At 42.1% G+C, this 122,484-nt stretch overlaps 2 protein-coding genes across 9 annotated transcripts in view; one reads left to right on the plus strand and one right to left on the minus strand.

Moving 5' to 3' along the window:
* The first annotated feature begins 3,353 nt into the window (after positions 1–3,353).
* On the plus strand, positions 3,354–100,212 carry SHTN1 (shootin 1). Of its 8 annotated transcripts, none has more exons than XM_006744054.3 (17): positions 3,360–3,643; positions 16,803–16,855; positions 27,719–27,779; positions 34,305–34,399; positions 39,271–39,439; positions 41,754–41,851; positions 44,103–44,184; positions 47,374–47,468; positions 53,118–53,264; positions 56,322–56,475; positions 58,623–58,722; positions 64,020–64,102; positions 70,254–70,363; positions 73,499–73,552; positions 78,807–78,927; positions 83,377–83,569; positions 98,397–100,212. In XM_006744054.3, exons 1-17 carry the CDS (start codon positions 3,586–3,588, stop codon positions 98,617–98,619), a joined length of 1,896 nt encoding a protein of 631 aa, XP_006744117.2. In that variant the 5' UTR covers positions 3,360–3,585; the 3' UTR covers positions 98,620–100,212. The 8 variants fall into 8 exon arrangements, with proteins under 8 accessions (XP_081679566.1, XP_030895750.1, XP_081679562.1 ...); XM_081823441.1 differs by lacking the exon at positions 3,360–3,643 and adding an exon at positions 3,812–3,829; XM_081823436.1 differs by lacking the exon at positions 34,305–34,399 and having other exon boundaries at positions 3,359–3,643.
* A 2,744-nt stretch (positions 100,213–102,956) lies between these two features.
* The window catches only part of ENO4 (enolase 4), a 25,255-nt gene continuing 5,727 nt past the window's right edge, over positions 102,957–122,484 (minus strand). The window contains 11 exon segments of the mRNA XM_081823061.1: positions 102,957–103,162; positions 105,567–105,684; positions 106,217–106,284; positions 107,958–108,153; positions 109,690–109,815; positions 111,965–112,132; positions 114,208–114,264; positions 115,496–115,549; positions 117,144–117,275; positions 117,370–117,539; positions 119,638–119,780. Of these exon segments, the coding sequence (XP_081679187.1) occupies positions 102,957–103,162; positions 105,567–105,684; positions 106,217–106,284; positions 107,958–108,153; positions 109,690–109,815; positions 111,965–112,132; positions 114,208–114,264; positions 115,496–115,549; positions 117,144–117,275; positions 117,370–117,539; positions 119,638–119,780 (1,438 nt within the window).

The following is a 122,484-nucleotide window of genomic DNA, read 5'->3' on the forward strand; positions in this document are numbered from 1 at the left end:
AAAAAAAAATAAGAAGAAGATAGCAGGAGGGGAAGAATGAAGGGGGGGAATCGGAAGGGGAGACGAACCATGAGAGACGATGGACTCTGAAAAACAAACTGAGGGTTCTAGAGGGGTGGGGGGTGGGAGGATGGGTTAGCCTGGTGATGGGTATTAAAGAGGGCACGTACTGCATGGAGGACTGGGTGTTATGCACAAACAATGAATCATGGAACACTACATCAAAAACTAATGATGTAATGTATGGTGATTAAGATAACAATAAAAAATTAAAAAAAAATAATAGCCTTTGAGATGTAATTCACATATCATAAAATTCTCCCATGCAAACTGTACACTTAAAGTATACAATTCTAATGGTTTTTAACATATTCATAGTTATGCAAACATCACAATTAATTTTAGTAAAATGTCATCACCCCAACAAGAAACTCCATACCTTTTAAGCAGCCACTTCCCATTTTCCCCAATGTCGCCCAGTCTTCAATAACCACTGTTCAACTTTCTCTATGGTTTTTGCCTCTTCTGGACATTCTATGTAAATGGAATCATATAGTATCTGGTGTTTTCTTACTGGCTTTTTTCACGCTTAGCATAATGTTTTCAATGTTAATCCATGTTGTAGCATGTATAGATACTTTATTTCTTTTTATTATTAAATTATATTCAATGTTATCAGTTTTATATCAATTAATATTATAATAAATAGCATTATATATAAAGACTTTGAAGATAATTTCCTAAAATGGAGTTAGTAGATCAAAGAAGATGAACCTTTTTTCATGTTCTATTTTCATCTAACTTATCTATATACTTCAAAAGATTATGTAAATAATGTGAATTTACTTTAATTTCCTGAAAATGAAAATAAGCATTAAAGAGAAAATCCTTTTGACCACTGCTCTCTCCCACTCCACTCCTCACTGCTTGGGCCATTATCCTGAGTTTGGTACATATCCTTCCAATTCATTTTTTAAAAGTCTGTCCTCTCCCTCTCTCTGTCCCTCTGTGTGTGTGTGTGTGTGTGTGTGTATATGTACATTTTAAAAATACTTTTAATTATATGTTATATGGAGGTTAATAATTCCATTGTGATGCCTGTAACAGAAATCCCTATGTGCATTATTAAACAGAACAAAAACTAATTATCACTTCTATCCTTTCCATCAATATTCATATCCTATAAATAAACCATAGTGTAATGGGAGATCTGAATCCCAATAATTGACTCTAACAGCCATCCTAATAATTCATTCCATGCCCTGAAGATAATAACATATTGTATTTCAGGAGGCTATTTTAATTTCAAGGAAGGTAAACAGGATTGATTTCAAGGGGCTTCAGATTCAGCATGGGACCAAAGCACTCAATTTGATTATAGATTTGATAATTAATTAACTCATTCTTAAACTCCAAAAGCAATACCTAATTACTGTATAATTGGAGTAGACGATTAAATTAGCCATTAAAATAATGGAACTTTGTGAACTAACTCAAATATTTAATAGGCATTGTGCTGATATTTGGTTGAGTATGAGAAAATATTTCTGATCAGTTAGTTTTGGAGGAGGCCTTTGGCAGTCAGGGTGACTGGTCAGGTTTAACAGGTTTCCTGGCTGCCTTACAAAAAAGCCAGGTGGCGGTGATTTGCTGCCCAAATCTCTTGATTTTTTTCTGGAAAGAAATGATTTCTCTTTATACAAAATCCCTGGCAGCAGCACATATCATTCATACTTTGTCATAGTTGAATCTGAATTGTCTCACGTTTCCTGGCACTTCTTTAAACTCTGAGGATTAACCAGAGGTAATCTGAGGGCAAAGGCCTTTTGGTTAATCTCTTGTGGACCTTCATGACAGTTGATCTGCAAATCTTAAACTAGTTCATCAAAAACTAGGGGAAGGTTTGGATAAGACCCCATATCAAAACTAGTTTTGAATTTTCAAAATTCTAATTCACTCTAATTTAAAAATACTGTGCTGCCCTTTTAGATCATCCTCCCACTAAATCACCCATCCTACAATATTGTATCACCTTTTAGGAGAAAGCAGAGCTATTATTTTTTTCAAAGTTTGTTTTGACTTAGAATTTAGTAGGAATATCAGACAGATACTAGTTACAGCATTTACCGGTATTCCAGTCCCCTGCCCCACCTTTCACAGGAGACTCACTCTGTAAATGGAGTGGGACATTTACAAGTGAGTATTGAGTAGAAGCCCTGTGCTGGTGTAGTAATCACAGTAGGGGCTTGTTAGTGAGAAAAACCAAGATGTGCAGTGAGTCTAATTCATTTTGGATTTATTTTGGATGCTTAATGATCAGTGCAAAAGAACTCTGCCTGTTTTAGCCTAAAATTAGCATCCACAACCCCTTTTGCCTGACCTGTAACCTTAATTGTAAAAAAGAAAAAAGAACACCTACAGTATGTCAAATTCTAGATTTGGTGCTTTGTATCTTCCTGGAGGGTAGGTGTGGTATTATTACCGTTCTTTAGATGAAGTTTGAAGGGGTCAGGAGGCTTGACCAAAGACTAACCAGCAACTGGGGCTTGGGGAGAGCCATTTTGAAATCTGACAGGCCTGCCACACCTCTTCTGGTCAGGGTCTAACCCAGAGCCGGAGTTAAACAGCGCAGAGGGCCGTGAAGTGGGACAAATGGCGGGTTTCACTCCGCCAGCACTGCCGCCTCGGACATTCGGCCTGCAGGGGCAGCCTCCCCAAGGTCAAGGTCCTGCCCCGGAAGAGCAGACGCTCCGCGAGGGCGGCGATCCACGTGCTGCAGGGCCCACGTTCTGCCCACCTTCCAAACCCCGCGCCGCCGGGGCCCTGGGCACTGTCAACTCACTACCACGCCCTCCTTTGCTCTGGAGGCGTTTAACTTACCCGGCCGGCCTGTTTCAGTCCCTGCCGGGTTTCCAAGGCGCAAAACGTGTGCACTGCGCTTGCCCCTGCGGGCACCTGAGAACTGGGTTAAAGCCTCGGTGTTTACTGCCCACCACGCCCCGCTCTCCCTTGGTGGCTCGCGAAGGGCGGCCCGCGGCAGCGCTCCAAGTGCGGTCGCCAGGGACCCCGCAGTCCCAAGGCCGGCTTTCCACCCCCGGATCGCGCGTGGAGGTGTCCTGGGGGGTGGGGCGGAGGAGGGGTGCAGGAGCGAGCCGGGGCGCACACCCGCGGGCCCCACGCCCCGGGCCGCCTCGCGCATCCCGCGGCGCAGGCCTCCGCGGGTGGGCGGGGGGGGAAGGCGAGGCGCGGCGGCGAGGCGCGGCAGCCGCTGCAGGCGGGACTCGGGCTGCGGCCCCCCCAGGGCGCCGCGGCTCCTCCCGCCGCCCCACCTCCTGCCCCAGGCTGCCCGCGCGGCCCGCCCCCGGTCGCCGCGCCGCCCGCAGGTGCAGCCGCGGCGGCCGCCGAGTAGGTGCGCGGGGATGATCTCACTCGCGCGCTCGGCGCCAGGAGGAGGAGGAGCGGGAGCCGACCCAACTTCCGGGTAGTGCCGCCGCACGCCACCGGCATCTTGCTTTTCCTCCCCCTCCCCCCGCTGCACCCCTCGCCTCTCCCTCCTTTCCTTTATTCCCGGCCCCACCTGCCAAAATGAACAGCTCGGACGAGGAGAAGCAGCTGCAGCTCATCACCAGTCTGAAGGAGCAAGGTAGGCGGGCGCGCGGCCGCCAGGTGCGGGCCGCCGCGGCCCGTGGGCGGGGACGACTCCCCGGCGCTGGGTTTGGGCTGCGGCGGGCGGGGGAATGTCGCGGCCGCCGCGCTCACCCCGTAGTCTCGTCCCCCGTGCGGGAGCGTCCTCCGCGCCCCGCGCGCCTTGGAGAGCCAGGGGCCGCGGGTAAAGTGCGGGTGCCGGGGGCGTGGGGCCCGGCCGTGCGGGAAGCGCACCCCGCAGGTTGCTTGAGCTGGCGATCGCGGGCAGGGGGAAGGGACCGGGATTTGGGGCGGACGAGGACCCAGGGCACCCCCTCACACGCGGGAGAAGCAGGTGCGCCAGAGGTCTCGGGAGGAGGCGATTCGGGAAGCCCCGCCGGCCCTGCTCGTCGGCCGCGGCCCCACCCTTGCACAGTGGCGCTGGGAGGCCTGCCGCGCAGCTTCGCAGCCTTCCCTGCTTTTCAGTCGGCTTCGGTCTAGTTCCTCTTTCCTTCCCCAGCCAGATTCCAGGCCATGATGTGTTTTACCACTTAACCATTTTTAACAGTCTGTTAGTCAGTGAGCCAACACCCGATTTGGCTCTGGCCTGCAGGACTGCCAGGCCGTGTCCTTGCATTTCCACGCTGCCAGGTAACTGGAGATTATCTCCTCCTAAAGAACTGTTCTGATCATTGATTTTCATCTCTTCCTGCACTTCTCAACAAAGCCAAATTAGCGATCAAATGTGAGTTCGACACTCTTTCCATTTAAAATTACTGTTATTACTCTGGCCAAGGGTGGCCTGAGAATATGGGTCAAGAGAGAGGGGAACTGCACAGATTTAGGAAATAAAAATGTGTAGGAACATGTGCTTTTCTGAATCACTTGGTGACATGGCCACAGAGTGGAAGAGGTCCTGCTCTGTGGCTAATCCTGCTGTTCTCTTGCTCTTTCTCTTCTGTTGGCTCAACTTATCAACTCTGTGAACTTGGAAGTCTCTTCCCTTCCATGGGTCTTGTGGTTATCATGCCTTACCTGACTAAAGACGGGCTGAACCAGATGATTTTATAAGGTCCTGTCCAGTACTATGACCTTTTGCTCCTGGAAAACACAAACATAGCATTTGCTGGGGTGTGTGGACTTCCCTGGAGTTGACATTCCTGGAAACAAATCTCAGCACGTTTACCAATCCTGTTACCTTGGGGAAATTATTACCTCACTGAAATGGACAGAGCACATTTCTTTGTGGTATCTAGCATTTAGAAAGTGTTGGATAAATGTTAAATGGCTTTTGCCTTCCCAGTACCTTCAACTCCCTTCCTAGACTAGACTAGCCATGGTATTGGAATTTTAGCGGATGTATTTCCTTGATTATGGGTATATCAAAGGCAATAGAACAGACTTTGAAATTTGTGTTTCTTAAAAGGTGCACTTTTTTTAAGTATTGAGTCTGGTTACACAAGTGTTGGGATTTTTTCAGACCATCTCAAAACCAGGGCATTTATTTGTCATTGGATCATAGACTGTGATAATAATTGACTTATTTCAAGAGCATTTGATTGCTGTTTGACCCATGGAACTAACCCAGAAGCTAGGGATTTGAGGTGGAAAGACAGGCAACTAGGTGTTTGGGCTCTTACCAATATGATAATTAATTTTGTAAGCTGATGGTGTATATGATTTATTTTTTATACTACCTGTTAACGTTGAAAATAATTCCACCACTCCTGTTAAATGTGGACAAGAAGAACCAATATTGATGAACACTGTATTTTTCCTTTTTCAACACTGACTAAAACATACTCATTTATTCCTTTAACAAATACTTAACCAGATATCTACCATATATGAACCCCATGTGGTAGGTACTGGGGTGGAGATAGTGAACCAGACAGACAGTCTTTGCTCCCCCCAAGTTTATTGTCTAGTAGACAGTCATGAATCAAATAGTCACACGGATGTGTACAATTACCAATTTTTTTTTTTTTTAGGATAGATTCTTAGAAAGGGAATTGTTGGATCAGAGGGCCAGTAGACCTAAAGTTTTGCCAGGCATTGCCAAAGTGCCCCCCAAAATGGCTGTACCAGTCCACATTCCCCCCAGCAGGGCCCATTTTCCCCCACACTTGTCAGTGTTGACCAACAGCAGTCTTCACTAATTTTGGCAGTCTGACAAGTTTCTTAATTTTTGCCAATCCGATGAACAAAAGTAGTACCTTTAGAAAAATGGTATTACCTGGTTCTCAGTGAGGTTTGAAATCTCTCTACGTGTTTATTGACCATGTAGGTTTCCTCATCTCATTTCTTCCTTAGTGAATTTTCAGTCAAAACTTGGAACCCAATCCCCAGGAGGGTGTTCAGAAAGAAGATTCCTGTCTACTATTCCTGCCTTCCCTAATGTGAAGCCTTCAGTGGTGTGGTGAATAAGGTTGCTTCTGACAAAAGTTGTGAAATGTAATGACGGAGTCTGTCATAATATGAACAATCTCTAATTTATACTTACCATTCCCTAAGCTCTGTGTCTTATAAATCACACCCACTTCTGAATTACTTCAAAACATTGTATGTTCCCTTCTCGTGAATGGTATAATTAGCTATATTATGTCTTTCTAGAAAGTTATATTATGTCCCTTTAAAAAAATTAGCCAGTGTGTGATTGCTTATGTTCAAGCAGATGTTGAGGTAATGAGGTAATTCTCTTTTTGTCCTTTTTGGAGCTTTATTTTATTGGACTGATTGATGTCTTTAATGCACTGACAAATGGCAACTTGGGGTACTATTTCCGATGCATATTTCCTAGCTACTAAAGTGGACATTTCCCTTACAAAACATCATACAATTTGCTCCCCCTCCAGAATGCTGCTGGGAAATGATCGACTTAGCTCAGCATTTGTTTAAGGTACATGATTTTCTTTGTAATGTATTCATTGCACATGCATTGAATATTCATAGCCAGGCACTGTGCTAGGCATCAGAGATAGAGTGATGAATAAAACCTTGTCCCTGCTGGTGGGGAGTTCCTAGTCTAGAGATGGTGGTAGGCATGTAAATTCCAGGAAGAGTGTCTAGGAGGCCTAGTTTGGGTCATGGGTTTAAGTCCTTTGGGCCGGGAAGGGCAGGGCACCTTGATTGGCAGCTCCCACAAAGACCAATGGATTGGAGCAGTTGTCCAAAAAAGCATGGCGCGCCACTACCAGAAGAGGGGATGCAGGCTGGGCAGACAGAGACAACAGCTGTCCACTGAACTGGTCAGCGTAGTAATGCCCTGTCATTTGGAACTTGATGAGGAAGTTTTGAAGGCAGTGATTGCCACCCAACAGCGAGGATGCTATCATGTAAGACCAAAGCTACAACCCCCACACTGAAAACACTATCCTACGGTAAGATGATGGGTTTTGAAGCAAGGTAACCTCCTTTTATCTTTAGAGTTAGTTATCATTTTCCCCAAGACTATAGAGATAGTGCTTGAGGTTCATTTGCAAGTTTAGCCAGGCTTATTCTTAGAGCGGAGTTAGTAATTAAAGAGGCTCCCAGTGTTCCCTTGACGGCTAGGCCAGAAAGTAGCTAGAGCATTATTTTGACAAAGGGGGCCAAACGACTGCCTACCACGGTGACCTTAGCAGTCTGGAAAAGCTGAAGCATTGTCAGTCTTGGATACATACAAAGTCAGTCGGTAGAAAGCAGTTTGGGATTAAATGGTTGCCATGTTGTCAAGTGCAAACTTGGCTTTGCATTGTTATTTTTCCAAGTGTGGTTTGGGGGCCACCGGTCTCTGAATAACCGGGGTACATATGCACTTTCTTACCTATTATTTATAAAAAGAAGCCTGGTAAGTAAATCTTTCTTCATCTGGGTATATTTTTGTGAAATCGACATTTGCAACGTTTTGCTTTTACAACAAAGTATACTGTAGGTTGAGAAAAGTGCACGAACTATGAATGAACATCTCAAGGAATTATTGAAAAAAATGTTTCTAACAACACTTGAATCAGAACATCTCCAGAAACCCCTTCATAACCCCTGTAATCGTGATCGCCTGCCTTTCCCCAATATCTGTGTCACCAAGGTTTTGCCAGTTTCTGGAAGATAAGTAAATAGAATCGTGCGGGATGCAGTATTTGTTTCTGTCTTCTTTCACTCATGATGTGTGAGATTTATCAGCAGTGTTGTGTGTAGTTGTAGTTGATTTATTTGCATTGCTGAAGAGTATTCCACTGTATGAATACGCCAAAGAAAGTTTTTTTTTTAAAGATTTTATTTATTTGACAGAGAGAGACACAGCGAGAGAGGGAACACAAGCAGGGGGAGTGGGAGAAGGAGAAGCAGGCTCCCCGCTGAGCAGGGAGCCTAATGCGGGGCTCGATCCCAGGACTCTGGGATCATGACCCAAGCCGAAGGCAGACGCCCAACGACTGAGCCACCCAGGCGCCCCGCCAAAGAAAGTTTTTAAGCGAATATACTGTAGACTAGAAGTCAGCAGACTTACCCTGTAAATGGCCAGATAGTAAGTATTTTGGGCTTTGTGGGACACTTGGTGTTTGTTGCAAACCAACATACTGATTAAAAATGCAGCTTCCTCCTAAAGTTTGTGAGCTCCTGCCCAAGAGACACCAACTGGGCAACGCTCCATGAGATGGACCCTCAGCATGGGCTGACGAACTACATCTTATAGTCAGAATTTCCCGATTCATCTAACACTTCCATTGGCTAGATAAATCTGACTTTTTTTTTTAAATTAAATTTAAAAATAAACGTATGCTCATAGGAAAACAAGCATAGGAAGTGAAAAGTACAATGAACTGTTCCCTCATTTCTTAATCTCTATTTCATTATACTCTCTTAGGGAGTCTTTTTAGACATTTTTTCCCCTAATTGTTCCTACTCCGTATGAAATTTTTTTTTAAAGATTTTGTTTATTTATTTGACAGAGAGAGAACAAGCACAAGCAGGGGGAGTGGCAGAGGGAGAGGGAGATGCAGGCTTCCCCATGAAATTTTAATATCACGGATATATTGTATATCCCTTTATATACTGTGATCCTTTGGAGGTTGCAAACCATTGTAATACCTGAGATTGTATTCCTCTTTGAGGCATTGTCACCCACTGATAATGCATGCTCTAACCCCCTTTCCATTACTCAGAGTTACACTTTTTGTTGACTTTTTGTTGTGTTTCCTTTAGAAAATTGTGCACTTGTATGTACATACGTAGTTATCACTGAATATATATTACAGAATTCATATCAGTACATATAGAGTTAAATCTTTAAAAATTGATTGGTTAGGGGCATTTGGGTGGCTCAGTCAGTTAAGCGTCTGCCTTTGGCTCAGGTCATGATCTCAGGTCCTGGGATCAAGCCCCGCATCATGCTTCCCACTTAGAGGGGAGTCTGCTTGTCCCTCTGCCTCTCCCCCCTGCTCATGCTCACACACTCTCTCAAATAAATAAATAAAATCTTTAAAAAAAATTGGTTGGATAGTGTTCTACCCTACAGTTTTCCCACAATGTAGTTAATGTCCTCTGGATGGACACCTCTGTGTTTCTCTGTCTTTGCTATTAAAAATAATGCTTTGGGCAATAGATAACAGTTGGAGACATCAGTATGAATTCATGTTTTGCTTAATCTAGATACAGCTGATTACATACAGAAATACTTATAGATACGTGTATGTCTATGTAGTGAGAAACTGTCACAGCCGGGAAGTGTCTAAGGAGACCTGACAACTACATGTAGCATGGTATCTCAGTGGAATCCTGGAAGGAAAACGGAACATTAGGGAAAAACTAAGGAGATATGAATAAAGTGTGGACCTTAGTTCATAATAATGTGTCAGTATTGGTCCACTGATTGTAATAAACGTACCATACTGATATAAGATGTTAATAATAGAAGAAACTGGGTGCAGGGCTTATGGGAACTGTCTGTATTATCCTTGCAATTTTGCTGTAAATTTAAAGTTTGTAAAATTAAAGTTTATTAAAATAAAAATGTTGCTTACATCCTTGTACACATTTATCTGAAAGTGCCGCTGTGGGAATAATTCTCAAAAGTGGATCCAAAAAGCGGGAATACTCTAAACTTGGTAGTGCTGTAGATTTTATTCTCTTAGACAACCAGGCTTTGCTTTAAAACGTAGAAGGAACATGGCTTTTGTTGTTGTCTGTCTACCATGCTGGTAAAAATTAAATATTAAAACATGAGTTTTGAAATTTTTTGTATGTCCACAGAACAGTAATGTATTAGGATCCTTTTAGTTACTTGATTCTATCTCAAATCCTCTGTGGCACAAATCAGAGTATGATTCTGTTACATGTGTGTGTGTGTGTGTGTGTGTATGTGTATACGTTTGTTTTAAATAAGACTTTTGGGGGCACAGTTTTAGCTTTACAATAAAACTGAGCAGAAAGTACAGAGAATTTCCACATAGCCCTTCATCTTCCCCCACTCCCTGTTTTCTCTATTATCATCATTTTGAGTTAGTGTGGTGCATTCCTTAGAATTGATGAGCCATACTGATACATTATTATTAATTAAGTCCAAAGTTTACCTTGGGGTTCATTCTTTGTGTTATATACATCCTATGGGTTTTGACAGATGTATGACTCATACCCACCATTACATTACCATACAGAATAATTTCACTGCTCCAAAAATTCCCTCTGCTCTACTTGTTCATCGCTCCCTCCTTACCTCTGAACTCCTGGCAGCGTCACTCATCTTTTTACTGGCTCTGTAGTTGTGCTTTTTTCACAGTGTCATAGAGTTGGAATTACTTGGTATGTAGCATTTTTATATTGACTTCTTTCACTTAGCAGTATGCACGTATGGGTCCCCCATGTCTTTTTGTGGCTTGGTAGTGCATTTATTTCTTTGTATCACTGAAGAACACTCAATTGCATGGATGTACCACATTTTGTTTATCCATTCACCTGTTGATGAACATGATGGTTGCTTCCAAGTTTTGGCAATTGTGAATAACGCTGCTATGAACATCCATGGGGGGTAAGGTATGGGGGGGGGGGGAGGAAGCCTCCGATGGTCCTGTGATGTGGTCTCTGTCTCTTGGTGAGCCTGTGCCCCTGGGCTGTGACTTTCATCTGTGCTTCTCAGTTTTGGTGTTTCCTGCTTAGGTGAGACAGGAAGGCTAGAGGGGCCTGGAGTTGGCTCTAGGGAAATAATTTCTCCCAAGGGCAGGCCTTGCTACAAAGAACAGAGGCTCTGGGCATGTTTCAGCATGGCTCCTCTCCCCCTTGCCCTGCCTGAAGCAGTAGGGAAATTTCCTCTGAGGCTGTGGTAGCGCTCCTGGAGGTAAAACTCCCCAAAGTTTGGGACCCTCCTAAGACTGGCCCCCCCACTGGAGTTTTTAACTCTCAAACTTGTTAGAACTGAGCCTTTAGCAATTCGCCATTGACAGTTTAGGTTTCCCTCTCTTGGTGCTGGTTGCCGACTGGGTTCCACACCTTGCCTTCTGCTTCAGGAAGTCATGATTGTCTGTACCTTGCTTGTCTCTCCAATTTTGGAATAGCAGTTTGCCCTGTGACCTCAGTTCTCCGGTGGATCTAAGAAGAATCACTGATTTTCAGTTCGTTCCACTTCTCTGTTGTTGTGAGGACAGGAGTGGTGACAGAAAAGCTCCATGTCGGACTGGAAACCAGACTTATACATGCATTTTATAAACGTACTCCGTTTCCTCCCTTTCTGTGGGTTACTTTGAAGTCATTCCTATAGTTCGTTGGGAGTACTTCTTAAGCATCATTAATTCATTAGCACCGAACTGTGTGTTCTACCAAGTAATGCATAAATTTCAGGTTTGCCATCATTTCTTTTCAGATGTGAAATCTGTCATCTTTGTTTTTTGATCAGGTTTTCCAGTAGTGTTTTTTTTTTCTGGCTTTTCTAATGCTTTAATTAACAAGGGAGGTATAAATGACTTCTCTTTCTGCTCTGGCTCTAAAAGAGGACCCATTGGCATATGTGCAGAAGGGAATAATGTCCTAATTGAACATTATCTCTTATGACTCATGTCCTCGTTCCCCATTAGTAAGAGGTGTTTCATGGCTACATGAGTCTCAAAGATGCAGACTTAATGGATGAGAATCTACATTAGAAGATCTTATGAGACAGTGTTTTCCTGGTTATATTTGATGGCTATTTAAAGCTTCACTTCTATTAAGTATCTTGTAACACGTGATGTAAGAGACCCTTTTAATGTGGGAAGGAGAGTACGTGCTCTTTCATGATTTGTTCGTGTGAAGACCTAGATCCATTCTTCCTTCTTCCTTAATTTAACACACATTTATCCAGTGCCTGCTCTACGTCAGGCATTGTGCTAGATGTTGGTAGCTGTATGCATAAAGACATAGTCCTCACCCCAGAGGATTGTTTCTGGTCCAATGTTTTAGCACACTGCACACAGTAATGCCCAGTAATGTTTTTTACACGAATGACTTTGGAAATCGGTAGACTGGTCCTGCCTCCAATGTTTCTTACTGTGGAATTTGACTTCTCTGTGTATTTGTATCTTCATTTTTAAAATGGGGATGTTCATATTTGGCTTAATTGCTCCACATCACAGATTTATATGAACCAGCCGTTCAGTCAACATAGGTACCAACTCTGCTTCGTATTCTGCTGCGTATAAGATCTATAGCAATGAATCAGATGGGAGAGAAGACAAGAAGACAGACTTGTGCTCAGGTAGTTTATAATGTTACACGTTGATGCTCTAGTAGAGATAGATGAACAGGGTACTCTGGTAGTATATTAGAAATATAAATGTTGATTTTTGCCTTAGGTATGTGGGGAAGGTTTCTTACAGGAAATGACAATTGAATTGCATTGTCAAGGAGGAGGTAGGGAAGATGGGGAGGTGAAGGGAAAAATGTTTAAAAAGGCACCTGGGTGTGAAAGGTCTTAGAGGTATGAGGGACTGAGTGATGGTCTCTAAGGCTGAATGGCAGGAGTGGGGATGGGTGTCCCAGGTTGTGAAGTAACATCTTGGTGGACTACAAGAATGATGTAACCAGGTTGCCTTATTACTATGCTCACCATCTCTTTTGTGAAGAATGAACTTGGGATAGAGGGAGGCTAGAGGCTACGTGAGAGGACTTTACCATTATTGAAGATTAGAATCAGGGCAGACATACTATAGAGGAAGGGCAGACTGGGGAGACATTTTAAGAGATGGGAGCAATTTCATAATTCGTTGGAAGGTGGGAGAAAGAGAGGAATCAAGGCTGATCCTGAGGTACTAGCTTGAGGACCAGGTCGGTGATGACCCCAGAAGGACATCATGCATGCGGGAAGGAGGAGGTTTGGGTGAAATGGAGTTTGATGAATTCACTTTCTAACATGTTGAGTTTGCGGTGCTTGTAGGCTGTCTGGATAGAGATGTGCAGGATAGTCCTGCCTAGCAGAACTTCCTGCTGCGATGGAAATGTTCTTTGTCCGCTGTGGGCTCCGGAAGCCCCTAGCCACACGTAGCTGTGGAGCCCTGGAAGTACGGCTGCTGCAGCTGAAGAACGGAATTTTAAGTTTTCTTCAATTTTAATGAATTTACACGTGGGTTAGCCACATGTAGCTAGCGGCTCCGTATTCGACAGTGCAGGTCTAGAAGGTATTGGTCAGGAAGTACTGATCGGGCACTTACCCTTGGGATAGGGTGATTAACCTGCCCGGGACTGGGAGGTGTCCAGGGACACTGGGCTCTCTTCTTCTCTAGTCTGTAACGGGGAAAGTCCCGGGCAAACCGGGATGGTGACTCACCCCAGCCAGAGGTGTTATTGCCTGTGTTTATGAACTTTAAGTGTCACGCTTCTGAAACGACCAAGTCTACTCATCTGATTTCTGGGCTGACTATGTCATGATTTGCAGCTTGGAAAGAAAGCTCCCTTTCTTGGCATTAGGGAGTTGGAAAATGGAAAACCAGCATGATTCTTGAAACACGTGCTCTGCCTGATATTCTCCTTGTTTTCTCCACATCTCCCTTTTTCTTCCATTCTGTACTCTTATGGAGTGATTCCCCTCCCTGGCTGCACATCAGAATCGCCTGGGGTGTTCACTTCTCAAACAAATATGGTGCCCAAGGTCCACCCTAGGCTAGTTAAATTAGAAATCTTGGGGTGGGGTGGGTGGCGAGGGGGCTAGACATCTGTATGATTTAAAAGCTCCCCGGGTGATTCCGATGTGCAGCCAGGATTGAAAAGTATAGTTCCCAGACATGCTTCCACTTCTTTGCCTTTTTTTTTTAAACTACAACGCACTACAGCTGATTGTTAGCCCCCTTTCTCCTTTTATTTGGGTAGCAGTAGTCGGGTTTCAGAGATTTTCTGCTCTGCCAGCTTTCAAGCCATGTACGGAGGGCATTAGGGAGCAGCCTGATCTCTTACCATGCACACAAGATCTAATGTACTTTGCTGTATCAGTAACAATAAGCATAGCTGACATGTACTGAACATATAACATACCTAAGCACTCTTACACCTTACATGTTAGCTTACTCTTAATCACCATACCATGTGAAAGACGTATAATTCTCATTCTTATTTTCCAGAGGAGGAATCTGCGATTTAGAGAGGTTAACCAACTAGACCAAAGTCCCTTGGCTGCACTTTTTAATTACTGTGCGATGTGACCTTACTGTACATTGAAATCCACTGTACCTGAAACCCAGGAGATGAAGTCTTCCCAAGCCCTGGGTATCTTTCATGTGGCAGAGCGTTCGTCCAGTTCATCTTTACTTTTGCATTGGTTACTTCAAGGTTTGGAGGATCTGTATCATCCAATCACTTGAGCTGTGTGACTCACTTAAAAAATTTCCAAACTCTGAGCCAGTTCTGAAACAAAAAGAAGGCTTTCTCTGTGACCCTTTAGCATTGCCAAAAAAGAAGTAGCTGAATACTATAGGTTACTTCAGTTTTTGCCAGTTTTGCTGAGGATGGGGTTACATGTGTATTCACTATGGGGTGTGTGTGTGTGTATGTGTGTGTAAATCTTGTTTAGGACAGCGAGTTTGGTTTTCTAATTTCAATGAAAAAAATATAAATACATGTTTTTCTTTCCATTCATGCCCTGTTCCCAGGTGCTCCCTTCCCACTGGGAATTCTGCCCATACTTTTCCCATACTTTTCCTCTCCATTCCCTTTACCTGGCTTTATTTTTTTAAGTTGCACAGAGTCACAAGAAAGCACATTGTCTGTGGTTTCCATTAAGGCATGATAGGTGAAGGGTTCTTAATTAATGCTTTTCATGAAGACCCTATAGTTAAGAGTCTGCAGTGTTTCATCTGGATTCTATTGGCAACATAATGGAAGAATAGTATCGGTATTTTTAAAAAGCTTCAAAGGTGTTATCTAATGTTTTAAATAGAAAAACATTTTCTTAATGTCAATATGAGATCATGGTTTTATAAGCCTTTATTGTTTGTTTGTTCATCTGTAAAGTAGGTCATCAAGAATAGAGTGGTAAATCAATCTTGATTTTTCAACTTCATCTACAGATACTTTCAAATGTCAAGTAAACTAAAGTCTCTCAGTAAAATATATATTTATGTTTTGAAAGAATATTAGATATAGTGATAAGACTTAGGACCATGACCGTAGACTACCCAGTGCGTAAGTGTATATTTTTAGAATCTCTTAGTTTTATTTCTTTCTGTTAAAAAAGGGGGTCATTTTATTGATTTTTCATAACCAAGGACAATTTGCTTTATACGCATTGGTTGGGCTTTGGTGGTGGCTGATGAGGAGCTGGTGTGTATAAGACTTCATCCTGTGGTCACTCAAATGTTTTCTGTTGAAAATGTAATTATTTTTAAAAAGGCTCTATCTTTACCTATATACATTCAGCTATTTTATTGGCTGTCTCATTTTCAAGAATTCTTTTTGGGTGTGGCTTCAATAAAATTGTCCATTAACTCTTACTTAGATGGTCAGAGAGTGCCAATAAAACCTATGGGCATTGGTGGTGTAATCCCATAAATACTTGTTCATTTGGTTGGATTTAAAAGTTGTGGTTCTACAATCACCATAGCTATTCTAAATCCTTTGGATCACTGTTGGAGGACATAAACGATGTACTTCACCATGTGCATTGTTTGTTTTTGGGTTTTTCTCTGTTCCAGTGGTTAGAATCCTCCACTTCTAGAATTAATAACCAGATTATCTGGGATGTTCTTGAAGCCACTGGTTTTAGTTTCTTTTTTTCTATGATCTGCTTATTGATGGAAATAGGAAACTCTATTTGTCTTTTCTTTTTTTAAGAAAAAAACTGAGCTTTTTGTAGATAAATCCCAATTACATTTTTTTATAGGTACAAGTATAAAAATCCAGTCTGATAATGGCCTGGCTCGGTGGTGCCAGTCAAGGTGCTGGTCCGGGATTAGGCCCACCTTACGCATTCTGCTCTGTCCTTAATGCTGGATCATGCTCTGTCTTCCCATCATATGCTGTAAACATCGTATTCTGAACCGTGAGGCTATCTGACAGTGGTGCTTTGGCTAAGAGATGAATATGGGTGTTCAGGCTACTTTATTTGTCTGGCGATAGAGGGTTTTAAATAATAAGTTGCTGTTTTTTTCACATAGTTGGAAATATTTCCAGACGGTTCACGTATTTTTCCAACTAAGTGAAATGAATCTGGCTGATATCTGGTCATGGCTTGGTGGTAGATGATCTTGCAATGCCTGAAAATAGTTGTTCTTAGCTGAATGCTCACAGTGTAAACCTTTTGCTCTGTGGATAAAGCAGATGTGTGACACTGAACTGAATGTGTAAGCTGACATTATTTTCTGGAGGCTGATTTTAAAAATAAACCTCTGATTATAGCACCACAGACCTTATGGTGCTAGAAGGAACTTCAGGGAGCATCCACCTGTCTCCTTTCACGGGACCCAAGTGCTGAGCACCAAAGAGAAGTGATTTGTCATAGGTCACTTATGGCTCCGAGGTCTTTCTGTGACCTTGGGAGAATTAGAAATTTGGCTTGGTGGGCTCACACCGGCTGTGGTCTCTTTTTCTTTCTTACTCTTAAAAGCAGAAGCCCTTCTTCGGTGGCCTTTTCTCTACCCCATCACCAACATACTAAAGAGACAATAGAGATGAGTTGGATCCCGGGTTTTCCTACAGTAAACTTTTGATGGGGTTATAACGTTGCTTTCCTTTTTTTTTTTTTCTTTTAGCCATAGGCGAATATGAAGACCTCAGAGCAGAGAACCAGAAAACAAAGGAGAAGGTTTGTACTTTACCCTTTCTTTCCTTTCTTAGATGTGTGAAAGCCTGGACGGCATGGTGCATTGTTCTGCCACCAATTTCAGTTAAATGCGAATGAGAGTTTTTTTCTTTTTTCTTTTCTCCTGCATGTGTGGTTCAAGCTAATATCAACTCCAGGCTCCAGATGGTAAAGAATAGCAGGCATGCCACAGTGGCTCTGCTCTGGGAGATTAACTACTCAGCTAAATGTGCAGCAAGGCACCAGGCCAAGCAACTCAAGCCCCCAAGAATTGTACTTTTTCCCTGACAACCAGATTTGGGACTCCAGTGATGGAATTGAAGGGAAGACACTTATCTTTGGGGCTTAAGACAGAGTAGATTCTGGAGAGAACTCTTTGGCATTAGTCATTGGTGTTTAGCCCATCTTCTTTCATAAACCTTTTTTATGCTCACGTCCTCTTAAGTATATGAATAATATACTGGAGGTTGAAAATCACCCACTACGAAGATGGTAACGCCTGGTGCATGTTTTCGGGGGCCCTGGCAGTTTTATTTTTAAACTGAAATCATTGAATTCTACTTACCTTTTTAAACTACTTACCTTTTTGTCTGCACATGTCCATCTAAGATTTGTGAATATTTGTTTATGTATCTTTATTCCCCGCCCCTGCAAATTCAGGGAGGGGCAGAAGGGGGGTCTAAGTTAAAAAAAGAAGAGAGTGCTCAATTGAACTGAGAAGTAGGAGACAGAGAGAGAGAGAGCAGAGCTGTCCATTATTGCTTTTAGAAAGAAACAAAATTTGTGTTTAGAAATTACCTTGATAGACTAAATATTTCAAAACTTAATGTCCTTGGCAGAAAATTAATAAAATATGTCCTTCGTAGTTATTGAAGCAGATGGTCATCATGGCTATAAATTATGAGACCTTGTCTTTAAAATTTGAGAGTAAGATCTGTAATGAAAGTGGGCAGTGAGCCGAATATTTGTAAAACCTTTGGCATATTTGAGACCATTTATTGGGTTCTTAAACATCATATTTAAGTTTTTCACTCATATTAATTGGCTGCCTATATTAGCTGTAACGTGGTTGGTGATATTAATGGTATGAACTCTAGTTCATATAAAAATGGATTTTGAGACCATTATTTTTCACCCAGTTTTAAGGCTCCTTTGCTCATCTGCAAATAAATCTTTGATGTTCTGTGAAATCGTTTCTTCTCTTCTTTCCATCAGGTGATTTAGGGAATGGTAGGTAGGTGAGGGTGACGAAGATCTCTGTGATAGAAAGTGGTTGGTGCATGCATCTCTAATGTGGTAAGAAAGTCCCAGAAAGATAGTTTGACAAGATTCCTAATTCTAACACAGTAATGACCCCAAATCATAGATGTCCTGAGGATGCCAACAGGCGGGGAGTTTGTGCTTAGATCCTGGTTCCCTGATGCCCCATAATCTCAGAGTGGACCCAGTGGGGGATGATCAGACCAGGTAGCTTGAGCCTCTCTGACCAGATGCACAACCATCTTCCAGCTCTAGGAAAGAGAGCCAAGAAGTTACCAGTTGAGTCTTTTCTGTAGGTGTCCTGGCCTAGGAGGAAAGAGCAAGACAAGTTGGAAGGGTTAATTCAGGAGAACTCTTTGACTTAACCCAGAAGACAGAAGTGGAGAAAGCAAACAAGTGTCTTCATGTGATGGAGAAGGAAGGATATAGAAGAAAATGAGAAACATGAGAGGCAGAAGAGTAAAATTTTTTTCTTTCTTCTCCTCCTCTAATCCTTCCTTACATATAGACCTCACATTGCCCTAAAAATAGTGCACAGAGAACAGAACCTCGGGGCTTCACAGAGTCATGTTTGTTCTATAAACATCCGTTGCTGGTGGTGTTGATGATTATTTAACTGAGAGCCACTTTCTGCAGTGAGGTTTTTAAGTGAACCATCTGTTACACAGGTGGAATTATAGGTAAAATGCATTTGGTAAAAGGAGGACTATAAATTAGTTTTGCACATTAACTATTTGCATGTTTCTCTACATGGAATATGACCTAATACTTCGGTAACATCTGTGTGCATTACTGACCTTTTTCTGTGCTAATTCTTTAAAAATAACTTAACAGAAATGGGAAGAAAAGAAATGAATGCAGTATGGAATGCTGTGGTTGGGTAAAACAAAAAAGAGTGGTTTTAAGTTCACTGCATTCTGTTTATCTTCTGTTAAAGGACTAACAGGCTTACTATTGCAGATTTTTTCCCAAAAATGGGGGTGGGGGCTATATTACAAAGGATGGAAGTATATAATAAAAGCCTTTTATACAGCATAGAATGAGTAAAAGCATCTTTAGTTCTCGAGGTAGTAAATGGAGAACACTATTTCCTTTGGCAAAGCACTTTCTTGTGCCTGGCCGAGTGAGCTTTGTCCAGGCCATATTCTCAATATACATGGCCATCCTTCCCTTGTAGCCCCAAACCAGAGTTTAAAGTTAGTCAGGATCTAAAGTGAATCTAAAGTGGAAGTCCTTTTGCCATAGTTAATTTGATCTGGGGGAATTTTGCACGAGTGGAAGGGACCAGAATAAATTCACTGCACGTTATCTCTCCCTTCTACGCGTCCACATTAAGTCTGTCTTTGTTGCTAGATGATGAACCTGATCAATGAGAAGAGACAAAGGGTTTGATTTCTTTGGATAAGAGCTTTTGTTGTTTTTTTTTTTTTTTTAAAGATTTTATTTATTTGAGAGAGAGAGAATGAGAGAGAGCACATGAGATGGGGGAGGGTCAGAGGGAGAAGCAGACTCCCTGCTGAGCAGGGAGCCCGATGCGGGACTCGATCCAGGGACTCCAGGATCATGACCTGAGCTGAAGGCAGTCGCTTAACCAACTGAGCCACCCAGGCGCCCTGGATAAGAGCTTTTGATGCTCTCTTTGGAATCTCCTCTGTTGAGACCAGTGGTAGGACATGAGTTTATGCTTAAGGGGCTGTGTTTATTATTAAGAAGCTGCCATGGGTCACACACACTCACTTATGTTCCTCTTCTGATGCTCCAGACAGCCCTGTGTCGGCTCTAGTGCACAGAGACCAGAACCTCGGGGCTTCACAGAGTCGAGATTCATACACGGGTCTTCTGGCCACAAATGTTCCTTTTGAAGCCGGTAAACTCATGGGAGCTGATTGACTTTTTCCACCGAGGTCTTGGTGTTATTCTTCGTTCTTTGTTGTTAGCTCATGAATTTTCCATAGCAGATTATCAGACTCAGGACTTGTCTTGACCATCTGTAGGTTTTTTTTTTTTTAAAGATTTTTATTTATTTATTTATTTGAGAGAGAGAGAGAGAGAGCGCAAGAGGGGGTAGGGATAGAGGGAGAAGCAGACTCCCCGCCAATCAGGGAGCCCGACATGGGACTCGATCCCGGGACTCCGGGATCATGACCTGAGCCGAAGGCAGTCGCTTAACCAACTGAGCCACCCAGGCGCCCGACCATCTGTAGGTTTGAACTTAAAAACCGAAAGTTAAATATCAAATCAGTCTGACGTCAGAAACATCACGTGTGTGAGTGTGTGTGCGTGCAGATTCTGATATAGGTGTGCCAAGGGGAAGAGTAGACTTGGAAGGGTGGGCCAATGTGTCAATGATCTTTTCCTTTGCAGTTATCCCTATTTAAGAAAAATGTAATGTTGATCATTTTCTGGTTTTTCTCATTGTCTTTGAGGATGGAATCAAAGTCTGTTTGAATTTATAAGGAAAGCTTTTTTGAAGGCAAGACTGTTGAATGCCTTCTGAGTACTGGAGTACAAAGAAAAACATACGAAGGTCCCGCTCTTGAGTAAAACCACTCTAATGAGGGACATGGGCACATGGACAAATGATAAATTATACTGTTGTAAGTGAATGTCTGGGGTTTGGGGGTGGGATGGGAAAGGGACAAAAAGATAATGATCCTACCCTAGACCATGTGACAAACTCTTATTAGCTGTTAATGCTTGGCTTAAATGTCCCTTATTTTTTTTTTTTTTTTTAAAGTCTTCTCCAACTTTTTCTCAAGCAGAATTGTTTACTTGTTTGTCATAAAACATCTGTGTATTTCTTATTTACTTATCACCTTTTATCAACCAAAATTATCAAAATATTATATAGGGTACGAGTAAGTTGTATGGGGTTGGATTATAATGTAAAATGTTCAGTTTTTTTTTTTAATGTCAGGGTAAGTGGAGATTATGGAAAGGGTGCTACTTTTTATTATTTTTTGCCTAGTTCCTAAGTGACATTATCAGCAGTATGTTAAAAAGTAAGAAAGCCTATCACATGAAAGTCAACAAGACTTTCAAATCTGTTTTTTGAGGTATGGAAAAATAGAAGACTGTATATTTTGGAATCAACCAAATAAAATGTGATTGTTTGCTTGTGAAGCAGTCCCCATATTCATACATTAGTCATGCTCCTACAATTGAAGGGCATTCCCCTTATGACTCATTCAGGATCTTTGTCATAATTGTTTGGGGCTTTTTCCTGTATGGGGGGGCAAAGCCTCACTGAGCTTTTGGAAGAGCTTTCACATTTCCCAGGGTGGCTGGGATGTGTGTGGAGTGTGCGTAAAAAGAAGGGAATGTGTATAATAGAAGAATATCTGCCTTTAAACAGTAAGTATTTATATTTAATATTATGTCTTGAGATTGAGTTTTGAAATGAATACATGTTTAAGTGGCTGATTATAAGTCGTTTGGATGAGCTACTGTAACAGTGCATCAGGCGGATCTGTCAGCTTGCCAGGAACAATGAATGAAAGGGAATGAGGCAGACACTTTCCAAGACTTATGTTTCAAGAAGCAAGATATATGATACTGTTTGCATCTTGGCTGCATTGTCTATTGTTAGGATTTCTTTCTCTTGTGTCAATTTCAGAGGTGAAGGTCCCAAAGTATTTTATTTTAAAAAAAAATCAGCCACTTTAAAGAGCAAGATATGCATCCATTATGCTAACTGTTCATGCATAATACATCCACATACATGCAGTTTCTTTAGAACAGAGTGGCAAGTGGTTGTGCCAGAGAAAAAGTAATTACTTAGCAGTTTGAAAGTGAAAATGAGTCTCTTATTAACAGCAATCTATCCAGAAACAAAGAGCAAGGATCTCTGTTCTGATGACATGTGTTTCCATCTAACACACAATACCTAGAATTTGGAGAATGCTGCAAGACAGCTTCAGGGGGCAGCTACTGAAAATTGGAGGGAAAGAACTTTGAATTGGAAGAAAGAACGCCACCAAAAGAGAAAGAGAGTGAAAGGAATTCCATCTAAGTGGGAATGATTTCTTTTATTGTGTTCTTTAAGGACAAGCACAGTTGAGTTCTAGCCAAACTTCCATAGGTGGAACAATAGGATTGTGCAGTATTATTGAAAATGATTTTGATGGTCCTCTACATGCATCACCAAAGAACCTAAAATAGGTAACTATGTGCAAATCTGATGCTGTGCATGTTTACGTTTTTAAATCTTGTAACTGGACACAAAGGGAGTGAACCTCCAGAAAAAGCAGTAGAAACGGTGGTGCGCTGAGACCTTTCCGGATCCAGTGTTAGAGCCTCTGCACCGTGTCCCTGTAGCGCAGCGTTTCCCCCCTTAGAGCAAGTGTTCTTATAAATCGCTTGCTTCAGTGTTGATCCTTTTTGGTAGATCATAGGCGTTGTGAGAGCACGATGTTAGGTTCCCCCCGGCCTCCCCCCACCCCAGCGCTTAACACAGTGCCTGGTCTGTGTGGGTTCTGTGTCAGTAGGTTGTTCAGGGCTCAGAGGAAGGAGATCGAGGCATTCAGTGATTATGGTAGATTCCCTCAACGAAGGCCCTTGCCTCGTGTACATTGTCTACTTTGTCGATGGTGTGTGTGTGTGTGTGTGTGTGTGTGTGTGTGTGTGCGCGCGCGCGCGCAGCGCATGTGTGCGCTTCTTGGGCCCCAAACAGGCCTTTCTGTAGGTTGGCAGCCCTCCGCCGCATTCGTGCACCTTGGAGATCAAAGTGAATGTGTATGTTAGTGGAGGCCAGACACGATTCAGAATATTGGGGTTTTCCTTGCATTAACTATACGCACGGCAGCATGTAAAGACGTCTTAGTATCTACAACTTCTCTGGCTCTCTGCTGAGCCTGTGAGGCAGACGCTTTGGTCTAAACGGTAGTTGCTGCGTGGGGGAGAAGGAAGGGAGCTGCCCATTTCGGGGAGCGGGGGAGGCTCAGCGCTGCCAGTTCCCACTGGAGGCACTTACCTCCGCCAGTCATTCTGTCAGTGCTTTGAAATGCCGCTTGAGTCTTGGAAGCCAGGTAGCTGCCCGGATGAGGCTCACGGAACAGACACGGAACACGGCCAGGGCTTCTCATATTGAGACCAGGGCCTCTCCTATTCGAAACCGGCAAGGCCAGCCTCTGGTCAGTGCACCACTTCGTAATGAGCCACCCTCGACTCTAGAAGAGACCTCATGTTATCCGGCTTGTGGAAAGTAGCCACGCTCAAGCTGCCGGGTTCTGCCCCGGCCACAAGCTCTCCAGAGAGTCGCTGGGCATCCTAATTCAGTGATGTGGGCCCTCACATCTGTTGCTATTGCAAGGTCTTCATGAGCAATTCTCACACAAAAAGAGGCCGTTTCTACAAATGCTGCAGCTGCCTGGGCAGGGTAGAAGAAGGGGCAGGATGGGTGAGGGGCTTCTGCAGGACACAGAGACGTAACCGTCTCCCGTAGAGGCCCAGAATCCTTGCGGACTTCCCTGTTGGTAGAAGGAGAGAAAGGTTGCGAGCTATTTTGCTGGGTTCACCTAAAATGATGAAATAAGCGGATGCCTGGATTTCTGCTTAGTAAACGGGTGCATCCTTCTTATTTTGTTCAGCTTTGGTGTGGGGATAAGTCAGCTGCATTTGCCGTACGTGTAGGTCCCCCCTCCCCCCAACGCACACCCCTTTCAGTATCCGTAGCAGATGGTAAATTCTGTGGCTGCCAGTTTTATCATAATGTGGTTGCAGAAAATAGAAAGCAAAGCAAAATGAAGACCCCTGATAGAGTACAGCTGGGGTTGGGTGACAGCCTCTGAATTCTCTGGTGATGTCTGTAGGGTTCCTGTAAAAACATACGGCTGGATGATGGAAACTGGCTACTGGCATGATGGAATAGGACCGTGTTGTTGAGACCTGTTATTAATGAAAGCCCGTCCACCTGGGCCTTAGGAGCAGAGAGCAGGGGCATAACACTTTCCTTCTCGGAAGCTGGTGTAAGCCTCCGTAAAATTGCCATGTGTTGTTCATGACCTGTACTCGGGAACTGCATGGGAGGGATCTTGTGTGATGTCAGTCGGTGGGCTTTTTCAGATCTGAGTAGGTAGAGTGCCATCCAGTTTAATGCTCTTGTCATGCAAAGTGTCAGTGAAAACTCTGACTTTTGATTTAAGTAACAGTTCAGGTGGAGCTTTGAGAGGTATATAGAAGTATCCAAGTGGTATTAAGTCAGGGGCAGCGCTCCCAAGCACCAAATCTTAGGTAAAGACAGTTTTTTCACAGGGCGTCTTACACCTTCAGAAATGCCAGATGAAGAAACGTGAAGTTAATTTGAAAGTAAAACAGCAGAGGGACGCCTGGGTGGCTCAGTCATTAAGCGTCTGCCTTCGGCTCAGGTCATGATCCCAGGGTCCTGGGATCGAGTCCCGCATCGGACTCCTTGCTCAGCGGGGAGCCTGCTTCTCCCTCTCCCTCTGCTGCTCCCCCTGCTTGTGCTCTCTCTGACAAATAAATAAAAATCTTTAAAAAAAAAAAAAAAGTAAAACAGCAGATTTGATTTGGCAGTCATAACTCAGGAGAGTGAGTCTAGTCAGAAATTGTTTCTTTTGTGCTTTAGACTAAACTGTGCATTGTTGGAGGTGGGTGTGCAGACTGGCAAGGGGGTGGGGAAGCACCGCATAGACAAGCCACAATCTAGAAGACAAGAAGAACATTCCTGAAACAGCAGGCCAGCAGTCTCTGTCTGGTGGGGGAAGGATCTCAGAAAGCTTGTTCAAGAATCCAGAACTCTAGTGTTTAGAATTTTAAACACCAGAAATTAATAAAGGCAGTTTATTTGTTAAGTTGGAAGTAGAAACTATATTAGACAGCATTACTTTTTTTTTTTTTACAGAGGAGAGATCCGTCAAGAAAACCCTAATGAAAGAATATGCATCCTCCTTAAGGAAATGGCCCAGCCTGACCCCTCCCAAGTCAGGGTTTGGTAAACAGCCTTGCTAATTTAGAATTAGGACTTGTTTTGTGTACTCTTGCCAGAACGGATTTACCCAAATGAATGAAGATACAGACTTTCCAGGTTTCAGTTCTTGAGACATTAAAGGGGAAGACTGAACTGTTGACTTAATTTTTTTAAATTAAAAAAAAATATTTTAAAGCACAGAGAAGGGCAGAGAATAACAACAAATATGTAACCCACAGAATTAACTGTTATTTTGGGGTGGCTGGGTGGCTCAGTTAAGCGTCTGAGTCTTGGTTTCGGCTCAGGTCATGATCTCAGGGTCCTGAGATGGAGCCCCACGTCAGGCTCTGCGCTCAGCAGGGGGTCTGCTTGAGATTCTCTCTCCCTCTCCCCCTCACCCCACTCTCGTGCGCTCTCTCCCTCTTTCTCAAATAAATAAATAAAATCTTAAAAAAAAAGAATTAACTTTTATTTTTTTTTTAAACTTAAAAAAATGCTACAGATATAATTGAAGATCCTCTGTGACACCCAGCCCTGGTCCCCTTCCCTATATTTTAAGAGATAACTAATGTGATAAATTTTGTATGTATCCTTCTATTTTGTCTTTTTATATTTCTATATATGCCGTATGTATCATGAAATATACATTTATAGTCTAAGTCTATAAAGTGATTTTATTGGCTTAAGGTATATATTAACATGGATTCTCCAACTCCTTTTATTCACCATTATGGCTTTTGAGGTAGAGGTTGACACATACAGCTTATGTTCATTCATTCACTGTTCTCTAACGTGTTACAGGAATATACCATGATTTATGCTGAATGTGTATGTAGAACATTACTAGAGATTCCAGTAATAGAATCTAGAAGTGGGATTGCAGGGGTGCCCGGCTGGCTCAGTCAGAAGAGCAGGTGACCCTTGATCTCGGGGGTGGTGAGTTTGAGTCCCACGCTGGGTATAGAGATTACTTAAAAATAAAAATTCAAAAAAAAAAAAAAAATAGAAGTGGTATTGCTGAGTCATAGGGCGTATGCATTTTCAATTTTGATAGTTTATTTCCAAACTAGTTATGTCTCTTGACGCTCCCACCAGCAGTATATGACAGTTTTCAATTCCTGATAGCACATTTTTTTAGTTTTTGCCAGTCTATTAGATGAGACTATCTCACTGTCTTAATTTGGGTTTTCCAAATCATCGGTGGCATCATAATTTTTTAGCCATTGAAATTTGAAATAAATATCCAAAGGCATGAAATCCCAATATATTTATCTGGCACAGTAGGATTAAAATATAATTTAAGGTTTTGTTTTACTGAGGCACCTGGATGGCTCAGTCGGTTAAGCATCTGCCTTTTGCTCAGGTCATGATCCTGGAATCCCAGGATCGAGCCCCATGTCGGGCTCCTTGCTCTTCAGGGAGCCTGCTTCTCCCTCTGCCCCCGCTCATGCTTTCTCGCCTGCTCACTCTTTCTCTCAAATAAATAAATAAAACCTTTAAAAAAAAAAAAAGTTGTGTTTTGCTCACATGACCCTCTTGTTACAGTATTATAGTATTCCCAGAAAATTCAGATTTTAATTATTGCTCTTAAAAATCACTTTTTAAAGTTTTAGACCTTTTTGATGAAAATCTTTCTAAAATGTGTTATACTTAACCTGTTTTGTGAAATTCACAGTAAGTTGAATCAGTCCTCATAATGAACATGAGGTGTTTATAAAATTCATTAATACTTTGAGGGCCTGTTAAAATAATGGATACTTGTTTCTATACCAGATACCCTGAAAGGTCCTCATGCTTTAATAGTTATTTTTGGCCTTTATGGTCTTACCTCCTCCTGGTGTTTTCAGTGAGTCCTCCCACCTTTTAAAACTAAAAATTAGGGGCGCCTGGGTGGCTCAGTTGGTTAAGCGACTGCCTTCGGCTTGGGTCATGATCCTGGAGTCCTGGGATCGAGTCCCGCATCGGGCTCCCTGCTCGGCGGGGAGTCTGCTTCTCCCTCTGACCCTCCCCCCTCTCATGTGCGCTCTCTCTCATTCTCTCTCTCAAATAAATAAATAAAATCTTTAAAAAAAAAAAAAACCTAAAAATTAGTTTATGTAAATGGTATATGCTTATTTGGAATATTTTATATTTTCTCATTTTAATTTGCTACCTTCTATTTGGAATTCTAAGCATATGAGGGTATTTTTCCTTAACTGAAGATTTCAAGGGGGCGCACGGCAGCAGTTTTGTCTTCAAGTAGGTATCACTTCCGGCTGTGCACCAGTGTTCTGGAGGGTTCTGGAGAGTTCGTCGCTACCCAGTTTCAGGGAATCTGACCTGCAGATGTGTGGGGTGTTCACTGTATTAGCAAAATACCTACTTAAAAAGAGGCACGTATATTCTCTTAAAGAATGAGTAATTTGAACTCAAGGATGTTAAATTGGTCTGTTCCTGAGGAGATAATGAGCAGTAAGATGACTCATTATCTTGGAAGGTCCAAGGCAAGTGGCCAGATACAGATGGTACAAAGACCACGCTGGTTGAGTAGTGTAAGTACCATGTGACCGTTAATGCTTTTTAAAGGTTTTTAATTTTTGTTTTCTTTTCATAAAACTGTTACTGTTTATACGTTTGCTCTTTCTTGCCTTCCCAAACTTGTGACACACATTTAACATTTCTGTATTTTCTCCTTTCAGTGTGACAAAATTAGGCAAGAACGAGATGAAGCTGTTAAAAAACTGGAGGAATTTCAGAAAAGTATGTAAGCATTTCGTTGGAATTATTGTAACACACATAACTGTGTTTGGGAATTATGTGCGTAGACACGTCCCCTATGTTTAGTTGCTGCGGCATCGGGCATCCAAGAAGGCAAGAATTGTCTTCCCATTTGCCCCCCAAAAAATGTCCTGACATTACTGTGATTTTCAGACAAATGGAATGACCATTATTATTTCATGAGTATGTTATTATAAAAGAGAGTTTGCACTTGTTATAAAAAAAATTTTACTATGCAGGACAGTTAAAGGAGAACAAAAATTGCTTGTTATCTTGACTCTTTGAGAAAAGGCAATGTTAGCATTTTATAGTCTTTCTGTCTTGGTCTTTTATGTGTGGGCAATATTTATGTCTACAAAAAATAAAGTCGTGCTTTGCATTCGGTTTTGCAGCCAGCTTTTTTCAGTGAGTGGTATATTATGGTCATCTTTGCATGTTAGTAGGGATGTATATTTTTTCCTGTATCCTATTACGCAACAGTACTCTAATTTATTTAAACATTCAGTGATAGATGGATTATTTCTGAGTTTTAGATATTCTAAGTAATGCCATGTCAAGTATTCTTACACATCTTTACAGTGATCTGATTTGTTTCTTACATTAATTCATAGAAAAGGAATTCTAGTTAACAGAACTTACACATTCTTAAGAGTCTGAATGTTTGAGATGGCCCTCTCACCAAGGCATGTTGTATTCCCACAAAAGCTGTAGTAATATTCTAAATTTTTGCTGTGGTATTTTTGTGTGTTACGCAAATCTGTCATTACCTTATCCCCTAAGACAGAATGTATCTGATCACACTCAGAAGGATCAGAAGGAAATAGGTCATGGGAAAAGGACCAGACCTTAGCAGGAAAAGATGGCCCTCCCCCTTGGAAGCAGGGTCTTTCTCCATCTTTCTGCAGATGCTGTATCAGGCTGTTTGATTATATCGTAAAGTGTTGACTTGGTAACTACACAACAGAACATTTTATTCTTGTTGAAGGTTAAACAGCCATGAAAATGGAGCATTATAGTTCATTTCAATAGCCAGTTTATTTCAAGTGTCTGGCTGTAACAAAACCTCAGGGGAATATTGTTGATGTTACTTTTCTTTGGAGGCCAACACGCTATGACAGAAATACCTCTTATTTGTGAATGTATGAATTGCAGTTGCGTAGGACTTTCTTCTTCTCTAATGCAGGATTAATTTGATGTCCTTACACTTTTGCTGACACCGGGTCACACTGAGTTATACCATCAACATTGTTACCAATTCATGTTCTCAAATTAATTATTGATAGTGGATTGGCATGCTGTGTGTAGTAGGAATAGTTCAAGTTCTTAGGGTCGGACTTATAAAATGCTCTGGTCGGGCAGGTAGTAGGCATGTTGCTTCTTGCGTTCTGCAGAAATGGAAGGAGCTTCTCCCCAAATCAGCCTACCTTTAGAGTAACATGTAAACTGCTTTCCTCTCCCACTTCCTTTTTCCCTTTGTCTCTTCCTCTAAATATCTTTGATAGTTTTATAAAAATTCACATTTTTCCTTACGAGCAACTCAAAGCCTGAAAGAATCGATTGAAAGGTTAGTACAATGATCTTTATTGTTGTATGCATTGAATTTTTGACTTTTCTAAGTCTGCTTAATTAATTTAAAGTTTGGACGGCAGGGGAACAGAATGCCGACTCTTGACTCCGTCTCAAAAGAACAGAAAATGGGGACGACGAAAACTCGAAATATTTGTTAAAACATTGTGTCTGGGGTAATCGTTGACGACTTTCGAACAGAGAACAGAATTTCCGATTTGGAAGGGATTGCAGCGGTTACCACCGGTAAAAAGCACCATTTAATGTGCACCCACGTAGTCCTGAGCAATTTCTGCATTAGTCAAATTGGGATAAGTGACCCTGCCTCATAGGCTGTTCAAGGAATAAATGAGATAATTCATGTAAAAAGTGCTGAACACAGTGCCTGGCATTATGGTTTAAGTGCTCAATAAATGTTAGCTGCTGCTACCACCATCTCATTTACTGTCCCATCCTGAGCTTGGGTGCCCTTCAGTGTGAAGAGGCCGCGAGTCAGTTCACGAGTGAGTTTTCAGACCCTGGTCTTGGCACTTGGACAGCCCTGGGGGAACGTATCTTCGGGCGCAAAGTTGAACGCTGCCTGCCCGTCATGTTCACCTACGAGGCCCAGATCTCAGTGAGGGAAGAGCCTCAGGAAGAGCTCCCTTAGGTCGGCGGGCTCTACTCACCTAGCTGACCATGCTCTTCTTAGCTGGTTTCATCCGTTTCTCCCTGCCATTCTCTGCCCTCCGCCAGCTCTTCCTGAGCCTCTTCTCCTGTCTTCCTGCACAGAGCACCACTGCAGAGCAAAGCCACGTTCCCTAGGGAGACAGATCCGTGTGCGAGAAGTAACTAACGGCCTTTCATGTCCTTCAGCCAGAACGTGAGAGCCTTTGCTGTGTGTTAGGACGTACCTGTTTTCCCACACACCTGCCAGTGCGTCGCTGTTCCCACACTGTGTGAAGACCTCTCAAGTGATCTGACGTTGCAGGAGAACGTACAGCGTGTCCACCACGTATGCTGCAGAGACATCCTGCGTCTGGGCGTTGCTGAGGGTTGGCTGGATGGAGAGGAGTTTTGCTCAGGGCAGTCCCATGGGTGGTGTCACATTTGAATACAAGTTAGAAAGAAGCCTAGAAAATTGGAGTGGCCTAGAAATTAGTTTAGCTGGGCTTTACCAGTTAGAACTGCATTTTGGGATATATGCTACTTGACTTCTCTGGGCTTCGATGTTCTCAAATAGGAAATTGCTGTGATGATACCTACCTCCTAAGACTGTCGTGAGGACTCAGCACAGAACAAGTGGAAAGGGTTTAGCACAGGCCGAACACACAGTTGGCCCAATGGTGGGTGATGGTGGTTGTGTCCTAAGCAGTTCCGTTCTAGAGAGAACATTCTTGTAAAGGGGTGTTCACAGACAGATCTAGGCCTGATAGATTTTTCCAGTCACTCAAGCAAACACAGACGTGACTTCCTAGTTTATACCTAGCAGTATGCCAGGTGCAAGAGAGTCAGATGTGAGTAAAGCAGAGTCTCTGCTGTAATGCTTGTAGTTAATAAAAGACAAAAACAAGTAAAAAAGAAAAACCCAGTTGCCCTCCATTCCACGATGGCAAGTATGTAAGAGTGTTTTGGGGTCATGAAGAGGATAAAAAAATTCTGCTGATTCAACTAGACTGGTGGAAGCAATCATTGATGTACTTGTAGGTTATGCTTCTGAGTTGTCAGAGTCATTAAAAACAACTCTTATTATGGAAAATATCAAGCTTATTATACGGAAGTGAGAAAATAATGCAATGAACCCCCATGTATCCATCATTCAGCTTCAACAGTTACCAACTCCTGGCCAATCCACTTTCATCTCTGTCCATACATCCATTCTCACTGACCTCAGATTATTTGGAAATGCCAGTCATCATATCATTTAATGATAATTTCATCATAAATGAATATAAATATTTCAATATGTGTTTGTAAAAGACTAGGATTCATCTTTCTTCTGTTTTAAGCCTCCATGTCCTCCAAATTACAGATATTTTAGGTGTAGTTATCACTCATGATCTATGGATATTACGAGATAAGCCTGAATTCAGCACCATAGGACCAATCACTAAATGAACAAATTAAAGTTTTTTTAAAAAAACTTTCATCCTTTGAAAGGTGCAAATAAAATTATATGTTACAAAAATTTCTGTTTTGTGTCATGTAACCTGACTTGTGATTTTAGCAATGGGGTCATGCTTTTTAAAGATATAAATGCCCTCTGAAGCATGTTATTTTCTTTTAAATCTAGAAAGTCGATAGGTAGGTTTCCTTGCTCCCTATTTAGCATTGAGATAATTTTTTTAAACTAGAAATCAAAGCACAACTTTTGATTTCTACTGTTCCCTCTTAGAGGAAGAGATTAAAAAAAAACGTATTAGATGGGGCCTGCTGTATGAGAATTGGAGAAAAATGTGGGCTAGTGCTGCCTATGTAAGTTTTATCAAGTTAAATTACAGGGCAGCTTTTTACAAAATGTTCAGAAAATAAGTGTGTGTGTGTGTGTGTGTGTGTGTGTGTGTTTCTTTTTGCTGGGCCTAAACCTTGCTATGTGGAATGATTTTTCCTTACTCTTCCATGAGCAAGAATGTTACTGAATAAAAAGTCAAATTCCTATGAAACATGCAGAGTGTTTATGTTTTTGTTATGATGGTGGAAATACCAGATTGTGGCAGAAGAAGTCAAGTAGTTAAGGCTAAAAATTCAAAGTAATATTTGATGTTGTAAAAATTGTATAGGTTTCTTTTCTCTTTCCTTCACATTTTTGAAGAACCTACCTTGTAAACATAGTGATAAAATGCCAAGAATATTAGGATTTTAAGGAAATAATAGAGCCTATTATTTAAACTACAATATAAAAGGCAATTATATTGATGAAGAGCTACATGGGCTTTGTGTGTGTGAATAAACTTGGCCTGTGTTCAGCTTCTATTTGTTCTTCTGGCATAAACACATATTGTGTGTGATTCCAGTTTAATGGGGACCCGTTTGTATGCCAAGCAGCTGCATTTTAGGACCTATTGCGTGATTTCATAGCTCTCTGAAAATTGGTTCTATTCAGAACAAGAGATAGAAGAGGAGAGGGGGGTGGTGTGGGGGGGGGGTGGGCAGAGCCTCCACACACAATCATTTCTTTTCAATTGGAGCCAGAAAGGTTGATGACAACATGACCATTGTGTTATAATGATAAGACCACTAAGGCATCTGTACCTCTCATCAAGGCTCACACAACAGCAGATACAATTTAATTCACAGCTCTGTCAGCGTCGCTGATACCATTATGCCGTCTGTCTCCACAGTTATAATCACTGTCCTCGGAGAAATGCAGTTGAAATGATCTTGAGCAGTCAAAGAAACTCTCAATTAAGGCTGCCACTTCCAATGTGTCAGATTGTGTCTTATGCACTTGGTACAATTTTCACTTCCAATCCTGTTTATTTACCATGTCTACCAGTAATTACGCTTAACGTGTCATTTAGTGAGGGGGGCCCCTGCCAAGCCGATTGTTGGGTGCTGCTGTACCATTGAGTGGGAGTTTCTCGAAGTCAATGCCATCAGCAGCTTTTAGGCCCTGATGGGATGCAGTAGTAATGTTGATAATGCAAGTATCGTGCTCATCAAGTCATAATTAGATGCCACTCAAATGTGCCACTTGTAATAACAGTGTTGATTCATGTTTTTCTCGGTGACTGCAACTACTAATTAGTTAAGTGGTTTTTGGTTGGCCTGCATTTGCTGCAGATTATTATTACCCCTGAAAAAATGTCAAGGTTAGAGATGTTTCTGGCCATTGAGTGCTGCTTTATGAATTTGAATATTAACATAATAAGAACTTTGGACAGACTTAGGAAGTAATACGTTTTTGTATTTAATTTGGAGAGAAATTTTTTTCCCCCGAGTTTAATCATAATTGCAGGTTAATTAAGCTTAAATGAAGCAAAAGTAATCTCTCTTTGTGTTACGTGAGCCCAGTGCTTTTTGCCTAACTTTGTGGGGTTTCACACTTGGGTGTACTTCATTTTTCTTTTTTAAGCCAAACAAATGTCAATAAGCATACACGTCTACAGTGAAGTTTAAGATTCTGAGCATTTTCCTTTAACTAGAAATGTGGGTGAAAGGAATTGGCACTTGGCTCTTCCTTGATCTTCGAAGTATAATTCAGGTTCTAAATTACTTTGTACCTTTGAATCTCAATTTGTATAAACCAGCTACTAAAAGAACCTGAAAATTACTATTTTTCAAGCATTGGTAAAGTGTCCAGGAAAATTGTATTTTTCTTCCAATCTTCCTGACAGTCTGTGATGCAAGAAGCATCCGCTTTCATTGTCATAGAGTCCATAACTCTCGTTGCTATACTTTTCTGCCCTGGAGTTTATTAAATCACAGTAACTACTTTATCACTCATAAGGAAGGCTGTTGCGTACTGACCTGAGCTAAACTGCCACATTGTTATTCCGGTTAAGGAGATCGAGTTGAGATTTAATTTTAAAAATTTCTCACTCGCTCATTTTCCTTATTAGATCCATGCGTTCTGTCCCGCTAAGAAAAGGAACTCACGTTTGCCACTTTTTATTTAGGAGAGATTCTTTCGTCTAAGTTAGTGGACGTGTCTGTCTCCGTGAACAGCTGCATAGAAAAGCGACACTTAAAAGCATCCTAACTAGCTTTCTTAAAAATGTGTGCACTAGCAGTGAAGGCTCTTCACTGCATTCTTTTTTCTCCCCCTCCACGTCCAGATATTGGCTAAGACTTAATCAGGGCAGCATCTTCCAAGACTTTTTTTTTTTTTTCCCTCCATGCTAGCTAAAGGTCTGGCGAGCTAAAGAAGTGAAGTATTCTGAGTCATGGGACACAATGTGTGGGCTTCTGGAATCGCTGACTAATCTCTGAATGCTGAGACTTTTTTCCCCTCATTCCTAGTTTCTCACATGGTTATAGAGGAAGTCAATTTTATGCAGAACCATCTTGAAATAGAGAAGACTTGTCGAGAGAGTGCCGAAGCTCTGGCGACAAAGGTGAGACTCTTCAAATAAGGGAAATCTACCTGCGCTTTTAAAAAAAATTTCAACTTGCTTTTGTGAAGAGTGGCCTACCTATCTGCTTTTGCTTTTCTAATCCATTGCCTCTGCTCTGATGAGGAGGGAAAGTGTCTAAAGTGTTGTAAATTCTCGGAGTCCTAGAATAGGATTTTGTAAATATCTTAATGCCTAGGTTCTTTCCATTGTAAAGGGGGCATTTGTATGTGTGCATTTCAACATCGGTGCTTTTTGCCTCTGAAAAATGGCCCCAGAGTCGTTCATTCAGCTGGACTTTCTAAGTGTCTGTGCATTGGGTGAACAGTTTAAAACAAACCTGGTGTGACATGAAGGGGTGCAGTGAGTGTTTCATGTTTGATTTAGATGAAAAAGTCAGCCTCCAGCCGTACATTTCAGGTGATTATTTGTGAAAGCAGAGTGAGGGCATGCTGAAGGTGACCTCCAGTGCTTCACTGATTGCTTCTCGCTGATGAATTTACCAAGAGTGTAATTTTCTATATTCTGTCTCATCAGAAGTACATTATTATTAAAGAATCTCTGTCTTACGTATTTTGGGTTGGGTAAAATGCATCTGAACCACTTCATCAGAAAATGGATTACAGCAGTTTTTAACCAAATATCATTAGTAATGCCGGTTGTGTGTCTTTCTCTCTTCCCCATCACCTCCCTCCAAAGTATGTCTTTGGATGTGACTGAAAGTCTGCAAATCAATCAGCCAATCTGTCTATATCTCTCTCTATTTAATTTGGATGCATTAGCAGTGTGCTTGCTAGAGGTATTTGCTTAATTGTTTGTGTAGTGACACTACATTAGAATTCATAAGATAATGCAGTCAGAACCTAAGAATATAAACGTGTGCATGCAACTCCTGTTATTCATTTGAAGAATACACAGCAATACAGACCATTGCTTTAAAAACAGTGATTGTGTGGGTGCTTTCCCATCATTTCTTCTGCGCTACCCTTCATTAAGTGTTCACTGGTTCACAGAACTGGGTGAATTCTCTTTTCGTATCCTTTATTCTTTCTTTTGCAACAGGTAGAAAAAAATATCTTTGGAGCATACTAGCTGCTCTGAATCTTGCAGTGGCTAAGTCCAGTCCTTGTATTTTCTCTTGCTATCGATAAGTATCCTTGTTGCCAATAGTACATGCAAAATGAGAACACGGACTACCTTGCAGGACTGGCAGAGTTAATGGAAAGCAACAGTTTGGGAGGCAGTATATACAGGTTTTATTCCCAGTGATGTCATTTTGGGTATATGTGACTTTGGGCAAGTTATTAGTTCTGGTCTCCGGACTGCTGTAGTCTCATCTCAAATGTCAGGATGGACTAGCGTTAGGACCGCAGGGAGAATGGGACAGACTTTTCCTTTTTCATGATGCACTCCACTCATGGGTCTGTACAGTCCCCTTTAAAAAAGAGATTTGATCCCCGCCCCTTCCTTTTTTTAGCTAACAGGTGACTTGGAGCAAGAGAATGCACCTCTCTGAGCTACAGTTGCCTTGTCCTAAGTGTCAGGGTGGACCAGCATTGATTTCTTAAGAATATCCTAGACCCACTGACGCTGGGAGTGCGGCCCAGGCCAGCTGTGTGCTGAGAAAGCTGCCAGGGGACTGTTGTCTTCATCCCTGGTTATGAACCACTGTGTTACTAATCTCAAAGGTCAGTTTTATAATTTAGTCTTGACAATAGGATCCTTCACTTACACGGTTTGTCTTCTGTTCATGAAGTCTTTCGAAAATGGCCATATGGTTGGTTTTTGAGGATACAATGTGACCTCGTGGGACTTGGAATAAAAACAGGTCAGAAAGCCTATAGTTGTGCTCATTGGATTTGGAAGATACTACAGCTTTGAATGCAAAGTTTGGAAGCTCCATTATATGCATGATCAATAAAGTAGCACAACCTGATTTAGGTATCCCAATTGTCATTTTTGAAAGTAGACTCCTTTTTTTTTTTTTTTTAAAGATTTTATTTATTTATTTGAGAGAGAGAGAATGAGAGACAGAGAGCAGGAGAGGGAGGAGGGTCGGAGGGAGAAGCAGACTCCCTGCCGAGCAGGGAGCCCGATGCGGGACTCGATCCCGGGACTCCAGGATCATGACCTGAGCCGAAGGCAGTCACCCAACCAACTGAGCCACCCAGGCGCCCAGTAGACTCCATTTTTAAAGCAGCAAAGTTTCTATAAATTTATTCTTATTTTTCTAAATCTTTGCTCTCAGATTAATGACAAATGGAATGTTTAATTCTTAAAATGCAATTTGCATAATTTTCTTAAGAGCAAGGGTGGCTACTTTGCTAAAATGTGTAGGTTAAACTGATAAATGTAGACCAGTTATTTAAACCATATGGTTCAGATCTGCTTAACTTGCTTATTTTGTATCTTAAATATTCATTAAGCTGCACCCAATATAAAAACTGTTTAAATTTGAATGTAGTAGAAGATTCTGTTACTGTAGGGTTATAAAATTTATTTTTGCTTTGTGACTTAGAATGGTTCCAAAAAACAGTTAGCATGCCATTAACATATATAACTTGATGAATAATAACTTCAATGAAATTGCTTAGCCAAAATTTGTGAATTCAGAGTTTTTAAAAATACCCAGTTAGTATGGTTATGAGATCTTTATGTACATAAATCTTATGTTTCTTCCTTCAAAATGTGAGAATGTTGTTTCAGAGGAATTTCTGTGTGGCTTTTTTTTTTCTTGAAGAGTAGGCTCCTCACCCAATGTGGTGCTTGAACTCATGACCCTGAGACCAAGAGTTGCATACTCTACTGCCTGGCGGGCACTCCATGTGTAGCTTTTTTCTTGAGTTAGTAACTTTGTTAATGAGAGTAGGTGTATTATAGCCAGATAGTGCTGGTGGATTTTGGTGCCTGGCTTGATAGAAAGAGGCATTAAACTCTTTTGAGGGTAGAACTGTTAATGAACAAGTTATTAAGTATTATTGTGACAGTGGCCCAGGGATGAGCCTATTAAGCACCAGATGGCAAAAATTAGTATTTTTGTGCTTTTGTGAATATCCTGGAGGAAGAAAAAGTTGCATGGATGTGTATTTTGATGGAAGAAAACTAGCTGATAAAGTATTCCCAAACGCACAACCTGAACCTCTTTTGTTACTATTAGGAGCGGATACTGAATTTTTCCTGCATGTCCGTCACTAATGTTAAATACTTTCTGTGTAATATCTCACTCAATCCTCATGTTATGGGGCAGAGGCTATTTTTATCCTTAGTTCGCTGATGAAGAGACTACCACTCTGAAAGATGAGATTATTCTAGAGGCAGAGATGTTGGATTATAGAGCAGGATTCTTAACTCTGACTTTATAGAAACGGGTATGGAAACATTGCCTTTCTCTATATCAAAGATTCTTCATATTGATGTGCATTAGAATCACCTGGGACCTTGGAGAGAGTACTCTGCTGGGTTCCACTGCCAGAGATTTGGGTCTGGTGAGAGCCTGTGCACTGGGATTTTTTAAAAGCTCTCTACAGATTCTAATGTGCTAAGCTGGAAACCATTAGTTTAAGTATTAGGAGGCAGAATTACAAATGAAGGCTTGAGTGTTTTCACTTTTTCCTTCAGTTGTGATTTTCTCCTGCCATTCAGAAAAGATGGCATCTTATCAGCCAGGATCCTTGAGCCTCTGGTGCCCCACTGTAGCATCCATGATGCCAAGAACCCACAACAGGCTTTACATGAATGTTTCATCCTAAGGGAGAGGGGCTTGGAGATCATGGGCTCATCTCTTATCCCTGATCCTCTAACGTACTGTGGGGAGCTAGAAGCTGGAGCTGTGCGCTGGAGACAGGGAAGAAAGGGGCTGTGTTGGATTCCCTGAGTAGAGCTTATGGGCTTCCCAGGGGGAATCTGAGGAAGGGTTTATAGCCATTTCTAATAGAATCTTCCTGATTCCGCAGAGAGGTCAGGGAAACCACTTGTGCTCCAGATTGGGCTACTTGAGATATAGTTAGATTCAGTGTTATTGGGGTGAGAATCAGATCTCCCAGTTTGAAATGGCCTGGGCTTTTCCCTGAGGGAAACCCTAAAGGGTCCTACTTATGATCACAAATGAAGGACCAAAGTCGGACAAGTTACCAGCATGTCTTACTCTGATGTAAGGTTTATAGTAGAGAAGGTAGTTAGCTTTCCAATGAATTAGGTTTCTGTTTCTATTTATTTCCAGTGTCAGTTATTTAATTCAGAACTTGTCTTGCTGGCCATTGGCCCTTAGTAAAGGAAAAAAAGTTGCTTTTTTTTTTTTTTTTAAGATTTTATTTATTTATTTGAGAGAGAGAGAGAGCATAAGTAGGCAGAGTGGCAGGCAGAGGGAGAGGGAGAAGCAGGCTTCCCACGGAGCAGGGAGCCTGATGCGGGGCTCGATCTCAGGACCCTGGGATCATGACCTGAGCCAAAGGCAGACGCTCAACAACTGAGCCACCCAGGCGCCCCTGGGCTAGCAAACATTTAAAGGGTGTGCACAGCAGCAAAGAAAACATTTTCTTAAAATAAAATCTTAATTAAGACTATTAAGGATGGAATAAGTTGAAATTTGATTTAATCTGTACTGGTGTCTTATCTTAATTCTTCCTTTGTTATCAGTTATAACTAGCATTTTCCCATGCTGCTGGCTGTAATCCAGGCATCAGGTCTTACTTTAATAAGTTTAATGCTAAAAAGTATAAATAAAACCTTACTTCATGAATCTTCTAATTGTTAGTTCATGCTGTGGGTGTTGATGAATATGTAAGACAGAAGTACACTTAATCTGTCTATTGTTTAAAAATCCAAGACACTCATTTGACTGCTGTTAAAATAACTGTTTTTATATTTTGCCTTAGCTAAATAAAGAAAATAAAACATTGAAAAGAATCAGCATGTTGTACATGGCCAAACTGGGACCAGATGTAATCACCGAGGAGATCAATATCGATGATGAAGATGTTAGCACCGACCCAGAAGGCTCCGCAGAGACCTGTGTTTCTGTGCAGTGTCAGAAGCAGATCAAAGGTGGGACTCTTGGCTTCGTCACTGAGCATATTTTGGATAATGTTTCTCAGCCCTTGTTGCCCATTGGAATCACCTGAGAACTTTAGAACTTGGGTCCGGCTTCAAAAAATTTCGGATTTAAATGTCCCAGGGAGTAGCCTGGTTGAGAATCATGATAGGACGTAACGTTGGTGCATTATGAATTACTTTCTCATTTGGGATTTGGCACTTTTGAAAGCATTGTCTTGATGGAAACAACCAGTGTGTAAAAATTCTTAAAAATACGGACTATGCATTGAGATATTTTTGTTAAGCAAAAGAAAGAATGTATAAAAATATATTTAGCCAATGCCTCTCGTTTGTCTGGTTCTTTTTTGGAATCTTTGGGGAGGGTTCCTCTCCAGATTGCTTAAGTCTGTGCCCTCAAAGGACTTCTCATCTGATTCAGGCACTGAGCTGTAAGCAATATGCAGCGTTCAACTTCAACGCTGTTAGACCTCACTGTGTGGGTCAGTGGGAAGTGGAATATCACACGGTACCTCTGTTAAATACACTTTAATTTTATTCATGATTATATATACACGTGATTATATGTACACATTGTTTATGTTAAAGATGGAGGAAAGCAGTCTGGGCTCAATAACTTTTAGGGCATTTTGGCATTAGGCACATGCCAAAAGCAACACTTGCTAGCCTGTTGGTTTGGATAAAACTGCAATTGGAAGGAGAGAGAAGGAAGTATAACGAAAGCCATCGTTCCCTGACTCTCTACCCCCTTGACCTAAGACAAAATAATATTTGTGTCAGTGGGGAGGGAGAAGAAGTTTACAGGATTTTCTTTTGTTCATGATTCTCCTCTCCTCTTAGGTCTCAGATGGTATTGTCTCTTGTTCCTCCTTCAGGATTAGCCAGCCAGGGGAGAAAGAGATTTTGAAATAAGTGTCTGAGAACTCTTCCAGTCTGGGTTCCTATAAAAGCTTGATTCAATTTATAAGTAACTCCAGAGAAGGTTTTTAATTAAAAGCAGTTAAAACCTGGGGTGCCTGGGTGGCTCAGTCGGTTAAGCGTCTGCCTTCAGCTCAGGTCATGATCCCAGAGTCCTGGGATCGAGCCCCGCATCAGGCTCCTTGCTCGGCAGGGAGCCTGCTTCTCCCTCTCCTTCTGCCTGCCGCTCACCCGGCTTGTGCTCGCTCTCTCTCCGTCTGTGTCAAATAATTAAATAAAATCTTAAAAAAAAAAATGCAGTTAAAACCTGAGTAGCAAAACTGGAGACCTTGGTTATCAATTTTAGGACTCTGTGCTAATCTGTGTATATATATTTTTTAAAAGATTTATTTATTTATTTGAGAGAGAGAGAGATGTAGAGAAAATGAGCAGAGGCAGAGGGTAGGGAGAGGGAGACTCCTCAAGCAGACTCCCAGCTGTGTGTGGAGCCTGACTTGGTGCAATCCCAGGACCCTGAGATCATGACCTGATCTATAGGCGAAATCAAGAGTCGGACAGTCCACTGACTAAGCCACCCAGTCACCCCTCGGTGTATATTTTTTTTTTTTTACTGTTTGAGTGGTGGAAGTAACTTTCATCTATCACCAGAAGCTTTTGCACTTAACGGTTGCTAATATTTTCATTTTGGTAATACAGTTTTCATTAAATTCCGGTAATAAGAAATACGAAATAAATTAAGAAACAAAACAACAACTCGGGAGAGAAGATTACTAGAATTAACCTTTTTCAAATAGGTTATATTTTGAGTCCATTCGAATAATATTTGAGGGTTATAAGTTGGCAGCAGGTCAGGATTTTTTTCTGCAAAGCAAAATCTGCAAATTATCAACTGCCCCATTTGTTTGTTATATTTTATTGTGACAAGAATCCATGCCATTTTAAAAGAAAAAGGAAATTGGTACTATGCCTTAATTTGTTTTGCTGAAATCTTAAAAAATTTTACTTCTAAAATCCCAGGTAGTTTTCTAAAATACGGGTTTGATAGCATGCAAAGAAAACATGATCTGGTACATTTAATAACACAGTGAGATTGCATGATATAAAATTATTAATAACTGTGGCTGTATACAGGGGCACAGAAGTGAGATTTCCATCATTCTCTGCTTCTTTATTTTCGTTTTAGCTGTTAAATAATCTTGACCGTAAGCTACACATGGACTGGCATTTTTCAGTTCTTTTGACAAGATTGATTTCTTCTTTTAAAAATAAGTTTAAAAAAGTTACTACATCTGAAACTAATGATGTACTATAAGTTCGCTAATTGAATTTAGATTAAAGAAATGTTTATTTATATTGTTTCCCTCCCCTTATTTTTTCTTTAAAAATGCAGAACTTCGAGATCAAATTGTATCTGTTCAGGAGGAGAAGAAGATATTAGCGATTGAACTGGAAAATCTCAAGAGCAAACTTGTAGAAGTAATTGAAGAAGTATGTATCTTAGGCCTGAAAGGCAAGACTTCTGGTGTTTTCAGGGTGTTTGGAGACTGGCTACGTTAAAAACTTGCTGTTGGAAGTTGATTTCAGGCGTGAGAACCATGTACCAATTTTTATCTTCTCTTCTACCCCCTGTTTCAAATATACAAAAGGTGTAGAACATAAGATCATGGACATTTGTATACTCAATACCTAGCTCAGTAAGTAAAGCACCAAAATAGCAATGAAGTGTCCCCGTTGTTTCCCATATTTCCCTATGGGAGGCAGATTTGTAAGAATGATATCTGCAGTTTAAGTCATCTGCTTTATTGTTGCTGGTGAAGAAGTATTTGGCTTCTCTATCAGACAGTTTGGCTCGGTTGGGAATGGCTGTCCTCTTGTATACTTCCAACATAAGTGTATGTGATAGATGGCAGAATGGGTTCAAGTGGGTGTTTCAAGAATCTTTTTATTTTTCCTTTTGAATAGTCTTTAAGAACAGGAGCACGTAATTGCCTTTCGGTGCATGATGCTTTGAGGAACTGCCTTTGCAATCGTGATTTAACATGTGTCAGTGGTTCCCAGATTCTACAGCCCAAGCTTCTAGACCCATCCCTCAGGTGGCTTACGAGTAATGCTGAGGAATCGAGGCGTCGGTCCCTTCAGTGGGCAGCCTTACCCAGCTACCTCAGTTTGCATACCTATCTGACAGTTTTTGTAAGGGCCAGAATGCGAAAAAGGTTGGGAGATGGTGTCCACCAATTACAGCCTTGCTCACATTTACTTACCGTGGCAGAACATACTGATGAATGGGAAGAAGGATGATGCTATTTTGGAAGTGGCATTCCTGTTGGAGAGTGTATACCAGTTACTAATTCAAACCGAAACCAAAAATAGAGCTTATCCTAAAAGCATCCAGTTCACAGGCTCTCTGGCATGCCGATGGATTCAGAGTCCTTTTCCAGGACCATTATCTTAGTTTGTTTGTTTCTTTTTTTTTTTTTTTTAAAGATTTTATTTATTTATTTTGAGAGAGAGAGAGAATGAGAGAGCACATGAGAGGGGGAAGGGTCAGAGGGAGAAGCAGACTCCCTGCCGAGCAGGGAGCCCGATGCGGGACTTGATTCAGGGACTCCAGGATCGTGACCTGAGCCGAAGGCAGTCGCTTAACCAACTGAGCCACCCAGGCGCCCCTTAGTTTGTTTCTTGACTGTAACCGTTGTAGAGAGACAAACACATTTTGATGCACTCTCTTCCTCCATTATGATTATTTACTGATGATCCTGTTCCCCTCCCACTTAGAGGTGTTCTTAGAAGCCCTTTCAGTTATTTTTATTATGACTATTTCAGACATGTGGAAAGTATAAAAAACACCCATATATCTACCACCTAGCTTAATACATAGTCCTGAAAACCCCAGTGTCTCTCTCCCTAACTGCATTCCCCTCACTCCCTGCCCCATTTTCCTATACAACCATTATTCTGAATTTGGCTTTTATCATTCCAATGCATGTATTTATATTTTTTGCTACAATACATAGTATTTTGAGTGTTTTTAAATGATGTAAATGTACCTGCTTTTATTTTTATTTTTTTTAATTTTTATTTTAAGTAGGCTCCATGCCCAACGTGGGGCTAGAACTCACAACCTGAGATCATACTCCACTGACTGAGCCAGCCAGGCACCCCTGTATCTGCTTTTTAAAATTCAGCATAGTGCATTTGAGATTTATCCACTTTGATATATGTAGCTTTGCATTCTTTTTTTAAATGGTCCTATGATAGTCTCTTCCAATTGATTGATGTCAAAATTATCTCAGAAATGTAAGTTTTTTGGAAAGATTTTCATGTGTGTTTTATTTAAGCCAGAAGTCATCAAAGTTTAAAGTATTTTTTATTAAAAAAATTGATGTATTTTTTCCTTAATTTAAATGTCATCAGAGTTCTCTGACTATATGATTTGTCTATTGTCTGGGTGTTTTCTAGTTGGGTTTTTGCCTTAAAAATATCATTTACATGGGTAGGGACTAGTGCTATTTGGAATTTGTAAAGAAGTTCTCTATCAAAGGTATATCCTAACTTAAATAGCTACCTTTGAGGCCTTAAGAACAACTTTAATAAAATCCCAACACAGTAAAGCCAATTACTGCTTTAAATTATAACTTCATGTTGACTGTTGAACAGCAGTTTGTGTATCACACATCACCTTATGTCATGTTTTACAGTGTTGTGTGTTTTCTTCTCTCACAATCTCACATTTTTTTAGGTAAATAAAGTTAAACAAGAAAAAGATCTTTTAAACTCAGAAGTTCTTGAACAGAGAAGAGTCTTAGAAAAATGCAATAGAGGTAGGTGTCTCCAGTCTTTTTTCTCAGATACATATGTAATTTATTTGGTTTGCATACATTTTGTGTTGTTTCGTACCTGTGCCTAAAGAGTCTTATAGCAAGAATATCCTATCTTGGTTTTCCTGATTTCTCACCACGAGTCTCTCTCTTCCCGGTTATCTTATCATTCACCTTAGAGTCTTGGGACTTCTAAAAGTGCTTTCACTTGAGGAACTTCCGACCCATTTCAAACCAAAACACTGTTCTGTCTACATGTATCCTGGGACAAAGGCCATATTGGCTCTCCCCTCAGTATTTGTGTATTTGGTAGGTTATTTTTAATCCAGAAGAGAGGCTATCTACACAGATACATACAACATGATATGAAAAAATTTTAAATTAAGAGAATATAGAAAATAGGGCAAAGCGAAAGTAAAATTAAATATTGCTATACAAGGTTGCGTGCTTGCTGTCAGGTCTTGTGCATTCCTGTCCGTGTGCAGTCAAGTTCTGGCTCTGAGCTGTCTAGCGGCCAGCATGATGAGAGATTCACGATCATTTATATGAATCATACGAAAATGATCCTCTTGGTCATGAGAGGCAGACCTGGTCTCATGGTGAGAAGGAAATTTCTCCAAAGGCTACCTCTAGAGAAAACGGAATCCTTGTTGTAAAACACAGCTTCAAGTCCCATGGGGGCTGTGTTTTTGCATCCCCTGGCGCAGGACAAGGGAGTGATGCCAGAGTGCAGGAAATCTTCAAGCCTTCCCTGTTGTCATTGGTGGTAGTTCTCCACCTTTGGGTGATGAATTGAGATTTTTGAATAAATAAAGGACCTCGTAGTTCAGTGTGGGAGATACGGTAGATTGTGACATTTCTCAGCTCCTTCCACATTTAAGAAGATAGAAACGGTCTTGATGTACTGTGCTAGAAACAGAGGGTTCTACAAAGGTTAATCATGTGGATCTTGCCTTCAGAGAGCCCTCTCTCTAGGAAGAGGGAGATCATATAAATAAATGCATGATGAGGACCAACCTAATTTCTTTCAGAATCCAAGTCAAAAGGGCCAGGACATGTGAAAACTCACTTTTTATTATGGTGTTCTGGACTTAGAAAAGAGAGTCAATTATGTTGCCCAGGGCCTTCAGAGAGTCATAGTCGTCTTTGTTTTCTTCGCGAAATTTCTTTTTTAAATAGGTTTGAAATCATTTGGCTCTCAGGGACCTATAATTCACATCACAAACCACCACTTATATTGCTTTACTGGAGTAAGACTATTCGTCTTTCCTCTGAGAAGGCAGTAGATTTACAGAGTACAGAGCTTGAAATTCTATGTCATTACACAGCAAACCAGTCCTTAGTCAGTTAGGACTGAAGTGTCCTGGCGGAACATTGTGTGAAAGCAGCCATTAAGAGCGCCTTTTTAAAGATTTTATTGATATGACTCAGCTCAGGATTGAAAGTGCCTCTGTAGAAGCAGATGGAGAGACCAGTGTGATACCAACCTATGTTGTGTCTAATTTCTAATGGCGTCATCACTCCCTTGGTCCTGTCTATATCATTATTTAAGAAAACAGGCCACAGAATGTCAAAAAGTAGCAAAGATTTTGTGTTGCTACTATTTGACAGGACCTTCCCTTTAAAGATTTCTGTCCTAATTCTTTAATTCAGAGCTCTGGGCCTGAATGGATCTAAGACTGTTTCTCTTTGTAAACATGGAGGACGGTTAAAAATAACATCTATATATAACCTTTCACATGTTTCCTTTTCTGTGAAATGCCTCGTCGACGTGTTTTGTATGCAGCTTGTGTGTATATATATATTTTCTTTTTATTCAGGTAATATACTTTTTTGGTGGAAAACATAGATTCAAATAGGAAAAGGAAAAAAAAAAATCTCAATCTTTAGAGCCCAAAGATAAGCACTATTAACATCATGTATATTCTTCCAACCTTAAGAAAACCATATATATATACATTAAATTGTTTGTTAAATGTGTTTATAACATTTGTGGAAGCTAAAAAAATATCAGCGAAAGAAATACCTCTTTACCCATTGACACCTTACAAGCTCCTGAATATCAATCTCCACTTGTATCCCCTCCCTTGGATTTTTATCATTGCTTTTATTTCTAGTTCTACCAAGTATGTATATATCTCTAAATAGCATGTTGCTTAATTTTGTATGTTTTTGAACTTTATATTAATTCTTTCACCTTGCATATGTCCCTGTGCAGTTTCTTGTTTGTGAGGTCTATCCCTGTTAAAGGGCTTTGCTCTGGTATGTTGACTTTCACCGCTGGGTAGTATGTCATTCAATGTCTATCCCAGAATTCATGGATCCAGTATCGTGTCGGTGGCTGTTTGAGTTTTTTCCAGTTTTTTGCTCTTCCAAGTCCTGCAGTTATGAAAATTCTTATATGCGTCTCCTGGTACATGTGCCCTAAGATAACATGCCAAATGTAAAAGTTTATCTTCAACGTCAGTACAATGCCAGATTATCTTTTAGGTAGATTTCAACTCCTGTTAGCAGTGTGTTTGTTCCATTGTTCTGTATCCTCTCCAAACTTGGTGTAACTCTACTTCTTGATTTTTGCCAGTTCCCTCTTTGGTGAGTCTAAAAAGGTGCCTGTGTTTTTACTTTCCATTTCTCTGATTACTAATGAAGAAGAGTATCTTTCTGCACATTCACTGGCCTTTCATACGTTTCCTCTTCTGTGAAGTACCTTGGCGATGTGTTTTTATGCAGCTTGTAAAAAACAGAAATGAAGTCATTTAAAAAATATATCTTTTGGTTCCATAAATATGCTTCTACAGTGTCATTTCGAAAGCAGAATCATGTTTCTTGTATATACCGTACTTTCCTGGGTCTGCCATGTGAGACCATCTGGATCATTTCACTGTTTTCAGCAGCGATGCTGAGAGTGTTCTTGCAGCTTTATTGCTGGATGTGTTCATGATTTATTCTCTTGGGGGAATCAGTACATTCCTAAAAGCAGAATTGTGGAGTCAGAGGGTATGAATGGCTTTAGATTTTTGATTCACATTGCTGAGCTGCCCTCCAAAAAGGTTCAATCCATTTATATTTCAACCAGCAATGGCTGAGGGTGCTTGTATGCTGGTACAAAGAATCTTTTCAACACTGTTTTTCATCCGTATTCCTGACTGTCTGTGTGGCACTTTGTCCATTTCTTTTCCTTGTCTTCCTAAGTGTCCATGCTAGCGGTAGAAGAGTATGAGGAAATGCAGGTAAACTTGGAACTGGAGAAGGACCTTCGAAAGAAGGCGGAGTCATTTGCACAGGAGGTAAGTATCCACAGAGACCTAGTTTTAAATTTGTATTTCTTAAAGAACTTTACAGATGACATGTCGAAATATGTTTTGAAGTTGAATAAGAACTTACCACTTAGAATTAAGGGAGGCCAGCTATGGAATAGTGTCAGGTTCACTACAACAGGTGTTAAAAGATCTGGGTTCAAATTTTGGCCATGTCAGTCAGTCACTCATTGTATGACCTGAGAGCAGCCAGCCCCTTAGCCTCCTTGGGGCTTCACTTTCACCATCTGTAAAATGGGTGATACTACGAGCCCAACCAAGTAGATTTTGAAATCCAATGGCACAATTCTGCAAAAGGATTTTGTACTATAAAATGCTGTTATAGGGGAAAGAAATTATATTTAGGGATACCTGTCACTTGTGATGGAAAGTCCAGCTCAAGTACAGGATTTCTGTCTGTTTCAGTAGCCTTAGGAATCCAGGTTACATCTCCAAATACCTTCTCAAATAACAGTATCATGGTGTTAGTATTTCTCTTCACCTGCTAGACGGTGATCTCATTACGTGAGTTGATTTTTCCACTAGCTGTGGAACATTGCCATGTTGTACATCCATCATTGTAGCCTTTCACCAAATCACATGTCAGAGATAAGCTCTGGGCTTCTCATGTTCCGGCTTCCCTTTGCTGACGTGTCGCTGGGTATTCTGTGGCCCCATGGCTGGTTTACAGGGAAATGATGAGGTACCAGTTGGCCGAACTGTAACAGCTTATGACCGGCTGCTGGTCTCCCTGAGATTTCCATCGTGTCTCAGGATTTTGAATCTGGGTGCACACTGTAGGTTGTGAAGGAAAGTAGTTAAGGAAATGTAGAACGTTGGTAGGCAGAAGTATCCAAGGTGCTGAAGGAAGACAAAGCGTGGGGTTACGGGAATGACGTTTGAAAATCAGATTACGGTTTTGTGCAGGAGTCCTTGTGCGCGTGAACGTAGCTGTGCTAGCAATGAACTCTGATGTGATTTGAAATATTCTGATTCACTTTATTCAGAGAGTTTAATGAAAGGTGAGTAAAGTTGTTCTCTTATTACTTGGAAGAAAGAAAAAAAAAATTGAAGTGTGTCACAGCCACTTGGAAAAGCTGCAGCGATATAAAGAGTCGAGGGGGAGGGAGACTGGGGATAATGTGAAGATGCTTCCGCTGTAAAACTGAAAAGGTGGGCTTGTTTTGACCCAAATGCCAGGGTCTTATTTTGAGAGACATTTTCAGTTTTCCATCTGTTTGTTGTTCGTGGAATGATGTTAGAATACAAAACAGCTCGAAGAAAACTCGAGGGCCATGCGGTAGCAGACAAGATTGACCGAAGAAGCAGGATTCCGCTAAGATTCTGAAAACGAGTGACTTACTCTGCCCTTCACCTGCTAGTGCTCGGCGGAAACGGCGAGGCGGACACGTGACCCCGCCTGACCGGACGAGGCGGACACGTGACCCCGCCTGAGGCGACAGAGGAGGCTTGAGGAGGGAAAGCCAGGGCAGCCGCTCGCACTCCTCCTGCCGGGAGCATCGGGGTTTGCAGCCGTGCTGGCTGGTTTTACAGTATCTAGATGCCATCTACTCAACAGAAGGAAACTGTTGGTTTGGGTTTTTTTTAAGATTTTTTTCTTTTTTTTTTTTTAAGTAATCGCGACACTCAGTGTGGAGCTTGAACCTACAACCCCAAGATCTGGAGTTGCATATTCTACAGACTGTGCCAGCCAGGCACCCCAGAAACTGTTCTTTAGAATAAAGTTAGATTAGAACCCATATACTTTCCCCTTTGCATGGTTTACAGATTCTTAGCTTCTTTTTGAGAGAGAGAGAGCATGCGCGTGAGTGGGGGGGAGGGGCACAGGGGAACTCCCGCAGCCTCCTGGCGGATGAGATCATGACCTGAGTGGAAACCAAGAAGCGTCAGGTGCTTAACCGTCTGAGCCGCCCAGGTGCCCCGACTCTGAGCTTTCCAACAGATAACTACTGCTTAAAGGTGTAGGTCTTGGCTTAACAAGAGAAGTGCCAGTCTTCTGCATTTTGGTTTTTCATGTGTTCGGCAGACATCTTCGTTAGCCAGACACTGTGCTGTTGGCGGGAATATAATGGTGAAGAATGCAACCATGATCCCTGCCTCTTTGGAGCTTAGAGTCTGGAGCCTTAGAATTCAATAAAGTTAATTTACTTTATATTTTTAATTACAAAAGGAATGTTTATACCTTGTAAAAAATACAAACAGTTCTCAAATGTGTAAAGGGAAACATGGAAAGTTTCTCCCACACTCCTGCTTCCACTTGTCCATTTAAAAAGCGAAAACGTGGGGCGTCTGGGTGGTTCAGCCGTTAAGCGTGTGCCTTTGGCTCGGGTCATGATCCTAGGGTCCTGGGATCAAGCCCCGCGTTGGGCTCTCTGCTCCGCGGGAAGCCTGCTTCTCCCTCTCCCACTCCCCCTGCTTGTGTTCCCTCTCTCGCTGTGTCTCTCTCTGTCAAATAAATAAATAAAATCTTTAAAAAAAAATAAAAAGCAAAAACATGTGCATGCGCAAGTACACACACACACATACACACACACACACAGGAATATTACTCAGCCATAAAGAAGAGTGAGATCTTTCCCTTTTGCGATAGCATGGGTAGACCTAGAGGGTATTAGGCTAAGTGAAATAAGTCCGAGAAAGACAAATACCGTATGATTTTGCCTCTCTGTGGAATCTAAAAAACAAACTAGATGAAACAAAAAGCAGAAACAGACCCACCAAAACGGAAAACAAACTGGTGGTTGCCAGAGGGGAGCAGAGGGGAGAGTAAGGGGACGGGAAAAATGGGTGGAAAAAAAAAAAGGCACCATGAAAAACAAAACAAAAACTGTACTCCTCCTCCCTCAATAAGGAGGAAACAGCCAGTTGTCTTCCTGTGTTAACTTTTTGTAGTTCTTCAATGTGACTTCAATTTTCAATGACAAATTTTCCTATACTTTTAGAATATTTTTTTCTTGTTGGTCAGTGTAGTTCTTTGTTTAAAGGCGTGGCTACCTCATTCAATGTGTAGTCTGGATATACTGTGAGACTGTTTTGTAATGAGTTCTGTTTTCTTCTCAGACAACACAGATGACATTTTAATATTCTTTTGGAAAGAATGAATCCTATAGAAGTGACATAAGCTTTTCTTCTCTTTTTCATTCTTTGAAAAGATTTATGATAATCCTTGGAAATTCTGACACCCATGATGTCATTTGTGTGATAAGAGACCACCTCCCTAACCCTAGCTGTCAGGTTCTTATCATAGTTCAAAGCCAAATTCATCAGTGTTTGGTCACTAAATTTTTTTTTAAGCACATCTTTAGAAGGCACTATATAGAATATTTCATGTTAGTGTCTTAAGGTCTAGAAAACGTAGTCTAATGAATAAGTTTTTCAAGTTACCATGGTTATCTAGAGGAATTTCTTTCCTATATGTTCTTTTCATCTTATTTTACTATTTAGGAATTGTTACAAGGTTTTGCAAAAGAAATTCACATGATTAACATCCCCAAGACATAATGTTCACTCTTTTTCTTTCTAAAATAACCAAGTTGAGGGGCGCCTGGGTGGCTCAGTCGTTAAGCGTCTGCCTTCGGCTCAGGTCATGATCCCAGGGTCCTGGGATCGAGCCCCACATCGGGCTCCCTGCTCCGCGGGAAGCCTGCTTCTCCCTCTCCCACTCCCCCTGCTTGTGTTCTTCTCTCACTGTGTCTCTCTCTGTCAAATAAATAAATAAAATCTTTAAAAAAAAAAATAACCAAGTTGAGATAATTCATAATCATGTAAAGTTGAACAAGTTTTCCCGAGTGCTTTGTAGAGAAGGAGAACTGTTGCTTTTTCCCAAGAGCGAACCGAAGCTCGGAGAAGCAGTGCAGTGAGGGACACAGCCGCACCCTGACTGACGGTGGCCTGTGCCCCACACTGCTTGACCGCTGAGTTCACAGTCTGGCCTGGTCGCCACACTGACGGCTGCCTCTCTCCCTGCTCCTGGCCTCCGAGCACTCTTGGGGAAAGGCCTCACTTGCCAGGAAGCCAAAGGACTCACTGAGTCCAGCTGCTATTTGCAGGTCTTCTTGTTGGCTCCCTAAGGTATTTGCTAAGACACTGGCAAGGGACCCCAACCAAGTTAAGTTGTAAGAGGGGGAAAAGGTATTTAAAAAAATGACCATAATAATAATAATGGTAACTCAGAATGACTCATTTCAGTTATACCATTGGTTTCAGATGTCAGAGACTAGATGAGATATGCGTGAGGTATGGATGACTCTTCTCTAGCATGTTGATGCTTGCATTCTCACTGTCCTCGAGCTCAGCAGCTGTGCACGCGCACACACACACACACACACACACTCATTCCCTCGTGCTTTCGCAGCACCTTTCATTCTTACACAGAAATGAGCTGTCAGGTGGAAGAAGAATGTAAATCTTCCTTTAAAATGCTGTTAAGAATCTGAAACTGTGAAGGTCTAATATAAAATGGGCCTAATGTCAGAGTTTATAAAACATTTCATGTGTAGAATCACCCACTGGCTAACTTGTGTAGGGTATTAAGGAAAAGAAGTAACAGGTTAATAGAAAATAATGTTGTATTCAAAAATGTGAACTTGGAAAGACTAAATGAATAATATATGTAAGTTGCTTAATAAAGTGGCCAATAAATATTGATGTACCTTTTCCCCTCTCTTCTTTACCCTCCTGGCTGTTAACTACTTTCATCACTGGGGAAAAGCTAATTGGTATAAAACAAAACACTAGGTTTAGTAAATACCAGAGGAAGGAGATTAGCCAGGTGGTTAAGAGCTTGGGCTTCTAAATCAGACAGATCTTGGTTTATATCCTGGTTTTGCCACTTTCATGTGTTCTTGGGAAAGTTGCTTAACCGCTTTAGACCTCACTTACCTTATTAATAAAAATGGGATAATAATAATATCTACTTGATGGGGCGCCTGGGTGGCTCAGTTGGTTGGGCGACTGCCTTCGGCTCAGGTCATGATCCTGGAGTCCCTGGATCGAGTCCCGCATCGGGCTCCCTGCTCGGCAGGGAGCCTGCTTCTGCCTCTGACCCTCCCCCCTCTCATGTGCTCTCTCTCTCTCTCATTCTCTCTGTCTCAAATAAATAAATAAAATCTTTAAAAAAAAAATAATATCTACTTGACAGTGTTATTCTAGGGATTAGATGATGTGATATATGGAAAATCATCAGCACTATCACATAGTGTTAGTCAATTTTAGCTATTCAAAGCAGAAGAATTCACAGGATTGATGTATGGATTAAAATAATACGTATAAAATATTTAGTAGAGTACCTGGCATAAGATAAGTTCTTGATCAATATTAACCAGTACTATTAGTATTCGTGTATTTTAAAGCAATAATAAAACATTAAAAACTGAGGTATAGGACTCAATTATGGCATATATACCTTGTTGGGGCAAGGGTGAAGATTCTTGAAGAGTGCATGAAAGTTACGGATGAAATCATAGCAATCATTACTTCTAAAACTGTAATACTGTACAATTCAGAAACTGCCCTTAACTTTTCAATAAAAACTCCATGTACTTTCCTGTTGCTCCACTTTCAGTTGAGGAGATACGTGAGATTGATTGGTATGTACATTTTTGTAATTAACTCTTGCAGATGTTCATTGAACAAAACAAGCTAAAGAGACAAAGCCACCTTCTGCTGCAGAGCTCTGCTCCTGACCAGCAGCTTTTGAAAGCTTTAGAAGAAAATGCAAAACTCATCCAGCAACTTGAAGAAGAGCGAATTCAGCATCAGAAAAAGGTAACAGATTTTCTTCTGGCGTCTTAATACATACACACAAACATGAGAGGGCTCAATCCGGTCACTTACAGCTCCCTAGTTGGCCTTAGTAAGTCTTTCCTGTCTTTTTACTTTTTAGTAAAAAGTAACTACTGAATGAACTTAATTTCGTGCCCAAGTAAAATTTATAGCACACTGTCGTAGAAGTCATAATGATCTTTAACCTGTCCAAAGGCCGGAAAAAGCAAAGGTAAGAGCGAGAACTCAAAAAGAGCTTGTATACGTGCACATAATGCGCAGGTGGGACACCTGTGAGTTGATTGTATTTTTGGAGACCGCATACACTGGGAGAGTACGTTAGTCTCAGAGAACTTACTGGAAGGCACAGGTTTTATTCAAAGAGGGAGGAGAAGTCCATGTTAGTAGTAATTGTTTGCTTAGAGAAAATTTGTGATTTTGTAAACTTGCACAAATGTATGTGTTTAAAGACTTCTTAAGTGGTTATTTTATTTTGTTTGAGTGGAGCTATTCCAGCTGACACAGCCCACCTTTGTGTGCCAGGCAGAAAAGATAGTCATCACAGTAGGTGAGAGAGAGGAGGCGGGGGAGGGGGGGGGGCAAAGAGGTTGAACAAAGGCTTTGAAGTTAAAGAAACCACTTAAGAAAAATTACATCAATGTTTATACTACTTACAGTGTACCTCATTTGTGAAGAAAAGGCTGTTAGCTGCTATTTATTATCACCTGTCAAAGTATCTTTAAACAATAATATTGACATTTAGTCCTTGGAAGTTTCTGAAGTTTTTACAAAGCTGGTCCTGAGGCAGAGCTGATTTTTTTTTTTTTAATCCTCTATAAGAAATGTTGGTGTATGTTCAGAACCTCCAGATGAGTAAATGGTAGCAGTGATTGCCCCTGGAAGGAGGACTAGGGGAATAGACTAGGGAGGAGAGAATTTTTTTTCTTTCTTTCTTTCTTTCTTTCTTTCTTTCTTTCTTTCTTTCTTTCTTCTTTTTCTTTTCTTTCTTTCTTTCTTTTCCTTTGGTCCCCACATGCAAGAATTACCATTTCAAAAAAGAGAGAATAAAGGAATATTTATTTTTATTTAGCTCATGCTAGAATTTTTCAGTTCTGAAAAGTCTTATTAGTTGTATGGTTAACCCGTTTTGTAAATAACACAGGCCTAGAACCTACTGAATTGCACTGAGGTGTGGGACTCAGTCATTGGATATGGACCTTGTTGGGGTAGGGGAGAGGAGCTGACACTGAACATTAGCTAAAATTCATAAATTGCTACTCAGTACTTCTAAGACTGTTCTACTGTACTATGCAGTTGTTCTGTGTAATCTTTCATGTGTGTGGTCCTAAATAATTCTTACCTGTCTGTAAATTCCCCTGCAGATTCTCTGTCTTTTAAACACTGCGTTGGGGCGCCTGGGTGCCTCAGTTGGTTAAGCAACTGTCTTCGGCTCAGGTCATGATCCCGGAGTTCCGGGATTGAGTCCTGCATCGGGCTCCCTGCTTGGCAGGGAGTCTGCTTCTCCCTCTGACCCTACCCCCTCTTATGCTCTCTCTCTCTCACCCTTTCTCTCAAATAAATAAATAAATCTTTAAAAAAAAAAAATAAACACTATGTTGTTTCCATGGTGATAAAAGCAACATATGCTTCTTTTAATAAACAAATGTTTTAAAATACAGTACAAGTTAAAGAAGAAATTAAGATTATCCAAGAATTCCGTATCTTGGTACCTATGCAAACTTTACGCAAGTGGATAATTTTATGAATGTAGTTTAAACGGGATCATACCATGCATACTGTTCTACAGCCTGATTTGTTTTCAGTTGGTAATATCTTGTTCCATGTCAGCATGTAGTGAGCTTTGTGATTTTATTTTAATTTTTTTAAAAGACTTATTTATTTTAGAGAAAGAGAGCACAGGTGGAGGGGCAGAGGGAGAATCTCAAGCAGACTCCATGCTGAGCCTGAAGCCCTATGTGGGGCTCAGTCTCACAACCCTGAGATCATGAACTGAGCCGAATTCTCAACCAACTACACCACCCGGGCATCCTAACTATGTGATTTTAAATGGTTGTATAGTATTTCAGTTAGTGAACACAGCATGATTTATTAAATACATAATATTGGTGAATATTTAAGTTATTTTCAGTTCTTTCCTGTTATGAAGAATACTGTATGAATATATGTGAATACTTGTCTTACTATTTCTTTCTTTTTTTTGAGAGAGCAAGTGTTTGAGCATAGTGGAGGAGGGGCAGAGGGTGAGGGAAAGAGAGAATCTTAAGCAGGCCTCCATATGGGCTCGATCTCACGACCCTGAGATGAAATCAAGAATCATCGGTTGCTTAACCAACTGAGCCACCTAGGCACCCCTTTACTATTTCTTTAAAGCAAGTTCTAAAAGTAGTATTTCTTTTTTTTTTTTTTTAAAGATTTTATTTATTTATTTATTTGAGAGAGCGAGAATGAGAGAGAGAGAGAGAGAGAGAGGTCAGAGGGAGAAGCAGACTCCCTGCTGAGCAGGGAGCCTGACGTGGGACTTGATCCCGGGACTCCAGGATCATGACCTGAGCTGAAGGCAATCGCTTAACCGACTGAGCCACCCAGGCACCCTAAAAGTAGTATTTCTAAATCAAGTGGTCTTTCCTTTCCTTTTCTTTTCCTTTTCCTTTCCCTTTTCTTTCTTCTTTCTTGTTTTTAAGGTCTTTGACTTATTACCAAATTGTCCACCCCAAGGGTTCTTTATCATGCTACCTGAATTTTCTCTTAAAAACAGGTATGAAGCTAGTAATCTGTTTTACATGAATTTCTTAGATATTATTTTACCTTTTTGACCCATGTTCCAACACCTAATTATCTGAGACATTAAGTCTGCAATAAATTTATATTGACTTAAATAGCTGGTATTTTAAGTATCGTCTATACTCCAGAATTTGTGTGGTTTTTAAGATGGATTGGTATCTCTTTGCTATGAAATGCAAAGTAAAGGGAAACTGATTTTCCCCGCTTTATTTTTCCTTGACAAAGGAAAAGCTACAGAAGTCTGTTTGTGAATTACAGGTGAAAGACTTAGAAGAGCAGCTAGAAAATGCAGCACTCCACAGAGAGATTCGCAGCCTCAAACAGCAGCTGGGGCTTCTGGAAGAGGATAAAAGAGAATTGGAATTGAAATACCAGAATTCGGAGGAGAAAGCCAGGGATTTAAAGCATTCCAGTAAGTGTCCAGTGGGCTGCTGTGTCTGAGTCATCTGTGAATTCCGCGCTCCCGCCTGGCCCGTAGCTAGTCCATAACACTTGCTGAATGCTATACAGAAATACCAAGATCAGTTCAGTAGAATGGCCACCGTACTCCAGGGATTCACAAGCACTTCGACTTCTTTGTGGAGTCAGAGCATGTGTGAGCTTCCCATACAGAATGAAGAGACAAAGATACTGCTAATCTGAGAAGACCAACATTTCAGCATTTCTCAGGGCTTCCGATAGGACAGATAGGTGTATTCATTGAGTACTTATTTTGTTCATTTTAGGGAGGGTTTTTTTTTTCCCCTTTCCTTTTTTAGAGAGAGCGAGCATGCGAGCCAGTGGGGTTGTAGGGGAGGGGCAGAGGGAGAGAGAGAGAATCCTAAGCAGGCTCCACACCCAATGCAGAGCCCGATGTGGGGCTTGATCTCATGACCCTGAGATCATGACCTGAGCCAAAATTAAGAGTCCGTTGCTTGCCCGACTGAGCTACCCAGGCGACCCTTAGGGTGCGTTTTTAAAAAGAATTAAACTTTTAAGGTTCATACAACCCTCATCTGTGGTATAATTACACCCATGAACTAATACTTTCAATGTCACACCTAACAATAAAATGGGCAACAATATGTATATTAAGTGGAAAAACTTAAAACACCAGGGGATATTTTATTCATTCAGTTCCAGAAGGCTTGACAGGAATGTGTGAATTAGATTATTACACAGGGATAAGTAATAAGTTTCTGTTGGAAGGTAGGTGATTTAAGGAGGCAGGTTGTTCCCTTTTATAACAGCTTCAATATTCACTTGAGGTATTTTTGGTTAATTTTATACTAGAATTTTGAAATCCGTATAGAAGAACCAAGCAGGCTTTTTTTTCTCTTTAAAAAAACATTCAGTGCTTTCTAACCCACAATGAAAATGACTTGCAATTTACTTTTTAAAAAACTCACCTAAAATTAAGAAGTGTTCCATTCTTTTTAAGTGAATATCCAGGCAGCCTGTGGCCAAAGCCATCTTTTTTATTTACGGAGGGGGCAGACACAAAAGAGAACCTGAGATTTAGTGTTGAGTATGTTTTATTTAGTATCTGCTGTGTGCATAGCCAGCCATACCCTAGGATACTATAAGAAATCTAGAAGAAAAGAAACCATGCCTTTTGTCCTTGAGGAACTCAAACTCTCTTTGGAGAGACAGACACATGCATATGAATAACTAGAGGACTCTTGGCCCTCAGAGAGATAGCCCACACTGCTTATTTAAGTGTTGAGAGTAGAAATAAACAGGCAGATCACTGGGGGTGCAGTCATTCATGGAGAGAGGAATGGCTGGGGAAGGGGGAGCCATTCCTGAGTACACACAGTGTTCAGTACCTAGAGCCTATTGGAGCCCGTCTTAGAGGTATTCGCATCTGCAATAAACATTGAAATCGAGCTCCTTGAACTCAGAAACTGTGTCTTGAACAGCACCAAGCATAGATCCTTTCACATTATTGGTGCCAAAATACCTGCTTCATTAAGGACGTGAATGAATTGAATGGATAAATTCTATTTCCAGAATGCTCCTTCAGAAGAGCAAAAAGTTTCTGAAGTTACAGACATTTGAGAGTCTGAGTCTGGTTAAAACCAAGAACTCCAGGATTTGCAATTTTTGAAGGAAATTAGGTGGAGGAGGAAAGTATGTTATTAAAATTCATTACTAAATGTCATCTTTAAAAATTAATTCCTTGTCTATACCCTTTAAAAGTCAAGTATTCACAATTTCTTAGTGTTTTGAGTAATACATGCCATTGTTAACAAATATTTCTTCAGCCTACTCAATCCTTACCTCCCACCCATCCAGCCGTTGTCCTGAATTATTTTTCTTTTCCATAGTTGTACATGCAGCCACAAGACAGTAACGTTTTCTTGTAACCTATGTCAGGCCCCTCTTGCATTAGTGGTCACAGCCTGGATGATGAAAAGGCTGAGATGTTCTGCAGTTTCATCCTGAGATTTCTAACTTTGCCTTAATACCATGAACTTGATTTTGAGAGAGGTTACTTTTTTTTTTTTTCCTTTATGTGTGTAAAAGGTGCTAAGTGGCTTGTTTCGGCTTCTTTCTGAATGCTTGTTCTCTATGCAGTTGATGAACTCCAGAAACGGGTGAACCAGTCTGAGAATTGCGTACCTCCACCACCTCCACCTCCACCGCCGCTCCCCCCGCCTCCCCCCAATCCCATCCGGTAAGGCTGTGCAGGGAGACTGCTCTGCATCGTGTCGTTCCTCGTCAGAGAACCTGAAGTGTATGCTAGTGGGATCCCTTCCTTAAAAACAGAACCCAAACTTACTGTCTTAGATTGCGTCCTCGGAGGGATGGGTGGTAAAAACTCTGAAACAAACCAGCTGGTATTTCTCTCAGAAAATTTTCTTTTTTTTTTTTTTTAATTTTTAATTTTTATTTTTTTAAGATTTTATTTATTTGAGAGAGAAAGATCATGAGAGAGAGCACAAGCAGGGAGGAGAGGGAGAAGCAGGTTCCCTGTTGAGCAGGGAGTCCCATGTGGGGCTCCATCCCAGGACCCTGAGGTCATGACCTGAGCCCAAGGCAGCCGCTCAGCTGACTGAACCACCCAGGCGCCCCTCTCAGAAAATTTTCTAAAGACCAATATATCACTCCCTTCTTGTAATATTTGTAGAAAGGGCCCTAAGAAACACCTGGCAGAAACATTCTTGTGGCCTGCCACTTTCCGCTGCTATAGATGTTCAGATCCCATTTGGATGTTCCAAACCCAGAAGCTGGACATTCATTTAAGAAGTTTGATACTTCAGTGTTAAGATTTCAGCCCATGACGTTAGGATTTCCTTTAACTGGAAGACCAAGGAATTTTGAGCTTTTCCAGAATTTTTTTTTTTTTTTTTAAATCTTTTCTTGCCCTAATTTGAATTTGAAAAGCTCTGGTTTGTTCATTTACTTTAAAAATAAAAGTACTAAACAAAACAAAAACTTATCAGTACTAATTGTTACACACTAGTAATTAAGCTCAGAGTGCTAATTATGTTTTATCCCTAACCTCGTATTTAAACCTTTAATAATGCCGAGAGAAGAACCTTCCATAAGAAGAAGAAATTGGGTTTACATTCTTGTGACAGGGAATCATATATGCAGACAAGAATTCACTTTTTCTGGAGCCTGAGGTGACTTGGTGGTATTGAGTGCCTGAATTAAGCACAGTACACCCCGGGAAACCTAGAGGCAAGTTTTGCCTCCTTTGTGGTTCTTCATTCCACCATCCAGAGTTACGCAAGACACAACCTCCTTGCCGTGGTGACAGCTTACCTCCTCATGTCGTGATGTTCGCTGCTTCTGTATAATTTATTCTTGAACAAATGGAATTTAAACTTTTCCTAGATTTTTTACCTTTCATTAACTCATGTGATTTGTTTAATCCTTTCACACAGAGAGGCCATTTATTCCTACTTTGCACCTTTGCTGATCTGTGTGAATAGAATGTGTAGCGTGTTCCTCCCACACGATGATGAAAATGAGACTTTGCCTTTTAAAAAGGTTCTCATTAGTTTTTCTTACTGAGGAGGGTATGACATAATCTACTTTGAGCCAGTGAAGTAGTCAAGGCAAAATAATTTTTACACATGATTGATCCAAGAGTCCATTGAAAGAATTTCAGGTATTTTAAATTCCTTCTGTCCTGGGTAGCTAAAATCTGTTGGAGATATCCTGAATTTGACACTTAAAATAAGAGATTCATCACTTTCATCTTTCTCTAAGGTGTAGAATTTTGAACTGATAAGAAAGGTCACTTCTGTCTATGAGGAGGGAGAATATTAAAAACATGATTATAGTCTTGCTGTTGGCCTTTAGTTTTTAGTCTCACAAATCTGGAAGCCCTTGGAATTAAAAGTAAAGTATAACCTGAATAGAATATTTTCCCAAAGAGCACTTTACAGTTTTACTGAGAAATGAATGTAGGATTCAGACTATGTATGTCTAAAGCATGAACTCTTTTATAAGGCCCTTTAAAGAAAATTTTCATTGAATAACATGAATGATTTTTATTCTAAGATGAATTTAAGTAGTAGAAGATGTAATTTCTCAGTAGAAAGATTTTTTTTTTTTTTTTTTTGGTAAGGAGTACTTTCTTGTCAAAGAAATATATTTGCATATGTATTGAGTTTCAATGGACTTTAAATCCACCAGTCAAGGTTTTCTAACTTTGTTCCTGAGCCTCATTTATTTCACCCTGACAGAGATCACAGATAGAAATGAAAGTGGGGGGGAAAAAAAAAAAAAGACTAGGGCCTGCTCATTTGACCCAGGGGACAGATGGGAGAGAGGAAGTCAAGGAAGAAAGTAGACCTTGGTCATGTTGTACTAGCAGTGGTGAACACAGGAGAGGTCCTGGGCAGGTGTGGCCCAAGGGGGAAAGGCAGGTTCATTGGTGTACTAGTCAGTGTTCTCCAGAGAAACAGAACCAGTAGGGAGGTGTGTATGTACATGTGTATACATCATGTCCATTCACACGGGTTTATTCTAAGGAATTAGTTCCCATGATTATGGACTCTGGCAAGTTGCAGGGTGAGTCAGAAAGCTGGAGCCCAAGGAGAGCCTATGGTGTGGTCTCAGTCTGCTGGTCAGCAGGCTCCAGACCCAGGAAGAGGCAGTGTTTCAAGTCTGGAAGCAGGGAAAAGCAGATGTCCTAATTTCAAGGTAGGCAGGCAGGAGGAATTCTGTTTCACTTAGGGAAGGGTCATCCTTTTGTTTTATTCAGGCCTTCCACTGATTGTGTGAGGCCCACCCACATTAGGGAGTAGTCTGCTTTACTCAGGCTACCAATTTAAATGTTAATCTTACCCAAAACCCTCACAGAAATACCCAGAATAACGTTGGACCACATATCTGAGTATCCCATGACCCAGCCAGGCTGACTTATAACATTAACCATCACAGTGGCATGAGAAACACTGATTAAAGAATTTCAAGGTAAATATTTTCCACCAAACTGTGCCATCTTTGGGGGCTCTTGCTTGAAGCTTTTACGCATTCAATTGAACTGACTGTGAAATGGGGCAATTTTAGCCAGAGGTTGGATTATAGGTCCCAGATGTCTTATCCTGATCTTCTCATCTGTCCTGTGAGACCTGCTTTATTGTAATCTAAGCCCCATCTTGACAGAGGGCTCTTTTTAAAAATATTACAGATGATTTTCCTCTGGGCACCATAGGAGGCTCCAGCTTATACTTTAATTCCCAACAGTGAAAGTTAGCACTTCTTCTCACCTATTTAGGTGGTTTACGGTGATGAACATCGATTTTGACGTCATTTATGTAAACATATACAAATATTCCAAGCAGTACAAATATCTTCCTGCTTTGTAATCTTGAAAATTTCAGAGTCAGCGGTGGGTTCACTGCAGAGTATTGGGAGAGGATAAGATGAGGCCGTGCCTGGGCAGAACCCTGTCCAAGCCCCACGCTACCATGGAGTGTTAGCCTGTAGACATTGAGTAGTCCTGCCTTGAGTGACGGAGTGGGGAACATGCACAAATAAAGTTTGCATGATTTCATTTCTCCCAACTTCAGGAATAAAATATGCTTGTTGGTAGGTTCTAGAAACCTCACAGGGTAGAGCTGAGTGTAGTGCTTTCTTTTTCCTGTGCTTTGCGAGAGATTGTTCAGTGTATTTGGGAATTTTAAGAAAAGGCAGTTAGAGAGGAGATTAATAATAGATCTCAAGGCAGAAGTAAGAAATTTAAAAAGAAAAAATCTAAAAATTATGGTGATTAAGAAACACGGAGTTGTTCTGTCCTCAGCCAGGTATTGCCGTGTGCATCCAGATGCCCCTTTTTCCAGATGTAGCATTATGCCTTCCCAGCTTGGCTTCCTCATGACTGTATTTTGTCAAATCCCGTTTACCACACCGAGAATATTTATAATGAACGTTTTTATAATACAGTTCAAGAATCCTTGGTTCATTTGTTTTTTTTGTAAACTTTTTTGAGGAGAGACTGATAACATATATGTAGGAACATACACCAACTTACATACAGTTTAAAAGTAGTATGAAGTGAACATCATGTGTTCACCATCCAAATCAAGAAATAAAAATACTGGTAGCCTGTTTTTAAAGAAACAAATTTTGCCTACATATAGATCCCTGAACTCCTATAAATATACATATTTTTTTCTAACTATATAATTGGAATTTTACTGTATTCATTTGGGTCTTGTTCTTTTTACTCTATGTTATTTTGTGAGGTTCATCCATGTTCTGTTGGGTAGCTGAAGTTCATCCATATTCATGGATACATAATCTGTTTTAAAAACGTCTGAAAGTGTGTTTATCCATTGTACATTTGAGTTATTAACAGTTCCGGGAAGTTCTGGAATTCTACACATTCTGGCAAATGAATCCTTGTGCACAAGGGCTTGCATTTCTATAAGATAGACAGAAGACAGAAGTGAAATCCCTGGCTCCTAGGATCTGTCTGTCTTCAGCTCCACTGGATAATGCCAGACAGGTTTTCCAAAGTGGCACCATCGGCTCATCTACCATCTTCAGTTTGAAGTTCATCCACTGTCTTCTTGTTATTCCACAGACCTACGGGCACTTGATATTATCAGACTTGCAATTTCTTGCCTGTTTGATGATGATTGTGTAGTAGTATCTCAATGTGGGTTTCATTTGTGTTTTTCTAGTAGCTAGTGAAGTCAAGCACTCTTTTGGGTACATGTTTTGGAGATTTGGACTACTCTTTTATGGAGTTTCAAGGCTTTTGTCCATTTTTTCTGTTGGTTGTATGCTTTTTCTTGTTGATCTTTGAGTTTCTTTTTATTCTTTTTTTAAGTTTTTTTTTTTCAATTTTTTTAAGTTAAGTAGTCTCTACACCCAACGTGGGGCTCAAACTCACAACTCTGAGATCACGAGCCACATGCTCCTCTGACTTCTTTTTATTCTTTATGGTGTCTTTTAATACGTGGAGCTCTTAAAATTTTAATGTGGTCAAATTTTTCATGATTTGGATTTTGTACAGATTTTGTAAACATGGACCAGAGAGACTGTGGTCTAAATGTATTTTATCCCTTAAGTATCTGTTCTGTGTCACTCAGATTCAGATGTTTTATGCCCATATTTCACAGGTGAAAACATCCCCTAATTCTTTGATTTTTCCCTCTCCCTCAAAAGTATTGCATAGATAGCTGTTTCTGAATTGTAGGTATGGATATTGGCTTTTTTTTCTGTTTTACTTTGCCCAGTATTGTAATGGTAATTATAGTGGCTCCCTTCTTAGAGTAATGAGTTTGGTTCCACGCAGAAAGGGATGAGACCTCTTTCTCTTCATTAAAGTGCTGAAAAGTTCAATAATTTATTAAAAGTGGAAAGTAGACTCCTAAATTCTAGCTATCCATTTATGCATCTAGAGAAGAATTGGATTTTTACTGATTATTTTGAATCAGTACATTTTATTTCTTGAATCGTCAGGTGTCCAGTAATCTCCTGTCATTCTTTTTCTTTCTCCCAAAGATCCCTCATGTCCATGATCCGGAAGCGATCCCATCCCAGCGGCGGTGGTGCTAAGAAAGAAAAGGCAGCTCAACCAGAAACAAGTAATTTTCACCCCCTTTGGTTTACTTTCAGTGGTTTCATCCCAGGTTTTCAACAACGCACATAGTCTTTGAGTTCTTTGACTGTGAACAGATTATCTGGGGAGAAATGTGAACCTAGCAGCTGATAAGAAGGAACAAGGTAACGGTCCCTGCCTTCGTGTGGCTCCTTGTCTACAGCAGGTCACCTGTAATGTGCGGTCTGCTGGGATATGTCTTCTTTACAGGTTGAGGTTCTCTCCAGGAGGAGGTGTAAAGGAAAGAGAGGGAGTGATTCCAGGTGAGGGGTTTGGGGAAAGACTTTTTAGAGTTGATAGCAAGTGAACTGAGACTTGATCAAGCACCTGCTATGTACTGGTCTCATGCTGCGTGCTGGAGACAGAAGACATAGACGTGACATGAGAGGGGGGGGCAGGAAGTAAATAAGGACGATTACCTGGAGGAAGAGCACACGTTTCTAAGAGAGGAAGGAGAGGGACTGCTGGTATCAGGAATAGCTGCTTAAGCCGAGTAGTTTGGATTTGGGAAGTCAGGATGGGGGTATTCAGAATAAAAGTAGTTCCCATAGAGGCGCAACTGAATCAAAGGTCCAGAGTGGGGAAGGAGCTTGGCACATTAGGAAGCTGAACAGAGGTTGGTATTTACTGGAACATGGGGTGCAAGAGAGGAAGTCTGAGCCAGATTCTGAAGGCTGTGGTCAAGATTTTGAAATGTATTCTAAGGGCAGGAGAAGTTTTAAGTAGGGGTGTGACATGGTGAGGTTTGTCTTTTTAAAGCAATCACACTGTTTGCAGGGAGAGGACAGGGAGTAGACTGCAGAGGAATGAGAGGATGGGGGTGGCTGTCCGTCATTCAGATGCACATTGCTCAGACGAGGGTGGTAGCAGTGGAGACAGAAAAAAGTGGATAAATCCAGGAGCAGCTCCGGGAGGTGCAATTCACAGGAGTCTGACTCGCTGGAGAGGGGAGAAGTTGAGGATAACGTGAACTGATGGAAGTGGAGGGAGAAGGGTTTACGCTGAGCAGAGGCATTGGCAGCCAGGAGTAGGGCTGGCTCACAGAGCTGCGGGTAGACCAGTAGAACCCACATTCAACTCAACATGTTTGCTCAGCACCTGTTAGTTACAAAGCATGGCGGATTTGCCTGGTTCAAGCCCAGTCTGGTGTGGACTTCTTGGCCCCCTTTTCCTGCCCCAGGTTCATCGATACGGTCCAGCCACTTTCCTACCATTGGCAGGGTGACGTTCTCAGATCGATGTCCCACGTCCCGTGACATTGCTGTGTTCTCACTGCATCACAATAGAGTCCAAACCCTGTAGGCTGCTTAGCGGTGGTTTTCTGATGTTACTTCCGCCTCAGTTCTGTACGTCTGCTCTACCTTGTGGCTGGACCATGACCTCAAAGCCCCCTATGCACTTGCTCTGTGTGTCCTCATTCCAGAATTGCTCTGCTGCCTTTCCTCTGCTCAGAGCTTTCCCGGGCAGGGGGCTCTGATTCCACGGCTCCTGTGTAGGTTCCAGGCTCTGCCCTCCACTTCCTCTTGTTTCTGAGGGTTAGCTCCTTAGTATTGGCTCATTGCTGTGTGTTGCGGTAGCACTTTGCTTCAGATTTTATAATGTTCCATCCCCCCAGCCTCTGATGTGGTGTTTGGGGTTATTTCCACGTCTCTCCGCTGGAACCGATTGCAAGCTCTTTGAGGGCTTACTCCTGCCTGCAAGTCTCCCGCAGCTTGCATGCACCTTCAGTGAATCCAAGTTTAGACCTAGCCCTATCCTTCTTTGCCAGAAACTCGCAGCACCGTTATAGATGAAAGCTAGTTGATTTCATCTGTATAAATTGACTTTTGGTGCCCGCCTCCTACAACCCTTTGGAACCTGTTCCTCTCATAGTACTGCTGAAAGGGCCATTCTGCTTGTCACAAGGCGTTGCAGGATTCAGAAGTCTTGTCTTTGGCGATTGGCAGGGTAGCCCTGAGCCTGTGTTACTGGCTATAAGCCTTCCTGACACTCTAATTAAACTTAAAATTTTGTTTGTTTCAATCTTGTTTTGGGACAATTGGTAAAGCTTAGAGGGTCAGGAGGGCAGTCAAAATAAAATGATATCCCCTTCTAAGTAAATGACATTATTAGCTTGTCAACCTCGACAGCACCCTTAAGTTTTAAAAAAAAGTATTCTAAGCTTATTAACCCCAGTGTTAGAAACCATATAGTTTTCCTTATGAAAGTGATGTTTCATTTACGATTCATGATATGGGGCAGTGTTCTCTCCCTCATTCCTGAGCTATTGGGTTGTTACCTGGGATGTTTAAGTAGAGTTACTGGTACAGAAGTCACTCATGAGACTTGAAACTGAAGCCACCCTAAAACTATACTGCCTTAAATGATAGGGACCGTAGACAGACATGGTTGCAGCCTCTCTCTGTCTGGCAGGGTAGTTATTTATAGTGTCTTATTAACAGTTCACACTAAAAATAGTTGTTGAATGAATAAATCAACAATGATTAAATGCATGATGAATGAATGCAGAGCATCAAACATTGGGGTTGTCTGTGACACTTTAGAGTTTACATTTATAAGTAGGGACCAGTCTTGCTATCACAGTATTATTTTTTGTTAGCATCTTATGATGGCTTTCACTAGCCAGTTGGTGTGCTTCTCAGAGCTGATGAATGAAGAAACTTTTATTGCTAGGGTATGGCTCTTAAAAAGCGTAATTGTAGGGGAAGGTCTGTGGAATATTTTAGACGTAGTTTTAAGGTCTAAATGTAAGAAATAATTAACAAATTTTAAATTAACAACTCTAATTTTGATAAACATGCATGTATTGGACAAGTTCTGAGATTTTAGAGATATGCTTGCTGTTTATCGAATATTTAGGTCATTAATATGTTGACATTTTCTTACCTCAGTTTGCTAACCTGCTGAGTGGGGATAATCATAATCCCTATTTCATAGGGTGGTTGTGAGAATTAATGAGTCTCCTAACATGTGAAGTATTTAGCTTAGTACCCAGCATATACTCAGATACTCAAAATGTTAGCTTAAAAAAAAAAAACAAAAGAAAGACAGGGTTCCAGCCACCCTTTGAGGGGCAGAAGTCCTCATTCAGCAGGCTCTTGTGATCATTGTAGTTAAGGAAATATCCTTAACTTTATGACCTTAGGTCAAATTCAAACTTACTCAACCATGATGTGTTCTTTAGAAATTTTGTACATCATGGTGGCATAAGATTCTTTTTAAACGCCTTTTTAAAAATGTTAATGAAAGAGAAAAGTAATCCTGTGGAACTTAGAAATTCATTTTCGTTTCTTCTAGGTAATAACAAAAGGCTTTATTGAGCAACAAGGTGATGGTTTTGTCTGTGGGTCTTTGAGGAACGAACTTACTTTTCAAGTGGGTCTTAAAATTTAAGCCTCAATTAATTACATGTAGCTTTCTGATCTAAGACTGACCTTGAAGCACTAACTCAAAGAACATTTGATTTGATTTTCCTGTGGCAGTTCAGTGACATTAGACCTGTTGTCTTCATTTGTCCCTTTTCTTTAATCTTCAGTATCCTGCATATTTCCATTGTCCTCCTGATTACAGGCTTTTGTGAGACAATTACTAACTGCGTGATCGCAAAAAGAATTACAAAACATGCCATGAGCTCTCTGTAGGTGATCCTTGCAGATTTATTAGAACTGCTTAATAGTTTAGAAGTTCGCATAGATTGCTTTTTGCTAGTTCAAAAACAGGGTCGGTGAGAGCGAAAGCTTGTGTAGCTAACCTAGCATTGCCCTTGTATTGTGCCCACGTAGGGAATCTGATAAGAGTGATTTCTTTTCCTTAAGACCAGTTAAGCCTTTACATTTGGAAAAGACTAAGAAATTAGAGCCTGGTTTATAATCTGTACACAATACAGATAGTGGTACTTCTCTGAATTATCACTATGATTCTGGCAAGCAAAAATAAGAAACTACTTTAAATTCCTGTTATGTTAGATGCTGCAGCAGATTTGAATGGTGTCGACCATAATTCTCCATCTGTCTGCCTTAATTAGTTTTTGTATGGTGCATTTAATTGGGTTTCAGTCCTTCCTTACAGAGCGCTAATCTGTTTGTCGGCCTTGTTCCTGTTGCCATGCAGCTCTTCTCAAGTCTCACTCAAAATGGCAGGCTTTCTGAAAAATCAAATGTTTTTTTTTTAGGATTTAAAAAAAAAAAATTCTCAGGAACGAATTCCATACCCTTACCGTACCTGCACCTGGCAGATCTGGGTTTTATCTCCCCTGACTTTGAGTAGGGTCAGCACAAGCACCACGTTGTGCATAATAGGTATTCAGATATTGAATGAGTGAGTGAGCGATTGAGTGAATGAATGAATGAATGAATATCTCTCCATAGTAATTTTCTTGTCTGTCTCCTCGTTGATGTTTGGGAGCCATCTGCAGAAGCTACCCAAGAAAATGCTACTTAAGGGCACAGAGTTGATCAACCCACAGTTTTGCTTTCTTTCATTTACTGGTGGGTGAGTTCTGACTTCGGTGCCATGTTTCCCACGTTGCCTGGCAAAAGATGCTTTCTTGCCATCTGGATCTGAAAAATGCTGTTTGGGTATTGAGAACTTTTCATTCCCCACATTTCAATGGCCCATGAAGATGACAGGACCCTATCTGAAGTTAAGACTGTATCGGAAGACTTGGGTTGTACAGTGAGTATAGCAGTGATCCCATCACTGTGGTGTTGTCAAGGTGAGGATGGTGGAACCTTCTGGATTCTTCTGGTTGCTCCCTGAGGCATAACGTAAGAGGAATAGCTACTCAGTGTTAGTGTGACGTCCACGTGGCAGAAAAAGAAGCCACGATGTCATAAGCCTCATTAGTGCAAAGCCTGACACTCCTGTCCCTTGGCTTGGGGACACTGTTGTGATGGCCTCCATTTAGAAACTGTCCTTTTGGACTTCAGCTATTTCTGCTCAAATAGCAAAAATATTAACAGCCATATAAAGCCAAAAGTTTAACAAGTCAGTCAGCAGGTGGATGCTTGCTGAGTGCCTACTATATGCCCCACATTGTAGAGTACGCTAAACGGCCTAAGAGGAAGGTCTTCATGAGGTATTTAAACTTAAATATATTGGTTGCAGTGAATGAGACGGATGTAAACATGAGATCTAGAATGGCGTTAATGGTGATCAACGTTCCAGAAACGATTGAGGGCCTTTGGTCAAGCTATTGTGCAGTAGACAAATTTCATTATTCTGATCAATAGCTTTAAGCCCATCTCAGCTACATTCATCTAATTCATGTATATTTCAACAGCATTATTGTTTTTGTGGCAAAATTAGTGCAAAGGTTAAACAATAGACAGTTGAAATTTTTTTAATCAAATTTAATTACTTAATTGCAGTCATTTCTGGGTGTATGTTTTCTTTTAACATTGACAATTTAAAAAGACTTGAAAAAGGTTTACTTAAATGTTTCCTTCCATTGTGATTCCTAAACAAAAGATGGCAATTTAAAAATAGATTTCACGTATCTGCTGTTCATCTTCTGTCTGTGTATTTCTTCCAACATGTTAACAGATCTTTTTTATCTTTTATTTTCAAATGGGCTTTCTGATAGTTATGCCTTCTTTGGGATGATTTCTTTGACATAGGATGTTATAAAAACATCTCTGAGGCAAAGATGAATGAATATTTGGGGTTAGGTAGAAAGCTGGAGAAATTCAGGTCTATCATTATGCTGACAAATGGAACCGAATCCACTTTAATTGTTTAACAGAGATGAGCCAACATTGATTTCCAGGCTACAAATTAGAGCTTAAATTTTATGACTCTAATTTTTATTTTTATTTTATTTTATTTTATTTAAGTGGAGCCCAACATGGAGCTTGAACTCAGGACCTGAGCTGAGATTAAGAGTAGGACGCTTCACCGACTGAGCCACCTGGGCACCCCTGTAACTCTAATTTTTTAAAAAAACAGGTCTTTTATTAAAAGATTCTTTTAATAAAAAAAATTGTGGCTACCTGGTAGCTGTTAACCTCAGTAAATTGTTTTGCGATGTCGTACGATTCTGTCTGAAAAGCGGCTGTGCCTAATTACAAAGTGCATCGGAATAGAAAGTAGCTGTTTTCTTGTAACATAAGATGATTTCTGTGTGTGTTCTTTGATAGCTGAAGAAGTCACAGATCTGAAGAGGCAAGCAGTTGAAGAGATGATGGATAGAATTAAAAAGGGAGTTCATCTTAGACCAGTTAATCAGACAGCTAGACCGAAGGCAAAGGTATGGAATGACTAAATGTCGCCCCTCCTGTGATGCTTCCTTTTTCAAGTGTAAAAGTTTGAAATTTGATGAAAGCGACATCAGGGCTGACTGTGAAATCTTAGGATAAGGCTAATGTGTCATAAAAGCCTCTACTCTTATACAGGCATGTTTCAGGACTCCTGTTTGAGCTGCAGTTAACCTAAATCCCTATAGAAAGAAAGTCCTGTTGTTGCAGGCGCTGTCCTCTGCTTGATACGAACTGCTACACCGAACAAATAATGATCATACCCTTTCTTTTCTTTAATTCCTTTTGTGTAATTCAACAAGTATGGATTGAGTATCTCCTGTGTGCCTGGTACTGTATTAGGCCCTGGGGATAAAGCAGGAAACAAAAGAGGCAACAAATCCTTGCCCTTCCTGAGGCTTCTGTTTCCGTGTGAGGGGAGGGGGGCCGGGTGGGCAGGTGGCATCGCCTGATAGTGTCAGAACGGACTTAAGACAACTTTTGAAAAATAGGTTCGTCTGATCTCATTAATTTTACAAACCTGGTCCAGGCCACTTCAAGGAGAACGTTTTGTATATATACATCATCAGCTGCCACGGCAGTCAGCACCAAGATCTAGCGAAGCGCCTAGAGCCTAGTTCTCCCTTATCTCGTAGGTGTGTCACATTGAAATAGACCAACAATAGGGTTTTTGATATTTGTCTTGAAAAATGGGTTTTTTTGTTTGTTTTCTCCCTGTCTTAAAGCCTCAACGGAGGGGTCCTCTTTCTTCTTTTTCTGAACCAAACTTTAATGTTCTTTCTTACTCTCATGGATGCTCCTCTTCACCTGCTTCAGGGGCCCCAAGTATCATGACTATTAAGTACAAATTTTGCTGGACTTTAAAAGTCACCACTTGGTCACCGGTGGGCAGGCGAGGTGGCCGGGCAGGGCAGGAGTTGTCGTGGGCGGGGGCTGCCCGTGGAAAGGGGGTTGGAACGAGGGAAAGAATCCCCAGCTGCAAGAGTAGATTGATGTACAGTGAAATGGAAGCTCTCGCGGCCGCATGGAGTGCTGGTCGGCGCGAGTGCTCAGGGAGCAGTTTTCCAGGTGAGGGACGGAGCACCCTCAGTCTGGCCCGCGTGTTGTCGGTGTCTGGCACCTGAAGCTCACTGCTGATGGAGCTGGGGCCAGATGCTACCCCCCTCACTCCCCCGCATCCCAGGCTCTTCTCTCCCCAGAATGGGCAGAGTGCCGGCCCTCTCCCACTCACAGGGTTGTTGTCAGGCTCAAGTGGACAATAGTGTGAGAACACTTAAAAACGGGGGATCTCAGTGGAATCTTTGACGTGAATACATTTTTAAGACTCTCGTGTCACAGCTGTTTCGGAATGAATCAGCCAAACCAACAGACTAGAGAAAAATGCAACGTCACGGAGAAGCAAAATTAGTTTAGAGAGAAAAGTGTTGAAAACCTGTTAAATCCTAAGCAATCAGTGTTCTGTATGTACTTTCCTTTTCAGAGGATCACTTTGTCCTTCTTCCTTCTTGCCATGACTCTTCCAACAGTTACCCGTTATTTAATGTCAGTTCAGAGCTGGAGAACAGCTGAACAAGGAGCAGTGGACGACTGGGTGTTTCACGGGTAACCATGCAACCATGTAGAGGTAGTGCCGAATGACCCGCTCAGTAACCTTGGAACAAGTGGTCACTGCATGCGCTAGCAGACTCCCCGGCACAGGACAGCGGTGCTTTCCTGCCGAGGTCACAGGCTCCGGCCTGTAGGAGGCGCCTGCAGTCCGGGGGCGGTGATGTGGTGGCACTGAGTGGCCTGGAGCCTGGGCGCTTGCTCAAGTGTCACAGCTCGTCCCCCACACAGCGTACCTGCACAAGTCAGGCCTGCCTGGAGAACACTAATTTAACCGCATATTTTCTAAATTCCTGGATGTCGTCGTGGCTACTGTTGTGGTTGAGATTAGTGTCGTGGAGCTTTGGACTGGCACCTGTGACAGGCGCAGATGGCACGTGTGTTTCCCAGAAAGCACAGACTATGAAAGTGGAATGTCTCCGTCCAGTTTGTACCTGAGCAGCAGATCTCTCTCCCTCCCCAACCCCCTCTCTCTCTGCCTCTCTCCCTCTCTTGCTCCCTTTCTCCCTCTTTCTCTCACGTCCATTAAAAAAAAAAAATGGGAACGGGATCTTGTTCTTTTATTAGCTTTTGAGAGGAAAGGGTTATAGGTCGCTATTGATCACTTCCCATCTCTCGATGAGAGAGAAATTAGCTTTACCTCTTCCAGGCATGAGAGGCCAGGGAGTTCCCTGCAGGTTCTCCCTCCATCTATGTCCTTTGTGAAAGGAGGTGGTACGGGGGAGATCAGAGGTCTCTGAGAACCTCGTGCTAGATTTTTCCTCCACTAAGTTAGCCGAGGGATCCATAGAGACTCTCAGGTATCGTGGGGTAGGCGAGCATTCCCCAGAACTTCATTTCAAGTTATTTTGTTCATGGCATAGCCAGACGCCAACTGGGCTTGTCATCAAGACTCAAATACAGCCTTTCTCAAGGTGTACCTTTCCTCACAAGTAAGATGGAGGGATTGCACTGTGCGCCCTCTGAGGCCTCTCTTACCGCTTCGGTGGCCAGTGATGCTAACATTCTCCTGTGAAGCCAGGCTCTTTGCTGACCGCTGCTCCCGACTCAGTGCTGTTGTGAAATTCCTGAAACCAGACGCGCCAGTCCCCTGGAGCTACCGGAGCTGAGAGAGGTTTCTGCCCGGTCGCTTGCCACCTGCCCCGCGCTGCTGCCTTCCCTCCTGCCCCTCGCTCGCGGGCGCCAGGCCAGCCGTGCTTATTGTAAAAAGTTCTGAATATTTGAAATTGAATCCTTGAAGTCTGGTGTTTACCAAACCTTTTCTCTGTATGATGATAACAAGAAGTGACAAAATGGCCTTTAGAAGATGGGAGCTTGAGTCCTCTTGCTTTGACTACTTCCCCTAATTTTCTGTATTGCGCTACTTAGGAGCACTAACCTGTCTAATCTTTTTTCCTAACTGTAAGACATAGACCTGATTTTTTAAAAAAATAGTCACTAGAAGCTGCCAATACTTTGCCATGTAAATATCTCTGTTTAGTATTATTAGTGTTATTAATTGTGCTTTCTTTTTAAAATTGTAGCCAGAATCTTCAAAAGGCTCTGAGAGTGCTGTGAATGAGCTCAAAGGCATACTGGTAAGAATGGGTCTCGGTTTTATTATTTAGTTTATGGGAAACTGAAAGGAGAATATTTTTAAATCTATTTTTATGAATAATTGGTTTTGATAGGTTTTATTTTTGTTCACAATAATCCTCAGTTCTTTGGGTAGTTCGTCTTGATTGTGCCGTGGACTCCTCCATCGGGCATGTTAATATGTGTCATGCATCAATACTCTGCTGTTTCTATTCTAGAAGAATGGTTACACTTTCATAAAATTCGTTATTTCCTATTCTTGCCCTCCAGTCCTTGCCTGACAGCTTCAAGACAGAGTGACCAGATCTGAGGATGAGGGCGTGCTTGGCCAGAATGGAAACACAGTAGAGTATATTACACGGATAGTGCTTGATTTGGGGGCGCAAAAGTAGAACTCTTGGTGCCAAAATGTCAATCTGAGCTCCTACCCAAATATGTTAGTATCAGGAATCAGGGTCACAGTCTGCTTCTCCTCATAGTTTAAAAAATTATTTGATGATAAATTGGAGAATAAGATAAAAGTCCCTGTCTTTATGTTACTGATTTCATTTTCTTTTTTCTTTTTTTTTTTTTTTAAAGATTTATTCATTTATTTTAGAGAGAGGGAGCGAGCATGGGGAGGGGGAGGAGCAGAGGGAGAAGGAGAGAGAGAGAATGTCAAGCATGCTCCCTGCTGAGCACGGAACGCAAGGTGGGGCCCCATCCCATGACCCTGAGATCACGGACCAGAGCCAAAACTAAGAGTCAGGTGCTCAACCGACGGCGCCACCCAGGCGCCCCATTACTCGTTTCATTTTCTAAAGGTAACTCCTATCCGTTGCAGAACAGGCCTAATGCCCGTCTCCAGCTATTTTTTCTCCTTGCAAACTATGAGCTTTTGCCAACAGAATGAGTGGGTCCTGGCCTGTCCGACAGTTGCCGTCAGAGACAAATGCCTCACTTAGAAAATGTTTCAGGTACTAAGAGCTCTAGTCTCAGATCCTGTTACGGTCTCAATACCAGTTAATTATGCACAGTAAGTCACCAAATGTGGGGGCGGAGGTACAGAACTAGTATCCTCGTGTTTGTTGTTACGGTGTTAATTATGCATTGCATGTAGACATCCACATAATTGTGGTAAACAAAATTATTTTCATCAAGCATGAAACAGCAGACTGAACTCAGAGTGGCTTAATTAGTCTGCTTTAGGTTTAGGTGAGTGGAATTAGTCCTAAAGAGAGGTATAGCCTGGCTCACAGTGGTGGTCCACCTACGGAATAAAAGGTGATGACCATTGAAAAAGTATGTGGTTATTATCTAATGGATTCTTTGAAGAGAAAACCTTGTTATCCAGTGAGAACTCCCTGTGTGGGGTTCTTTCGTCGTCTTGCACATCAGGATGCTAATTCCTCTTCATGAAGATGCCCCAGAGTAGAGTTCTGATCATTAGTGAAAGAGTACATTGAGGTTGACTATTTAAAATTAGGCTTACTTGAACAATCGGACATCTGTCTAAGATACAGATGATACTTGATTAGCCAAGATATCCCACTCCCTGATAATGCTGGATGGTAACAAGTTTACTGAATTATAGTGTTGTTCTTAAAGATCACGTTCACTATCCAGTCATATTCAGTATAATTTTGTGCCACTTCAAGGAGAGAAATTTGCAGCGTAGATTTTTGGGAAATAGTTTACAAATTTAAAAAATTGTCAGAATTTCTTTCTTTTCTGCAAATTGCCCCCATCCTCCTCACTCTGGATTTATCATTAGATTTCTGTACCTTGTCTGGCATTAAGGTATTCCTAATAGCTATTATTCTGGCAATATTATATCTTTGCATTAAGTGTTTTTAAAAAGTGGAACTCATGGTGCTGTCCCCTACTCTTCTTTGCCAAATGGCAACTCTCCAGTACCCCCGTAGAAGTACCCTTTGAGGGATGATGGATCATTTGGAACCCGCAGTCACTTGGGGCCAAGAAGCCATACAACTCCTTGTGAGAGAGAGAAAGGAAGCCCCTCTTCGGTGGGCCTTTATTGGTGCTCCTTGCTGGCACGCAGACTGTTAGGGTTGTCAGAGTTAGTCCCAGCAGAGCACATGAGCATGGACAGCCTGCCAGAGGTGCACTGTGATGGAGAGCCAGCATCTGTGCTGAGAGAGGCCAAGAAACCCAAGAAACCTCATGTTCAGTTCGACTGTAGAACAGAAACCAGGAAAACAAGCAGAAACTGGTGTTTTTGCTGAAGTCAGATGTGACCTGAGTTGTAGGGACGTCACCACTTGGAGACTGGGCCTTTTGCTGAAAGTTAGCCCACAAGTAGAAACACATCTCTGGCTTGGGGTTTGGAAAATCTCACTCTGTTTGGATGTGGACACTTTCCAAGCCAATTGCTGTAGTTTCAGTGTCAACTGAACTTATTTTTCCAAGCCTGTGTACACTGAATTTTTAGAAGCTGTAAGTTTTGTAGATTTAACAAACTTACAGTTTATTTCTCATAGTCACACAAGGGTTTTTTTGGAGGTTTTGGAGACTTCCCAAATCACCCCAGTCATGTAAAGTCACTCCAAGTGGGAACAGCGATTTCTGAAGAATAAATCCATACGAATTAATCTAGAAGTCTCTTTAAAGTTCATTTGCCTCTAAATCAAATAAAAACAATCTCTAAGAAATTCTCTTTTAGGTTTTTCCCGAACATCTTCAGTTTTTCAGAGGGAATCATCGAATAGTTGGTTTTGCCACCGACAATTAGATCAGTTGGTGTTACGAACATTTAACCGCCATGGGGACTGAGATTGAACAGTGGTTTGGGAATCAGAGGAGCTATGTTCAAGTCCAGCCCTGTCACTGACTTACTGTGGGGCCCAGCCCAAACCCCAAGGCTCACTGAGTTTGAATTCTCTTCTCTGTAAAGTGAAGGAATTCTGTGTACCGCATGCCTTCTAAGTGAATTTCTGATCCTCAGACTTTATGACTAATACATAAATAGACAATTTAGACAGTCTTGGTACTTTATCAGCTGAGCTCCTTGATCATTTCAGCTGAGCGTCATGTAGAAATCTTTCTTTTCTCCGTAAGTGCCTGCATATTTAAAGTTTACTCATGTATTAGCTGAATCGGTCCCATCAGTCAATGGTTGGAGAAAAAAAGTTTGAGATTCAAAGATTAGACCTTGGAAAACGGAATCGTTCAGTATCAGGTGTGATGAGAGGGTGGCTCAGCACCCTCAGAATGTGGGGGAATGAATGCTGTTATTCAAGTGAAAAGTTGAGGTTATGGTGAGAGAGAAATTCTTCCTTAAAAGATATCCTTGCAAGGTGTATGTGTACAGACACAGATCTCTTTCTTGAATTAACTCCAGCCGTTGGGAAAAATCAAAGAATGTTCTTGACATTCAAGCGATGTAATAGTTTCAGGTAACAGCAGTGGCCTTACATTTTTCAAATATCTGTTTACAAATGATACAGCTGGTAAGTTTTAAAAATTGCAAACACATGATTTGGGGAATAGTTTTTCTAATACATTTTTTCAAATTTGTCTTAATTGGCTTAGTTCTATTTTCTTTATCAGTCTTGATCCTATTTTAGTATTTAAGTCCTTGATGAGTAGGTAAGGATCTGCATTAACTGTCAAATAAACCACATCATCCAATTTTTTAAGTTATAAAATAAGCTATTATTTTACATATGTTACATGTAATGTGATTTTCCTTTGAATATATTTTATGAATTTTTGCAATAAATGAAAAGCAGAAAGAGATACTTGGGGGGTGGAGTATCATATGCTTGATTACAGTATGAGCCTTATCTACGTATTTTACACATTGATCTTAGCTGGGTAGCTAATAGCAAAAGAATAAAATCTCCTAATCTTGTTAGTCAATCCCCTCCCCTGCCCCATCCCCACAGGCTGTTTCTCAAAGCCTTTACCCAGTTAGGGAAGAAGCCTTTCTAAACAAAACATAATAACCTATATCATGTGAGATTTGTAACTACCTAATATTACAAGCTATTTTTTTTTGTTTTATAGGCTAAAGAAGAAACATGAGTTACCATTTTTAGCCAGTAGAATTCTTAGAGTCCTTCAGGAAGTTGGCAGGGGAGGCAGGAGCAGGATTAAGGCAAACCCATAGTGAGCTGAGGTGGGAAGGCTGGCCTGGTTGTTGGCCTTGGGGGACAGAAGCTGCCTCTGACTGTGGCATGAAGTCTGGCAAGTTATGCCAGACTTGAGGTTCTGATTTGCTGAGATCCAGAGATTGTGGATCTCCTGGCTTCCCCCCTCCCCAAGCACGTAGCCCAGCTAAGGAAGGCCATTTCAAAGAAATAGTGGGCATTTCTTATGAAAGAAAACTGGACCCCTGGTAATGGTGCAGTGCTGAATCCTTACATACAGGATGAGAAGTGTGTCACCCAGCGTTCTATACACACACTTGACTGGTCCTGGGAGATAGAAAGCCATAGTTCTCCCTCCATAACAGGCTTCCCAGAGGAGCCAGGGCCGGGAGCCACCGCCTGGGTCTTCCTCCATTGTCTTGAAAGTCAGTACCAAATTCAGCAGGTGCACAGCTGTATGCCATCTCTTGTTTCCTTCAGTATCTTCCGGGCCCTGGATAATACATTCACTGCCTCCTCTGTTAGGAATATGGAATTACGATGCCGGCCCTTCCTTGCTTCCCTGGGTCATCGTAACCCTTCCTCCTTCACAATGAAGTCAGGGGATGCTCGGGGCAGCCCTTCTTTGGCCAGGCTGCACGAGAGCGCCCTATGCCTCCCCGTGGCACCCGCCACACGGTGCCACCAGGTGGGGAGCTGGGTCATTCTGAAGACTCAGCCACACACTTTCAGTCCACGAGGATTTGGGTTCAGTAGCTCTTGGCTGCTGTGTCAAGAAAACCTTCGAAGGTGAGTTCACTATATGCTTCTCTTCTCCCCACGATCGATCAGCATATATCCGAATCTTCACCATCGACGTGCAGGTACCTTCCCACTGCTGAGTTTCACAGTTAGCTCATCGAGAGGGGTTCTTGTACTGTTCTCTGGATGTGAAAGCTAACATCTGACACTCTCAGTAGCATCTTCTTAAAAGATCCAACACTGTGTTGTTGAAGGTACACGCATTAAAAAATAATATATATATAGATACATAGCAAATTCATTCTGTTTCCTAATTCCATTCAAATTCTGGTAATGTTTTGCTGGTTTGATTTTTATATTCTTTTGTATATTGTATTAAGACATTAACCTTTTTGTTTTTGTTTTTGTTTTGTTTTCACTTTAGGGGACACTTAACAAATCCACTAGTTCAAGAAGCTTAAAATCCCTTGACACTGAAAACAGTGAAACTGAGTTAGAAAGGATTTTGCGTCGCAGAAAGGTGACAGCAGAAGCAGATAGCAGTAGTAAGCTGGTTTGAATTCTCCGCAGTTCTGCTCTTCCTCTCCGAAACATCTGCCTTTAAGTCCCTTTCTAACATGAAATGATCTTTTGTAATTATTAATTTTTTTTAATGTGAGTGAGAAGTATTGGATTGGCAAAGGTACTTATGGATAGGTAGCTCATTAGAAATTATATATTTTTGCTTATTGATATGTTTATTTATTTGCAGGTAATCAAGGTTTTAGAGATTGGGCTTGCTTAAGGCAAGATGCCCCCATGTACACATACTTAGGATGGTCTCTGACAATAGTGTAGCAACGAGAACAGGCTCTGGATCCAGACCGCGTGAGTTTGAGTCCTTGCTCTGCCGTTGACGAGCGGCTTGCCCTTCAATTGCTCAACCCCTCTGTGCCTCAGATTCTTTATCTGTGAAACAGGGTAATAAAAGCACTGCCTCATCGGATTATTCTAAGGATCGAGTAAGTCAGTGTATGGAGAGTGCTTAGTGGTGTGCATGGCACCAAGTCAGTGCACAGGGATTAGGAGTCAGAGTAGGAATTACGCATCAGTTATAAATGCAGAGGCATCGTCTTTATCCTTCATATGCACTCTGTTCATTGTCTCTGCATATGAGAAATGTCAGCTCCGTTACCAGCTAGAAACAACCATCTGAGCAAGTCTGGAGCTCAGAGACTGGGTCGTGATGTGCATGTATGAGACCTCAAAACTAACTTTGTACGTCTTCTGTTTTGTTTTTTGTTTTTTTCCCCATCAGCTTGGTCACAGGAATTAGCAGAAACCCATATGAGCTTTTTCCCTTGTGGCCAGGAGGCTGGCTTTGAAAAACTACTCCAAAGTAAAATTAACCAGCAACCGTAGCTAATGGGATGAATCTTTTAGACTCGGTTCAGTCAACTCCAGTCGGTCCATTTAAATTTGCACTGAGTCATGTTTACCAAGTTTAAGTTGCTAGAATAGGAGGGATTTGGGTTTTTGTTAATCAAGCTCTAGTTTCCATGTAGGGATTTTCCTCAGACAATTTAGTAAAGTGGTTCTTTGTACTGGAAGCAGCAGAATAGCAGCCAAACCTTTATTATAAAAAGTTGAAACTTTTGTTTTCTTCTTAAAAAAGAAAATCAGCCATTCAGGTTTTAGTTTGGTCTGGAAATTCTGCTGTTAATATCATAGAAGAATTCCTCCCCCCCCCAAAATAACCACCTCTCAGGAAAATTAAGCTGTGCTGTAAGAGATTTTTTTTCTTAGAATTGCTTTATAAGCATTTACCAGCCCCCACAATGAATCATTGTTCCTGTTGTGACAATCACTTCTTCCAACATTTCATCCTTGGAGTTTTCATATAGCCATCATTATTGTTTAGGACTTGGTGGATCCCATTTTTGTTCTCTGTCATTTACATTTTGTATTTTGTTCCTGTGGAAGCACTGACTTCACTCGTGAACTCGGTCACATGTACAGCACTATTGCAGAGTTGGTGTTCAATGGGAGAAACCAGGAAACATTTTCATTTTAGTCAAGATGGGAATTTGAATATTTCAGAGAATGGAGAAAGAAAGGAGCACACTGTACAGGCATGGTTGAGAATCTTTCATTTTATTTATTATACCCCACAATGTATAAATATTCAGTGTATCGTTTGAGGGATATTACAATAAGGTGTATAGTCAATAGAATCATCAGTATTTGGATAGAGAAACAAGAACTCTGGCAGAGTAGAGAGGAACCATATTGGGGAGAGTGACTTGTAACTGAGTAGAAATTTTCTTTTGAGCTCCCTAGTAGCCAAAGCAAAAAAAAAAAAAGGGGGGGGGAGGGTGAGAGGAGGAAACAAATTTACAAACTCTATCATCTAGAAAAAGAAATCATACTTTTTTTTTTTTTTTTTTAGATGGTACCACTGTTTTTCTAGCATCGAACTATTAGAGGTATTTGCCAAATAAACCTTTTTATAAGGGTCATGGAATGACAAAGTGAAAATCCAGAAAGCGTTGGGGGGGTAGGGGAAAGGAGTAAGAAGCTAAAGTTAGCACAGCTGCGCACTGCATGGTGGAAGCAAATTACAGAGATGAATTTGATAGGTTTATGGCTTCAGGTACACTTGAGTCTCTTGAGATTTTTTTCCTTTTGCACACAAAGGCTTATGGGGAAGCTAATGTGAGGTCACAGAGTGGAGAAAGGAAGCATGGTAAGAGAGGCGGGGGCAGCCTGAGCTTTGCAGACAGCAGATCCCAGGATAGTTGCTATCTCCCTCGGGGGCCAGTGAAGCACCTTTCTCTTTAGTTTCTCTTATCAGACCTATCTGATACTTTCGGCTCGTGGCCTACCAAGCTGACATTTCAAAGAGCAGCAAGTACCTCTTGGAAAACACTGGACAGCTTAAACAGGATGCAATAATAATAATAATCTTAAATATTATGTATTTTTATTTATTTTTTAAAGACTTTATTTATTTATTTGACAGACACAGCGAGAGCAGGAACACAAGCACGGGGAGTGGGAGAGGGAGAAGCAGGCTTCCCATGGAGCAGGGAGCCCGATGCGGGGCTCGATCCCAGGACCCTGGGATCATGACCTGAGCCGAAGGCAGACGCTCAACGACTGAGCCACTCAGGTGCCCCCGAACTCTGATTTTTCTTACATACGAAAAGAAATAGGGGCGCCTGGGTGGCTCAGTCGTTGAGCGTCTGCCTTCGGCTCAGGTCATGATTCCAGGGTCCTGGGATCGAGCCCGGCATCGGGCTCCCTGCTCGGCGGGAGGCCTGCTTCTCCCTCTCCCACTCCCCGTGCTTGTGTTCCTGCTCTCGCTGTGTCTGTCTCTGTCAAATAAATAAATAAATAAAAAAAAGAAAGAAAGAAAAATCCGAGTTCGGCTCAGCTCACCCACTCTCTGTCCTTGGTAGCGGGCCTCATTTACAGAAGAGGCAGTGGGCGTTGGTGTTTTCAGAAGCAGATCTACTTTCCTACAAGGATGGATTGCTTAAAGCTGTCTAGCTTTGTAGTCAGCAACTGCCCAAGGGCAGACTAGAGCGACTCAGAAGCAAATATTGAATTCAACTTCGTATTTTTTCAGCATCTTTCTTGATCTTCCAGCTCTTCTCTCTTCATTCCCACATCCCATGCACCAGGAGGCTTGTCCTAGGTGGGAGGGGAAAGGTCTTTTGAATCAGGACATGCAGTGATGTCACAGGCTCGTCGGCCCAGCTGCTAGAAGTGAAATAAAGGAGGAAGGCAACTGACATTTTGGGAGCTGTTGCTTCCCGCTGGAGCCAGAGGCGGGGGTCTGTGTCTCCCCCAGGGAGTGAGGCCACGGGAGGTGGGACCACAGAGCGGCAGAACGGTTTCCCAGCCCCTCTTTCGGGAGGTTCTGCACATCACAGAACTTCAGTTTGGGAGCTGATAGGTTATACTGTTGGGATACGTCAGACACATTCACGTGCAGATGTGAGGAAAACATGCCAGAGTTTAACATTAACGACCAAGGATCAGCTAGCATTTTGGATTGTGCCCCCTAGTGCTTTCCATTTTAGGAGGTGATTTGCCTCTTGTGAAGGAATAAGACTCCCAAGTTTTGTCCTCTTTACAGTGGTACCTCTCAAGGTTGTCCCCCAGCTTAATTTTATCCATACACATTTACGACTTAGTACATAAATACGTTTTACAAAGATTTCTTCTGAGGTTTCAAGGAAGACATATTGGAATCTTGCTTTGGAAAAAGCTGGCTAGGGTAAGGTCTTTCTGACTAAAGATAGAAAACAAGTAATGGAAGAACTTTGCTTCAGGGCCCGGGATTTTTGGATTGGTACGCCAATAATTTCAGTAACGAGCCCTATTACAGTCATTTAGACTGATCCCAAAGAGCAGAAAGGTCCAAAAGATAAACAGCCAAACTCTTTGCCACTTAGTTTTTAGAATCCTGTGTCTGTATTTTAACAGGAAATAAATCCACTTACTTCTCAATCACATTAAAATGAAAATGTTCATAAAAGCTGTTTAATGCTTAAGAAGCCTTCAGGAGCCTTTTTAAAAAGAGCCTTTTGACATTGTTCCATTTGCTGTTTAAAACGCAGAGCTGAGTTTTGGGAAGAATTAACTCTTGAGAGGCCAAATGGTTCAAGTAGGGCTGTCAGAAAGCCATGCTCTGAGAAGAAAAGAGTTTTCACAATTCTGGTATTAATAAGGACTCTGGTCAGCGAGGGAACCATGGCCTGGGTTTTTGTGCTTTCTTAAAGGTCTGTACATAATTTCTCAGCTTGGTCCTGGTGCACTGAAAAGCAGTAGTACCCCCCCAAACAGAGCATATTTCTAACAGGAACATTTTCTAGCATGCTCTCGAAATTTTAACAAAACTTGGCCTTCTCACTTCCTGAGAGATTTTCGGCTAATCTGTTTTTCAGTACCATATTAATAAGCATTGCACAGAATTATTAAACTTGAGGTATGTGTTTGGTTTTAAGGTCCAACCGGGATATTAGCCACCTCAGAGTCCAAATCCATGCCAGTGTTGGGTTCTGTATCCAGTGTAACAAAAACAGCCTTGAACAAGAAAACTCTGGAGGCAGAATTCAACAGCCCGTCCCCCCCAACACCTGAGCCAGGTGAAGGGTCGTGTAAATTGGAAGGATGCACAAGTTCCAAGGTTACATTTCAGTAAGTAATGATGCTCTTTACTAAGTAAGTGTGTAGAAGAATCTGTGATGACTAAACTGTGTGTTGCTTTGCTTTCTTCCTCTTCAGAGAGATTTTGATCGGGTTAGCCAGTAACTACTCTTCTTCCTTTGTTTGACGAGCCAGCTTGTGATTCTAGGCTCCTAGTTTAGAGCTCTTATTCTGATCCAGAGCAGATACGGGTAAAGAGAATTCCTTCCCCTAAACTGGTTTGGTAATCAGGTTCTTCTTCCACACACACAATTCACCTGGATGATAATTACTCAGCATCACAAGACACTTAATCATTCTTTCAGGATTAAATGCTTGGATCATCCCTCTTAATGATTTATGAGCAGTCGAGGAAGATGCCAGATCTTCCAGAAGACGCTAGATCTTCCAACGTACTTTGAAGGGGACATTTTTAGAACCTTGTTTTCTGGTCCTCAGTGAAAGATGTGCCTTAATACTGCTCTCTCCTGAGAGTGAAGAGATGCTACTCAAAAAGAGTTCTCGCCGAAGACTTGCTTTGGGAGAGTGGCACTTTGTCCAAGAGTTAATCTTGCTGTTGAATGTGTTTCAGACAGATCTGGTGGAGGGTCAGTTTGTTTTATAACAGAGGCAAGCTCTTTTTGAAATTAGTCTAGTTTTACTGAAGTTCTCTTGCCAGGGTGTCAGCTGGTTTGCCGCTTGAAGAAAAGGAAGAGGTGAGACAAATCAGATCAGCTGAATATTGTAATCATGGTTAATTAAAACCTCTGACTTCCTGTTCTCTCAGGAGAGAAAGAACCCTTTTTTTTCGTAGCTCTGTCTTAGTTTAAAAGGTGAAGCCTGGACAAACGAAGTTGCAATTCAATTTAGATCTATTTTTGCCAACTGGTATTTTCTTCCGCTCTTGCATTTCTCTCCCTGGCCCTATTAACTTTTTTTCCCCCTCTTTTGGAATGAATGGCCTTCTTTGCTGATTTACAGTTTTATCTCATTTCATTGTGTTTAATTAAAAGCACACTTCCCCTGTGGTCATGCGTTTCCTTTCTTTTGACTGGAGTCATTTGAACAATTCTAACAGAAAGATGATCTATATTCATTCTTCATCTTTCCTATTAAATTTGTTTAACACCTAATTTGACATCAACAGTCTGGCTACATCTGAACCAATATCCAGACACAAAAGCAATTTGGCTGAGACAGGTTAGTTGCTGAGAAATGCTTCAGTGTGCGCGTATAGATTTTTTTCCCTTTACCATTTTATACAGATAATCTTAATCAGAAAATACTGCAACTCCTTCCTCCTTTTGTCTGTCTTTTATTCTCCAAAAGTAAGTGGAAATTACATTTCCAAGAAAGGAAATGAAATAATTGCAGGCCCAAGGTCTGCAAAATGTGTGTTGAATTGACAGTGAAAAGGATCCGTGTGTTGACAGACACAGTTGTTAGATGCCATAAAGGCCTAAGTGAAGCTCAATTTATTTCTCGTCTTGCTTGTTCAATGACTGCTTAAGAGACACATTTCAGTTTAATTTAGCTACTTAAAGCACTAATACAAATACTCGGTGCCGCTTTATTAACTTTTAAACTTTGTAACCCAATGCTTGATTATTCGGTTCTTGACATTCTTTAGCTGAAATAACTAATGCTGTGTATTTTCATATTGACAGTCATTTAGCAAAGAAGAGTGCCTTTCTGAAAAATCTGTTTCTTATGCATAATTAGACTATCCAAATGAATCCCGTTATTTTGTGTATGTACCTGGTAATTATTCACTTCCCAGACAGGCACCCACACTTCGTTCATTTATGATTAAACCTAGTTTTTTTAAATGAGTACAAGAAGTTTAACTTAACATAGTTACATGAAAGCTTTGAAAATTAAAACTCCTGTGATGTATCAGGATTCCCTGAAAACTGGTCTGGCTGCCAGGAACAAGAAGGGTTATTTTGGAGGCTGGCTCTAAGAAGTTCACTCTGTTAGACCAGCCGTAAGGTGGAGGCAACTACATTGTCTTATCTCAGAGACCTGGATGGTCAAAGCACTTGGAAATCAGATCAGCGATTGTAAAGCAAAATGTTACCTTTGCTTTTTACACTTGATCTTAGCCAAAAGGCCGAGAAGCGGTTACCTTTTTAAAACCGTCTCTACTCTAATGATCTCATCCTTGTTTTGATGTGTGGCTGCACCACCATGGTGTTTCAGCCTAGTGGCATTTTCCGCTCTTGACGGGGAATCAAGGTCAAGGGAGGGTAACCGTCACAGTACCCTCTAGTACATACTTTCTCTCTCTCTCTCTCTCTCACACACACACACACACACACACACACCCCAGTCCCTACCACCCTGACCCACCCTCCATCTTCCTACTTTGGCCCCTCTGGCTAGGTATCACTCCACCCTAGCCCTTTGCTTTTGCTGTCCCTTCTGCCTCCTGTGTCCTCCCCGGTGACCACCTGATTTATCTCATCTCTGTCCTTTCTTTGCTCAAATGTCATCTTTTCAATAAGGCCTTCCCTGACCACCCTGTTTAAAACTGTAATTCCTCTTCCTCTAAGCTCTGATTCCCCTCACCCTCCTCCGCTTCTCCCCTGCTAGAATGTAAGCTCCATGAGGGTAGGAGGTTTTTTTTTTGTCTGCCCACTGGTGTATCTCAAATGCCTGGGAAAATCCTGGGAATTCTGTAAATACTTGTTGAATAAATGAATGAATGAGTACATTTTCAGTATCACTAAAACAGCAGAATGTCAGTTAATTAGAATACCCAGTTAGCCTGCATTTCCCCTGTTACTCAACAGTCCCACATATGCACAGGCTAAATATTGGAGATTTTTGTGTGTTCTATGGTTGGCTTCTTTGGTTTTGTAAATTTTTTTGTTTTAATGCTCAGAAGTCATTTCCAGTCAGCTCAATTTTGTATAACTTCTGCATCTTTGTACCTACACAAGATAAAGTTATCAGAGACAATAGCATGCCCAGTTTTAAAGGAAAGATTCAGCTATGCTCACTTGTATGGCCTCAGGTAGATAGGAAAGATTGGAAACCTACTAAGAAGGGTTTTAAAAGAGTAGAAACAAAGGGGTTTTCTGCATAGGATCTTCACTTAATGAGAAAATTATAACACCAAGCTATTCCTGGAAAGTTTTTTTCCTTTTAATAAATTCCTAAAATCAGCATATATATGTGTTCCAAATAATTGAGTAACTCCAGTCTGGTAAATTATGGAGCCAGAAATACATGGATTTATTTCCTAGGGACTCATGAGATGGCAAGAGATATCTTTAATACTTAATTGTAAGGATTAATTAAAATTAACATTCTTGTCACCGGCCTAAGCAAAGCAAGGGTTTTATTTATTTATTTATTTTTTAAGAAAAAGGGAAAGGTAATCAAGAGTTGGAGAAGCCTAATTATTTCCATTTTAATAATAGCTTTAGAAATATTTGTGTCCTGTTAATTATTTCTAATAAGTATATATTATCTAGTAATATCTTAAATCTAATAGCGAACTTGAATTTCATTAATTCTGATTAGTTATAATTCAGACAGGAATGATAATAATAATCTCCCTTCATGCTATGAGAGGTGAAGAGTTCGGCCAAACAAAATAAATAAATCAAGAATACATATATACATACATACATAACCAACCAACCAACAAAGCTGATTTTGCTTTCATGCTCTTTCCTGTTGATTGAGAGTAAAAATCTGACCTTGTTAAAATATTTAAGACTCATTGATCCAAGTTAATCCATGGGTGGGATGGTCAATGTAAAATAGAGAAAATTCCAGATTACAGATTTTTTTTTAAAGATACTTGTTTTATTACTTTCAGAGAGCACAAGGTCAGAAAGAAGAGGATGGTTTCGTATATTCACCTGTAAAAGCCTGTAGAGCAGGGCACGGCGTAGCAGGGAGACAGGCCTGAGCCTTCTCGTGTGTGCACAGGGCGGCCAGCAGCATAGGGCTGTTGGCCAGAACGGGAGCTCTCCCTACACCAGGTGAAATAGCGTCCCGATCTTGGGTTTGCCATTTGTGGCCATTAGGCCCTTAGGCAAGTTACTGAGCCCCGGATTCTTTTTCCTCATGTGTAAAATGAGGGAGATAACACCTGCCTTGGAGAGTTGTCATGTGGCCTAGAGAACATACGAGAAGTATTTCAGTAAATTCCTTTCCTGTCTTACATTAAAATCATAATGCGAGGCCATGGCTGCCTCATCCAGGGCCAGAGCTGAGTTCAGAGTTTAGACACCGGACACCTGTGTTATTGACTGGGCCAGGTTTCCTTGGGAAGGTCATGCAACCTCTCTGTTCTGTTTTCTTTTTTGTGTGTTTTTTTCTTATCTAAAATCGGGGCAAGTAGATGAGGCACTGTCCAGAGTTCCCCGAGAGCTCTACAACCTCAATAATTCCTCACAAATGTAGTTGCTTGGTGAAGAAGTTCACAGTTAAGCCACAAAAGGCAGGCCCATATTTTCTGCCTGCAATGTGCCTCTCAGTACAGACTGATGGTAAAACACACACAAACTCAGGACTATAAAATAATGTTTAAACTACGTTACCAGAATTTACAAATCCAAATCAAAATGATTGTTATCCTTCAGAAAAGTACTCTTGGGGGTCAGGATACTCACTCCAGCCCTGTCACTGTTGTTCCAAATGCTCTCAGACCTGCCTGGATTAGAGGTATCTGATCACACAAGAGACAAATTGGACAGCTGGTCCTACAGGAGAATTAGTGCCAGTATGTATGTATGTATGTATTTGCATTTTATTTATGTGAGAGAGACAGAAAGAGCACAGGCAGGGGGAGGGACAGAACAGGAGGGAGAAGGAGAAGCAGACTCCCTGCTGAGTGGTGAGCCCCACACGGGGCTCGATCCCAGGACCCTGAGCTGAAGTCAGACGCTTAACCAACTGAGCCACCCAGGTGTCCCGTGTGTCAGCCTTTATTTTGGTAAAAAATGATATGGGCCATTTTAATCTCCCCTGTATGTTCAGTGTGTATTTCCAAATGACTTTGGCTTTTGAAAGTGAATTCAGTTTTTAAAAATAGCCATCAGTTTGCCACAATTGCAGATATAGATTTTTTAATGTGAACAGTATACGTAGATATGAGTGAAGTTGTCTTCCATTCTAAGCCTGAAACATGTTAGCTCTGTTATCAGTAGAATGCAGGAGTCTGATGTTCTCAGTGGGTACAGGTGAAGGAAACAAAACATTTTGGGGGGAAAAGCCTACAACATTCCACTGTATATGGGTTTTCTCTTTTTTTAGTTAATATTTTTTATTCTTTACAACCTATATTATATGTTAAAATATATTCATATTATAACAATATCTGTCCAAGAGGAGAAGTACTTTAATTGCTCCAGGCAGGATATATACGTTGATTACAGATGAGACGATGGGTAATGGCACCATTTTCTGCTTTGGAAGTTCTGGGCTTTGGAACTCGCTTCCACGATGTTTTACTGTTGTTACTCTATTTCACTAACATTTATTAAGCCCTGTACATTCATGTGTTATTTAATTCTTCTAAATGTACAGATTGGACATAGCTCCATTTTACAGATGTGAAAACTGAGGTGAGGCAAACACTCGGCCCACAATTCTATTCCTCATCAAGAGTCGGGTCAGATTTCATTTGAGCCTATTTCATCCTACCTCCAGAGCCCATGCTTCTGAACTACAGCCTACTGCGTTGAGCATATTGAGAACTTGAGAAATGGAGGGAAGAAAATGACTGAGATATTGACTTCTATTAGAAGGAATGATGCTGCAGTTAAATCCCCCCAGCCCGCCCCCCCCCCCCCCCCGGTGATCCTCACATCCTGCTCCTCTGACCCTGTCCGCTCATAGGTAGTTCATCCCTTTGCCCCTCCCGTTCCTGAGGCTGACCTCACCAGGTACAGTATGTCTCGCCAAGGGAAGAAGGTGTTAGCCAGTAAAACAATTCTGGAAAGGGGAGCCGATCTGAATTAGCACCGAGACTTAAAGAGGGGGCGAAAAGAAATCATTTTCATGTTTTTTGTGTCAAATGTCCAGTAAAAGAGGCAAAAGCCTCAAAAATTTTGCAAATTACCGTTATCACCAAAGCAGCCTCAGTGACTTTAGAATCTGTGGGCATACGTTTCATGTACACACTTTTTATTTTTTTAACATTTTCCAACATTTTGAAGAATAATTTATTCTCCAGGAGTCAAAAATCTTGAAAATATCTGACTAATCATTGGGTTCGAAAGGTGCTTTTTACTAAATCATAATATAATATGATAATAGAGAGGTGAAGCACTGTGAATCCAGTTGTTTCAAAAACATACCTTCTATAGCCCAAAATAAATTTTGTTATATCAACTTTATGCTATACCTTGTTTTTTTTTTTTTTTAATTTTATTTATTTGACAGAGACACAGCAAGAGAGGGAACACAAGCAGGGGGAGTGGGAGAGGGAGAAGCAGGCTTCCCGCTGAGCAGGGAGCCCGACGTGGGCTCGATCCCAGGACCCTGGGATCATGACCTGAGCAGAAGGCAGACGCTTAACGACTGAGCCACCCAGGTGTCCCTATGCTGTGACTTTTTAAGACACCTCCATCTTGGGTCATTCACCCATTAGCTCCTTTGAGTTTGTGCGTATGTGTCCATTGGTCGTCATGTTTTTAGGCTGTAAACAGAGGCAGGACAGGTGGGCCTTCAGTATAGAGAAAGAGGTGAGCAGATCTTCAAAGAGTCAGGCATCACAGTCGGGCAGAGGCCCAAGGTGGGACCTCGTGCTCTTCCCCTCTTACTTCTCTGTCTCTGAAGAGTGTCATGTACAAACAGGTGGGTGTTACTCATCCCTATTGAGCTTTATTCATCTATGCTCACTTTTCCTATAAACACTTCCAGGAGGGTGAATGTCCTGACAGTCACAGCTAAACAAGGCATGATTGTTCATTTCATCTAGTTACTTCTATAACACCTTGCTTCAGAGAGGGGAGAGAACCCATTTGAAAGTGGACTCAGGTTCCATCATCACTGGTGTACCTCTCAGTGATTTCACAGCTGGGTCTTCATCTCTTGGCTCTCATTCTCAGAGACAGGGTAAAGCTGCATTTGCCAGAGTCTCTTCCAGTGAACGCTTCTCTCACTCATCATGCTTTTCAACCCCAGATCTCCCCCAGAACTCTGAGCTTTATCAGACTTGTACTTTTTAGCCATGAGAGGCAGCTAGCTTGCGTTTTTTTGTTCGGGAGGTCAAAACAGGCCACACTGTGCCCTATAAGAATTTTAAAAACAAAAGCCCAGGTATCAGTGACCGGAATTCAGTTTCAGTAGAAAAATGTCCATTTCTGATGAAACCATTTTTATTATAATTTGCATTTAATTTCTAGATCTATGGTGTCTCTAAATATGTGTCTTTTGTCCCCATACAGATTTATTTTTGTGAGAGTTCATCTTGTTTGAGCCATTAACTGAATAGCAAAGGGTAGTTGATAAAAGACAAATTTTAGATGTCTCTTGGTTACTGTGATCAGTCAAACATTTCTATGAAAGAAAAAACCTAATTGCCTTTCAGGTTTTGAATTAAAAGTAAGATTGATTTTATCATCGTTTGACCTCTAACTGGTCTCTTCAGTTTTATGTCATTATTTCCAGTGTAAAACTAATGTAGAAAAATGAAATTGAAAAGTACTGCTTTTTTTTGTGTTGGAGCTGGAGAATCTGAGCTTTTGAAATAGGTTTCAAATAGAAATTGAAATTCTTAACTTATTTTCAGGGAAACTTGGCATAAAATTCTTCTCCCAAACATTGACCTCAGCTGGAAATGAATTTGGCTGGTCATATACCTATTCCTTGAGGGAGGTGGGGGTCAACATTTTGTTCAAGTGGAAAACAGAGTTCTTTTAGTCCCTGTGGTGGGAGGGGTGGGTTTTTTTCCTGTTTTTTCGTCGCACACCATTGCCTCATCTCCCCCTCTCCTCCTTTCTCTTCCTTTGTGTGTGTGTGTGTGTGTGTGTGTACGTGCATCTGTGTGTGTGCGCATGGTGTGGAAGGGAGAATGGAGGGCCCCTTCCCTGTCCTTAGTAAACATTTGCTTCTGAGAAGAGACTACTAGCCAGCAGAATGAACTGCATGGAAGTTACTGCTTAATCTGATGCTCTTATACAATTAAAGGATTTGCTGTGCCCTCCACTGTAATCTTAGTGCTGTCGAATTGTGTACTCACACCGCAGGAAGCAGCTCTGCTCGGCAAAGCCCCGCTACAAAGGTTCTCCTTGTGTGCCTGTCCATGGATAATTAAGTCTTAACAACAAAATTAGCAGAACAACTGGATGTTCTGGAAGTTGAGATCCCCTCACTTCGTCTTTTTTTTCCCTCCCCCCTCGGCAACCCCACCCCGGGAGTTACCCTGTGGACTGGCCGAGAGGTCCGCCTGTCAGTATTGTCTGACAAGTGTTCTGAGTCGCTGTACGGACACCTTCTTCCAGGTTAATTGTTGAGGCTGTATGACATCTAGTGTTAACGTTCTATTGAGTAAATCCCAAAACGACTGTGAAAAATGCTACTGAGTCATCCTCGAGTCTCTCAAAGGATTAATTGCCTCCTTAACATTTGCCTCCAGTTGCAAACACCTATGATTTTAAAAGACTTAGCATAAAATGTATCATTTCTGCAGAGAGAACCAAATTGCCTTTGCTACTTTGCAATGTTTTTTTTTCTTAGCATCTTTCAGTAGCCTCTGCAGTGTTTGTGTTTGCTTTTAGTTGTGTATGGTGGTGCCGAGGGGAGGTTTTTAATTTATTCAAAGAGAAGTCGCCGACTAAAACTTAAATGCAATTTCAGAGCTAAGAATAAATTGACTTCACTTCTAGAACCCAATAAACACATTTCATTTGAAATATACTTTGTCCTCTCTATGAAAAGTGGCACACTGAATTCTCTGTGACTTCCCATCTTACAAGAGAGTTTAAAGTATAAATTTAAAGAAAAGTATTTTAAAAATTTTAAATATTGTTCTGAAAGCCTAAAAATGAAAATGCAACATTTTACGCATGGCAGCTCTTTTGAGGAGCCAGTGGTATATATGGTAAATTTTGTAGAAGACCCTGTCTCTTAAAATACTTCTTTTAAATAACATTTGCTTTTTAATAGCTGTGATCTGGATGGATTTTTTTTTCATGGTGACTTAAAGTTGTGGAAAATTACAGAAAGCTTAAAAGGTAGCCCACAAAAGTATCACACACATTTCAGAATCTTTGCCTGAGCTGAAATCCGTCTTAGTTCCCGCTTTATCGGTGTTGATTTTGCTGGTGAGAACGGCCCTGGGTTCCTGAGCCTCCCTGGGGCCAGGGGATTTCGGGATCTGTGAGTGTCCACAGTCCAGCGCACGCTAGGATCACAGGAAGTGGGACAAGTCTTCGGGGCGCGCACGGCAGTCTGAGCCGCACCCTGTGCACCGAGACCCCTTTGCTCCAGTTACTCCGCTAAAGACGGTACGGCTCCCTGTGGACCCAGACGTCTTTGCCCAGCCATTGTTACTTCTGTTAAGGAGGAATTCTTGTTAATCTTTAGGGCAAAGCAGCATCTGATGGCTGATGTCAGATTTTCAAACCACGGTGCTATTCTGTTGTTTAATGATGGTGGGTTTTTTTTTCTTCATAATTTAAAATTATATCTACTTTTTCACCAGATAGAAGCTGACCCAAATCGAAAAACTGTTCTTTGACCTAAAATGGAGTTTTGAGAAGTATACACAAAGCCCAAAGAATCTAGCTTCGTTCTACCTTCATTATATTTGAAAGTGTTAGAATTGGAAATCATACAGACAGTTGCACCTTATATTTGAAACTCTTCTGGGAGATTTTGGACAAGTGTATTAATTAAAATCTCCCGAAAAAGGAGGGTGTCTGAGGGAAACAACGAACACCACCTCTGCTATAGAGCTGCTCTCGAGCAACTGCATAAAGGGCTTCGAAAACAAATCAGTCTTCTTATTTTTACACCAGGGGGAAAAATATAAAAACTGACTTCCTCTTTGGAGTTTTCCCAGGCAACTATTTTATAAAGACGAATTTAAATCTTTCCGTTTTCTGTCCTTGGAGGTGGTAAATATGATTGCGGCTTTATTCATTTTTATGGTAAATGAAACAGAGTTCAGACCGTCCGGCTGTGCGTCATTTGCTGGATGGCTGCCACCGACTAATGCAGACGTCCCACTGGGAGACCGGAGAAGAACTATACTTTGATTCACCAGATTGTGTTAAATAGTCCAGCTGTTGCGATTTGAAAGATAGTTACCTCAGAAGTGAAGTAGAAATGAACTTGGCATTTATGCCTCAAACCATTTTTATACTGTTTGGCAATCAGCTTTTCAGAGGTAGCATTTTATAAAATAACTCTCACTGCTTAAAAGTTTCATTCACTGTAATGTTCAAAATGTCCCACCTTTATATTATCAGTAAAATTAAGCTTGAGTGATAATGCAGAATTTGCATGAAATAAGCATTTCCCCCTTCATTTCATGAGCTTTGATTGTATTCAATTGAGCTCAGAACCACGTCTATTAGGGCTCTTTTGGGCATTGGTTAATTTGAATTGCAGCCGAAATGTTAGCTAGAATGTTGTTGAATATAACTGGAATGTGGAAAGTTGATTTTGAAAGGAGTTTCATTGAATGCAAACAATGATGTGCTTTTTTAAAAATTAGAATGCTGCTCTTTCGTCTCTCGTAACACAGTCTGAGAAATCACGGAGCCCTTTTCTGAAAGTTCAGCTTTGGCAGTGCTGTTTACAATTGTTCGGGTGCTTCTGGTGCCCTGTGCTTTGGAGTCAGGTCCTTTCTCCGACTACCGAGCGGCCCCACATGCCACCCCTTGCAGCTGGGGAAGCATAGCTACTTTCCAAAAGGGCACCCATCCGCTTCCGAAAGCGGCACAGATCGCTGCATTGCCTCTTAGCTTTTATTTTGCTTTTTGGTTTTTCTTTTTGTCTTGGAATAGCTCTTGAGCAAGCCATCTAAAATGATCTATGAAAATATTTTGAATGGATCATAAATGACTACTAGTATGTTGTGATAAGGAAAAAAAAAACAACAACAACCAGACAGGAAACCCAGATGCTAAGATTTTAGTCCTGTGTCTGCCCTTAACAAGGTGTGTGCCCTTGGGCAGATCAGTTAACTCACTAGTCTTTGGTGTCTTCATCTGACAGATGCAAAGGTTGGACTAGTTCATGTCTGTAATGCCTTTCAGCCTGAATAACACATGAGCTTAGTCTTACTTTATGTAACACCTATAACATCTAAGTTTTACTTGGAGATTTTGTAGCATACAGGAGAAGATCTGCCATACTCTCCATGAGTACTAAATATTAATTCCTTATTTGTGGTCACTACCCTTCAGCTGAAGAATTAAAGCAGAAAAATGGAACAGAGTGATAGTTTACTGTAATTCCTATTGGATTGTTGCATTTGAGCACCTGGGACTTTATGTTAGGGGAGAAGCTTTAACCTGCTAGAATCTACCACTATGGCTGCCCAAAGCAAGAGCCTGGGCTCTTGGCACTGTCACTGCTGGCACTCTCTGGCTCTTCCTGTGAGATGGGGATGGAGCGAGAGGGAGGCTGCAGAGGAAGGTCCCTCGTTCCTTCTGGGAGGTCCCTCCTTCCCCATGGGAACCAGGAATAGGCCTAATGTGTCAAGTCCAGAGGAGTTACCAGTCACAGAGGGAAAAATGGCAAGGGATAGCTTGAAGGGCCAGACTCTGAAAGATGCATCTGAAAACAGAGTCAGAAAGACCTAAATCAGCAAACATGCCAAAATTAACCTGTGGCATCATCATCCTGTTTCTAGAAGAAGCCACTTTGGGTAAGCTGCATGGAGAAGGCAGGAAAATGGAGATGGCTCCTAATTCTTGTTCTGATTCTGCCACTGATGAGCTGCATGATCTAGGCCAGGTTCTCCCCCTCCAAACCTCGTTTTTCTCATCTGTTAAAGGACCAGTTGGACTCGATGATTGCTATAGCCCCTTTTAACCTTAACCCTTTGGGATTCCAAGTCAGCGGTTGTTATCCTGGAGAAATCAGTTACTCTGACTCTCAGCACAGAGATTCAAAGAAAGTGCCCACCGTGCCAAGTTCAGCAATAATCAACAAAGGAGTTCTCAAATTGTAGCCTATGGGTGACTTAATAATAGATTAATCTGCAGTTGAGAAACTTACTTCAGGAAAGAAGAATAATTCTCTGGACGGAGACAATTCGAGGCCAATTTCATCCTGACCACACAAGGTTTCTGAGTCTTCAGTTCAGTCGATATCCAGTTGTCTTTTTGTACCTGTGCCCTGAGAACATCCCCTGGAAGTTTTCACCTCCAGCTGAGGCAGAAAGCTTTTTTAGGATGTGTTCATCCCCCCTTCACTTGCAGACACATACGGGCGTGAAAACATCCGTGGTAGCTCTGCAGAAGGGATGAAGGTCAGTATGGATTGATGGAAGTTGCTCATCTAGAATGAGGTGAAGCTTCCTTTGCATGCTTAGAGCAGACCAGCTGACTTAGCTAGCGGTGGGCTCTACCGCAAGATGGTAGAGGCGGACTGGTAACTGCCACTGGTTGTGGCTTTGACTGGAACAACTCGCTGGGCTGGCGCTTCATTTCCTAAAATCCCCTTGCCCCTTTGTTTCCAGGTTAGGGTTGACCACAAGAGAACTTTGCATGAGATTTAGAAGGTAGAAGTGACATAGTGGTCATTTCTGTTTTGTTTTGTTCTAAAGGCTCGGAAGGTCCACGTAGGGCAGGCGCTGCTACGGTTCATGGGAGGTATCACCTAGTTGGCCCAGTTTTCCCAGATCCCCCCCAACTACTCCAGCTTTTCCAAATGTTAGACCAGGTACGTGTGCAGTTCCCTGTGGAAGGCTCCAGTGTGTCCTGCAGGTTGTCTGCATCGTGGGGGTTGGAGACTGGGAAGGACAGATGCACCTCTGATTCGTCTTCGATCTCTTGCCATCTTCCTGTTCCTTGCCAGAACTGTGGACTTCAGGCCCAGCCTCCGACGCAGAGGCCACTGACTTCCCTGACTGCCTCATTAGCTCTCTCCCTTGCCCGATGACTAATTCCGATCGTAGAGCCCATGTCTCTCTCACAGTGGTTCTGCTCCTCTGCCCACACCCTAGTGGACACTGTCTTCCAGGTGTTGCCTGGGTCCGAGAAGGTCAAACCAGGTACCACTGGGGAAACCGCATCCCCTGTTGATTCCCAAAGCATGGATCCGGCCTCCCTCTCAGGCTTCTGGCCATCCCAGCGCTTTCACCACTGCCGCACAAGACAGCTGTGGGTTTGTGACCTGCTCATCATCAACAAGTGACAGTATAACCAGGTAGCCAGAGGGAGTGGTTTCTAGGCTTTTGGACAGATTTCATAGTGCTGGTCAGAAAGTGAGAAGACCCTGGTCGTGGGTGAGGTTTGAGTGTTCGGTACCTGCGGCTGGATCCTGCAGGCTGCTTTTTCTCAGTAGATGAGCATTTGTTCTGCTGTTTTTGTCTCATATGAGAGACCTCCAGACCTATTCACACCAAAGCCTGGGTTTCTGAGCCTCCCACACTTGATTAGTGTCCACTCATTTATGCGACAAGTGGATCCGTGCTAGGTGCCGGGGTAGAAATGTGAACAAAGCTAAACAGGCCGTTTCGTGGATGCTGACATTTTATTTGAAGAGACAGACGTTAAACAGCTAATTACACGGTATTCCTTAATGACTGTGCTGAGTCCAAGAAGGGAGAAGGAGCAGGTGGTAAGGGAGTGTCAGACTGGCGGGTCTGGCCTGCTCCAGGGGGTGGGTCGAGCAGTGGGCTCCCCACTACATGTCCTGACGTCCAGAGGTGGGACGGGGGTGTGCTGGTTCGTGCTTAACATCTTAGCATTTGCCAAGAAGACCAGATGCATCTGAAGAGGCCCAGTCCTGCTTGCGGCACACCCCTCAACCTTCAGGCCCCAGGTCAGTAGCCCAGTACCTTCAGATGGTGGCCTCTGACCAGGACTCCTGAGAGGAGTAGGTGCCAACAGCCTAATTTCCTGACACATGGCAAGAGAACACATGGACACAAGGAAACTGTCACGTAGCTTGAGAAGCAGTATCTTCTTGCATCAGAATAGAAAGAAAGAAAGGAAGTATCCATGGAGAAAGAAACTGCTTCTAAAATTCCTTAAGAAATTTCTCAAGAAACATGAATCTCCGTTTTAGAAAAAGTTTATGGTCACTTAGCGTTTTAGCTTATTCTCTGGATTCTTCCGTCTGCCCTAGCTCTTCCCTCACCCCTCCCCGGGTCGGACCAGCTTTCTTCTTGTCAGTAATGGCAGGAGCGGGCGCGTCTCGCAGCTGTCCGTCCATGATGGGGGGTGGCTTGCTTCCCTCAGCAGTGTGGTCTCCTCGGAGCTAGTCTGCCCCCAGATGTCCCCAGGGACGGGCGGAGGTGGGGTGGGGGGGGGGTTAAATGGCTCCTCTGGCTAAGTGAAGGTGGGCCAGGAGTCTGGGCGGCAGGCAGTAGGGAGGCCCGCACACGGCACCCAGGAGCTTTGCACTTCTTGAGAAGAGTGTGTAATTAAGCAGGTAGGTGCATTTGGCTTTTTAACACTTCCATAGCTAATTGCTCTGACTTTTTCCGCCTTCTTTCTTCTGGCCTCGTGCTCCTAATGTCATCTAATAGCTCCTTTTTCTTTTAATGGCTGGCACCTCAAAGACCACTTTGTGCATGTTAATTAGACTTAGAGCATTTGGGGTTTTTTTGTTGGTCTGAATCCAGGAATATGAAAGCCAAATATTTTCTCTCTCTGCTTTTTATTGTTTTGTGTAACTGTTCTTCCTCCAGGCCTCTCAGTAACGCCGGATGCAGGAGCGAGTGCTTTGGCCGTGAGCAACAAGCTGGACCCGTTGTAGTTTTAGATCCTGTTTCCACACACGAACCCCAAACCAAAGACCAGGTCACTGAAAAAGATTCCACTCAATGCAAGGATGGCGAAGATGAAATTAAACCAGAACACAAAGAAGACGGCATTGAAAAAATGAGAGACACAGACAGCTCCCACTGCTGATCTGCACACCGGAAGGCTGACAGGTGTACAAGCCCTTTCCGACCGGTACGCGATCAGTTCTGGCATATTGGCAAGCGCCATAGATATTCTGTTCTGGTCACTGTACTCAGAATGCGGGCTCTTTTCTAGTGTCACTTTTGTAAGTAATTTACCTATAAACATAAGTAAGTTCAGCAAAATACACATCCTGTGTAGGTTTTGTTTTTCTTCCTAGGGATAAGATGTTTTTTCTCGAATTACTGTATTGTGACTTCTTTTAGAAGGTTACAGAAAATTCGGATGTCTGTCTTTTTAGGTAACATGCATACCATTCATCAAGTGTAATGCTCAAAGTTGGCAGCATTGTGGATAAGTGGATAAACAGAACTGACCAACTTAAGGTGATTTAAGAAACCACCTCCCCCCCTCCCCCCCCGCCGGCCCCAAAGCAGCTTCTGTTTTAGGTCTGATCTTCGTTGGAGAGAGAAACCACAGCAGTGTGGAAATTGTGAGGTGCTGTGGCGTACAGATTCCTCTAGGATATACCGAGCTGAGCCTCAAATTCAGGAGCTGCAGACATCCAACCAGCCCTCCCAGAGTCCAGGCTAATTGCACGCTTTGTCGGCTATGGGACGGGGAATGTGCACCATTGACTGTGTCCAAAGCCTCCCAAGGACTCCAGTGGGAATGCGGTGGTGGCCCAAATGCAGAATGGAGGGGAAAGTCCCAACCTTGGGTTTCATAGAGTATTATCTTAGTAAACCATGTGCTCTGTGCTCCGAGCTTGTTGTGTTTTCTCCCGTACCGAGTGGCACCAATACCGTGGTTTATCGCGATTCTTCTGATTCTTCATCGCGATTCTTCTGTACAGTGACAAGAAGTGACAAGCACACAGTTTTCTTGCTTCACTGCTGTTCTACATTACACAGATTTGTTGTGTGTGTGTTTTTTCTTAAAGAAATTAAGTGGTAGTTAGTCTCTAAAAATACAATGTTTCAGTCTACCACAGTGAATAAATAGAAATGTAATCAGGGATTTAAAAAAAAAAAAAACAACAACACTTATACAGCTTTTCCCAAGTCGATTGTTTCCAAATTGGTGTTTATTTAAAATAAGTGGTAATGTACTTGAATGCATTTTTTATGACAATGATTCAATAATGGTAATTTTACTATTAAAGAAAGTGAAAGGTTTAGTTTTGTTAGCGTGGTTCAGCATGTAGCTGTCAGGTGTTCCTCACCTAAGCGCAAAAGAAAATGATAGTAATAATGGGAGTAGTTGTGTTTTATTTTTGCACGTGTGCTAAGCGTAGGCTTGAAGAGGTGGGTAGGCAGGTAAATCGATGTACTTCCTAAATTTGGAGATAATTACCCTTCCGTAGGTTTGTTATGCTTGACTGTTTCCATGTTCTTCCAGTGATGATTTTACAGTTATCGGTTTACTCACGGGGAATTAAAATGTAATGTTTTCCAACTGTAATTTTCCTAATCGAATAATACTGCTATATGATACACCAACTACAGGGTGCATTAACTCTTAAACAAGTTCTGTTATGCTGTGATTTGAACTCTCCTCGGCACACTTATTAAAAAGCACTGACAATTTCCCACTAAAGGTCCACTGTGGTTATTGATAGTTTTGGTTGAGTTCCCCAAATTGGTCACTCTTTAGTAAAAAAATTGCCTAAGAGTCGATAATTTTAGTAGTTGTTAATAATCTGCACAGTGGTTTATTCTGAGGAATTTTATCCCGTGTTTCTTCATGCTCTCCTTTCTGGGTCTGTCATGAGCCTGCTGGCAACGTGCTTTACATACACTTAGGAATATAAAGACACACAGACTCGTCATTCCGTATTTCATCACACACGTCAGCAGGATGATGCACTTAGGAAAACACTCGTTTCCAGGGTGAGGAGGCAACCGCTTGGTGAGGTGTGTTCGCTGGGCCAGGCAACAGTTAGTACCCGGTGTTTGAAAGTGTTCTTGCCTTTTCCAAGTTGCTTTCTTACTCCCTGGTGATCACAAAGCATTGAGAATTAGTTTGACAGAAAGGTATTTGATACAGGATTTTAGTCCCCTTGTTCTGCCAGCAGTATTCCTTTTCACATCGGTTTTGAGGAGGTTTTGCCCCTGCTGGGGTGCCCTTAGTCAGCAAACAGTCCACAACGGGAAGACGCAGGAAGACTAGGGCTCGCATCTGCAGGGTACATTCTTAGCTATTTGCACAAGAAAATTATAAATGAGTGAAAAGGAGGGGTGGCGTGGCTCTGGCCACTCAGCAGCCACTCCTCTTTCCTCACCTGCTTTGTTAACAAACGCTGTGTTGGAAATGGAGTAGTACAGGTACAAATGGTTGTTGTTTTCTTTCCAGGCCATCGTAAGGTTGTAGGTTAGGTAAATGCTAGTCCATGTTACAGAATCCTGGATGATTTTTCTGTGTGTGTTGAATCGCTTTCATCATGGAACGACGTCAGCTTTTATCTGGCAGTACTCTGTGGAGAGGGGACAGCTGTCCGTCATCATCGCTGACCTTAGAAGGATCATCAAGCAGCCTTTCTGTAACAGATTCGATTGGTTTGGAAGTTTCTCCCTGGCACTAACATTCCCCAGTCCTACCGTCACTGATTTACATGGGGTATGAGTAGTCTCTTTTACTTCTTTTATAGGTAATAACTTCTATATAGTGTATGTTACATGTTTTATACCGATGACATATTAACATATACATATGGAGAGAGAGAGAAGATAGAAGTGGAAACTGTGTTCATCACTTTGAGATACTAGAATGTTCCCTCTCCGTTGGTGACCCCAGTCAAGTGAGGAAAAGGTGGATGGGCTGTGCCCTGTGTTGAAATGAAAGCCCTGACCTGGTTGAGGTAATAAATGACCTCTTTGGTTAATTTAATTTTGTTACTGACTTAGTTTGTATATTTTTGCTCTGGTTCCATTCATTTAATTATAATTCATGTTATGGTTCCAGGGCAGACTCTCCAGTGATCTCCCCTATTATTCCGTGTGTGTGTGGACATGTGCAAAGGCTACGTGAACACCCAGTCATGTCCTGCCCACCTTTAAAATGAATTTTTCAGGGGCGCCTGGGTGGCTCAGTCTGTTAAGCGTCTGACTCTTGATTTTGGCTCAGGTCATGATCTCAGGGTTGTGAGACTGAGCCCCAAGTCTGCTGGAGATTCTCTCTCTCCCTCTTCTTCTGTCCCTCCCCCCACACTCTCTTTCCCTTTCTCTCTCTTAAAACAAACAAACAAACAAAAAAAACACCCCATAAATAAATGGATTTTCCTTCCTGTCTCTCGTACCCCATTATGTGATGCTAAGCCTCAGGACAGGCAGTAGCAACCACAAACTGAGACACAGTTCTCGCAGCTTAGATGCCAACCAGTCCTCCTGCCCTGGGCTCTGAGAGAATGTGCCCCTGAGCCAACTTCAAATCATTGCTATGAGCATAAGGCCCTGGCTTTACCACGAGGCCATCAAGTTTCCCTGTGGGCACTCTTCAGAAGGAAAAGTTCCTCAGTGTACTTAGTAAAAACTTACAGAATGTATCAGAAATCTCAACTTAGCCAACGCTCCTATAGGTCAGTATATAACAATTTTTATAATTCTGGAGGAAAGCAAATGGTAACTTTAAACAGAGACTCTAAAATATATAAAGCGGTAGGACATTATTCTATCTATAGGTACGTGTTTGAATAAATTTATTTCTGGTACTTTTCTTCTATAACCCTGATAACCGGCTCACGAGAGAAGCACTTCGTCAGCCTGTATGATAGATCATTTTTAGTCCCCCGTTAGATGCTGTTGCATAAATAATTGAGCAGTTAATTACCTTAAGAATACGTATCCATTTACTGATGGGTTTATTCATTTATACTTCTTTTTCCAAAAAGGATCTTAGGACACCCATAAGCATGTAAGTAATATAATAAAGATGAAAATGTAGTAAGAGGAGGGAATCAGGGAAAAGGGAATTAAGGGTAAGGAAGTAAGAAGCAGCTGTTTGGCTGTTAAAAAAGCTGAAGTTCTCACACTTCTTCCTGCATGAGGCTGGCCACAAAAATGTGCCTGTGCTTTCGGGCACCGAGTGTGTGCTCAGCAACAGAGGTACTGGACTCTTTTCCTAGGTCGTGGCTCCCCAAGGGGACAGGAGAGCTGGTACACAAACGAAAGCCCCATGGAAATGGGATGTCTGGAAGACAGCTCACAGGTGTAATTTCGGGCAGAAACACTACATATCAATGTCACCAAACAGTGAAATCACAAGAATAAAAAGAGCACGCTGGTTAGGGATGTTTTAGAGCAAAGCCTCACGTGAGGACACACTGGGGTTCTGGGGGTCTCATGCTAGCGGTGTGGCCAAAAGCCGGGGTGTCCCCAGCCCTGTCCAGAAGACGCTCATGCTTTGGCCGATGACTCCATCACTTCTGTGGGGAAGACGGGCTCCAGGAGCTCGGGCGGCTCACCAGCCACGGTGGCCGCAGCCTCGGGTGCCTCGGTCCCCTTTTCCGCTTCGTCATTCAAGGGAAAAAATGTGTGTTCTTCATTGAAACCTATTCAACAACAACAACAATAAAGTTTAGTGTCAAATCCAGTGGTGCCGAGTTTGATGTTTTTTGTTCTGTGACATAAAGGAGACTATCTTCAGAACTGCCCAGAGGTGTCCCCTCACCATTAGAAAAGGTCCCGGGACCATTTAGAACTGGGCCTGACTTTGCTCAGACATTAACTGTGCAATACACTTGTTTTGCTCGGTCTGCATGGTGCCCTCTGGAACATTTGGTGTGCAGTGGACTTTGGGCAGAGGCTTAGCGGAAGAGGAGCAGAGGGAGAGGAGAGGCCAGTCCACTACGTGAGTACAGACCATCGCCAACTAAGCATTCCCACGCGGACGACTGCAGACTCAGTTCCAGTCGGGTCCAGGTGGGCAGTGACAGTGCTCAGTTAATAGCTGAGCTTTTACAGGATTTCCTACTTCTCTCAGTGGGGAGATCTGTCTTTCCAGTTCTTGGTCCCCTTCCCATTTATCGACCACTGTCAATAGGGTGTACTGACCGCAGGCCAGTGACAGAGAAATTCTCATCACAGGCACACCTCCGAGATCCCGTCGGTGTGGTTCTGGACCACTGCAATAAAGCAAGTCTTGAGAATTTTTTGGTTTTTAAATGTATATAAAAGTTAGGTTCACACTATGCTGTAGTCTGTGAAGTGTGCAATAAATAGCATTATGTCTAAAACAATGTGCCTACCTTAAATAAAAATACTTCATTGCTAAAAAATGCTAACGATCATCTGAGCTCTCAGCGAACCACTGATCATCATTTTTTGCAAGAATGACTAAAACAAGACACAGAGACATGAAGTGAGCAAATGCTGTTGGAAAAAATGGTGCCCAGCGATTTGCTCGACGCAGGGTTGTCACAAACCTTCATTCTGTACAAAATGCAGTATCTGAGGGCGCCTGGGTGGCTCAGTCGGTTAAGCGACTGCCTTCGGCTCAGGTCATGATCCTGGAGTCCCGGGATCGAGTCCCACATCGGGCTCCCTGCTCGGCGGGGGGTCTGCTTCTCCCTCTGCCCTCTTCCCTCTCATGCTCTCTGTCTCTCATTCTCTCTCTATAAATAAAATCTTAAAAAAAAAAAAAATCTCCGCAAAATGCAGTATCTGAGTAGTAAAGCAAAGTGCAATGAAATGACGCATGCCTGTAATCTGTTAATCTAGTCCAGAATGCCCAAGGCTTGGCTCTGGCCCCGAGGGAGGGGCTGGGCCTCCGGGTCACTATCCTTTCTGATGCCTGGAAGCTGCTGTTTCTCTTGTGGTGAAGTCTGGCTGGAAATGTGATGGGCCATTTAGGAACTTAAGGCTTTCACAAGTCAGGATGACATTAAAAAAAAAAACAAAAAACCCACCAGGTAATACGTAGGAACAACGTAATTTTACCTATTTGAAAAAACAAGCCCTGTGTCACACACTGAACAACACAGACTAACTTTTGATTGCTCTAAAAGAATCTCTCAATTATATTTTTATTTTCTATGACGCTTAGGGTGTGTTTCAAGGTCATGACATATGTTAAACATGACAAATTCCTAATTACAATTTCTATTGGCTTCTTTATTTTTTCAATGTATATCCTGAGGCCCCACATAGGACTACTTGCTTGCTGTCATATGCAAGAACTGGTTTGCCCTACAGAACAGGCCCTAATACGTTTATCATTTAATAGATTTCAGGTATAGCATCCAAGAAAATTTCATACTTTGTCAATACTACTTAAACACTTTTTTCCCAGCATAGTGATTTGTTTATTCTATCGTAAAATGCAAACTATTTTTAGAATTACAAAGACAATAACTTGGTCTCTTTAAATACCTCTGTGTGCTCTGCACCTGCTTTTGGCCATCACAGCCCTGTGAAGGGTAAAAATGCATCTTTGGGCTATTTTTCTCCAATTAGCCAGTACACAAGTTGCCTTCTATGCATGCAAATTTGCAGAGGTTTGACTTCCTAAATGATTGGTTCGTTTCTCTCGAGACCACAGCCTTATTATGACGTTAAACTTAACATGCTGTCTGCTTAAGTACAAGGAGTTGTTTTCAAGAATCGTCAGGAAAACATCTGCCTTTAGCTTTTCAGGGGCTGTCAGAGAGACCTTAGCTATAATTTGGACCATAACAAAAGGTAGGCTTGGAGATTCCAATCAATTAATTCTATTGAAAAGCACCATGCAGCTTATTCATCCAGAAGAAGGGCCAGAGTTTGAAACATCCAGGTAAATAGATGATCCATTAAGAAAACAATGCACATTGTGGCAAATGCCACCCTAGTTTTGTCAGCACTTAGTTATAGTCTTTGGATTCCCCTGCCCTCCTGCCGAGGGCCTCCTATTCCCCTTCTTCCAATCTTTGTTCTCTTATTCATGGCTAAGTGAAAACAAAACAAGAAAGCCGCACGTACCCAGTGTTCCATTCTGGACAAGTTCTTCCTCTATAGTAAAAAGGCGGTTGTACTTAGTTACCCGCTCGCCGCGAGAAAGACCTCCCAACTTGATAAACCGGACACCGAGTCCGATGGCCTTCAGGGGGGTAGGAGTGGGGGGACAAAATTGATATTAAACAAGAACTCACGTTTTGCTAAGATACAAACAGCTCTTTAGGGAGAAAGGGCACTGGCACTGTGCTGTTTCGGTTTTTCTCTTACAACTTTGTATTTTATCTTTATGTAGGTAAGGTGGCCTGCTTGCAGACCGAGAGTGGCAAGAGGTAAACAGCATGACTACATATCAGATGCTTTACTAGTCATGTGAGCACGCTGATTTTATCTAAGAACGTTGTGGCCTTTCTCGCTTCATTTTAGGCGCTAAGATTGCAAGTGCACCCCCCAGCCATTTAAGTGCGCTCATCATTCTCCCAGGACTTCAATTTTTCTTCTTTTTAAAAGTTCAAAGATTAGCTCTTTGCAAAAGGTAGCTGTCTGGGAGGAAGCAAGTCTATTTCATAAAAGGTTACATGACTTTCTCCGCCAAAGACTGCATTTCTCTGAAATACCAATTCGTGATAAAAGCAGTGTTTTGGCAATTCTGCAATTGACCAGCTTTCAGTACTTACCAAATCGACCAGGCTGTCATCAGACGACTCTCCTTCTGTACTTCCAAAGACAGCGATGCGCTTCTTACCTGCGAGCAGAGGAATTCTTTTCAGGTTTAGATGGCATGGAAACAATGAGCATAAGGGCATATGTATGTATGTATATATATAGATATACGCACACACACAGACAGACATGTATGTATGCGTGTATATGTGTGTGTATACATATATGTGCATATAAACACAAATATATGTGTATATATGTGTAAATGTGTATACACACACACACGAGCCTCTGGAACCAAAATTTAAAATTTGCCAAGATTTATAACGTTCCTGGGAAGAGTCAATGATTTGACCACCAGAGAATTCTGACGTAAACATTTGTATTTTTACTACCCTGGTTTTATCTGTTTATCTCTTTCCAGTAGCTCAGATTCGTGTAGCTAAATACTACACGAATGCCAAATTTCATCAAATTTAAGATACCATAAATTGTAAGACCTTCAGGACCACTGAAGGGGGAAAATGCTCAGATGAGGTTGACCTGTTTCTAAGACCACAGCTGTAAGACATGACTCCATCTTGTCCATGTTCACTGTAGAAAAGTGTGCACCTTTGAGAAGTGCAAGGGAGTCATTTGGAGAGCTGATGTGCCTTACTGGATTTCGCAATTCACCGTGGAGAATTATATTCAAAGGAATCTGTCGTTCTGAATGTTAACTGACTAGAAAAGCAGTGTTGATGGTCCTTAATCCAAATTTGAGGAGCTCAGAACCCCCTGAAGTTTGCCAAGTCTACAAAGAATGCAAGCCAAGGTTCTTTCTCCAGAGACGGTGTTTGGTGTTTCTGAGGCAGGAGCTACAGTAGCAGTCCGAGGTGGATGACGGCATGCCTGCTGAGTGCTGGCCCCTGGAGGAAAGGCCAGGGCTGGGGCCTCCCATCGATCACCTACAGGACCGCCCTCCCTGGGCCCTAACCTGGGCCGTCTGCAGGACAAGGGACACAGGCACACTCCATGCCATTGTCTGGCACCAGCCCAGGCCCCTGGCCGCCAGCCTGGCTCTGAGCCCTGCTCCAGGTCTTACACAAGCCTTCTGCCTAGTTCCTGAGACCTACTCATGTTTCAGGCACTGAAAAAGACTCCTGTGAACTCATGGGACTCTATGGTCCAGTAGGGGGGCCACCAGACATTAAATATTCGTACACCTAATTGTGGCCAGTACTACAAGAAGAAAGTACAGGGAGCTATGAGGGAGGTTCAGAGCAAGCAGGTAGGGGTGGGGGAAGCCAGGAAAGTCATATATATCTGAAAAGGTTTCCTTTAAGGAAAGACGTGAGGATCAGGAGTAGTTAGCTGAGTAAATGGTACAAGGCAAAGCACGTTCACAGACCTCACACTGGCAAAGAGTTTGAAACTTGTGAGGAATTTTTAAAACCTCAGGGCGGGCGAGCGGGATCACTGTCCTGTGGTGTGAAGCTGATAGGGCACTGTCCTCAGCCACACCTGTGGGACGGCTCCCCTTGGGGGGGGGGGGGCCTCCTGGGCTGGGACTGTGGTGGGACCCCCGGGAAGTCGATCGGTGAGCTAGCTGCAAATGGTCTCCCAGTAGTAGAGCTCTCACAAACGGCTGGAAATCTGCTTTTCTTCCAAGATTCACACCATGCTTTTTATTAACTGACAAACTGCATCTTTTTGGCTCCTTGTGTAACCAAGCTAAGTTCCTTATGAGTCTTGTAGACCTATACTTCTACTCACTGTCAAGAAGATTGGTTATTTCCACCAAGTCAGACATCGTGGTTTGGTTGGTATGTTTGATGATCAGCCCGCTGGATTTGGGGGTGCTGATGTCGCCACCCTCTAGAAGTTTCGAAATGCTTTTGGATGCAGCTTCTGCAATGATGTAACACCTGGAACCAAGAGCATTACAGATGCTGTCCCACTGTTCGGAGTCCTGGGTAAATATTGAAGAGCCGATCGTTACAATGGCTTAAGCATGATCACAAAACAACAGGAACCCTACAGCTCCTCCTCAGAGTTAAACACCTTTCGGAGATCCACAAAACAGTTTTCTGTTGTTTGTGCGGCTGAATGATGCCTGAACCACAGCCACACAAATTAACTAGCTTCATTCAACAGAAACTTCAAATGATTAAATTTGAGCTTAAAGATCTGATGGATAAAATGTTTAACACACAGTAAATGCTCCACATCAATTCTGAAGTCCTTTGAACCCAAGCTATTCCTACCCACTGAATTATCCATAACACCACTAACAACTGGCTGGCCAGAAGATTCTACTGTTCTTTCTGGTGAACAGAAAACAGAAGGAAATGAGCCTGTGAGGGCTCTAGGCTCTCCTTCTCAGCACTCTCGTTTTTACTGGGGAGACCATCACATGAAATGAAAGACTTAGGGGCGCCTGGGTGGCTCAGTCGTTAAGCGTCTGCCTTCGGCTCAGGTCATGATCCCAGAGTCCTGGGATCAAGCCCCGCATTGGGCTCCCTGCTCGGCGGGAAGCCTGCTTCTCCCTCTCCCACTCCCCCTGCTTGTGTTCCCTCTCTCGCTGTGTCTCTCTCTGTCAAATAAATAAATAAAATCTTTAAAAAAAAAAAAGAAAGAAAGAAATGAAAGACTTAGTGTTTTTTAACTGATGGTCTACAAAGTCTCCCACGCCACTGTACCCGATTCCGACCTATCCCACCAGAACAGCCCAAACACAGGCCATCTTGCCAAAGGAAAAGCAGCCGAGGCCAGAGCCCGGGGACAAGGCCTGGAAGACAGGGGCCAACAGGATACAGAGCTGGGTTGCGGCTCGGCGGGCGTGGGGCCGTGGCGCGGGTGGTGACAGGACCGGTGGCTGAGCGAGGCCCTGGGACCCCGAGCGCGACGCAGCTCTCTTCTCGGGCCCCACCGTCAAATCCGGGCCTGATCTCCGAGAGGGCGGGTCTGTTCAGTGTATCTAATGGTTCTCTCCACGCCATACCGTCCAGAACTTAAGTTTTGGAGTCTCCGAGCGTCAGGGAGAGCACGCGAACAACCCGCGTGGGATGCCGTAGCTTGAGTAGATGGAAGAACCTCGCCATGTGAAACCTTTTTAAAAATCCGGCTTTGCGACTTCCCTGCGTGTGTGGTAAGTGGATGGAGGTTGGGCACACGGGGCCCAGCCGAGGTCAAGTTTCCGGTCGTGTTAGCATGGGCGTGGGACGGGCCCACTGGCAGGTGGCTGGCCGGCCGTCCCCAGGCTGCTTGTGAAAACACGGGACCCCCCCCTCCCCCGAGTGCCCGGGAAGAGCCTGTTCGTTCTGCACACAGGCATACTCCCAGGCCGTTGTGCTTGGGCTCTGTGCTTGCTTGGTGCGTGCCCCCCTCACCTGTGCTGAAGGAAAGCCCCTCTGCCCCAGCCCAGATGGCAGTGTTTCCAGCGACCAAGCCAAAAGAATGAGATTTTGCTCTGTGCTGTTATAAAATTCAAGGTGACTCCCGTTACCTCCTTCCTGAAAGGATCGATTAAGGCGATAATTGAAGGGAACCTGTTGATCAGATCCACGTACAGGTCAACCATCTCCGCTGCATTTTTGTGTGTTCCCAGCATCACTTCATACTTTCCTCTATTCTGGCAAGCGGAAGGACAATAACAAAATAAAGATAAATGAGGAATTCCTCGAAGGCGAAAGGCGGGATTCCCATTCGCGTTTATTCATTGCCTACGAAAGACTGTAAACGTTCTTTTCGGGCCGTATTCCCATGAGACATCTGTGTACTTTTGTTTAAATATCTGTTAAATATTAGCCTGGGGAAATCAAGTCACCATTCCTCTTCATGCCCCATGGAGCTCCTCCCACGGACTTCAGATGAAGCCTTCTCCGCACAAGACCAGGTACACAGTAGCAGGGGACTAATTTCTTACTTAGGCTTGTGACGGGCCATGCTGGGGTCCTCGGGCGATGACATGAATTTATAAAGCAGGACAGCAGTGCCTAGCTTCCCACTCACCAGAACCCACCACCTTTCCACTCTCAGTAAACAAACAGCTGGTCTCCTGCACCGCGAATATCCTAAAATTTGAAAGCAGGGTGAGGCTTTGGAGATACGAACAGCCACTCTGAAATGCCCGGTGACCCATGTGAAGGCATCTCCTTCTCAGGTAGTGTGCACGCTCTACCAGTACCCATATGGTCCCGAAGGAGTTCTAGGTCAACTCCATTCATTTGAAGTCTGGAAAGCAACCCCCGTCATCAAGAATGGAAGTAAACGGGGCTCAAGGATCGAGTGTCGTCTGTCTGCAAAACCTAGCACGGATTTCCAAGTCTGTGTTCAGGGATGCCCCTGGGTTATTCAGGTACCGGGAAGGAGGCAGGAGGGAACAGAATGACTGGTTTGCTAACGCCTTCCTGCTATGGCTACTGATGGAATGGATCCCATTGGAATTGAGCAGGTTCCAAAGAAATCCATACTTGAAAGGATTTTATACTTTTCTCAGATTAAAAAGCAGCCAGAACTTTTAGTTTCTTTACTGCAAAACCTTGAAAATCCTATCTTGTCAGTAAAGAAATGCCAATGACGTTGAATTAACATTGTAAGAATTATCTGATATCAAGCTAATGCATTTCACTGAATATAAGCAAAAAATACCCATTCCAGCCCAGCACTAGCAGTCAGTATATTCATAGTTCTTGGTATACGTTGCTGATGAAAACATGCAATTATTTTTCGTAATAGTATGTCTAGGAACCAATCATTATGTGGAGAATAGGAAATTACATTAAACATGCCTTCATGCATGTAGTATCTTTAGAAAAGTTAAAAGGGCTTAGAAGTCAGCTGAAACTTAGGGTTCTTATATGCTGTTCAAGTTTTCCTTTGAAGTTAAAAGAATTGCGAATTAAAGCGGAATTGTCTTTGGCCACGTCCCCCGAATTTGACCTTGATTACCAAGTCACCACAAATGTATGTCAACACGCTGGGCATTGTATACAACACAGGCTCTGCATTTGTGTATTCGAAAAAGGGAAGTATGTGTAGAAGACAGACAACTTTTAACAGTTTTGCGAATATGCCAGCTTCCCAGGTTGAAAGGTTAACTGCCGCTCTGTTATCCTAAGGAAGTGAGGACTGCAGCTTTTAAAAAATGAACCCATTTTCCATTCTTTTGTAAATAATTGCCCCCCCCCGTGGTGTCATCTCCGGGTGAAGTTTCATCGCTAAAGCTCTGTCCTCCTAACCCAGGCTGTGGATAACACTGTGGATGGGCTTAGCTGGATAAAAATATATTCTCCATAAATGTCAACAACTTGGAAATATTTTTATATTTAAAAAGTGAGTCACAGCAGAAACTCAGAATCACTTACTTGGCCAGAAGGCTTACCAAGTTACAGTTACAACGGATCCATTTTCCATGCTCGACAAGTTCAGCATCTACCGGCCAAATGAGTGAACTCAGCAGAACATACCAGTCTGTTAGTTTCAATAGCTCTCACAATTGCAATGTAAGCGACCCATTTTAGCAATTTTTGTTACAGAATTTCTGTGTGTAATTATTTTGACATTTTCTGTTAATTTTTAAAATTTACATGGTTACGTTATTTTCTGGTCATTAGCTAACCTGGCTTTCTCGACTCCATTTATATGTGGAACCCTCACACAATATTAATAAAAGCAATAGGATCTGTTTGGAAAATATTCAGATACATGCTTCTTTTGAGTTCTAATTTAAAAATAACGGGACCCAACAAAAAAGTAAGTGTCCTGGAGCAGAAACTTACATAATCCATGAGCTCCTGTGCAGCACAGTTGATGGCTAGGTGCAGGTCTGTGCCCATGTCCAGCCCCAGGCTCGCACAGATGCCTTGTATTAGGACAAGCGGCTGCTCTATGGTGTCAGAATTAACGGTCAAACAGCCAAGATGGGACATCTTGCCAATGATGGGCTGCTATAAGACCGAAAGCAAATGATGCATATAAATAGAGAGCAGTAAAGGTCCTGGAGCTTCCTGGTTATAAACTAGGCACTGCTGACAACCAGACACAGCGCTCTGAACATGTGGTCCTCTGAGTCTGCCTTACCCTTATGTCCGGGTGTCCCTCATCTCTGCGTGACCTTTGGGCATATGATTGCCCAAAGTGTCTGGAGTAATTTTCCTACCTCCAGGTTTCAGGCTTGACCTGGGCACACTCTTTTCTCTCTGGTGTGCCTGTATAATGTCTTGATCAGCTGTGTCACTGTACACAGGCTGGCCTGAGCCGCAACCCCAAAGTGGGTGAAACTCCAGGCTGTCCTTGTAAATGTCTGTCTGGCCTGTCCTTACCTCTGTCCTCCTCCATCCACTTCCAAACCTGCTCTTTCCTGTGTTCTATTTTCCTTTTGAAGAGTATAAGTGTGAACAGGGAACCCTCCTTCAGGAAAGGTTTTATTTGAATAAGGGTAGAAGATCTCTGCTAAAACAATGCAGCACTGCGGATGGATTTCCGTGGAAGAAGGTTTGGCACCCAGAGCAGCCCAGGGAAAGGCAGCCATGTGTTTCTGGTGCAAGGTCAGCCCTGACGTGCCCTCCTCGTAAGTTGCCACTATGAATTATAACACATTTGAAGCACTATCAGTGATTCTGAAGGGTGTGTGTGCGCATGCACGCCAAGCTTGAGGGCAAACATTACCTAGATAGAAATACCCCATTTCTCTGCTGATCGCACTAGTTAATTATAAGAACCACCTGACATTCTTAATGTCAGGGACAGGAACCCTTTATTTGGCAAAGGAATAGGTGGGGAAATTGCCGTGTATCAATTGAGTTTTGTGAGAGTCTTCTAAGCTATAAAAGCATCACTTATTTAGAGCTTATTAAATGCCAGTTACTGTTCTAAACACTTTCCATAAATACATTTACTCCTTATATCAACCCCCTGAAGCAGGTACTATTATTATCCCATTTTACAGAGCGGTAAGTAACTTGGAACAGATTTTAATCCAGGAAGTTTAGCTCCAGAGTTCATGCCTCTTAACTGGTAGTGGCTGCCTCCCTAGAATCTACCATTTAACCTGTTTCTAACAGAAAAAAAAAAAGGAAAGCTGATCATGGGAAGGGCTGATCCTGGTCTGAGTTTCTCAGAACACAAAGGACAACCTGCTGGAATGAGGCGGACGTCGCTGACACTTGGTTACTTGGTCATCGTGCCCTGGCTCTCTTGAGGGGTCTAACTTCAGAGCGTTGTGCTCATCCCAACAGATACAGCCGTCAGGTACTTAACTTTCTGGTGTGTTTGTTCACACATTTCTCTCTCCCAGTGTTGAGGAGGAGTTTAACTTTTCATCTTTACTAGCCCCATTGCCACTTGCATTGTCTCCAGGATTCTTACTGGTTATTCCAACTATATTGTTGAAAGTTCAGGCATCTAAGTGGTGTATCTGCCCGAGCACCCACAGTCACCAAAGCTGTTGTCTGATCAGGTAGAGATGGTTTCCTAAGGCTCTTGAAGCCACCCTGGCCAATTTGGACAATAACTGTTTGTCTGAGGCTACCGACAAAATCTGAGCTCCAGGAATGGTCCATCTGAAATGGTGCTTGGGTGCCTTTTCAGGACCCAAAGAAAGAAATGGCTATCACTTTGTGCCTTTTGTTTCTCTCTTACTTGGTAGGGGTAAGATTAAAATCAAAAGCTTTCTATATGCCTTTCAGCTGGTTAGCAGAGATTCACCTTCCCCAACACTTCACCTATCAAGTTTCAGCTATAATCTATTATATTGGACTCATAAATGCTTCTGCACACCCTCTGAGCTGTCCGACGGAGAGACAACTGCTGGCCCGGCAGCCTCTGGCCAGAGAGGTGGGGCAGAATGACATTCCAGCTCTGGGGTCATCGGGTTTAGTGCTCCTGGAGGAGCATGACTGTGTAGTTTCCGAGTGCATTAGCCCTGCTCCTGGAGCACCGTGACTGGGGTTGGAACAGGGGCAGGGAGTATATAAATGAATTGTGTCATACTGAAGTGTGGTCAAGAAATACATAAACTTACTTGACCTCTTTTGCTTCCATTATGCCCTTTTTTGGTCTCTGTTTTTGGAGGAGGGGGCTGCGGGACAGAAAAGAGAGAGAAAAATCACTTGCCATTTTCAGACATGCCTGTAGCAGCGAGCAGAGCTTCAGGTCCTAGGGCCTGCCCACTGCTCTGGGGCCTGACCAGTCACACTGTGAATCACACACACCACACACCGCCCCCAACGCCCCGCCCCAACACGTAGGGACCATACCAGCCCCTCCCGATTTTGAAAAACTCCAAACTGTTTCTCATACTCAGGTACATGTTCCCTTTAGTTCATCCTTATATTCTGCCTCCATTCATATAAATGCATTTCTACTCATATAAATAAAGTATTATTCACTCCTATGACATTCCCTCCTTGCCCTCAGGGAGCAACATCACTGTGGGATCTGCCTTTAGACTGTTTTGAATATTGTTTTAAATATTGTTAAGGTACAAACACTTTCTCCGCAGGGTGGATTTGACTTTTGGAAACAACCAAAGGTCATTAAATCTGATGAATCTGGTATGTGTAATGTCATTTGAGATGAGAAGCAAAGATACTTTCCAAAGATGATTGGTCATTTTCAATACCCACAACGTGGGGTGTTGACAGCGTTCTGGAGCAAGGATTCAGCCTTTAAAGGATGCATTTTAATACCCAGCATTTCCTGGCTCTGTAAACTGGGGCATGCTTGTCAAGAATCAGCAGGGCTCACACTTGAGTACATGCAAATACAGTTCTCCTGCTTTTTTGCACTGTGGAGTCAGCTGCACTTTCTATCCCCTGGTAAAAATACCACGCTCGGGAAGCAAATCAATGTGCAGGGCAGGAGACATATAGTGGTGAACAAGACAAACACGGGCACAACCAGGGACTCATACTGTCATTGTCCTGCCGCTGTGGCTTCCCCCCTCGAGGGCTGCCTGGCCAAAGGCTCCCGTTTGCCCAACCGGGATTCTAAGTAGACACCAGAGCCTGTGCCTTAACTATTACACTGAACTGCCTCGCACATCCTAGGGACCAAATCCTTTCTTTGCGAATCCTAAGGGATGATCTTAGCATAGAGCCAGCTGATGAGATTGTCAAGTGCCGTTAGAAACTGGATCCATGGCCAATGAAGGAACGTATATGCTTGGCTCGTATGAAAAACCTAAGGCAAATGAATACATTTTACATATCAGTAACAACAATATTGAGTTAATTTCATAATGAAGTATAATTTGTATCCTAGGAGATGTCAGTATCAGCAATTAGATACCATAGATTCTCTTTACATACCATTTCAATTGTTTTGTTAATTTGTTTCTGAATTTCCAGAAGCATCTCCACACCCTGTAAGTAAAATAACCGTGATTTAGTAAAATAACCGTGATCTTCCACAACTGTAGTCTAGAAACCTTAAATATAAAAACTTACAGCACACACTGGCTATTTCTAACTGAATATTTGTAGGGTCCCTGATAAGGTATCCTGGTTAGTAGATTAGATGTGGTCTACAAAATCAGAAGACGAAATGTTAATCTTCAGCCCTCAATTTTTATTTGGTTGGATATGAATGAGGCTCTTCTCAGTATCCTTTCTTCATTGTTCAGGACTGATTGGTTCAGTTGGTTGGATCAAGTCAGCTTCATTGTCTTTCATAGCCTCTTGACCAACCCTTTTGCAATACATGTCATAGGTCACCAAGGGATTCTGCATGACAGTGTTTGAATCAGTATAAAGCTGCTGTCACTTAAAAAAATAGAAAAGTATATTCTGATGATTGTGGGATCTGCATATGGAGAGAAATAAAGGATGGCATGCCAAGTACTCTGGTACCCGAATAGCACAACAGAACGTAACTGCAGGAAAGATCCTGGTGCTAGGGTCTGAACACGATCTGACGGATGGTGAGCCAGCTCTGAAGTCCTACTGTTCCACAATCGGTGCATCGTGAGGTAATGGTTATTCTCTTTAAAAAAGAATTCTTTATCATGAAGAAATTATCTTGAGATTGAAGAAAAAAATGATTCTCACTAGCTTAGGTTAAAAATATCACTCAATGTATTACCAGAGGGGATGGAACTTCCTGTACTTTTTTCTGAAAACATCCACTACAGAACATGAACGTAAGTTCTTCCTAACGCCTAATTGGTAGAATATTTCATGAAGATTTAAAGAGGGCATAGGGGCTCATTCAGGCCAGTGAAGAACAAATAAGTATAAAGAGGCAACTTAGGATTCCTTCATTCTAGAAGCATGCACTGAACCTCTCTTTCGTGCCAGGCAGTCTGGTCGGCCCTGGAGCTCTTCCTGAACAGAACTGGCTTTTAGGAAAGAGCCAGCTTCCTCTTGCTGCCACCACAGTGCCTTGGCCAGTAAATAAAGATGCCTCGACTCCCCCAGATAACAGCTTTCCAGCACTATCCAGCCTGCCAAGTTGCTCACCCAGGGCTCCTTGGTGAGCCACTGGCACGAGTCAGTGCCGAGGGGAACCAGAGATCGAAGGTGGCTTAAATGTGCCCCTTGTATTTGAGGTTTTGCTTTTTTCCTGCTTCTCTGATTTCCTAAAATATTTTTTTTCATTTTATCTTTAATTCTCCCTCCCTTGGTGTCATAAGCCTTGGGGACCTACACTAAAGGCTCCTCGATGATGGAATATTATTATTATTATTATTATTTATTTTTTTAAGAAAAAGTAGTGTGAGGGGCACCTGGGTGGCTCTGTCGGTTGGGTGTCCGACTCTTGTTTTCGGCTCAGGTCATGATCTCAGGGTCCTGGGATCGGGCCCCATGTTGGGCTCCATGCTCAGCCAGGAGTCTGCTTGAGATTCTCTCTCTCCCTCTCCCCCTCCCCCTGCTCATGCTCTCTCTCTAAATAAATAAATAAAATCTTAAAAAAAAAGAAAAAGAAAAAGAAAAAGTAGTGTGAGATAATAGAAGGTACTTGTTTAGCTGTTAATCCAGGATGGGGTATACAAATCACTTCTTTCATTAAATTCAGCTTCCCAGGTGATGACTTCCCACAGCTGACCAGAGACACCATGGGCAAAGGTAGAGTTAGCTCTGTGGGCTGTTCCTGGGAGAGGGAAAAGCACAGAGAAACAAGAAACACAGTTCACTGGCGTTGAGATGCTCCCGGGTCCTTGTAATGGAATACAATGGACACTGACCTGACGGTGCTTCAGTAATGCGATATTTAAGTAGAGGGGGTTATTGTCCAGGATGGCACTGGTTTTGGCCACAGCGAGTGACACGGCCCCTATGGCCATGCTGCCATTCAGTACAGGTTCAACGGATTCTGGGGGCACAATGGGTTTCTCTGTAAAAGTATCATTCCTCCCTGGAGGGAAAAACAGGGATAAAAGATTCCTTTCAAGGACGTTTGACTATGATAAAACTATATATATATTTTTTAAAGATTTTATTTATTTATTTGACAGAGAGAGACACAGCGAGAGAGGGAACACAAGCAGGGGGAGTGGGAGAGGGAGAAGCAGGCTTCTCGCAGAGCAGGGAGCCCGATGCGGGGCTCGATCCCAGGACCCTGGGATCATGACCTGAGCCGAAGGCAGACGCCCAACGACTGAGCCACCCAGGCGCCCGATAAAACTATATTTTTTTAATGCTTTGCTTACAGATGTGAAGGCCCAGAGTAAAGAAAGGGGGGAAACTGAGGCTGGGGAGAACATGTTCTCCACCTCAACCCCCCAAGAAGTTTCTGTGTGACTTCACTTACGGCTCCCGAATGTTCAAGTCATCCGTAGCCATGGATTTTGCCACTCCAAGAAATTCTCAGACATTCGGTATTAACTCCTTCGACAATCATAAAAGGGCAAGTACTGTTATCCCACATTCACATAGAAGTAAACTAGGGCTTAGAGGGGTCAAGAGACTTGCCCGATATCCAACAGAAAGTGAATGAAGAAGATCTGGAGAGTCTTTGAATTCCAAGTCCTTTGTTTTCTACACCCACCATAGCTCCTGTGTATCCAGCTTTCTATTGAACACGCCTCTTCATGCGTGGGTATCTAACTAGTAAGCTTGCTGGCCAGCCCCAAACAGATGCCTCGTTGTATTAGAAATGGCTTCCAGATCCGGCCACCCACCCTCGGCCTCACCCACCTTTCACACTCATTTGTTCCCAGCCACCCAGCCTGCTCAGGTGCCACACCATGCCCCTCCCCCAGCTGCTGGCCTGCGTCAGGCAGGTAAGCCAAGTGGAATAAGGCACGGAACCCCATCACACGTAGTAAAGGTTTAGCAAATTCCTGTCCCCTCCTCCTTCGTCCCTTCCCTTACGCTCCGAGTTCTGTCAGGCAGCAGCAACCGCCAAACGAACACCCTCTGTGCATCTCTAGCTGTGATTCAGCAGCGGCCATCCCCCCGTTCATAGAGATGGGTCTTACATGATTCTTTTGCCTTGGGAGACTCTCCTTCCCTCCCTGGGCCTCAGCATCTGAATCTAGGAAATAAGAAACCGTGTCTCCATGGTCTCTTTGATCCCCTTCCTGGTTCTGGTGCCTTCTTATTCAAGGGAACCCATATTTATTGGATGTTTACTTTATGCTTTGGCATCATGCTAGGCCCTGGTGGTGCTAAATTGAATGAGACATGATTCATGCCCTCAAGATGCCTGTTGGAAAGACATAGAACTCTATTTACAATACTAGCAGCAGCTCCAGAATTAACATACTAGAGGGGCTGAAGTTCACAATATGTTGGAAAGCATGGAACAAAGGGCCATAATAACTTTGATTATTTGCTTTAAAATAGGAAAATCTTCCAATGAAAACTTTTTTTTAAAAGATTTTATTTATTTGAGAGAGAGAAAGTGAGTGACAGAGAGAGAGAGAGCACAAGCAGGGGCGAGGGGCAGAGGGAGAAGCAGGGAGCTGATGCAGAGCTCCAATCCCAGGACCCTGAGATCCTGACCTGAGTCGAAGGCAGATGCTTAACAGACTGAGCCACCCAGGCGCCCCAAGAAAACTTTTATTAATATGTTATTAATAGGACTGAGAAAATGTTGGTTATTCATACCAAAGGATATCGCTAATCTTTATAATATGGAGTGGCTTTTGATGAGCTAATGAATATTTTGGGGGGCAGTTAAAGGTCCCCCATGCCACTTTCCTTTTCCCTGTCCCCAGCATTGCCACTGTTCAGTGCACTTTGCTTGGTAAGTGCTCACCTCTGGGTAAGGAATAGTTTTTCCTTACAAACAAAAGGGAGGGTGGGATGGAGTAAACCCCTGCCCACCCAACATGGCAGCGTCAAGCAAGGAAGTGGACGGTACCTGGGGGGGGGGTGGGGGGGGCGGGAAGGAGAGGGGAGCCTAATCTAGGTCTGCAGCAAAAAGACTCTAACTGGAAAGATAGTCCGAGCTTCAGCCTTTCCTCCTCACACGCTAGTTATCAAAGGTTCTGCAAGGAGCTACGGACCTTGCCTTTGTCCCCTTTTTTTGGCTGCGGGAGGAGGAGGTGGTGGTGGTAGAGACGAAGGGATGAGCACCGCTGGGTCTTCCAGGCCCCTTTCCAGGTCTCTCCTCTCTTTGTCTTCTCGTACTTTATTTTCAAAGAATGTCCTTCATGGCAAGAAAATATGGCTTTACAGTGAATATCACTCATAATTTTGGTCAGTTTCAGTGCTGACTTCCATTCACTATGTTTCAACAATTAACTCTGCTTTTTTAGCTACTTAAAAACAAATCAGCTTCACTTTCCAGGGCCCCAAAATAATGATGCTGTTACAAAACTGTGTTCAAGAGCTGAAATTAATTTTGGCCTGGAAATAAAGGTTTAAAGATTTTAAGTGCTTGTTTTTTTTTTATTTGAGCTTATTTGTTTATATATTTAAAGTAAACTTTGAATATATAATTTGATTAAGGGCTACTGGATTTTCTTTTTGAATAAATGACCATCAAAAGAAAAATGAGCCAAGAATAGACAGTGAAATATATAGTATAATGGGCAAGAATTCATTTTCGTTTTTTCTTTTTTTGGTGGGAAGGAAGCCTTAAATAGTTAAAAACAACAACAACAACAACAACAAAACAAAGCAAAAAAAACCTCTGAGAAGTCCCAAAAGGGACACACAAAAATAAACTCAAAATGGATGAAAGACCTAAATGTGAGACAGGAATCCATCCAAATCCTAGGGAAGAACACAGGCAGCAACCTCTTTGACCTGGGCTGCAGAAACTTCTTGCTAGACACATCGCCAGAGGCAAAAATGAACTATTGGGACTTCATCAAGATAAAAAGCTTTTGCACAGCAAAAGAAACAGTCAACAAAACTAAAAGGCAACCTGGAATGGAAGAAGATATTTGCAAATGACTTATCAGATAAAGGACTAGTATCCACAATCTATAAAGAACTTATCAAACTCAACACCCAAAGAACAAATAATCTAATAGAAATGGGCAGAAGACAGGAACAGACATTTCTCCCAAGAAGACATACAAATGGCCAACAAACACATGAAAACGTGCTCAACATCACTCGGCATCAGGGAAATACCAATCGAAACCACAATGAGGTACCACCTCACACCAGTCAGAATGGCTAAAATGAACAACTCAGGAAACAACAGATCTTGGCAAGGATACAGAGAAAGGGGAACCCTCCTACACTGTTGGTGGGAATGCAAACTGGTGCAGCCACTCTGGAAAACAATACGGACGTTCCTCAAAAAGTTAAAAATAGAACTATCCTACGACCCAGCAATCGCACAACTAGGTATTTATCCAAAGGATATAAACGTAGTGATTTGAAGGGATACCTGCACCCTGATGTTTATAGCAGCAATGTCCACAATAGCCAAAATATGGAAAGAGCCCAGTTGTCCATCGACAGATGAGTGGATGAAGAAGATGTGGTTTATATATACAATGTAATACTACTCAGCCATCAAAAAGAACGAAATCCTGCCATTTGCTACAACAGGGATAGAACTAGAGGAGGGTATTATGTTAAGTGAAATAAGTGAGTCAGAGAAAGACAAATACCATATGATTTCACTCATGTGGAATTTAAGAAACAAAACAGAGGAACATAGAGGAAGGGAAGGAAAAATAAAATAAGATGAAAATAGAGAGGGAGGCAAACCATAAGAGACTCTTAACTCTAGAAAAAAACTTAGGGTTGCCAGAGGGGAGGTGGATGGGGGGATGTGGTAACTAGGTGATGGGCATTAAGGAGGGCACGTGATGTGATGAGCACTGGGTGTTATATGCAACTGATGAATCACTAAATTCTATCCCTGAAACTAATAATACAGTATATGTTAGCTAAATTGAATTTAAAGAAAAAATTTAAAAAATAATTAAAGGATGTAATCCAGCAAGTCAAGAAAGACGAAGATATGGGATTGAGGAAGTAGGAGGATGATAAAGCATCTCTGTAGTAGGCTAGAGAGGAACCAGTCCAGATGGGAGGTTTGAGGAAGAAAAATTCCAGGAGAAAAGGAATGTAATAAAGTAGAAGGTCTGGAAAAACTACGTTGGGAAATAAAATTAGGAATATGATCGCAGCAGATGAGAAGACAAAAAAAAACCCCAGAAAACCAAAAACAATTTGAAAAAATATTTTTATAAAGGTTATGATCCAACTCTGAAGCAAACTAAAATGTGATGTTCTGTGTAATTAAGCAAGTGGTGGAGCTTAGAGGAAGACAGAATCCAGTTGACTTTTGCTTGGCCAAGAGGCTTGTGGCATTGGACTTGCACAAAAGGAACAGTAACGTTAACCCTTCCTTGGCTGGGCACTGAACAATCCTGATGCAGCCCTAGCAACCACTTCCTTGGTTTTCACGTGTTAAAGTCAACCTGTGGGCAAAGCATGCAAAACCAGTTTGTGGTTGGAGGACTGACCATGAGCATCACCCATTGGGACTCCGTGAAAGAGTATGAAGCCCTCAAAGGTGGCATATGAGGTGGGGGGGGGGGGGACAGAAAGGACACCATCTGGGTTCTTCACTTAATGCTTTTCCTGAGAAACTATTGAAACTTTTACTGAATCCTACGCATGGAAAAGAAGTGGAGAGGACTGACGTCGCCTCACACAGGCACATTTTAAAAACAAGGTTTTCACTGCTAGAACTCATACAGGAATTCAGTAAAGTGGCAGGATATAAAATCAATGCACAGAAGTCAGTGGCATTCCTATACACCAACAACAAGACAGAAGAAAGAGAAATTAAGGAGTCGATCCCATTTACAATTGCACCCAAAACCATAAGATACCTAGGAATAAATCTAACCAAAGAGACAAAGGATCTGTACTCAGAA

The sequence above is a fragment of the Leptonychotes weddellii genome, chromosome 6 (assembly GCF_054177405.1).
Source record: "Leptonychotes weddellii isolate Sample4059 chromosome 6, ASM5417740v2, whole genome shotgun sequence".
NCBI lineage: Eukaryota > Metazoa > Chordata > Mammalia > Carnivora > Phocidae > Leptonychotes > Leptonychotes weddellii.

Bases quoted from the DNA above. Each gene is read 5' to 3' on its own strand.
- SHTN1 (XM_006744054.3), top strand. From the start codon at position 3,586: ATGAACAGCTCGGACGAGGAGAAGCAGCTGCAGCTCATCACCAGTCTG. The intron at 3,644-16,802 runs GTAGGCGGGCGC...TTTTTCTTTTAG, and splicing joins CACCAGTCTGAAGGAGCAAG to CCATAGGCGAATATGAAGAC. The intron at 58,723-64,019 runs GTAAGGCTGTGC...TTTCTCCCAAAG, and splicing joins CCTCCCCCCAATCCCATCCG to ATCCCTCATGTCCATGATCC.